Source organism: Schistocerca americana, chromosome 1, assembly GCF_021461395.2.
Source record: "Schistocerca americana isolate TAMUIC-IGC-003095 chromosome 1, iqSchAmer2.1, whole genome shotgun sequence".
NCBI classification, from domain to species: Eukaryota; Metazoa; Arthropoda; class Insecta; order Orthoptera; family Acrididae; genus Schistocerca; species Schistocerca americana.
The window spans coordinates 568,911,222-569,055,400 of NC_060119.1; the positions used below are offsets into that span (position 1 = coordinate 568,911,222).

Sequence of the window (144,179 nt, forward strand, 5' to 3'; positions counted from 1 at the left end):
GGTGGTAGACTGTAAATCTACTTATGAGATACTTTCTCTCTTACCATATTTTGGTCTTATATTCAATTATGATTCTAGACTGCAATTCTAGAGGTGTAAAATTTTACTAAGGCCTAAAAGATTATTCTTTTAATTATAACTTTGAAGGTTATTAGTTTAATTAACTTAAGTCCTTAGTATAATGAGATTAGAGTTGATGTTGAGATCAACCCTATTGTTGAAATTATTACTGTTATAGGAAGAATAATTCTTGATTTTTGAGACTTTATAGATCCTGAATTTTCTGAATTAAGGCTGAGAATCTAATACGTATGTAATAATAAAGTGTAATTGTAGTTAGTACGACCATAATAGTTATAATGTTGTTTTCTATTAATGATTGTATAACAATTCATTTTGGTAGGAATCCAAGAAATGGCGGTAAACCACCTAGAGATAGGAGAGATAAGAATATTATGAATTTAATTTCAATTTTTATATTTCGGGCTGAATAAATTTGGTTTATGAAAAATAGATTTATTTGCTTAAATAATAAAACCATAATTAATCTTAGTAGTGAGTAAATAATAAAATATAGTTCTCAGATGTTTTCTCTGACTGTTACGGATCTAATTATTCACCCTAAATGTCTAATTGAAGAATATGCTAGAAGTTGATGTAGAGATGTTTGATTTAAACCCCCTATTGTCCCCCCCTCACCCCCCCCCCCCCCCCCCCCCACACACACACACACGTGTGCACACCAAAATTGATATGTTAGGAGCAGGAAAAATTATATATACTTTAAAGAGGCAATTAGCAAAAGAACACAAATGCAATAAGACAAGTTCAAAAAACTGTAGAGTGTGGCAATAATCTCTGGAAAACTTCAAATAAGAGAAAGTCAAAGAACTGTATATTTACTAAATTACACATTTGAGCCTACCAATGATTCCTTCAGTCAATTACAATAGAGAAACTGCATTTGTGATGGCAGGGCATTTCCACAAACTACAATTAAACAGTGTAAACTAATTGAATCGTCAAAGATACTCACATAAATAATAAGAACTATGGAAACTATTACTCAAATGACAAATGGTAGTAGCTCAGTATATAGGTTCCGAGATTACAAGAGCAATGCAACACATAATAATAGAAAATGATTTTAATTTTGCCAAAGATCAAGATTCCACAACTGCAACATTGTTTATAGTTTCCATCACTGCATATACAATGAATCATTCACTATTAACTTAAAATAAATTATACACATTTATTAACAATTTCAAAGTTCACAAATAACAGTGTGTAAAGACATCATTTTTAAAATACTATAGACCTTACAACAATAAACTTAAGTAAAAGTAAAGCATTGAACTTTCAAATTTTATGATGTTCCAGAAATTTGCAATGAACTAACAAGGGATTCCAGGGATGCTACCTGTTTTTTATTTCTACTCTGCCTCTCATACCTGCAACATAAAAAAGTGCTAAAGATTAGAGAGGGATATATCCCAACATGTACAATACATTCTGACATAAAATCAGCTGTTTTTTCACTTAACAAAGTGTCTTGAAGAGTAATTAAAATGAATCTAGAATTGAAGTTTTAACTGGTAATATTGTTAATTTGTACAACGAAGATGATTTTTAGTGGCAATGCAGAATCACAGAAAAAAAAAAAAATCACAGCACAGTGCAAAGAATTTAAATGCTATGGAAGTGAAGTATCAGAGGCATGGTCATTGTCAGCTGGATTTATTAACACTGTGAGTCTAATGTTTAAAATAAAAATTATGAATTTAATTGCTAGTTATTACTTAAGGTTCTTGCCAAAGTACGGTCAAAGTCAGTACTTAATGTTCCATCAAAATCAGAGTCTTTAAACGCAGAGCACCAGCACAGACAAGAAACTAGAATGCAATCAGACATGGCCTTGTGTAACAAATGTAGTTGGCATTCACCTACTCTGATTTAGAAAAATTTAAATCAAGAATGATCACTGGGGTTTGTACCCTGTACTGGAACACAAGAATTTTTACTGAGAACGAATGTAACAATTGGATTATGTTTATTAACATTCAACAATGGTTGTAAGAAAGAAAAAAAAACCTATTCATAGAGAGTTTTCAGTACATGAACTGTTTGTTATAAACATGGTTCTACTAATGGAAATATGTATTCAAAGTGATTAATGGAAAATATCATATAAAGATGTGAAACAAATACTAACAAAGAGATAGAGGGGCTGGCCAGTACTTACCTCAGCTCAGTACAGCTGATAGATAACACAAAACAACAGAAAATTTACATTCCTAACTTTCGGAACTTTGTTCCTTCATCAGGGAGGAGACAGGGGAAAAAAGGGAACCCATGGGTTGTGAGTAACTAAATCCACTTTCCCTTCTTCCCTTTTTCCCCTCTCTCCTCCCTGATGAAGGAACAAAGTTCCGAAAGCTATGAATGTAAATTTTCTGTTCTGTTTTGTGTTATCTATCGGCTGTACTGAGCTGAGGTAAGTACTGGCCAGCCCCTCTATCTCTTTGTTAGTATTTGAAATATTTATTCACCCATTTTCAGCCTAAATATTAATTTCAATGGCTGTCTTCAATAAAATTTAAAATTAATCACAATATTTTTTTCCAAAGTTGAAGAATGTTACAGCTAGTACTTTAGAAAGTTTGAGCATATACGGGCTAAGGGGGCAGGGGTCCTTATAAGCTGATTAATCACTTCTAAGAACTGTTCAACAGCCAAATAGTTGTATAAATTTTGGACTTGTATAATTGTTAAATGGAATGCAATTCTCTTGCATCATATGATTTGATTGAATACTACAACATGTGGAGAGACTCAGCACATTGCTTTGCACATATAATCATTTCTTTGTAGCATTATAACTTATACACTGACTCAATTTCATTCCTTTGGTAATCGCCTCATGGTGTTGAAATTTGAGTAAACATTACAGTAACTCTAATAATATTTAAGGTCAATGTGACATATCATTTTTCATTCACCACTTATTAAAATGGCCATACCTGAGAGCAATTTCATGGAGAGCCCACTTTGCTAATTTCTGTGCTTCCTTCTTCTTTGTTGATGTGCATTTAGGTGACAAACCTATGTTGGTTGCTGCCTAAAAGAGAAAATTTCTTTTAATAGTACATGGAAACTCAGTTATTACTTAAAACCGATAGTATTTCATAAATCAAACAATGGAAAATCCAGGATGGAATGTAACAATACCAAAGAAGGAAAGTTGCTACTCACCATATAGCGGAGATGCTGAGTCGTGATAGGCACAACAAAAAGATTCACAGAATTATAGCTTTCGGCCATTAAGGCCTTTGTCAGCAGTACACACACACACACACACACACACACACACACACACACACACACAAACGCAACTTGCACACACATCTGCAGTCTCAGAGAGCTGCAACCACACTGCAGTAGTGTATGTGTGTCTATTGCTGATAAAGGCCTTAATGGCCGAAAGCTATAACTGTGTGAATTTTTTTGTTGTGCCTATTGTGACTCAGCATCTCCGCTATATGATGAGTAGCAACTTTCCTTCTCTGGTATTAGTATTTCATAAAGTCATTTCAAATGTAGGTTCCTCAGAAGGTGCTAGAATGACTTACTTTGGTTACTTAAAGTCTCTCATAGCTTATGGCCTAGTTTTCTGGGGCAAAACTAATAGAAAAGGGCTACTCGAATATTGTCATATAGCTCCACAGGGACTCACTGTAAATCCCCATTTAATAAGTTATGCACACTTACAGTGCCATTGTTGCATCTATTCAAATGCGTGTTGATGAAAAATTGTTGGAGACCTGCAAACTAATAGCAATTACCATTGTTATAACACACATAACTGTGGATCCTTCCATGTCAAGTGAGCGAGAACAACTCATACTCTGACACGTAAGCTATTTTGATATCATTCTTTATAGCGCACTGCCAACATACATAAAAAGGTTGAAGGAGGAAGCAGCTTTTAGAGCAGAGTTGGAGAAACATTTCTTGCTGATAAGTATTTCTACAGTGTAAGTAAATATGTTAGCTTACAGACATATTAGTCCCTCACTTGTTGAATACTTTTAACAGATGTGCTACCTATGATGTGTGTGTCTTTGCGTGAGAATGTTTGACATGCTAGTATTCTCTATTCTTTACTTCAGATTAAGTGCGGTTCACTTCTTCCGAGAATGAAATCAGTTGCATGAACAGCTGCGATACTTTAAGTGTTGGCAGGTGTTCATGTGTTTACATTTTCCTGAAGTGCAAATATATGAGTTTATAGCTTTCAGAAGTTTAACATAACATAGTTCCATGTATTAGTTGTACCACAGATTGTATTCCTTGTGCCTGATACGAGGGCTATTCACAAAGTACATTACATTTTGGAATTAAAAATAAATAATGTATTGGAATTTTTTTTTATTATATACAGATGAAAGCCACACTTAAATACTACTTTTCAACATAGTTGCCATTTAAATTAAGGCACTTATCATAGCGATGGATGAGCTTGGAAATTCCTTCATCGTAAAATTCGGCCGCCTGCGCCTTCAACCACGTGGTTACCTCTTCTTGAAGCTGTGTGTCATCATCAAAATGCTGCATAGCCAACCACTTCTTCATTGCTGGGAATAAGTGGAAGTCGCTCGGTGCCAGGTCGGGACTGTACGGCGGATGAGGAAACAACTCCCACTTAAAAGATTCGAGAACTTCACGAGTGGCATTTGCCGTGTGGGCCCGGGCGTTGTCGTGAATCAGCAAGATCTTTGGGCCCAACTTTCCCCTGCGCTTGTTTTGTATTGCTCTTCTGAGGTTGTGCAGAGTTTGGCAATACCTTTGAGAGTTTATTGTAGTGCCTCTTTCCAGAGAATCCACAAAAATCACACCTTTTCTGTCCCAAAAGACAGTCGCCACGTGGTTGAAGACGCAGGAGGCCAAATTTTATGATGAAGGAATTTCCAAGCTCGTCCATCGCTACGATAAGTGCCTTAATTTAAATGGCAACAATGTAGAAAAGTGGTATTTAAGTGTGGCTTTCATCTGTATATAATAAAAAAATTCCAATACTTTATTTATTTTTAATTCCAAAACGTAATGTACTTTGTGGATAGCCCTCGTATATTCTCCTTGTAGACCAGGTACACGCGGTTTTATTTCCAAATCATATACAGAACCAGGAACCTAAGGCCGTGTTAACGGAATGGACTCACATTCAAGGGGAGTGTTTCCCATCTGGCTGCCCTGACTTAGGTTTTCCATGGTTCCCCGAGCTGCTAAGGAGAATGCCAGGGTGGTTCCCCTGTAAGACACCAGGTGATTTCCTGCCCTATCCTTGCCTAATCCTATCCTACTCTGTGTGCATCTTTTTTCTGTAATGTATCTGATATGTCCTATACTGCTGTGTTAAATGGTCAAAAGGACAAATAAATAAATATACAATCCTGGAAATTGAAATAAGAACACCGTGAATTCATTGTCCCAGGAAGGGGAAACTTTATTGACACATTCCTGGGGTCAGATACATCACATGATCACACTGACAGAACCACAGGCACATAGACACAGGCAACAGAGCATGCACAATGTCGGCACTAGTACAGTGTATATCCACCTTTCGCAGCAATGCAGGCTGCTATTCTCCCATGGAGACGATCGTAGAGATGCTGGATGTAGTCCTGTGGAACGGCTTGCCATGCCATTTCCACCTGGCGCCTCAGTTGGACCAGCGTTCGTGCTGGACGTGCAGACCGCGTGAGACGACGCTTCATCCAGTCCCAAACATGCTCAATGGGGGACAGATCCGGAGATCTTGCTGGCCAGGGTAGTTGACTTACACCTTCTAGAGCACGTTGGGTGGCACGGGATACATGCGGACGTGCATTGTCCTGTTGGAACAGCAAGTTCCCTTGCCGGTCTAGGAATGGTAGAACGATGGGTTCGATGACGGTTTGGATGTACCGTGCACTATTCAGTGTCCCCTCGACGATCACCAGTGGTGTACGGCCAGTGTAGGAGATCGCTCCCCACACCATGATGCCGGGTGTTGGCCCTGTGTGCCTCGGTCGTATGCAGTCCTGATTGTGGCGCTCACCTGCACAGCGCCAAACACGCATACGACCATCATTGGCACCAAGGCAGAAGCGACTCTCATCGCTGAAGACGACACGTCTCCATTCGTCCCTCCATTCACGCCTGTCGCGACACCACTGGAGGCGGGCTGCACGATGTTGGGGCGTGAGCGGAAGACAGCCTAACGGTGTGCGGGACCGTAGCCCAGCTTCATGGAGACGGTTGCGAATGGTCCTCGCCGATACCCCAGGAACAACAGTGTCCCTAATTTGCTGGGAAGTGGCGGTGCGGTCCCCTACGGCACTGCGTAGGATCCTACGGTCTTGGCGTGCATCCGTGCGTCGCTGCGGTCCGGTCCCAGGTCGACGGGCACGTGCACCTTCCGCCGATCACTGGCGACAACATCGATGTACTGTGGAGGCCTCACGCCCCACGTGTTGAGCAATTCGGCGGTACGTCCACCCGGCCTCCCACATGCCCACTATACGCCCTCGCTCAAAGTCCGTCACTGCACATACGGTTCACGTCCACGCTGTCGCGGCATGCTACCAGTGTTAAAGACTGCGATGGAGCTCCGTATGCCACGGCAAACTAGCTGACACTGACGGCGGCGGTGCACAAATGCTGCGCACCTAGCGCCATTCGACGGCCAACACCGCGGTTCCTGGTGTGTCTGCTGTGCCGTGCGTGTGATCATTGCTTGTACAGCCCTCTCGCAGTGTCCGGAGCAAGTATGGTGGGTCTGACACACCGGTGTCAATGTGTTCTTTTTTCCATTTCCAGGAGTGTATTTAGCTTCATTAAGAAAATGTAACATTTGACAATGTGTAGTTGCCACAAATGGGTATTAAGTAGAAATGTGTGAAGTTTCATGATGTACAGGTGCCTCTACTGTGAGCAATACTAAATTTCCAGTAAGGAATGCACAGGTATTAAAAAAGCCATCAACTTTTTAATCATTCTGCTAAACAAAAAAGCTGTGCTGTTGTCTTAATGGTGGGAACATTATGGAGATATCTTTTGTTCCGAGGTAAAAAGAAACTATACAAGAATTATGTCTCACCACCGTTTTGGTCTAATGTCCCTTCTTTTTTGAACCTATTAGTAGTTTACCAGACCAAAAGTAGTCCAATTTATTAAAAATTAAATATGTACTTGATATTTCCTCAAGAAACACATGATTAAAAATTTGTGTTTTACCTTCTATAACATTTCAGTCAACTTTGTTGTTTTAATACAATACCAGACACGTCTGTACCCTCCTTGTCCCAACAATGTGTGGGCACGTAACTTATGAAGTAGTAAATGGAATAATTTATACTGACAATAGTGTGATATCACTGGCAGCTTGGCTGTCTGATGTGATTATTTTTTACTCCTGTCCACCCTCCTATCCACCAGTACACTCACTCACTCACTCACTCACTCACTCATTCATTCATTCACACACATCCTGTTCAGTACATCTCACTTTGAGACAGCTTTTACAATTTGGGAAGAAGCAAAGTTTTACATTATCATAGATACCTCATGGACTGGACTTCTTCATTTTTCTTCATATTTATAAGATCTGAAGGTTGTACCCAGGCATCATGTGGGCATTTGCTACATGTTACAGTTTTCACCAGTGGGACACAATGTAGTGCTTTTATTCAGAGATGCTTACAGCTGGTAAAAATGGAAAATAATGCAGACTGTTTTTTAATCTCCCATGGACAACAGATGATGATCATTTTTTGTTTAATGGAAATGGATCACAATTGTAAACTGTACCACATCACCTTGGAAACTACTGACTCATAGGGAAGCTAACAAGAAATAAATTATAGTATTCTGACAAATAACATTTTTTGTAATGAAGTACAATCCTGTATCTTTCCATGCAAGTTATATCATGCACTTGGCAATAGTTTTTGAGTTATTGATCTTTCAAGTGTTGTTTTACTTTTGGATCATCTGGCATTTTTTTGTTTATGAAAGGCAGGTAATGTGTGACAGATCCATTATATGAAGTGCATTATGAAAGCACTTGTAGTTATAAAAGAGAGCACTGAAATGAAACAACAGAGCTGTCACTGATGTAAACACTCTTCTAAGAAGATTTTTGTGAAGTGAACAGGCTTCCCACACGAAATACTACTACTACTATACTACTACTACTACTAACAACAATAATAATAATAATAATAACAATAATAATAATAACAATAATAATAATAGTAACTACTTTGTGCACCAGTTACAGGAACATAACAAAAGAATCATGGATAACTAAAGCCTAATTTAATTTATGAGCAACTACTGGCTAAATAAAAACAACAACAATAGTAATAATAATAATAATACCTGGTGAAGTAGTTACAGGAACATAACAAAAAAATCATGAATAATTAAAGCCTAATTTAATCTACAAATAGCTACTGATCCTGAAAAACAAACCACGTACACACTAAAATTAAATTGGGCTTTACACACACACACACACACACACACACACACACACACACACACACACCTGTGCTAGGCCAAGAAGAACACCCTGTAATATAAGATTGACTGGCACCCACCAGAACTATACCATGTTTCCCGCCTCTAGGCAGACTAAATATATTCAAGTGATCTCATCTGCTGGATACATACAGCAGTGTAGGGGGTGTATCACATACAGTAATTTCATGCTGCAATGAAAATGTAGTTACTTTATAACTGACAAGACTATAGTGACAAAGACTGTCTTCTCCATTAGACAAATTTGCAAATTATTAGTGGATGTGTCAGTCTTAATTGAAGCAAGCTTTGGGGTACAAGGTAGTCATGCTAATTAATAAGCAGAGATGGGTGCTAACCATATAATGTGCTGGGTTTCACAGCTGACACAGTCCATCAATTCTTTTTTTTAACTATTTAAAAACCGAAGGTTCCCAAATGAGCAATGGATGATGAACATAACCAGAAGAGATAGAAAAACAAACAGGTTGATAAGAGAAAAGGCAGGAGTAGGAGATGTGTTAGTGACTTATGAAACTGAAATGGAAATGGGCTGCTCATATAGTAAGATGAAGTGTTGGGAGATGGAGAATCTATGTTGGATTCCCCGTGATAAAGAAAATGTATCATGAACAACCTATTGGAAGATGGACTGAGGACAAACAAGAAGGGTGGATTTAGATGTCAAAAGATGATGGATGGAGAAACCTGTGAGAGGTCAGGTCTATACCCAGTAATCGATGATAAATGGTTGATCAACAAAAAGATGAAGAAGATGTGATGATAACTCTGAACTGATTTTTAAACCTTAGTTTACAGCTGTTATTCTAGTGCAAAACATGCTGTAAGGATGACACTATCCATACAACTGACAGATGCATGCAAGAAGTCTGACTGGGTTAATAAATAAGAGCAAAAAGCGAGTAAGATTCTTGACAAATTATTTACTGATGGATTTTCCAGACATTCTGAGTTTTGCAGTAACAAAAGGAAAATTTTAGACCACGAATGAACATGTGCAACAACAAATAAACATCTTTTTACCTACACTTCTTTTTACGCCTCATACCTGAGACATCAGATTGTCTCAACTTTTGATCATTCTGAAACTGGTTTTATCCCTTTCCTTTAATGTAACAAAAAAATGGCTCTGAGCACTATGGGACTTAACATCTGAGGTCATCAGTCCCCTAGAACTTAGAACTACTTAAACCTAACTAACCTAAGGACATCACACACATCCATGCCCGAGGCAGGATTCGAACCTGCGACCGTAGCGGCCCGCGGTTCCAGACTGTAGCGCCTAGAACCGCACGGCCACACGGGCCGGCCCTTTTAATGTAACCATTTTTAATCAAATGTTTCTGTTCCCAGAGAGATAAGATGTACTGCAGCATACAATAACTTATTTGCAGTTTGTAATCTATACAGATACTGACAGCATATGCAGAGGAGGCAGAACTCACTGTCCAAATCAGAAATTAGAGTAGCAATCAATACTTTGTTATAAATTATGTAAGCAAACTGTTAACTACAATTAATTCTAACTTTTACTGTTTCCAACTGCTCGAAGAGCACACAAAGAAGAGAAAGTAAGACATAAATATAGATAAAACAGTTTAACTTACCAAAAATAGTCCATACAAAGCTCTCATGTTATTTGGATTCAACTTGATGGCTTCACAGTAATGTGCACGAGCAAGTTCCATGTTTTCAAATCCTCCCTGAAAGAACAATAGAAATAACCTGTTTCTAGCAGTTCTCAAAACAGCACTTCATAACTGTTTGCAACAAATCTCAAAACAGGTGCTGGCTATGACAAAATAATTATAATACAATGGATTATTTGCAGCAGTCCTTGCATAATTTATGAAGTGGACAATATATACAGGGTGATTCACAAACTAGGCAAATATTTTAATATGTTATTCTACAAGTAAAACTAAAGAAAAAAAGTTCATATAAAGATAGGTCCTCAAATGTATAGATATGGAGTTACAGCTAATGAAAGATTTTGCCTGAAGTTTAGCAACTTAATTAACATGAAGCCATCACAAAACTGTAAGGGGTTAAAATAAAGCACGATTTCCATTTATTTTGTTGTTATTGGCCTGATGACTCTAATAAAACATGTCCCAGATGTGTATCTGCAGTAGCTTTCCAGAACTTCCAGAGAAGCAAAGATTATTATATAAGTAGATTTGTTTACTTTCCATTAAGAATGTAGGAACATTTATGTCATTGTTGGCAACAGTTAGTGAGTTGTTTCAGTCGTTTTCCAACCTTGAAAGGAGTCCGTTTACTGTATTGTTCAGTGAAAGAACATAATACCAACAGTGTATTTAAGTGAAACCACATAGTAACTATTGTAGTTTGTAGATTGTTATTGGATTCACCAGATATAACAACAAAATAAATGGAAATCGTGCTTTACTTTAACATTGTACAGTTTTGTGATGTTTGTATGAACTTTTTTCTTTAGTTTTACATATAGAATAACATGTTACAGTTTATGCATATCTTCGTGAATCACCCTGTATTTCTACGTGGTAACTGGCTTGGGTTTAATCAAACTTCTGCCTGGTGTCAAAACACTGTAGAAGTACTGGGAGGTTTACAAGCACCCCCCAAGGTAATAAGATTGGGAGTCATTCAAATAATGGTGGGAGGCTATTATCGAGCTTCTTGTATGAAACTTTAGTGCAGCCTATTACATTTAAATTTACAAATATTGTGAAAATATATCCTTATTGGGAGAACTTTAGTGATGTGTAGATCATGTATAAAGGAGACCGTGAATAGGATGCTAGTGCAATCCATTCTTGAGTACTGCTTGAGCATTTGGGATACCCACCAGGTCACATTAATGGAAGATACTGAAAATTCAGAAGTGTGCTGCTACATTTGTTGCAGGTAGGTGATTCTACTGCCACCAATGTACATTTCGTGTAAGGACCATGAACATAAGATGAGAGATATTGGGTTGCATAAGGAGGCTTATGAATGGCTGTTTTTCTATCACTATTTGTGAATGGAACAGGAAAGGAAATATCAGTAGCGGTATGTCGTACCCTCCGCCATGCACAGAACGGTGGCTTGCAGATTATGTACACAGATTTAGATATAATATACATTAACAATAAAATGCAAGACCTTGATTGTAAGTGACAAGTGAAAAACTTCATGTTGGGCTGGCATTTGTCTCTCTCCATATAATATATACAAATAATATATAAATTCAACAATAATCTATTAGAAGAATTACTACAGATTCGAAATAAATCAAAGTAAGTAAGTTTGTTTGTTTCAGAAATAAGTTATTACACGAACAATTAGTGCAGCTTCATTGCCAGTAAGCAAAAGGAAGGTTCTACATTCTGGACACAGACGAGTTAATCATGTTTGACCGACTGCCATGTCATCCTCTGCCAATGGTGCCATCGGATGTTGTACAGAGGGGTGTGTGGTCAGCACAACACACTCCTGGCCATTGCTGTTTTTTTTTTTTACTACAGAACTGCTACTATTCGGTTGAGTAGCTTCTCAGTTACCCTCACGAGGCCGAGGGTTTGCCATACCAATCCTCCCACTGATGAAAAATCCCTTGAGTTCTGGGAGTCAAAGCCAGGTCCTCTGCATGGCAGTCAGCAGTGCTTACCACTCAGCTATGCCAGTATTTGAAATTAAATGCTGGGTGCAGACACTGTCTGTTGTTGAGGTTAGTTTCTACTAGTTGCTACTAGACAATATCATGTAAAATTAAAGTAGTTTAGCTACAGACATTACTACATATATTACTGTATTACAGCAAGAACACAGCCAAGTTAAATTTCTTTTCCAAAGTCAACAAAAGAAAAGTACAAAATAAAAGTGGTATGGATTATATACGGGTGCTGACAGAGTTTTAGACAGCAACAATGGAAATTCCTGGATGGATAATAAATAAAACAAAAGAAAGGCAACTGTTTACCTACAGCTGACTGATGTGTGACACAAAGACAGCAGAAAGTGAGCTCTTGTTTTTTCTCTAGCAGAAGTACGCACACGCACATGCACGCACACACAGATGCACAAGCCTGTGACTACAGACAGGAAGACTCACCCTTGGCCATGGGCATGTGCGTTTCGGTATCTTTGTGGTTGTGTTTCTGAATGTGCATACTTTAACTATTTAACTAGAGAAAGATAGAGGGCTCACTAGCTAATAAAATGCTGTTTCTGTTGCATGTTTCTATGCACCACATATCAGTGAGATGTAGGTGAAGAGTTTTAGATAGTATATTATGAGGAAAAAGAGATTTGTTCTAACACAATTATCAAGTTTTTTCCTATAAGACCATGTCAAATCAACACACCTATTTTACTTCACAATTTTAGATTTTGCTAAAATTTAGTGTAATTATAGTGGGTGCTGAGACTAAGAAAAATTCCAAATTTAAATTTTTTATCTCAAACCATTCCTGAAATATTGCTATGTAAACTTTTCAAAAACCAGCCAAAGATGAGTGAACAGACTTTTTTTAAATTGCCCTAGGAGCTGCTCTAATTGAGATATAGAACTGGGAAAGGTGTCATTTTGCATGCTTTTTCCAGGGATGTACAACAAAACATAGCTTCTAATTAATAATCTTTTTCAAAATACTAATTAATATTTTGATTTATTTTTTTTTTTTTTTTTTTTTACAAAAAGTACATAATTGAAAATTTTCAAAATATTTCCACAGCGACTTCATACTGTTGTAAGTCACATGGCAAGATATAAGTGTGGGATGATGATGATGGGTTCATTGTTAAAAAAAATTATTCCGGACTCTTGTTTTTCACTAACAGCTGTAGTCTGACCAAACTGACCTTTAACAAACAGGAATTTCATTAAAATATACTGAAAGGTAAGTAAAAAAAAACTATTAGAAATATCAAAACATCACCTTATTAAAACAAAACTAATCAGCATATATTATAATTGATTGCATATTTTAATTACACACAACTTAACTAATAATATATTAACTGATGAAACAAAAAAGTTTGAGCATTTAACTACAAACTGAAATGAAAAAGTACAAGTATTTACATTATAGTTCTGGTCCATGCTGTTTGGAATGAAACTATTAAAAAAATTAAATACATAATGCTTGTTTTTGAGTAACAGCTAAATTTAACACAATAGTTACTAACAGTAATTTTGAAAAAACTTTCTATAAAACATAAATTACCGGTAACACTAACCTGAGACAAAAATTAAGTTCTGAGTTGAAAGCAGTTTCCCAATAAATTGTCTTGGAACTTCACAGATTACATTTTAATAAAGCCGAATGGGTTTGGTTTACACCACTTTCATTAAGAATGTATGTTCTCCCTGTCAGAGTAAATGGATTTACTTTTGTGAGAACATCTACAACTGACACCCATAGGACATCTGCATGTGCAGGATAGGAGAATAACTTAGTTGGTTGGTTGTTTGTTTTGGGGAAGGAGACCAGACAGCGAGGTCATCGGTCTCATCAGATTAGGGAAGGACGGGGAAGGAAGTCGGCCGTGCCCTTTGAAAGGAACCATCCCGGCATTTGCCTGCAGCGATTTAGGGAAATCACGGAAAACCTAAATCAGGATGGCCGGACGCGGGATTGAACCGTCGTCCTCCCGAATGCGAGTCCAGTGTCTAACCACTGCGCCACCTCGCTCGGTAAACTTAATTGGTCCACATGAATGAAGGAAAGTTGTTTTCACTTCATCAAGTTCTTTGTATTTTTCTAAAATGTACCCAAGACACCAGTTTCTGCCACATACAGTGGTGACATAGCCGGATACATCTTGTAACTTCAGTTTGTCTGGTGATGTAGTTACTTCCCTCTCCCAACTCTGCATATCACCTGAAAAGTATTTGAGTATTAACTTTGATGTAGTGTTGGGAATGAAAGCATGAAATTGCTGTGTTCCTTTGATTGTCAATGCCCCTTCAAGCCGACTTTTTAATAATATTTCTGAAGCAGCATAGTCTTCTTGAGTGGAATATGCAAAATCAACATTTGTGATATTATCTACTGCCAACTCAAATAGATCTTGTGGAGTTTGGATCTGATTTTGGTACGGCCTTTGCAGACTTGCACGAGCTGCCAGTCTCTTAACTGAATCCCCTACTCCATCACAAGGCCCTTTCCCATGTGCTGTGGCTGAAAAGTGCCACTCAGCTTTTATGTTGAAGCCTTCTTAATGAAGGCAAAGGTTCACGAAGTTGTTCTTATTTTTGTACTGAGCAGCAGAACTGTCAGAATAATAGTATACCCTTTTTGGAAGCTTTTGGAATTTATGTGATAGATAGGAAATAAGCTGCTTTTGAAAGGTGTAAACCGCAACTGTATTGTGCTCCAGGCAATCGAAAACAATTACAAAGCTCAATGCCCAATTTTGTCTTCCTGTTTGTAATATATAACAAAAGGATGAATGGTAATCTGTTGTCTTGTCCAGCGGTAACTCTGAGCTTCATCCTGCAGAACTATACAAATATTTTCTGAAAAATCACAAATGACAACAAATTCAGATTACGTAAGGTTTTCTCTTGTGGAGTTAAAGAATGTTCATTGTTGCTTGGCAATGAAGTCATGTCGAATCAAAGTAGACATCTTGCTACAAAATAAATCTATGTATTCTTCTGAAGTTTTCTGAACACTTTCAGATTACAGTGGTCAATCCACTGTCGGAAATGAACTCGTTCAATTAAGTTTGCATCAAAAGAGTCTTGTAAAATTTTATGTATGACAGTTTCTCCTGGGCAGTATTCACAGTTTCCCAAGTTGCAATCAACTGATGATGGGTTGTGTGTTTGCAATGCACTGCTTATAATTGTTTAAGCTGCTGCTGTTTGTTACTATATTTAGTTTGGAATTTTCTATCATTAATTTTATGTTTTGGCGAGTTGTGCACACAGAGACTGTGTGTGTGCGCGCCACTCCAGCCAGCAAATACACAATGTTTCGGCCTCAACTCAGCAAATTTAGAGAAACTTGTCTTTAAAATGTTTGTAAACTTCTCTAAGGTTACACAAAATAAGTATTTTTGATATTTTTAACTTCCACTTGTTTCTGTAACAAAGAACTTTATGAAGTTTCTTTAATACCTGGCATTGCTCGGCTAACTTCACCATTTTCATAAAATGAATGTACAGTTTTGACAGTTTCTGTTGGTAAATACTTTCCTGGTTTTGGGTTTGGACCTTCCATGAATCCTTTCTCTTTCAAAAAGTTTCTGGATTGCTGAACAATGTAATTAGGAGCATTAAATTCCCTCATTATTTTCCTGACACTCCACTTTTCAGGTAAAATTGTAAGAATCATTAGTTTTTTTGCTCTACTTATGGAATTATTAAAGTTTGTTTTGATATTTTCAAGAACAGATTAATCAGTATCAGTATCTGAGGATGACGTTTCAGCAGCAACAAAAAGTTTACATGTCACTGATGAGATTTTTTTCACTTTTGATTTGGCATAACACATAGATGTTACTTTTTTCTAATCAACTGGGGACTCACCTAGTTCTCGAAGTGATGTTTTAAGTGTTTGAACTACCACTGAAGTTGCAGTGAAGTCAGGGTCTTGGTCTGGGATGATTGTCTCTGATCCAGAAGAATCTTCTTCAACACTTCTATCACTGATGGGCTCTGGTGTATTTTTCAATGTGGTTACATCTTTCCTACATTTATCACAAATCCTGCCACCACTAGGTAATTGTGGAAATAATTTGAGCATCCATGCTGTGACATTTCTCAGTTTTTTCCTGTCTCTAATAAAATGATTTGACTTCTTCAGTGGATTACAACACTGCACTCTTACCACACCGCACTCTTACAACACACCGCACTCTTACAACACCGCACTTGCACTTTTTACTTGGTTCCATATAGATACAAAAACCACTTATAAACTCTCCTTCAATTTATAGATTTACTTGTAAATGAACTATTAAATATACTAGATACAAATTGGTCAACACAGAGGTAACAATTGATTTGCACTAAAACCACAGTGCACAATAATGCTGTAGGCGCATTAAGCCTTAGAAGGTAACAGTCTTATATCCTCTCAACAGTGGCTCCTGTCTCTGAATGATTGTACAGATATCAAGCACGGTGCTTGTTTCAACTTGTTCACAGCCTGCTGCATACATGGACAGAAACACAAGTATGCTCAGCCTTCGTACAGTGGCTAAAGTCTGTGCTAATGAAATGTGTATTTTTGGACCAGAAGTATTACATCAATAGTCTACTCTCAAGTTTTTCACACCTTATTTAAATCTTAGCTATAGGTCCCACACTCAACATTTCGTTTTCCCAGTTAATAGACTATTACATTAAACTGTAAGAAACTAAAAATATTAGCAACCAATGATAGAAAATGGTGTTTAGTTTTGTTTCAAGAAGGCGATATTCTGATATTTCTAGTACTTTTTTACTTACCTTTCAGTATATTTTAATGAAATTCCAGTTTGTTAAAGGTCAGTTTGGTCAAATTACGGCTGTTAGTGAAAAACAAGAGTCCGGAATAATTTTTTTAACAATGAACGCATCATTGTATTGTATTGTATTGTATGTTAAGCGGGGACCTATAAAAATCAGAGAGGCTCCATCCCCGCAGCAGCCGCAGTAGTCCACAACCCCACGACGACTACCGCAGTCCACTTCACCCCTCCGCCGCCCCACACTGAACCCAGGGTTATTGTGCGGTTCGGACCCCGGTGGACCCCCCAGGGAACGTCTCACACCAGACATATGTAACCCCTATGTTTGCATGGTAGAGTAAGGGTGGTGTATGTGTACGTGGAGAACTTGTTTGCGCAGCAATCGCCGGCATAGTGTAACTGAGGCAGAATAAGGGGAACCAGCCCGCATTCGCCGAGACAGATGGAAAACCACCTAAAAACCATCCACAGACTGGCTGGTTCACCGGCCCTTGAGACAAATTCGACAGGCGAATTCGTGCTGGGGACCAGGCGCTCCTTCCCGCCCGGAAGGCCGTACGTTAGACCGCACGGCCAACCAGGCGGGCATGAACCCATCATTATCCCACATTTATATTTCACCATGTAATTTTCAACAGTATGAAGTAGTCATGGAAATAATTTGAAAATTTTCAATTATGTACTTTTTGTAATAAAATTAAATCAAAATATTAATTAGTATTTTGAAAAATAAGAAGCTACGTTTTGTTGCATATCACTGGAAAGAGCATGAAAAATACTGCAAAATGACACCTTTCCCAGCCCTTTAGCTCAATTAGGGCAGCTCCTAGGGCAATTTTTAAAAAGTCCATTCACGCATTTTTGGCAAGTTTTTGAAAAGTTTACATGACCATACTTCAGGAATGGTTTGACGTAAAAAATTGAAATTTGGTATTTTTCTTAGTTTCAGCACCCACTATAATTATACCAACTTTCAGCAAAATCTAAGAGGGTGAGGTCAAATTTTTATTGAAGTGTTTTGATTTGACATGAAATGACCCACATGCTAAAGTAAGAAAAAATTCGCTCAGACAGAGAGGCTAATGTAGACAGGTGACCCGTCAGTGATGCCAGCAGCTTCCATTGTCAGACTGCCAGAAAGAGAACTGGTAATGTCTCTGACACTATATTTCATCCTTTACATTACAGACAAATGCAAGTCATTTACTGACTTTAAATTGTTCAGTTGTAGAACGTCCTCAATAAGATTTTGATTATTATGAATACTTACTGCAAAAAAAGCCCAAATTTTATACACTTACACTTTTTATATACTCATGCATTTTATATCACAATATTGTGAAAAGGAAATTTGCTACCCACCATATAGCGGAGATGCTGAGTGCGGTTTCAGTTGCCTGAAACTGCAGTCGTGTGTGCGAGTTGCATTTGAGAGAGAGAGAGAGAGAGAGAGAGAGTTCTGTTGACAAAGGCCAACGGCCGAAAGCTTTAATTGTGAGAGTCTATTTGTTGTGCCTATCTGCGACTCAGCATCTCTGCTATATGGTGAGTAGCAACTTTCCTTTTCATAATATTGTTACATTCCATCCTGGATTTTCCATTGTTTGGTACACATTTTACATACTTGTTCATCTCAAACACAGTATCACTGTGTAAGCAAATAAAATGAGGCAACAGAATATTAATGAATATATATTCCCTGCTTCAAAAGTATTGCTTGAGTCAATGTAATTATTTAATGGCGTAGGTGACAAAAATAGACAAAACACTAACCTGTGTATACTTTATTTCAGCATAACGCTGATGTATTAAATGAGAATGTGGATTGTGCAGTAACAATTCTTCCATACAGAAAGCCGCACGAGCTAAATCTTGTTCCATTAGGTAGAGCTCACAAAGTTCTTGCCAGCCTTCTTGGTCACTCATAAACCTATACAAATTTTTGAAATTGTGTCTTTCACCAGAACAGTAATGAAAATCATCATCATATGAAATTGCATCTCTTTTTTAAGCATATTTTAACACTGAAAAGTAGGTCCACAAGTATGAACACCAAGAACTCACTTTTTCAGGTAGTCTGTCAACTCTTTAATAGCTTCTGGAATCTTGCCCCTTGCTTTAAAAATTGCTACACGCCTTTTTCGAGGTGCTGCATTAGTTTCATCTCTTTTGATTATTGAATCCAACAACTCTAGTGCTTCATCATACCTGAAAAATAATACTATTTTATATCTACATACATGAAGTCTTAACTTATTAAATGGCTGGTAATAACAACACATTCTGAAACATATCACACATTGACTACCTTGGCCAAATGATTGAACTGCTTCCAGACAGCACGCTAAACGTTTGAAATATTATCTCATTTTTGGTCCACCTAAATAAAAAAAAAAATTGCAAGGAGTCTCGTGTGATTGCTTAACAACTCACAATATTTCTGGAAGTTTTGGTAAGAAACGCTTACACCATTTTGAAGAATCATCGCTGCTGGTGAATCTTGGGTCTATTGTTATGATACTAAAACGGAACGACAGAGTACAGCACGAGTCCAAAAGGGTCAGTTTTGCCCAAAATAAGCATGCGTCTAGAAATCAGTCACTAATGCTTTCAAGATCACACTGTTTGATTATCGTTGCGTGGTATATGCACAAGTTCCCTGTGGTTGGACAGTAACTGCACAGTACTAGAAGAATGTCATTCAACAACTGATGAAAGATCATATCCTAAAGAAATGGACAGAACTCCACAGAAAGTGGAATTAGCATCAAGACAACATATGGCCTCGTGCTGCAGCAGCTGTTATGACTATTAGGTAAAAAGGGCACTTGTACAGCCCCTCCCCCTCCCCCTCCCCCTCCCCCTGCCACCAGCCCACCCACCCTTATAACCCTGAAGTTGCTATATGTGATTTTTCTGTATCCTACTGCAAAAAATGACCTCATGGGATGTCAACTAGACTCCGAAAATCAGATAGTGAAGACTTTAGAGGCAATTTTGAAGTGATTATGAAGAAATTGATTTGAGGATGTCTTCCAAACATGGCTGAGAACACAGGACAAGTAATTTGCTCTTATTGGTGACTATATTTAAGGGGAAAATTTTGATTTTGATTGATTATTTGGTAAAAAAGTTTTTTTCAGTTTCAGTCTCAATCTTTGCTGAATGACCTTAGTAATACATTACCAAGCCAAACTATCAGGATCAACAGTACTGATCTGTCAGCAGAATAATGTATACGGGAATCAACTCTTGGCCTTTTGAGTCCTATTTCAAGCAGTATATTATTCAACTTCAGATTTGATTGTTGGCTAGCTTACTTCGAATCATACACAGTCTTATGTAAGAAACGTATCTGGACACTTCCTGAGTACATCTCTGGTGGTGACATACATTTCAGTGTTAACACACCCTAAAAAAGGATATGTACAGCATCCATCATATCCACATCTAGGTTGTACTTAGCATCCGAAGCCAAACAGGTAATGAACTGAAGAGTACCTTACAAGTGGTGAGTAGACTTCCTCAATCAGCGGCTTTTCTTTGAACATATCCTTCGACCACTAATCTTGCCTTATGTAAAATTATTTCTCCTTCCTCATTTGTCCTCGTTTCAAATGTCCACTTAAAAGGTAAAATACTTTTTCCTTCAGGAAGATATTTATCATGAAGGAGTCATATTCTTCATACATCACTATCTTCCTCAGACATGGAACTGAACAAAATAAACTGATGTCATCCTCCTGTTTCTCTCTGTATTGAATAATCTCTTTCCTTGGATGCACGCCGTAATCTTGTGTCAGTTATCCATCGATCTTCTCCCATGAAGTATGTAGGCATCAGCATCATTGTCATTGTCATAGTCATAGTCATCATCTGATCAACATTCAACGTCATTGCTCCTACTCGTGATGAATCACCTTTAGAATCACACACTGATTGCACTGCTTCTATATCCTCTTAGGATTTCTGCTGTTTAATTTGTTCAGATGGTACAATGCTTCCCTCAAATGCACAAAGTAAGTACATTTTATCGCAGTTTACGGCATTTTCTAAAAATTCCACGTTTCTACTTTTAATGAAAATGTAAGTATCAAGACAAACCAGCAGACAAAATACTTTGGTAGACTCACAATTGCCAACAAATACAAACTTTCTGGACCCTAAATCCCTTTTTTGACATATTTGCTTTGGAATTAATCTACTAACTTCTCAGCCAAAAATTCGTATATGTGACAAATCATATTTCCTGCCCGATCATACTGCCAAAGGTGTCTTTCCATTAATCACTCTGGCAGATGATCTTTAATAATATAAGAAGCTGTCACTGTTGCTGCCGCCCACAATTGTATAGATAAACATTCATCAATTAATATAAACTCTGATCTTTCCAGTAGTGTACTGTTCATGCACTCTGCAAGCCCATTCTATTGAGGAGTGTATGGAGTAGTCACATGATACTTAGTACAATTTTTGTTCATGAATTTTTTGAAATTATTGTTACAGTACTCCTTACCATTATCTGTGTGAATTTTTTTTATTTTCTTCTCAAGTTCATTCTCCACTAGGTGTTTGTAAGCCTTGAAAGCTTCTAGAAAATGCACATATATAATTCAGGAATAATCATCTGTGAGAGTAATGAAATATTTCATGCCTCCCAATGATGCAGTTTCCATGGAACCAAATTAGTGGGTGTGAATTAACTACAATGGCTGGGAAGCTCTTGAACCATCATTATTGAATGGCAGTCTGACTTCCTCCATTTCGAGATGTCATTCATGTGACAAGTTCTTTACTACTGGCTGGAGACATACTTACACCCTTGGTACAATCTGGCACTTTATTTACATCTGTAAATGTCCGATGTGCCGATGCCATAGGATAACAGCATTTACATTTTGAGAAGTTAGGTTAGCAATCACTTCTCTGAGTGTGTTTAGTAAATAAAAATTATCTGTCAGTGTCGTGGAGAACACAAATGTTCCCTCCCTGTTGCGTATATTACTTGGGATCTATTTTTTGACCACTGCACAAACTGATAGCGGATTAGCAGCAAGTTTTGCTAAATATGCTATAGGGCAGTGTAAATGGAAAACTATTTACCATATGGGTATCCAATTTTATAAGAATGATGTGTAGACTGTGCGCTGCAGTATTTGCTTTGCTAGTAATGTCATTACTTGCCATTAGGCACCAGTACTGGTATGGCAATGTAAGTTGAAACCCAAGCATCAGTGTGCATTAAAGTTGGCGACAGTCAACATGAGTCTGAACAATGTGAGCAGGGCTTTATCCGTAAAGCCGTATTATGAAAACAGCTGTAACAGCACTGCGGCTCTTCATGAGTATCAACGCTTTAAAGGAATATGGACAGGTTCTCTTTCTGCATTGGGGTTGAAAAACATGATTTGGAAGTTCGAATTAACTAGCTACTTGGGAATTGGTACTGGGAGAGGCTAACAGCCAATTGCACCACAAATTGTTGAAGAATTTACTATTGCCATGGCTGAGAATGCTGGATGCAATGCACGATCTTTGTGCAGTGTCATGACACCTGAACATTCCATGGTCCTCCATTTAATATGTGCAGCGAACAATTGTGAAATGGTTTCTGTACATACTTTCACACTATCATGGATACAAATGGTCATCACACTGACAAGGGAACCTCCCCATCGCACCCCCCTCAGATTTAGTTATAAGTTGGCACAGTGGATAGGCCTTGATAAACTGAACACAGATCAATGGAGAAAACAGGAAGAAGTTGTGTAGAACTGTGAAAAAATAAGCAAAACATACAAACTGAGTAGTTCAAGGGAAGATAAGCAACAATAAGGACGATAGGAACGCAGGAGCGCCGTGGTCTCGTGGTAACGTGAGCAGCTGCGGAACGAAAGGTCCTAGGTTCAAATCTTCCATCAAGTGTAAATTTTATTTTTTTATGTTCGGTTTATGTGACAAACTCTTATGTTTTCATCACTTTTTTGGGAGCGATTATCACATCCACAAGAAAACCTAAATCGGGCAAGGTAGAAGAATCTTTTTACCCATTCGCCAAGTGTACAAGTTCGGTGGGTCGACAACATATTCCTGTCATGTGACGCACATGCCGTCACCAGTGTCGTATGGAATATATCGGATGTGTTTTCCTGTGGAGGAATCGGTTGACCTATGACCTTACGATCAAATGTTTTCTGTTACCATTGGAGAGGCACGTCCTTTCGTCTACTAATCGCACGGTTTTGCAGTGTGGTCGCAAAACACAGACACTAAACTTACTACAGTGAACAGAGATGTCAATGAACGAACGGACAGATAATAACTATGCAAAAATAAAGAAAGTAAAATTTTCAGTCGAGGGAAGACTTGAACCAAGGTTCTCTCGTTCAGCAGCTGCTCACGCTACCATGGGACCACGGCGCTTCTAAACACACTTCGTCCATGATGTTGCTTATGTGGCCCATGGACCACTCAGTTTGTATATTTTGCTTATTTTTCACAGTTCCACACAACTTCTTCCTGTTTTCTCAATTGATCTGTGTTCAGTTTATCAAGGCCTATCCACTGTGCCAACTTATAACTAAATCTGAGGGGGGTGTGATGGGGAGGTTCCCTTGTGAGCAACATTTGTAAACTGGAACATAAAGACAGTACGCAATTAACAAATGTTACTGTCTCATGTGGAAATTACAATGTATTTCTTTTATGGTTGATTCATTATTTTTCTTCCACATGTCTTACAAATGTTCCACAAGTTCCATTGCCCTACAATCACTCATTTCACATCGGGGTTGTCTCAAGTAGCAGAAGTTAGCTGCAACCATCCGGTAAATCACTTACCCAAATTCTCCCACGATTTAGCATCAAACTGACAGTTCTCAAATTTTCTACATAAAGCAGTGTCTTGCTGGCAAAAGTTATGACAGGTATCAGTGGGCTTTGTACATTATAAACTCAGTCACATTGATCTGTCATATGCATTGAAGCACCTGAGTCCACATACCATATGTCTGGACCCATTGAATGTGAAGAAGCTGTAAAACCTGTGAAAAATTTTATCTTCTTGAGATTTACTTATTTTTTTCCCTTCTATGTTACACAACTCTGTCCATCAATGAGCCCATAACTGTTGCAATGAAAGCACAGTAACTTCCTGCTGCCTTTCACTGCGTTTTGCTTGTGTGCCTGTTTTGCTTATACATGCCTTTTCCTGTGCAGAAGGATAATCTCTCTGGATTTGTTATTTTTTTTATAAAAGCTTTGTTTTTATAAGGTAATTTTGTTCAAGCCTCTTTATCTCTGAACTATTGCAACTTACATCCTTCTGAATCTGCTTACTGAATTAATCTCTCAATGCCCTCTACAATTTTTGCCCCACCAACACTTCCCTCCACTACTAAATTGATGATCCCTTCATGTCTCAGAATGTGTCAGATTGAGCCACAAATTTCTTTTCACTCCAATTCCATTCAGTATCTTCTCATTAGGTACACACACCTAATCTTCAGCATTCTTCTGAAGCATCACAATTCCAAAGTTTCAATTCTCTTCTTGTCTAAACTATTTATCATCCTTGTTTCACTTCCATATATGACTTCACTCCATACAAATACATTCAGAAAAAGATTTCCTAACACTTAAACCTACATTTGACATTAACAAGTTTCTTTTCTTCAGAAAAGCTTTTCTTGCCATTGCCAGTCTACATTTTATATTCTCGCTGCTTCAGCCATCATTTTCAGTTATTTTGCTGCCGCAATAACAAAATTCATCTACTACTTTACATGCCTCATTTCCTAATCTAATTCCTTATGAATCACCTGATTTAATTAAACTACATTCCATAACCCTTGTTTACCTTTTCTTGGTGTTCACTTTATATCCTCCTCTCAAGACAACGTCCATTCTATTCAACTGCTCTTCCGAGTCACACGCATACACTATCGGTATATCAACAGTAAACCTCCCCAGGATACACAAAACTTCTCTCGTAGCATCTGAAACTGGAATTTGTGCAGTATTTTCAAAATTTTCTCACACGAACAAAACAGTCCTGTGATGAAATGCACCACCCTTTGCTGGATCTTCTTTCTTTCTCTCCCTTATTTATCTAGCTTGGTATGGTCCCGAACTGATGAGCGATACAAACTGGTCGAAAAAATATTTGATAAGCTACTTCCACCATGGGTATATTACATTCATTATGATTCTCCCAATGAATTTTAACTTGGTACATATTTTCCCACAGTTTGTTTTAAGTGGTCATTTCACTTTAGGTCAACCTGGACGGTTACTCCTACATATTTCACAGTAATTCCTGTTTCCAGTTATTTATTGCCATTAGTGTAACTAAACAGCAATTGACCTCTTTGCCCATTCTGCTACTTCGTTATGTTTATCAAATGACTTTTTTTATATAAACAATACTCCTGCCAATTTTTGGTGCTTTAGCAGAATTGGACAGACACTTTAAAACCCCTTTTCAATGAATCTCTGGAAACTGTATTATTTTTTCCTTAAATATCGAGTTATCTCCAATATGGTAATGAAGTGCCACATAATAGAAATTTCGAAGTTTTGAAGCAACATAGTTACGTCTATTTGACCATAAACATACACAACTTGACACTAGCAAATCCTAATCTACACTGAAGTACCAAAATAACTGTTATACACATGTGTATTCAAATACAGAGATATGTAAACAGGCAGGATATGGGACTGCAGTTAGCAACGCCTATGTAAGACAAGTGTCTGGTACAGTTGTTAGATCAGTTACTGCTGCTACAATTGCAGATTATCTAGATTTAAGTGAGTTTGAATGTGGTGTTATAGTTGGTGGACGAGCAATGGGACACAGCATTTCCGAGGCAGCGAGGAAGTGGAGATTTTCCCATATGACCATTTCACAAGTGTACTGTGAATATCAGAAATCTGGTAAAACATCAACTCTCCAACACTGCTGCGGTTGGAAAAAGATCCTCCAAGAACAGGACCAATGACTGGATAGAATCCTTCAACATGACAGAAGTGGAATCCTTCCACAAACTGCTGCAGATTTCAATGCTGGGCCATCAGCAAGTTTCAGCGTGCAGACCATTCAACAAAACATCATCAATATGGACTTTTGGAGATGTAGGCCCACCCGTGTACCCTGACTGCGCAACACAAAGCTTTATGCCTCACCTGGGCCGTCAATGCTGACATTGGACTGCTGATGACTGGAAACATGTTGCCTGGTTGGACGAGTCTCATTTCAAATTTTATCGAGCAGATGGACGTGTACGGGTTTGGAGACAACCTTATGAATCCATGGATCCTGCATGTCAGCAGGGGACTGATCAATCTGGTGGAGGCTCTGTAATGGTGTGGAGCATGTGCAGTAGGTTGATATGGGACCCCTCATACTTCTACATAAGACTCTGACATGTACATAAGCATCCTGTCTGATCACCTGCCTCCACTGTGCATTCTGACAGACTTGGGCAATTCCAGCAGGACAATGCAACATCCTGCACATCCAGAATTGCTACAGAGTGGCTCCAGGAACACTCTTCTAAGTCTGAACACTTCTGCTGGCCACCAAACTCCCCAACATCAATGTTATTGAGCATATCTGGGATGTCTTGCAATGTGCTGTTCAGAAGAGATCTCCATCTGGATTTATGGACAGCCCTGCAGGATACATGGTGTCAATTCCCTCCAGCACTGCTTCAGACATTAGTTAACTCCATGCACTTCTGTGTATTTGCGGGGACCCTACACGATATTAGGCAGGTGTACCAGTTTCTTTGGCTCTTCAGTGTGTATACACGGGCATGCTGAAAAGTAATGCCTCTGACTTTGTTTTACTAATATTCTACATCTTTATTCTTAATGTTTACATATTTATATCTCAGTATAAGGTAATTGGATGAAAAAAAAATCTACTCACCAAGCAGCAGCAAGAGAATGCACATATATATATATATATATATATATATATATATATATATATATATATATATATATATAAAAAAGATTTTACTTACGCAAGCTTTTGGAGCCAGTGGCTCCTCCTTCCAGCAGAAGGGTGAAGGGGAAGGAAGATGGGTGAAGGGAAAGGAACTGGTGAGCTTTAGGAAAAGTGGTAGTTTGGAAAAGTCACCCAGAACCCCACGTCAGTGGAGACTTACTGGATGGGATGAGAAGCTCTCCAGTTCTTCTCTCTTCACCCTGTTCCTACCCCTCCACCTTTCTGCCAGAAGTGAGCTACTGGCTCCAAAAGCTTGCATAAGTAAAAGCATTTTTAAATATGTGTTCTCCTGCTGCTGTGTGGTGAGTAGATTTTTTTATCAAATCAGTTACATTACATTTTTACTAGTTTCATTGTTATATTTATATCTCAACATAGTCACGATGGTGATGAAAACATTTATCTCGACAAGAGAGCAGTTTGTTGATACCGTCAATGAAGAATGTTTGACTTTGTTAACAGAGCCACAATCTCATCCCTGTTTGCAACACTTCATGATTATCAAAGTGAAGTCCTCAATGACATTCTTTAAGTTTTGGAAATCATATGGGGCAAAGTCGGGACTATGTAGGATGATTAATGATAGTGAACCCAATGCTTTGGACTGTTGCAGATGTTGCAGTGCTCTGTGTGGTCTGGCATTGTCACTGTACACACCTTTCATTCTTCATTCTCTGCAGTTAAAAACTCTAGTACAGCCTGCTGTTTCTCACCACCAGACAGAGGTACATTACACACAGGCACATTACATGCTACAATTCAGAGTGTTCTAGCAGCAGAAGGTCACAATTTGCATCAACAAAATGGGAAAACTCGACTGAGTAGTGTGCATGACATGTAATACTACAAACAATATTGAGAACAGAGTAAAAAATTTGGAGGCATTACTTTTCGGTATTCCTTCATATTAACTGATGAACCAACCTGATTTCGCACTGGTAGCTCTAAGTATTATGGCTATATGATCAGTCTGGAATAGTGATAATTAGACAATGGATTTTAGGTAAAAACCTATTTTGTTCCTCATTAAATAAAGGCAATAACAGTTGTACATACACCAATTATGCCAATTTACGATCAAAAACGCTGGTTTTATAGCACCTAAAAACACCTAATTTCAGGTTAGTACCTTATTGTACCTAGACTTTAAAAACCCAATTAAATGAAATCTTTTATGACTAACATTCTCTCGTCGTCTTCCCAGCTAAGAATGACAAATATTTTATCGAAAATTGTAATCTTACAGTACCTAAAATAGCTAATTTCATGTTAGACCCTGACTGTACCTAATTTTTAAAAATCCAGTCAAATAAAATTTGTAGGACTAAAGCTACTCTGCTGGTAAACCGGCTGCTTAGAAAACAGTAATTGAATGACAACTGGTTTGTTTGCATGCGTGAACGCCAATTGTGAGTCAGATGACTGCATACGCCAGGCTGTAACAGCCCACCCTGCTCCACAGAGCATTGTTGCTCACTGTAAACCTTCAAATGGGCCAGCAGGGCACTGAGGAGGTTTGTGATATGCCTCCAGTGCCTTCCTGCCCTGTCAGAACAGCCTATTGAAAACACCTGCACCATTCAGTCGGTCAGCGTGCTGCTAGGATGTGGTGTAATATTTCACAGCTACTGGATTTTTAAAAATTAGATAGTCAGGTTCTAACATGAAATTAGGTATTGTAGGATTTTTAAAAATAAGGTACAGTCAGGTTCTAACATGAAATTAGGTATTTTAGGTACTGTAAAATTACAATTTTCGATAAAATATTTGAGAGTCAAGCATGCCGAAAATAGCCAGCTCCAAATCATCTCTGATTCGTCATTGGTTACAAGAATTTCCTGGTTTCTCTACAGATGAAAGAGTTATTCGCTGCAATGTGTGCAACAAAGATGTAAGTAAAATGTTAATCTTTTATCTGCTACGTCCACTCAGAGAACAGTGATGCCACTGTTTTTCCTGAGTTAACTTTGACCAGACACATGCAAATGCAGAAATATTGTTTCTAAACCCTCAATGTACATTACTTCTGCTAAGTAGATCTTGTATGTAAATTCTCCCACAAAGTCTTTCTCATTTATTTTTGTTTTTATGCATGTTCTGAGCAGAGGTCGCATTTGAGTCAGCATGTTGCAGGGATTAAACACCGGGCAAATTCAAAAAAATAAATAAAACTTGCCACAAAGTTTGTAACTAAACTAAATGCAACAAAAACAAATTTCACATTGACCTTTGTTGAGCCATTGTTGGAGCAAACATATCATTCAATGCAGATGAAAAAAGCCCAATTCAAAAGCTTTCTAGAGAAATACTGTCACTGCAGCATTCCATCAGAATCCACACTGAGAAGTAACTATTTCGATACTTTATATGAAAATACATTGAGCAGGAAAAGGGAAGATATATGCAATTCATACATGTGGATCTCTTGTCAATGACACAATTGACAGACAATGTCAATAGGTGGTTAATTTGGTTGTTGGAAAGTCAGGTCCAGACACTCGCTCTGTATCTCATCTGATCTGCAGCAAGGGGCTATAAATGATTAACCAGAAAGCAATTGCTCACTTTGTTAATGAAGTTCTCAAATTACTTTTCCATGACAGTCTAGATGAAAATAAAGTACTTGATAAAGTACTTGCAAACTACACTGATGCACCCACATACATGACTGCTGCTGTTAAATTGTTGAAAGTATTTTCCCAGCCTTGCTCCATATTACATGTCTTGCCCATGCCATGAATTGTGTAGCTGAGATGATACATCTTGAATTTCCACATTTAAATAAGCTAGTTTCAACCATCAAAAAGCTTTTTATTAAACCACCTACAAGACTCCAGTTATTTTAAGAGGAACTTCCCAACGTACCACTTTCACCAGAACCCACACTTACTCGTTGGGGAATGTGGCTACAAGCCATGGAATATTACAGCGAGCATTTGGAAGACATTAAAAACATTGTTCTTAAATTGCGGGAGGAGGCAGTGAACATTACTTCAGCTAAAGATCTTCTAAAGGACCCAACTATTTCCAACACCACCGCATACACAAAATCTCATTATGCATTTTTGGTCCCTGTTATTAAAGCTCTAGAGTGTTCAGGAAAACCAGTCCACACACAACTGAGACTGATAGAAGAGGTGACAGAAAAAAATCAACTTGGTCCCAGGTTCTATTGGTATGATAGTTAGTAAAAAAACTACAGACAGTGCTACAAAAAAACCCCGGACTGACCACCCTCTGCACAATGGCTGACATCCTATCAGGTAAATCAACAGAACATGAGTGTGCAGTCCCATTTTGCCTAATACCCTCATTTAAATATGCCCCGGTAACATCTGTTGTCGTTGAATGCTGATTCTCAGCATATAAGATGCTATTAACAGACAAGAGATACAGCTTCTCTACAGAAAATCTGGAGAAAGTGTTAGTAATACACTGTGACTGTAATTATGGACATGGACAATAATATCATGTGGATTTTTGTCAATCTATTTATCTTTCTACACAATAAAATGTCAGATTTTGGTCATTTATTTTCTGATTTTTATAACCCATTTTTGTAAGTGATAGAACCTATTTTAGTACCTAATTTAACATTTTTAGAACCTAAAAGTCCAAGGTCTAGTGATAATGTTACATACAAAAACCTTCCCCCCCCACGAACCATAGACCTTGCCGTTGGTGGGGAGGCTTGCGTGCCTCAGCGATACAGATAGCCGTACCGTAGGTGCAACCACAACGGAGGGGTATCTGTTGAGAGGCCAGACAAACGTGTGGTTCCTGAAGAGGGACAGCAGCCTTTTCAGTAGTTGCAGGGGCAACAGTCTGGATGATTGACTGATCTGGCCTTGTAACACTAACCAAAACGGCCTTGCTGTGCTGGTACTGCGAAAGGCTGAAAGCATGGGGAAACTGCAGCCGTAATTTTTCCCAAGGGCATGCAGCTTTACTGTATGGCTAAATGATGATGGCGTCCTCTTGGGTAAAATATTCCGGAGGTAAAATAGTCCCCCAATCGGATCTCCAGGTGGGGACTACTCAGGAGGACATTGTTATCAGGAGAAAGAAAACTGGCATTCTACGGATCGGAGCGTGGAATGTCAGATCCCTTAATCAGACAGGTAGGTTAAAAAATTTAAAAAGGGAAATGGATAGGTTAAAGCTGGATATAGTGGGAATTAGTGAAGTTCGGTGGCAGGAGGAACAAGACTTTTGGTCACGTGAATACAGGGTTATAAATACAAAATCAAACAGGGGTAATGTAGGAGTAGGTTTAATAATGAATAGGAAAATAGGAATGCGGGTAAGCTACTACAAACAGCACAGCGAATGCATTGTTGTGGCCAAGACAGACACGAAGCCCACACCTATGACAGTAGTACAAGTCTATATGCCAACTAGCTCTGAAATTGAAGAAATGTATGATGAGATGAAAGAAATTATTCAGTTAGTGAAGGGAGACAAAAATTTTCTAGTCATGGGTGACTGGAATTCGATAGCAGGAAAAGGAAGAGAAGGAAACGTAGTAGGTGAATATGGTTTGGGGGTAAGACATGAAAGAGGAAGCCGCCTGCTGGAATTTTGCACACAGCACAACTTAATCATAGCTAACATTTGGTTCAAGAATCATAAAAGAAGGTTGTATACATGGAAGAAGCCTGGAGATACTGACAGGTTTCAGATACATTATATAATGGTAAGACAGAGAATTAGGAAGCAGGTTTTAAATCGTAAGACATTTCCAGGGGCAGATGTGGACTCTGACCACAATCTATTGGTTATGAACTGTAGATTAAAACTGAAGAAACTGCAAAAAGGTGGGAATTTAAGGAGATGGGACCTGGATAAACTGAAAGAACCAGAGGTTGTACAGAGTTTCAGGGAGAGCATAAGGGAACATTTGACAGGAATGAATGGGGGAAAGAAATACAGTAGAAGAAGAACGGGTAGCTTTGAGGTATGAAATAGTGAAGGGAGGAGAGGATCAAGTAGGTAAAAAGACGAGAGCGAGTGGAAATCCTTGGGTAACAGAAGAGATACTGAATTTAATTGATGAAAGGAGAAAATACAAAAATGCAACAAATGAAGCAGGCAAAAAGGAATACAAACGTCTCAAAAATGAGATCGACGGGAACTGCAAAATGGCTAAGCAGGGATGGCTAGAGGACAAATGTAAGGATATAGAGGCTTATCTCACTAGGGGTAAGATAGATACTGCCTACAGGAAAATTAAAAAGACCTTTGGAGAAAAGAGAACCACTTGCATGAATATCAAGAGCTCAGATGGAAACCCAGTTCTAAGCAAAGAAGGGAAAGCAGAAAGGTGGAAGGAGTATATAGAGGGTCTATACAAGGGCGATGTTCTTGTAGACAATATTATGGAAATGGAAGAGGATGTAGATGAAGATGAAATGGGAGATATGATACTGCGTGAAGGGTTTGACAGGGCACTGAAAGACCTAAGTCGAAACAAGGCCCCTGGAGTAGACAACACTCCATTAGAACTACTGACAGCCTTGGGAGAGCCAGTCCTGACAAAACTCTACCATCTGGTGATCAAAATGTATGAGACACGCGAAATACCCTCAGACTTCAAGAAGAATATAATAATTCCAATCCCAAAGAAAGCAGGTGTTGACAGATGTGAAAACTGCCGAGCTGTCAGTTTAATAAGTCACGGCTGCAAAATACTAACGCGAATTTTTTACAGACAAATGGAAAAGCTGGTAGAAGCCGACCTCGGTGAAGATCAGTTTGGATTCCGCAGAAATGTTGGAACACGTGAGGCAATACAGACCCTACAACTTATCTTAGAAGCTAGATTAAGAAAAGGCAAACCTATGTTTCTAGCATTTGTAGACTCAGAGAAAGTCTTTGACAATGTTGACTGGAATACTCTCTTTCAAACTCTGAAGGTGGCAGGGGTAAAATACAGGGAGCAAAAGGCTATTTACAATTTGTACAGAAACCAGATGGCAGGTGTAAGAGTTGAGGGGCATGAAAGGGAAGCAGTGGTTGGGAAGGGAGAGAGACAGGGTTGTAGCCTCTCCCCAATGTTATTCAATCTGTATATTGAGCAAGCAGTGAAGGTATTAAAATCCATGGAGAAGAAATAAAAACTTTACAGTTCGCCGATGACATTGTAATTCTGTCAGAGATAGCAAAGGACTTGGAAGAGCAGTTGAACGGAATGGACAGTGTCTTGAAAGGAGGGTATAAGATGAACATCAAAATGAGGATAATGGAATGTAGTCGAATTAAGTCGGGTGATGCTGAGGGAATTAGATTAGGAAATGAGACACTTAAAGTAGTAAAGGAGTTTTGCTTTTTGGGGAGCAAAATAACTGATGATGATGGTCGAAGTAGAGAGGATATAAAATGTAGACTGGCAATGGCAAGGAAAGCGTTTCTGAAGAAGAGAAATTTGTTAACATCGAGTATAGATTTAAGTGTCAGGAAATCATTTCTGAAAGTATTTGTATGGAGTACAGCCATGTATGGAAGCAAAACATGGACGATAAATAGTTTGGACAAAAAGAGAATAGAAGCTTTCAAAATGTGGTGCTACAGAAAAATGCTGAAGATTAGATGGGTAGAACATATAACTAATGAGGAGGTACAGAATAGGATTGGGGAGAAGAGTAGTTTGTGGCACAACTTGAGTAGAAGAAGGGATTGGTTGCTAGGACATGTTCTGAGGCATCAAGGGATCACCAATTTAGTACTGGAGGGCAGCGTGGAGGGTAAAAATCGTAGAGGGAGACCAAGAGATGAATACACTAAGCAGATTCAGAAGGATGTAAGCTGCAGTACGTACTGGGAGATGAAGAAGCTTGCACAGGATAGAGTAGCATGGAGAGCTGCATCAAACCAGTCTGAGGACTGAAGACCACCACCACCACCACCACCACCACCACCACCACAACAACAACAACAACAACAACAACAACAACAAAAACCTTCCTCATGCATTAGTTTATCTATTAGTGAAAATTGTATCACAATCTCCACAGTAGTTCCTGAGATTGGCCTACAGATACAAACAGAAAAATACAGCAGCAGTTCAATTTATAATTTGTATACATGCCACATACTTTCATTAATTTAATACGTATTTATTTCAAAGCCTCAGGCAAAAACACCAATTGGCATCTCAGTTGAAAGACAGCATCAAGAATCAAAAAGAAATTGCTGTATTCAAAAGCTGTTTTATTCAGCTACTGGTACAGAATAAAAGATGGGTAGAACATATAACTAATGAGGAGGTACTGAATAGGATTGGGGAGAAGAGTAGTTTGTGGCACAACTTGAGTAGAAGAACGGATTGGTTGCTAGGACATGTTCTGAGGCATCAAGGGATCACCAATTTAGTACTGGAGGGCGAATGCTGGTTTACAAATCACTTGTCAATGTGGACGGCACTCTTGGTGCTTCGACATCTTCTGCTAAGGGTAAAAAGAACGAAGTAAGGGGAGTAGGTAAAACTACTCAATTTGTTCTTATTCATGGACCTACTTTATTTTGTGGTGCGAAGTTAAATTTTTCTTTAATGAAAGTTTCATCTTCTTCCAGTTTGGGTAACGGATGGATAACAGTTGCTTTCGTTGCTTGTAACAATGCAGGGAGAGCCGGTTTGGAATCCTTTGAAACTCGTGAAATTTTGGCTTACCGTACTATACCTGTTTCTGAGATTATTATTGCTAGTGAGGGTTCCTACCTTTTACCGCACGGGAGTTTGTTTTTGTCTTGTCATAGACGTTGTAAGATAAATTCCGATTGTAGTATTCACTTATGAGTGAAGGCTAGTGGTCCTTCTTCTTTGGAAGATTGTCGCATTGTGGGTGAAGAAGTGTACTTTACTTTTTGCTGCCAGCATAACATATTGAGAAAAGTTATTGCATTAGCTGGCTGACACTGGGTAGAACCAGCTCGTCCACACTAAATGAGGAAACACCGTTTCTCAGCTGCAGCAAAACTTAATCCAGCTGAATCCTCATCCATCAACAGGGTCTTCCCTTCTCCCTCCCACAACTCTGCTTGGTTCTCTATTTAAGCACATTTTACTGATGTGGAAAAGACAGGCTATTATCATCACAACAAAGTCCTGATATGTCACACTTGCTGCAATATTTACGGCAGCATTCAGAGAAATCATCATTTCCTTCTACAGAAACTGATACTGACCCACAGTCTGCAGGGTTCAACACAGTCCATTTGGTTACAGCATTTTAGGCAGCAGCAAACATTTGCATAACCTATAAAACATTCTTTTCATGACATCCTTTCTTTTGAGGAATGAAGTTGACCGCTGCACAACAGCCATTCTTTATTTAGTTTCCACAGGATGAATTATGCCCAGGTCTAGAGGCTTCAGCTGTTTTGTACAGTTAGCAGGAAGATACACATCAACATTCCTGAGAAATGGCATTATGTTTGGTTGTGCAGGACATCTGTCAGTCAAGAATGACATTCCTTCCTGCTGCACCCATCTCGGCATCTAAATTCCTAAGAAACTTCATAAAAATTTCAGCAGTTCTCCAGAGACACACAGCAGTTTCCTCATATTTTTAATAAATTAGGGGAGACCCCACTTCTGCCAAGACTGAAATTATTTCTCATAACCTTATCAGTTGTAGCAAAATATTCATACTCCAATGTTCAATAACTTCTAAGTCCACTCTCTCTGTATAGTCTTTTTGTTGCCTGTCTTCTAAACCTCAACTTGGGCCATCATTAAAAGTTTTGACCTGCTTTTAGGAAAGAACTGAAGCAATTCATCTGCAATCACACAAGTTGCAACTCTCTCTTCTGTTACCCATTGTCTCTTCTTCACCACAAATATTGCATGGAATGACAGAATCGAGAGAACTGAGGCTCAAACTGTATGTAGCCTACCCACTTCCAGTTCAGATAATTGTACATATCTGACTGGAACAGGTAATTGTCCAATTAAACTGTACACACCTTTAAACAACAAAGCATGACAGTTCTCCCTTTTTAATGCAGAAGGGTGGTGACTTTCAAGATTCAAAAGTGCTTGGTTATTTTTCACTGTATACTGCACAAAGAAAACAATGCCAAATTGTATTTCTTTGTCGCATTGAAGAGTTTAATGTACCGATTGAGTTCAACATCACAAACAATTTTCAGTTGTACTGAGTCTTAAACTTTCTTCAGTGTAAAATTCAATATTCAGATAAGAAACACAATGTGATCAATTGGTGCACTAGTATCTAATTGTAACATTTTCTGTGACATATCACGTGACTCACACGAGGAAATTGGCAGTTGTTCAAAATTATCAATCAAATATTATGACCTACCTACTGGAATAAGAGTCAACTTTTTTTCCTTCAGGAATTTAATGCAACTGATTTGAAAAGATTGGGAATTTTGTGGTAACTGGGTTTCTGTTTCCAAACTATTTAGTATTTGTTCCTTAAAGCAACTTTTGCTAAACAATTTCAGTAACGATGTTCTTATGGCAATTTTGGCAGGACTGTACCATTATGCTGAGCCCTGCAAAGTGATGTGAGTCAAGTATTTGCATATAAAAAACTAATGATTACAGCATCAATTAATCTTTAGAATAATACAGAATGGTGCAGAGAAATGAGAAAATCTGAAATAATCAGAGAAAATGAAGGGAACTTCAAAACTTTACCTGATGCCGAAATGAGTGTGCTATACGAGTGAAATTTAATTATGCTCCGCTTTTTAAAAATTGCACTATTTAAGTGTCGTCCTTTCGCTGGATACATTCATTAAGTCAATTCTGAAGTTTTTGCACAGTGCAGCACAATGTGTTCTCCAGGATGCTGGCAACGTTCTTTTCAACTTGAATCTTGAGCTAGGCAAGTTTTCTTGGTCTAATCTGGTACACTACACTCTCCAACAGTCCCCATAATAAGTAGTCACAGACTGAAAAGTCTGGTGATCGACGTGGTCACCTGATGTTAGCATTCCTTGAAATCTTGTAATCCCCAAACAAACATTTCAATATACTTGGGGAGTGTGTGAGATAGTTCCATCCTGTGGAAACCAGATGTGCTGAATGTCACGATTTGGGAGAGAATGGAGCCTTGGTCCAAAAATGCCTCTCTCATGCTAGCATAACAAAGAGAGATGTCACACAGTGAAGCAGCCTCCATCTTCAGGGAAGTAAGGGCCTGTCATCCCACGACAACACAGCACATTGTACAGTAGCTAATGCGCTGTGTGATATCCATAAATTTTGAATAAAGTTAGCATTCTCACTTATTTTAGCCAAGAGGATTTCACAAAACTGTATGTGTAGGATCAGCTGTGGTCATCAGTCTCTAGGGGCTTACACACTACTCACTCTAACTTACGCTAAGGACAACACAGACCAATGCCCGAGGGAGGACTTGAACCTCCGGTGGGGGGAGCCGTGCAAACCGTGTCAAGGCACCTCAGGCTGCACGGCTACCCCACACAGTTGTATGGGTGAAATTGAACGTTACGGAGTATTCTTTGCACATTCCGATGTCCAAGTCACAAGGACGAAGCAATTTTTTACACCGAATGACGAGGATCCTTCCCACTGCAGCCTGCAAAGTATAAATGTTTCCTGGGGTATGTACCGACAATACACGCCCCCTGGGCCACTTTTTCAAAGCCCAATCAGTTTCTTCAAAGCTACAGACCCAGGTGTTGGTTGGTTGTGTGTGAAGAAGGAACTTGACCACGGGTTGAGGGGAGAGGGCGATGGGGTTTGAGATCTCATAATGATGCTGAAACACACTTCATATAGCTGTCACATTGTCACCAATTTTGGTGTGCACACTCACTGTGACTACACTCCTCTGCAACTAAATGTCCATTACTACTTGATAGTATGGCATCTCCCTCCTTCCCTCCCCCCTCCCTCCCTCCACAACCACTCATTCTTATTGAATATACAGGGCTTCCAACATCAGCTTCAAATGTTCTTGGTTCTCTGCAACACCCTGTACAAATACAGACTTTTTAAGAAATTACTACATGCATAATGTTTGCCAAATCCCATACCTATTTATGATGACTTGTCCATATCATTGCAAAAATGATCGAAACATAAATATGTAAGATAACTGTAGTAGCTCTTGTCTGCTTTAATACTGGCTACGTGTTTTCGACAGCCTCCATTTCCAATCCTAATATTGGCATCAGCACAGAGCAAGAGCTATGTGTGCTGTCTCCCTCCCTTCCTCCCCCCCCCCCCCCCCAACATTTTGTACAGAAACTGTATGATAATACATAACATGCACTAAAATTACTGTATGAAACACCCCCCCCCCCTCTCTCTCTCTCTCTCTCTCTCTCTCTCTCTCTCTCTCTCTCTCTCTCTCTCTCACACACACACACACACACACACACACACACACACACACACAGAGAGAGAGAGAGAGAGAGAGAGAGAGAGAGCCCGTATCCTCTTACTGACTGAGCAAACAGATCATAAATTGGAGTAAACACAGTATTATTTTGTATTTTATAATCAATTTAAAAATGGTCACAACATTTAAATGTACCGTTCCATTGCTTCCAACTGAAGAACTCTAAGACGTCGGACTCTTAAGCTAGTAGGAAATTCTGTAGAAAGTGTGTGCACACATCTGTCTGCGACATCCAGTCTGTTACAGTCCAAGGCTGCAACACAGACCTGCTCAAGGACCAGCAACCCTTTAAAAAAAAAAAGGTCAGGATAATGAAAATAATATTTTTGGAAAAAACAAAATGAAAATTGATTTTATTGCATGATAAAAATAAAGTATGTGTAGAAATAGTTTATTAAGATTATGTAACATTTCATACAATAAGAAACACTGTTCACTTGCACCCATAATTTAGGAAACACTGAAAAGTAAGGGAAGTTGTTTTTGTCACCACTAACATGCACCAACCAAGATGTTTCTGGCATCTAAGCTGAAATGTGCACCTCTTCCCTCATTTTAAATATTTGTCACTTCAAGATTACAGATTGTAGAGTTCCTGTTACGAAACTGCAAAAATTGCAGAGATGGCTTGTGTAAAGAAATTTGAATGAGATTCATTTCTACTTTTGTGATTTCAATTGCAGTTTTAAAACATAATGTTACCAGATATACAAGAATGCTGAGAGTTGAATAATTTGCCACTTATAGCTGACTCAAGTTCCTACAATGTCACTGGTTATACACTTACAGAATGTATGTATGGTAAGTCTCCCCTGACCCACAGTTCTGGGTGACTTTCCTGAAATCTACCCCTTTTTCTAGACCTCTCCAATCCTTTTCTTTCACCTCTCTTCCTTTCCCTTCAACCCTTCTGCCTGAAGAAGGAGCCACTTGCCCCAAAAGCTTGCCGGCTACAACCATCTTACGTGTGTGTTCTGCCGCCGCTTGGTGAGTAGATTTTTTATATATCCATTAAATAATTTACAGCTTATAGCTAGTGAAAAGATGGCATCCAAGCTTTCTTGAAAAAGCTAAGGTGGCCTGGGCTGTCATTAGTACTCTATTGAAAATTGTGTAGATATTAAAGATAATTTTAAAGAGGACATTGGAAACAAACTGCATGCTACAAAAAGTATAAGTGTTTATTCACAGTTGTAATACTTGTACATATGTATTATTAATCTTTGAAAGTTGTCCGTTGTTAGTGTAGAAACTTCTTGAGTTGACTTCAGAGGGTGTTGCTTGTGCTTAATGGTACTACCGATATTTGAAATGTTTTAAATAAATTTTCTGTTTTAAAATGCATTTCATATTTTATTAACGTGGTAGCAGGGATGCACAGTTGGTAATGTTTCCACAAATTGTGACAATTTTAGTTGATTTTAATGGTAATTTGACATTACAGAATTGAAAATAATCACACAATGGCTGACGAAAGACAGCAAATTGATAAACAGACTGGTGAAGCAAATTGGGGAACCTGGGGGATTATAATGAGAACTGTTTTAGAGTTTAACATCCTGTTGATAGCAGGTTATTAGGCATTGAGCACAAGCTCTGATTTGAAAGGATAGAGAAGGAAATCCGCTATGTCCCTTTCAGAGGGATCATCCTGGTATTTACCTGGAGTGATTTAGGGCAATTGCAGAAAACAGAAATCAGGATGGTCAGATGTCCTGAATACAAGTCCAGTGTGCTCATCTCTGCACCACCTCTTACAGTCTATCTTGAGACTGTGACAAAATCTCTGACATTGTATATGGTGATATGATTAAGCTGCAAGTAAGTGTGCAAAATTATGAAACTGATCTTGCTAAAAGGATTGACATCAATGTAAAATGAAGGAAACAGCTAATTCTATCCCTTGACACCAAGCCTTTATACTTTGTATTTAGGAATTCAAAGCTGCCAAAGATTCGGGATAAGCTACATAGGATTATGATGTTTGCACAGCATAAAACATTGATCTGCTTAGACACTAACTTTGTAACATTGTGTGGTTGTATACGAGGCCACCTAGCCAAATTTGATTAGGTAAAATCTGACTTTATTGGACAAAATGATCAATGGCAGAGACCTTTGTGCACAATTTTTGCTAAAAGAGTTCAATTATATTTAAGTTACATGGCATGATTTACTTACTGAAGAGAAAACGGAATATATTATTAAAAAAAGGAGTTTAAATTATAAACTGAACGTAACAGATCGTGATGATGAAAATGTTGCAATGAGGTTGAAAAAGAAAGTTAACAAATAATGGTGAAAGCGCATCAAACTTCATCTGAAGCAGATGTATCAAAAAGTCTCATTACAAAAAGAGTGAAGGTAGAAAATGCTTTTCATGTGACAAAGTGGGTCACTAATCAAAACAGTGTATAAATGTTCAGTTTGTCTTAAATGTAAGAAAAACAACCACTGATCAAATGAGTGTACTAGCACAGAGAGTAACATCAGTGGGAAGTTTAAGAAGTTCTTGCCACACAAATACTTCAAAATTTGGATGAGAGACAATTTTTCTGTAGATGCAAACAAACTAGATTGTGACAAGTGGAACAATGACAGCAGTGTGCCAACACATAACAATCAACGTGATTGGAACATTATATTTAAGCATCTGAAACTCCAAGGAAGATCGATAGTGCCAAAAATGGCGTACAAACTGAAGTATATGACACAGGTCCAATAGATTACAGGTATTCAACGAACAGGACAATATTCTGAAGAAGACTGGTTTGCTGAGGTGGATCCTTTATTTTCTGTTACGAAAGCTATACAAAAAGGAATAAATCAAATAACTGGTAATGAGTGCAATCATGGATATTTTTCAATGATTATATTGCAATTGTTGTTGCTATTCTAATGGCAAAAATGACTTATTGTTTGGCTGTTCATCAAGAAAGATCTTGTGTTTTGTTGAAACTGGTAATGTACTGAGATGGCGTGGAAAAATGCTACCTGCACCAGTTTTTGAAGGATTGTGGTATAGAGGCAATAACTGATACAGTTTTATGAGGGTGTGCACAATGATAAACATCATTAGATATTATTTTATGAAAGAGCGGAGAAACCCACTGAATGTGTAGGACTGGTTTACACAGATGTTAGCAGACAAAGGTGAAAGAAAATGATTTGCAGGGTCATCAATACTTTGCTGCTTTTAAGGATAATTTTTCCACTTTCCGGATGATGTACCCTTTGCGACACAAAGATAAAGGTAAAGAAAAATTAGCACTGTTTATTAAAATAATAAATGACTGAGGCTGAAATTACTCTTAAAGAATTACAGACAGACAGTGGCAACAAGTTCCATAATAAAGATGTACATAAGCTTGCTCATTCAACTGGACTGAAACATTCAATTACTGCATCATATACTCTTCAGCAGAACAGAGTTGCTGAGTGGGAAGATAAAATCCTTTGTGAGATGGCATGTTCTTGGCTCTGTTCTGCTGAATATCTACCAGAATCATTGTGGGGTGAGGCAATTTTGGCCCCAACATACACTTTGAATCGAATTGTTCAAATGAAAATTAAGGGTACAACTCCAACTGAAATATTTTTGATGAAAGAAGATCTTTTGATAATGTGGTATTTGGAATAGAATGCTATGCTTGGATTCCTACAAGAAACTGGAAATGCTTTGAAAGTATATGAGGTTGGTTATGATAATTGTGTGTGTATGCAGACATGTAAAACTCAACTGCAAACAAATTGCAAAAACCACTTACTGGAGAGATTAAAAAGGTTGTCGATCAGCCACCACAGTTGAGGCTCATTGCTGCTGACTACCAAGCAGAGGACATGTGTTCAATTCTCAGTACTGCCATGGATTTGGAGGTACACTCAGGCTTGTGAGGACAACTGAGGAGGTACTTAACAAATAGCAGTGGATCCCTGCCACAAAGACTGGCAATAGCCATGAGAGCAGTGTGTTGACCTAAATTTTTCCATACTGGAGGATGATTGGTTGGTACTGACAATGTAGATGAAAAGGAAGATGCTGCAGAAACTGACTGTAATAATACTGACTTTAAAAAGGGTGATCAATGGAATTGTATGAATGACACTGAGGGACAAGTTGACAAAAACTTGTAAGCAACAAATGAAGGCAAAGGAAGCCACAATTCTTCTTCTTCTTCTTCTTCTTCTTCTTCTTCTCCTTTTCTTCCTAGGCTAAAGCCTATTACCTTCAGTACCCCTCATTCTACCCTGAGGTGGTTGCTCCATCTTTTTCTTGGATGGCGAATATTTCTTTTACCAGCTGGTAATTTATCTCTTACGATTTTCACACTCTCCTGTTCATCGATCCTATCTATGTGCACGTTCCATTCATACTTTCTCTTATGTACCCACTCATTAATGGAGTCCGCTTTACATCCCTTTCTAATGCTTTTCTCCTCCCCCCCCCCCCCCTCCAGCACACAGTGTCATCCCTGTAATTCTTAGCAGATTTTCTATCCTGTGGGTCAAAAAGTTGTTTTGTTTCCCGTCTTGTCTCACTATTGTTTTGTATATTCTTGCCTTTGCATCTCTTTCTTTATGCTTGTTTTTCCAAACAGTATCATTTAAACACCCTGCCACTTTATTTGATTTTGCTACTTGTTCTCTAACTTACTTTTTGACAATTCCACTGCTGGACAGATCAATATCAAGATACTGAAATATTCATCACCTGTTGAAACTTTCAGATTGCATCTAATTTGTTCCACTGAAGTGGTCATACATCAGGTATTGTTCTCTAACTTACTTTTTGACAATTCCACTGCTGGACAGATCAATATCAAGATACTGAAATATTCATCACCTGTTGAAACTTTCAGATTGCATCTAATTTGTTCCACTGAAGTGGTCATACATCAGGTATTTTGAGTGGATATGACCATATTTAGGTTTCTGGCTGCCACAATAAATAAATGTATAAGTTTCTGCATGTTATATTCGCTGTTTGCCAGCAGAACTGCATCAGTATAACAAATGTTTTTTATTTCTTCATCCCCCATTCTATAACCACTACCAGCCAATACCTTCCTTTATCACCTTGTCCATGACTACATTAAAAAGTAGCGGGCTCAAAGAGTCATCTTGCCTAATCCCACTATTAACAGCTATGCAGCTAGTTACCCTGGAACCAATTTTCACTTGGCTGTATTTATTGGTATAAATGTCTTCAATTGTTTTTACTTATTTGGAAGAAAAACCCCATTTGTAGAGCAGGTTTACCGCATCTGTTAATTGAATCCTATCAAAAGCCTTTTTTTAAATCAATAAGACAAAGATAAGCTTGTCTATTGTATACAACGGACTTCTCTATAAACTGTCTAAGAATGAATGCTGTATCTATGCATGAACTATGGGATCTAAAACCACACTGCTCTTCTGCAAGGATTGTAATACTTTTCATTTATTTTCCTTTTGTTATGAGTTTAAGGACTGAACTCAGTAGATTTATCCTTCTGTAGCTGGATGGCTCTATCTTATAATTTTTTTGTACATCATCAGGATTGTAATACTAGTTTTCCATAGATCTCTGTTAACCAAATTGGTTAATTGTTCAGTTAGTGTACACCCTCCATACTTTAGTAATTCATTGGGGATCCTATCTTTCCCTGGAGACTTCCTACTTTTTAACAAAGTTAAAGCTTCTTGTGCCTCTGCATGTGAAACAGTTACATCATCATTTACTTGTATACAGATCTCTCTTCATTTTCCTGCGATTTTTTACCTTTACACAACTCCATTAAATATTTAACCCATTATTCCTCATTTACTTTCAAAATTTCATTTAATTCTTCCCTCTGCTGACACATCATTCTCCAAATTTGTTTCTGCAATCCATAGAGGTCACAATTTATGTGAATGACAGAATTTGGAGAGACCATCATGTTACTATGATGATTCAGCCCATCAACCAACCAAGATTAATGCTTCTTTGTGAGACATCAAGGAGTTACAAAAATCAGTGCAGTGAGAAAATTCTAAATAAATGGAAGAAAGCAGTGGAAGAAGAAATGAATATTCTGAAGAAAAATAAGACACTGGAACTAGTTTACAAGACTAAAACTAAAAGGTGATTGAAAATCAACACGATTCTGCTATAAAATTAAATGAAAATAATGAAGTGGTTCGATATAAGACTTGACTGGTGACAAACAGATATAGTCAATGTTTTGGAATTGATTACTTTGACACATTTAGCCCTGTAACAAGATCTGAGACAAGAGCCCCCTGAATGTTGCTATTTAACATGATTGGTGTGTAAGTCAATTTAATGTAAGAACACCATTTCTCAACAGTATTTTGAAGGAAGAAATTTGTATGTATGAACCAGAGGACTTGGATAGTGGGTCACCTCTTTTAGTGATAATGAACTCTATTGAGAAACATTTGGAAGTCTGATGTATTTAGCACAAGGTACAGGACCAGATTTATAATATGCTGTTAATACTGAACCAAGAGTTCAATACTCACCAACACAAGAACATTTTACATTGCTCAAAGGAATATTCAGGTCTTTTAAATCAACAGTTACAGATGGCACAAACTTTGAGAAGGATGAAGTCTGCAATATTAAAGCTTATGGTGATGCTGATCATGGTTGGGACAGAGGTACAAGCTGATCAACAAGTGGCATTCTACTCACGTTTCAGGGAGAGCCAATTACACAGTGAAGTAAATTACAGCAGTGTGTTGATCTTTGCACAATGAAGGAAGAACATGTGGCTGTATGTGATGCTTGCAAATCTTTTGTGTGTTTAGATCAACTTCTAAATGAAGTTACAACTGTTGTGAGTCCTCAGTTTCTATTTTGCAAATAGACAACCGAAGTGTATCAAATTTACTAAATGATCTGGGTTTTATGAATGATCATAACATGCAGAGACAACATCTCATTATATCTGCCAAGTAGTTAGTGAGAAGAAAGAGTGAATTACACGTGTTACAGACGATGAAGGAACTTGTTAGTATAGTGTCTAGAAGTTTATTAGTTATTTTTACAGAAACTTCTTGAGTGCACTTCAGAGTTGCATTGGTTGCACTTTGGTAGTTTTGAAAAGTTCCTGCAGTATTGTCATACTTTTGTGGCATTTTAAAAAATGTTCTGATTTAAAACTGCATTTGACATTCTATCAACGATAATCTAGTACCACTGATTAAGTAGTTTACACCTTCTTGTTTTTTGGGAATGGGGCAAACACTGCTACACTGCAAATTCCTATAGTAAGCAACTTACCAATATGAAACTTCCTGGCAGATTAAAACTGTGTGCCCGACCGAGACTCGAACTCGGGACCTTTGCCTTCGCGGGCAACTGCTCTACCACTGAGCTACCGAAGCACGACTCACGCCCGGTACTCACAGCTTTACTTCTGCCAGTACCTCGTCTCCTAGCTTCCAGGTAGGAGGTAGGAGACGAGGTACTGGCAGAAGTAAAGCTGTGAGTACCGGGCGTGAGTCGTGCTTCGGTAGCTCAGTGGTAGAGCACTTGCCTGCGAAGGCAAAGGTCCCGAGTTCGAGTCTCGGTCGGGCACACAGTTTTAATCTGCCAGGAAGTTTCATATCAGCGCACACTCCGCTGCAGAGTGAAAATCTCATTCTGGAAACTTACCAATAAATACACATGGTACACAAGCTCCTGGAAAAGAAAGTATGATTTTCAGTGTCTCTTAGAGGGAATGAAGGCTAGACCTTAATGTCTCACTGATACTGAGGTCATTAGAGACAGGGCACTTGCCTGGATGAGAGAAGGAATTGGGTGTTGATTTGTTAAAGCAAACCATTCCACAGATTGCTTGGCTATAGTCAAGATGATATAAGCAGATCCCTGACGGATGCAAAGGGCTAGGCACAGCAGCTTTGCATGCCTACCTCAACCAATCACGTAATGAGATTTTGTAAACCTCTCTATGGAAACACCTCACCTCAGTGTTGTTGCAACTCTATACAAGGCTCTTGTCTCACTTACAGCTGTTTGTGCTTAGCAGCTGAAAACTGGAAATACTGCTGCTAGCTGTCAGGGATCTTATGCTGCCTCTATAGAAATTTAGTGTAGTCAGAATCAATGCACTAATAACTGAATAGAATGCATGCAACATTAACAAAAGTCATGGGATGCAGGAAACATTACGCAACTGCAATACTAAAAGAGAGAATTGTGTATTTTAATGGAAGTGATCTTGAGTCATGGATAGGAGAGGTAAAGACATGTATCTGAAGATACCACTGATAAGAAAGTCAGCTGTTTTTTTTTGTCATCAGTCTTCTGACTGGTTTGATGTGGCCCGCCATGAATTCCTCTCCTGTGCTAACCTCTTCATCTCAGAGTAGCACTTGCAACCTACGTTCTCAATTATTTGCTGGATGTATTCCAATCTCTGTCTTCCTCTACAGTTTTTGCCCTCTACAGCTCCCTCTAGTACCATGGAAGTCATTCCCTCATGTCTTAACAGATGTCCTATCATCCTGTCCCTTCTCGGTATCAGTGTTTTCCACATGTTCCCTTCCTCTCCTATTCTGCACAGAACCTTCTCTTTCCTTACCTAATTTTCAACATTCATCTGTAGCACCACATTTCAAATGCTTCGATTCTCTTCAGTTCCAGTTTTCCCACAGTCCATGTTTCACTACCATACAATGCTGTACTCCAGATGTACAATCTCAGAAATTTCTTCTTCAAATTAAGGCCAATATTTGATATTAGTAGACTTCACTTGGCCAGAAATGCCCTTTCTGCCATTGCTAGTCTGCTTTTGATGTCCTCCTTGCTCCATCCATCATTGGTTGTTTTACTGCCTAGGTAGCAGAATTCCTTAACTTCATCTAATTCATGACCATCAATCCTGATGTTACGTTTCTTGCTCTTCTCATTTCTATTACTACTCACTAACTTCATCTTTCTTCAATTTACTCTCAATCCATACTCTGTACTCATTAGACTGTTCATTTCATTCAGCAGATCATGTAATTCTTCTTCACTTTCACTCAAGACAGCAAAGTCATCACCGAATTGTATCACTGATATCCTTTCATCTTTAATTTTAATTCCACTCCTGAACCTTTCTTTTACTTCCATCATTGCTTCCTCTATGTACAGATTGAACAGTATGGGCGAAAGGCTACATCCTTGTCTTACACCCTTTTTAATACAAGCACTTCGTTCTTGGTCGTCCACTCTTATTATTCCCTCTTGGCTGTTGTACGTATTGTATATGACCCCTCTCTCCCTATAGCTTACCCCTACTTTTTCCAGAATTTCAAACATCTTGCACCATTTTACATTGCTGATTGCTTTTTCCAGGTCGACAAATCCTATGAACGTGTCTTGATTTTTCTTTAGTCTTGCTTCCATTATTAACTGCAATGTCAGAATTGCCTCTCTCGTGTCTTTACCTTTTCTAAAGCCAAACTGATCATCATCTAGCACATTCTCAATTTTCTTTTCCATTCTTCTGTATATTATTCTTATAAGCAACTTGGATGCATAAGCTGTTAAGCTGATTGTATGATAATTCTCACACTTGTCAGCTCCTGCCATCTTCAGAATTTTACGGATGATGCTTTTCCGAAAGTCAGATGGCATGTCGCCAGACTCATACATTCTACACATTAATGTGAATAGTCGTTTTGGTGCACTTCCCCCAATGATTTTAGAAATTCTGCTGTAATGTTATCTATCTCTTCTGCCTTATTTCCTGTCAGAATTGCCTCTCTCGTGTCTTTACCTTTTCTAAAGCCAAACTGATCATCATCTAGCACATTCTCAATTTTCTTTTCCATTCTTCTGTATATTATTCTTATAAGCAACTTGGATGCATAAGCTGTTAAGCTGATTGTATGATAATTCTCACACTTGTCAGCTCCTGCCATCTTCAGAATTTTACGGATGATGCTTTTCCGAAAGTCAGATGGCATGTCGCCAGACTCATACATTCTACACATTAATGTGAATAGTCGTTTTGGTGCACTTCCCCCAATGATTTTAGAAATTCTGCTGTAATGTTATCTATCTCTTCTGCCTTATTTCCTCTTAAGTCCTCCAAAGGTCTTTTAAATTCTGTTTCTAATACTGGATCTCTTATCACTTCCAAATCGACTCCTGTTTCTTCTTCTATCAACATTGGACAAATCTTCCCCCACATAGAGGATTTCAATGTATTTTTTCCACCTACACACTCTCTCTTCTGCATTTAACAGAGGAATTCCTGTTGCACTCTTAATGTTATCACCCTCACTTTCAATGTCACTGAAGGTTGTTTTGACTTTCCTGTATGCTGAGTCTGTCCTTCTGACAATCATTTCTTTTTCAATGTGTTCACATTTTTTCCTACAGCCATTTCGTCTTAGCTTTCCTGCACTTCCTATTCACTTCATTTCTCAGTGACTTGTATTTCTGTATTCCTGAGTTTCCCGGAACATTTTTGTACTTCCTCCTTTCATCAATCTGCTGCGCTAGTATTAGTCTTCGTCATAAGAAGGTGGAATTTTGTTAAAATTCAGCAAAGGCGCAGTTGGGCGATGAAGTCTGGGGCCACTGGCAGTGTGTGGTAATAATCGGCAGCCAGTAGGCCTGGCAGAGTAAACATGGCACGGAGCTGCAGCAGCATATTGCACATACAATTTGTTTGGTGTGAAGCAACAGCAAGGCAGGGAACTGCAGCGTTGCTTGAAGTTATTGCGATGTATGAGGTGGGGCACTAGGCCAGAGCCAGGAGGGCGATGTATAAGTGGCTGACATGTGAAAATTTACCCCTGCCACAGTTTCTGTCTCTCTCTGACACTATGTCAGAAGTGAGGGGAAAAGCAGTATAAATAGTCAGGCACTTTTAGCTAAAGACGAGTGTGTGCCAGGTCAATTGAGAGTTGGGATGGACCTGTGCTGGCTTACGCTTATAGGGGCCAGTCTGGCAGTAATGTTGTAAATATTCTGTGTAACCTGTACTTTATTTCTATGTACTTGTTCAGGCTGTATTCCGCCTCCAGGGAAACAACACCGGGGTCGGACGGAACAGCAGCTGGGTACTTGGAGATTGCACGGTCTGCCTGAAGGACAGCAGTGATAGCAGTCTGCAACGGGTCCAGGATGGGCCACATTCGCTTCCCACCTAACATACTGGGGTCCGGGCGAGGCGTACGCTGCGGGAGGGGCTGCAGTGCTGAAACAGCGTCAGGGATGGCGGCGGGTGTTGCCATCCGGCAAGTATTAGTGGCAAGTTTTCGCACTGCATCCAGGAGGGCACGAGTTAGAGTCCGGTCCTGTCCTGGGGGAAATGGCGGCTGAGGGCCATGGGTGACCAGTACAACCACCTTCGTCCCATGGTCAGACAGCAAACAGGGCAGAGGGCGGCGGGGACCAGAGACTGTAACAGTCTCCGGAATTGCGAGCAATTATGCGGTGCAACACCCGACGCATTGGTGAGCGGGTACCAGGCGAGTGCGGCCATCTCCCAGCTGAGCGGCCTTGATGGCAGAGCAGTGGCATCAGCATACCAGGAGTTGCTGAGCTGGCTGGACTCACGGGACAATGCTGCGGTTGGCACGCCGACACTGCACTGCACCCATCGTAGTACTGTAAATTATGTGAATAAAGGATACTTCCGAATACCGCTGTATGACTCTGCACTGCCCCTTGACGCTATTGAACTTGCTCAGCCTCCTGACGAAATACGGCATGGTGGGTCCCAGCTTCAGCTCGGCCATCTGGAGTCCCGGGTTCGATCATCGACACCCCGCAACAGTGGTGTCAGAAGTGGTGCCGGTTACAATGTTGGTACCGGATTTCTACTCCCACATCTTATGTCGAGCAAGTAGCGTTGGGGTGTGCCTGTGTAGAGGGGTAGTTAAGGTGTTTGGTTGCATTTGTGATGGGTGGTCGTACACTTCTCGTTACGTCTTGTCATTTGGAAGGTGTTCGTCTGTACCATTATAGAAAGCAAAACAGGAATGTCACCTGCACATGAGCACGATGGGGATGGGTGAGTGATGTTTGATTTATTGTCATTCTTTTGTGTTTTAAGGGGTTAAGTGTCAATTAGGGTCGACTTTTTGAAGGTGTCTTTTGTAAGGCCGGAGGAGCGTGTAGATTTATCTGAATTCAGAAGAAATGGGGGACATGATGACATAGCACCTAAGTGATGTAATTTTTGTAACCTGTCAGGTCATGTATTACCGTATACAAAGTGGGTGCCAAAGAGTTGTTTTATTTGTAGCAGATTTGGACATTTGGTGCGTAATTGTTCAGAATGTAGATGGACAAAGATTCGCCGCAAGAACTAAGTTTTAGGAGTAGCAGAGTGGAATTAATACTAACAGTAGAGCTATAAACAAGAATAGTAGAAACAAGACAAGCAGCAGAGGCTGTGGCAGTGGAAGTTGTAGATGCTCTAACTGAGTAATTCAGGTATTGTTGGAGGCAATGATAAGGGACAAAGAAAAATATGAAGGATTAGTGGGTTGATTTGAGGCACTGCAAGTAGGGGAAGGGACATTGGGTGAGAGTAAATTACAAGTCGTGGAGTGGCATAGACCATTTGACCCGGCAATCACGGCATTGATTAACCCCTTTTCAGGTAAAACAACGGAGGATGTGTCGGTATTCCTTAATGACATTATCACAATGGCTGAGGCCAATAGGTGGTCGGATGTTGTAAAGTTGAGAGTGGCGAAGTTACACTTGATAGGGAATGCCAAGTCGTAGATACTGTACCGTGAAACTTTGAACAATGTGGGGACGTTTGCAGAGCTTGAGGCTGGGTTATCCCAGAGTTTTTGAAGGGACCAGACTACTAGGGTCATCGGTCCCTTTTTCCATGAACTTTAAACACCCACAAAGAATAAGAACAAACAACGGTGATGACAAAGGGACGACATAGGACAGGAAAGACACAGACAGAGACCAGAAAAAAGGAATTAAAATCACACTGAGTGTGACAGTGGTTGGCCGACCACAGAAGCAAAAAAGGAAAAGTTAACCACCAAGAAACGCACTAAAAACCCCAGTCTAAAATCGTAGGCCAAAGGCCACACAACACAAAAAAAGGACAAACACTTAGATCAAGCGATAAAAACCCCTTGCACGAATAAAACTCAAAACTAAATCTGCCATCGCAATGTCATCTGATAAAAGTGCAGGAAGCGTATCAGGCAGCGCAAACGTCTGCCTGCGTGGAATTAAAAGCAGGCAGTCCAACAAGATGTGGACCACCGTCAAAGCTGACCCACAGCGACATAAAGGTGGGTCCTCGCGGCGCAATAAATAGCTGTGTGTCAAGCAGGTGTGGCCAATGCGCAGCCAGCACAGAACAACAGAGTCCTTACGAAAGACCCGCAAGGAGGAGCGCCACGCACCGGTAGCCTCCTTGATGGCTCAAAGTTTGTTGGGTGAAGGAAGGGTGTGCCATTCTTCACCACAGGTGCGAAGTACCTTCTGCCGCAAAACTGACCTCAGGTCACTATCTGAAAGGCCAATCTCCAAGGTTGGTACACCGACAGCCTGTTTGGCCAGCGTGTCAACACGTTCATTTCCCGGGATGCCGACATGACCGGGGGTCCACACAAAGACCACAGAGCGGCCGCAACGGGCAAGAGTATGGAGGGTCTCCTGGATAGCCATCATCAGACGAGAGCAAGGGAAACACAGGTCGATAGCTCGTAAACCACTCAGGGAGTCACTACAGATAACGAAGAACTCACCTGAGCAGGAGTGGATATACTTTAGGGCGCGAGAGATGGCAACCAGCTCTGCAGTGAAAACACTGCAGCCAGCCGGCAATGAGTGTTGTTCATAATGATCCCCTAGGGTAAGAGCATAACCAACACAACCAGCAACCAATGAACCATCAGTATAGACAACATCAGAGCCTTGAAACGCGGCAACAAGTGAAAGAAAGCGGCGGCACAGGGCCTCAGGAGGGACTGAGTCCTTTGGGCCCTGTGCCAAATTGAGCTGAAGGCATGGGCGGGGCACACACCATGGGGGTATACGCAGAGAGGCCCAGAAGAGAGATGGAAGAGGGAAACCTCAAGCCCAGAGAGAAGAGCTCTGACGCGAACCACGATCGTACACCCTAGCCGGGGCCACCATTCCGGAAGATTGACGACCGACTGAGGGAACAGGAGATGATAATTGGGATGCCCAGGCAAGCTACAAACGAGTGTAGCATAAGCGGCCAGTAATCATTGGCAGAACCGCAATAGAGGGACACCTGCCTCCACAAGTATGCTGTTGACACGGCTTGTCCAGATCCCGCTGTGAAGGATGGGGTTCAGTAACTGCAAAGCAAAAGGTGATGCCAAACCGTAAGCCAGGCTCCCATAATCTAGACAGGACTGTACAGCCGTAGAAAGGTAGACCTATTGGCACACCAGCTGATGTGACTCAAGCAACGAAGAGCGTTAAGATGCCACCAACATGTCTGTTTAAGCTGCCGAATATGAGGGAGCCAAGTCAACCACGTATCAAAAACCAATCCCAAAACTGATGCGTCTCCACCACAACAAGAGGTTCGCTGACAAGATAAAGCCATGGCTCAAGGTGAACAGTGCGTTGCTGGCAGAAATGCATAACGCAGGTCTTGGCAGCCGAAAACTGGAAGCCATCCGCTACAGCCCAAGACTGCACCTTGCAGATAGCACTCTGCAGCTGCCGTTCAGCAGCTGCAATGCCAGTGGAGCTAAAGTATAGGCAGAAGCCATCAGCATACAAGGAAGCTGAGACAGACGTTCCCACCATTGCAGCGAGCCCATTAATTGCAATTAAAATGAGGCAGACACTTAAGAGAGATCCTTGCAGTACCCCATTCTCCTGAACTCAGGAAGTCGCAACTTGCACATGGAAGGAACGATGCGACAGAAAATTTTGTATGAAAATCAGGAGCAGATCCCGAAGACCCCAATCATTAAGTGTAGAGTGGATGTGATGTCGCCATATCATATCGTTTGCCTTCTGCATGTCAAAAAAGACGGTGACCAGAAGCTGACGGTGGGCAAAGGCCGTACGAATGGCAAACTCCAGGCACACCAGATTATCGGCGGCAGAGCGGCCCTTATGGAACTCGCCCTGAGACGGAGCCAGAAGGCCCCAAAACTCAAGCAGCCTACTCAACCTCCAGCTCACCATGCGTTCGAGCAACTTCCAAAGAACGTTGGTGAGGCTAATGGGGCGGTAGCTGTCCACATCCAGTGGGTTCTTGCCAGGTTTCAACACGGGGATTACGATGCTTTCCCGCCAATGTGATGGGAAGTCACCCTCAACCTAGATATAGTTGTAAAGGTTTAGGAGGCGTTGCTGGCAGTCCACCGAGAGGTGTTTGAGCATCTGACAGTGAATGCGATCTGGCCCAAGAGCTGTATCAGGGCAAGCGGCTAGGGCACTTTCGAATTCCCACTCACTGCACAGAGTATTGTACGATTCAGGGTGGCGTGTGTGAAATGAAAGGATCCAACATTCCCACCGCTCTTTCAGGGAGTGCAAGGCCAGTGGGTAATTTGCAGAAGCAAAACTCTGAGCAAAATGCTCTGCTAAGTGTTTGCAATTGTGTCGGAGTCATTATAGACTGCTCCATTCAGTGAAAGCACAGGTACGCTAACGGGGGGTCCGATAGCCATAGTGTCGAGTAATCTTGGCCCAAACCTGTGATGGAGAGGTACGGAGGCCAATGGTGGGAACATACCTTTCCCAGCACTCCTGCGTGTGTTGGCGAATGAGGCGGTGGGCTTGCGCACAGAGCCGTTTAAAGGCGATGAGGTGTTCCAAATGAGGGATGCTGCTTGTGACGCTGTAGTGCCCGCCTGCGATCTTTAATCGCCTCAGCGATCTCGGGTGACTACCAAGGCATAGTCCTCCGCAGAGGGGACCCAAAAGAACAGGGAATGGCAGATTCTGTGGCAGCAATGATGCAGGTGGTGACCGAGTAAACCGCGGAATCAATGGCGTCATTGGAAAGAGGCTCAATAGTAGCAATGGAGGTGAACAAGTCCCAGTCAGCCTTATTCATAGCCCATCTGCAGGGACGCCCAGAAGAGTGACACTGTGGAAGTGACAAAGATAGGAAAGTGGTCATTACCGCACAAGTCGTAGACTAGGGTTCCAGATCGAAAGGTCGATGGCTGAGTACGTGCCATGCGCCACACTGAAATGTGTGAGGGCACCATTATTTAAAAGAGTAAGGTCGAGCTGTGCCAATACTTCCTCAACGATGTTGCCTCGGCCTGTTGCCACTGATCCACCCCACAGAGAGTTATGGGCATTGAAGTCGCCCAGTAACAGAAAAGGTGGCGGCAATTGGGCTATCAGTGCAGCCATGACATGCTGCGGGACATCACCGTCTGGTGGAAGATAGAGACTGCATACAGTAACAGCCTGAGGCGTCCACACTCGAACAGCGACAGCCTCTAAAGGTGTTTGTAGAGGGACGGACGTGCTGTAAAGGGAGTGAAGAATGTAGATGCAGACCCCACCAGATACCCTCTCATAAGCTGCCTAGTTCCTATAATAACCCTGATAGCCAAGGAGGGCGGGAGTCAGCATCGCCGGAAACCATGTTTCTTGAAGAGCAATGCAAAGGAAAGGGTGAAGGCTGAGAAATTGTCAGAGGTCAGCAAGATGGTGGAAAAAACCGCTGCAGTTCCACTGGAGGATGACATTGTCCATGGCCGAGAAAGGCGTGAAGGGACTGGGGAGGGAGATTACGCCAATGGGTTACCTGCTGCCACTGATTGAGTACCTGTGCGAGTGACATCCATTGTGTCAGAGTCCGGCGAGATCTAGGTCCTCAGTGGATGCCAGAATCTCTACCTCGCTCTCAGACACAGAGCTTGTAGGTTGCGATAGGGTGGGTGTCACCTCAAGTTCCTTCGTCTTAGAGGTCTTCTTCTTGGACTTTTCTCACTGCTCCTTGGGTTTCACTGGCTGGGAGGGCTTCACCGATTCGGTCTCCGGGACGGAAGGAGGATCGCGAAGCCCTACGACCAGCTGCTTGTGGGCACTTATGCCACTGCCGGGCATCATCTTTCCCACTTGTGGAAATCTATGAAGGGAGGGACCCAAGGGACCCCTTGCTTGTGGGAGGAGCCGATGAATTTTGACTCTTCTCCAATGGGTGTGAGGGGGGGGGGGGGGGGTGTTGCTCCTGAAGTAGGTGGTGAGGGAGCAACAGGGTGGGTAGTGCCCCCCATGGGCAAGAGGGCATGTGGAGTTGTACGGCTTGGTGAGCCGACTGGAATTCGCTGAACTGATGGGGCTATCACGGTTGTCATAGCGGTGGCATATTAGGAAGTCATTCGCACAGGATGGAGTCGTTCGTATTTCCTTTTAGCCTCAGTATAGGTCAGTCTGTCCAGGGTCTTGTATTCCATGATTTTCCACTCTTTCTGTAAGGTCCTGCAGTCTGGCAAGCAAGGTGAATGATGCTCTCCGCAGTTGACACAGTTGGGAGGCAGGGCACATGGAGTATTGGGATGTGATGGGCGTCCGCAATTTCGACATGTGAGGCTGGAAGCACAGCAGGAAGACATATGGCGGAACTTCCAGCATTTAAAGCACTGCATCGGGGGAGGGATATGGGGCTTGACATAACAGCGGTAGACCATCACCTTGACCTTTTCCGGTAATGTATCACCCTCGAAGGCCAAGATGAAGGCACCGGTAGCAATCTGATCATCCTTCGGGCCCCGATGAACGCACTGGATGAAATGAACACATCAACGCTCTAAATTGGCGTGCAGCTCATCATCAGACTGCAAAAGAAGGTCCCTATGGAAAATAATAGCCTGGACCACATTTAAACTCTTACGGGGTGTGATGGTAACTGAAACATCCCCCAATTTGTCACAAGCAACTAAGCTTTGTGACTAGGCAGAGGATGCCGTTTTTATCAATACTGACCCAGAGCGCATTTTGGACAAGCCCTCCACCTCCCCAAACGTGTCCTCTAAATGCTCTCTGAAGAATTGAGGCTTTGTTGACATGAAAGACTCCCCATCAGCTCTCATACAAACTAGGAACCAAGGCGAATAAGTGTCACTGCCATCCTGAGCCTTATGTTCCTCCCACGGTGTGGCCAGGGAGGGGAACGATTTGGGGTCGTACTTATGAGCGTTGAATTGAGCCCGCGAATGCTTTGAGACCGCTGGCGACTGGCCACCAGCAAGAGATGATGTACCACGCTTCATTGCGGGTCATCTGCCCTGATGGCACCCACTCCGACCAAGGGCCCTCCCCACAGGCACTGCCCAGACTCAGCAAGGGCCACCTGGCAGGATGGCCATTGCTGGGAGTCACAATGCCCCAGCGAGATAGGCATCTACTCCTCGGCATACGTGGGGAGTTAACGGCGCAGGCATCAGCAGAGCGATCCCTGTGTTGTCAGGGCCAACAGGGTACATGGTGCCCCCACCACAACGGACTGGCTACCGTGCTGGATATTAGGTGCAACGAAGTCCATGGTTGTTGTCTCCGCAAAAAGCAACACTGCACAGTGCATGGTGGAAATCGCACCCAGGAATGTATCCCCGCCCAAGTGATGGAGAACAAGCAGGGCGGCAATGCAACGAGAAAGGTCTCAATGCACGATGGGTATAATGGACCATGTAAGGCGTCCTTCCTCAATTGAGGAGGTCAAACCCGTGAGGGGGACCATCACATATAGGCCGAAACATTTGAGACTTAGTTGCCTCTTATGACAGGCAGGAATACTGCGGGCCTATTCTAACCCCCCGAACCTGCAGGGGAGAACAGAATAGTACCAGGTTTTCCCAGGAAAAATTGAGTGCATTAGTTATGAGAAGAAATGAGACTGTGAAGGTTTTCTCAGGCAGGATTCGAAAGCTAAATGCACAAACATTCAAACTGTCACCGAATGGGGAGACGGATAAAATGCTGTTACAAGAGGACGAGAACAGGGCGTTAGACGTGTTTTTGCGGGGAGTACCGCCGGAGATGTCACATCGGGTGAGAATGGAGAATCCCAGTGGCCTTGCGGCAGCTCTAAGGATTGCCGCATACTTAGACGAGGTAGATTATGCGAGGAAGCAAAGGGTGGAGCAGCAGAAATTAAGTGTTTTTGTTGTGGCCAGGTAGGGCATATTAGGAGGCAGTGTCAGCGTCAGTTGTGGTGTTACTCATGTGGGAAAATGGGTCACCAGGCAGTGAACTGCAGGAGTAAAAGTAAGGGGGAACCTCAGTGACAGTAGCCGTTAAACGAGAATGGGACTGCTTCAACCGTCGGAGGGTGGTCCCAGGGAAATTAGGTAAAGTGCTTGCAGATGCACAGACGGAATGCTTGGTGAACGGAAGGGAACAGAGGTTTCTGGTTGACGCAGAGCACACGTGTTTGTTGTTAGTCTAGAACTGGTTAGCAGGAGAAGGCTTGAGCCACCATGTTGTAGGTTACGTGGGGTGGTGGATAATAAAGTGGAGTCATTGGGTACGATGGTGCTTCAATTTGTGATCACAGGAACTAAGTTTAGTGAGCAGGTAGAGGTGTTACCATGTGTGGGCGAGGGGTATTCGGTGATTCTCGGGCTAGACTTCCTTGACAAACATCGTGTGAAGATAGATCTTTGGCAACAAACAGTGGAACTCAGTGGAACAATGTTTTGCATGGGGGAAACGGTTGCAAATGGACGAATGTCACAAGGTGCACTTAACGCAAAGATGACGCCAGCTACACTGCGAATGGATTCATTAAAGGTCAATCAGCAGGATTACATACTGGCAGATACAGGGAAGGTAGTCTGGGTTTTGATAAATACGGACTTACCAAAGGAGACATCTTACATGGTGGAGCCATTCTCGAGTTATGAGGAGTTGGATAATGCGCACTGTTTTGTGCAAAGGAGTTTAGCTCACGCAAGTCATGTGGAAGGAGATTATAGGGTTCCTGTAAGTATGGATAACTTTGGCAGAGTGGATTTTAGCTTCTCGAAAGGGCTGTAACTGGCCACATTGGGGGTTTTTGATGAAGATGACCTCTATAGGGAGGATTTAGATATGAGCCATAAGCAAAACGTCGATGCAGCGCAATTGAGGGGAAAATTACAGCATTTGCAGAGAGACGACAGGGTCGCATTGGAGGCATTGTTATTGACATTTAGCGATTTATTCGGAGTGGTTTACCGGCAACACTGATTACGAAGCATCACATACCAACGGAGGATAATACACCAGTGTTTAGGAAACCATACAGGGTAGCATATCATATGCAATTGCTACTAGAGGAGTTTATAGAACGACAACTACGGGATGGAATCACAGAGCATAGCGATAGTCTATATTCAAGCAATGTAGTTCTCATACCTAAGAAGTCAGTGGATGGTACAAGGAAATATAGGTTTTGTTGTGATTATACGTTTCTGAATGCGAAAACCATTTTGGACGCATATCTGATTCTGAATATCACAGACACATTGGATAATATGGGACAATGTAAGTATTTTACGATGATAGATTTACGGAGTGGATACCACCAGTTGGAAGTAAAGCCAGACGATAGGGCAAAGACAGATTTTACTGTTCCTGTGGGACACTTATCAGTATATACGTATGTTGTTCGGGTTGAAGAATGCACCGGCCACTTTTCAGCAATTATTAGATGGTATTTTAAGGGGATTGAAACCAAAGACATGTATGGTTTACCTAGATAACATTATAGTATTTTCAAAGGCTATACCAGAATATGTATCGCGTCTAAGAGAAGTTGACATTAAGTTTAGAAAAATGTAATTTTGCACAGAAACAAGTCAAATATTTAGGTCATGTAATCAGTGAACAAGGGGTTCAAACTGATCCTCGGTTAACAGAAGCAGTTCAAAATTTTCTGACACCACATGCAACGAAGCAATTACAACCGTGTATTGGGTTACGTTCATATTATCATAAATTTGTAAATTATTTTGCGAAAATAGCTGAGCCGTTAACAAAGCTTTTAAAGAAAGATGTTAAATTTCAATGGACAGAGGAATGCTAGTAAGCTTTCGATGAATTAAAAATGAGATTAGTTTCTCCTCAGGTGTCGATGTTTCCGAATTTTGAAGAAGACTTCATCTTATCATGTGACGCTTCAAATGGCGCAGTAGGATGTGTTCTGAGGCAAATGGTAAAGGGACAGGAGCATCCAGTAGTGTATGCTTCCAGACAGTTAAATAGGGCAGAGCGGACGCATTCCACAATGGAAAAGGAGATGTTGGCTGTAATATATGGAGTAACCTATTTTTGTTGTTACCTTTATGGTAGAAAGTTTAAGGTCGTGACAGATCATGAGGCGTTGAGATGATTACTGGGACTCAAGGATCCTTCTTGTCGGTTAACACTCTGGGCTCTAAAATTGAGTGAGTTTGACTTTGAAGTAATTCATAAGCCAGGGAAGAAACAAGGGAATGCAGATGTATTAAGTCGCAAGTTAGACGCATTAGAGGTAATGGGTAAGAGTATCACGGAATGGCAAAGGGCACAAACAGAGGAAGAGAAGTACCAGGGTTTTAGAACTCAACCACATTTCATTGTGGAGAGAAATTTGTCATGTAGAGTTACCAGGCGTGGACCACGGGTAGTGGTACCAACAAATTTGAGAGAGGAAGTCTTAAAGCAGGCCCATGATCATGTGCTTTCAGGGCATGGGGGTCATTGAGCAACGGAAAGGCAAGTAGCAGAATGATTTTGGTGTCGCACTCGGAGAAGGGATATGGAACAATTTTTTTTTTTGTTTTTGTTTTGGTTTTAGGGCGCAAAACTGCTATGGTCATTAGCGCCCGGTCTGTGACTTAGGAAACAGTAAAAACCGAAAATGGAAACCAGCAGCAATGGGAACGAAACTCAAAAAATTGGAGAAACTAAAAGCAGGAGGAAGGCTTAAAAATTCACTACAGAAAGGGGTTGGTCGTCCCAAAAAAAAAAAAAGCTTCAAATGACTGACGTCATTTCACTGGCACTAATAAACTCGAGAATGCGATCGGCCGAGCGTGTGTCATCTGCGAAAATTGACGATATATCAGGCGACAGCTGTAGACAGGCGCGTAACGGAGTAAAATAGGGGCACTCAATTAAAAGGTGTCTTACCGTCCACAGCTGAGAGCAGTGGGGACAGAATGGGGGAGGATCGCCGCTTAAAAGATGTCAATGGCTAAAAAGACAGTGCCCTATCCGGAGTCTAGTTAAAATTACCTCCTCCCAACGACGCGTTCGGGAGGAAGAGGTCCAAGCACAGGGAAGAGCTTTCACTTCCCGCAATTTATTATGGGGAAGTGTCGACCAATGTGAGTGCCATAAAAAAGCAACACGACGACATAAAACGCTCCACAGATCGGCGAAGGGAATAGATTGAATAGCTGGCCGAAGAAGAGAGACTGCAGCGTTGGGCGCAATAGCGGCCGCCTCATTTCCACAGATACCAAAGTGTCCCGGGAGCCAGAGGAACGCCACCAAGACGCCCCCCAGGTGGAGCAAGCTCAGACAGTCCTGAATTTGGTGGACCAGAGGGTGCACAGGGTAAAGAGCTTGGAGACAGAGGAGAGAGCTGAGAGAATCTGAGCAGATAACATACTGTATCCGCTGATGGCGGCGGATGTAGTGGACAGCCTGGAGAACAGCGTAAAGCTCCGCAGTATAAACCGAACACTGGTTGGGAAGCCGAAGTTGATTTGGGGTGTCGCCAACAATATAGGCACTCCCTACAACTAACAATGTTTTCGAGCCATCAGTGTAAATAAATGTGGCTTCCTTCATTTGTGCACATAGAGCAGCAAATGCCCAACGATAAACAAGTGAAGGGGTACCACCCTTGGGAAATTGACAAAGGTCACGGAGCAGGCAGATCGGGGGACGGAGCCAAGGCGGTGCTGTACCCCTAGTTGTCATGAAGGTTTTAGGAAAGAGAATGGAGCAGTTGACAGAAGTGGACTCCCGGTGGAAGTAGGGAGGAGGGGCGGCCTGCATACCCTACATCAAAGGAGGCGTCGAAAAAAATGTCATGGGCGGGATTAGCGGGCATGGAAGACAGATGGCTAGCATAACGACTCAGAAGGACTGCTCGCCGATTGGACAGCGGAGGTTCAGCAGTCTCAGCATAAAGGCTTTCCACAGGGCTGGTGTAAAAAGCTCCAGACACTAAACATAATCCACGGTGGTGGATAGAGTCGAGACGACGAAGAATAGACGGCCGAGCAGAGGAGTAAACTATGCTTCCATAGTCCAATTTCGAGCGCACTAAGGCGCGATAGAGGCGGAGAAGGACCACTCGGTCCGCTCCCCAGGAGGTACCATTCAGGACACGGAGAGCGTTGAGCGATCGCAGACAGCGAGCCGAAAGATAGGAAACGTGGGAGGACCAGCACAGTTTTCTGTCAAACATAAGACCCAAGAATTTATCGACGTCCGAAAACGGAAGGTTGACAGGTCCTAGATGTAAGGAGGGTGGAAGAAACTCCTTACGTCGCCAAAAATTAACACAAACGGTCTTACTGGCAGAAAAACGGAAGCCGGTTTTGGTGCTCCAAGAGTAGAGGCGATCGAGACATACTTGAAGACGTCATTCAAGAAGGCTGGTCCGTTGAGACCTGTAGTAGTTCGCAAAATCGTCCACAAAGAGGGAGCCCGAGACATCAGGAAGGAGACAATCCATAATTGGATTTATGGCAATAGCAAACAGTACAACACTTAGCACGGAGCCCTGGGGTACCCCGTTTTCTTGGGAGAAAGTACGGGAGAGAGCAGTGTTCACCCGCACTCTAAATGTGCGCTCTGCCATAAATTCGCGAAGAAAAAGGGGCAGCCGACCTAGAAAGCCCCAAGAGAAAAGTGTGTGGAGGATGCCTGTCCTCCAACAGGTATCATATGCTCTCTCCAGATCAAAAAATACTGCTACTGTTTGGCGTTTCCGGAAAAAATGGTTCATGATATTAGTGGAGAGAGAAACAAGATGGTCAACTGCAGAACAATGCTTTCGGAAACCGCATTGGGCAGGTGTTAAAAGACTGCGGGACTCCAGCCACCAAGCTAAACGGCAATTCACCATACGCTCCAAAACCTTACATACACTACTCGTGAGAGAAATGGGGTGATAGCTAGAGGGGAGATGTTTGTCCTTTCCAGGTTTCGGAACAGGAACGACGATAGCTTCCCGCCATCGTCTGGGAAAAGTACTGTCGGTCCAAATTCTATTATAAATGCGAAGGAGGTAACGCAGACTATGGGTTGATAAATGCAGCAACATTTGGATGTGGATACCATCCGGTCCTGGGGCGGAGGAGCGAGAAGAATAGAGTGCATGTTGGAGTTCCCGCATGGAGAAAACAGTATTATAGCTTTCGCGATTTTGAGAGAAGAAAGCAAGAGGTTGCACTTCCGCTGCACGTTTCTTCGGGAGAAATGCTGGCGGGTAATTTGAAGAGCTCGAAATCTCTGCAAAGTGTTTACCCAAGGAGTTAGAAATTGCGACGGGGTTCACTAACGTATCACGCACGACAGTGAGCCCAGAGACCAGAGAGAAACTAGGCGCACCTGATGACCATCGAATCCGACTCCAAACTTCCGAGGAGGGAGTGAAGGTGTTAAATGAGCTAATAAAGAATTTCCAGTTTCCTTCTTGCTATCGCGGATGACGCGACGGCATCGCGCACGGAACTGCTTATAGATACAGTTGGCCAAAGTAGGATGGTGACGGAAAACGCGAAGAGCACGTCGCCGCTCACGTATTGCGTCACTGCATGCCTCGTTCCACCAAGGAACTGGGGGGCGCCGGGGCAATTCGGAGGTGCGTGGTATTGAATGTTCCGCAGCTGTAAGAACAACGTCGGTAATATGCGTGACCTCATCGTCGACGCTGGGAAAGTGACGGTCATCGAATGTCACTAGAGACGAAAAAAGTGTCCAATCGGCTTGGGCAAACTTCCAGCGTCACGGGCGCATATAGGGCAGTTGAGGCTGCAGTCTAAGGACACATGGAAAGTGATCACTCGAGTGTGTATCATCAACGGCGAACCATTCGAAGCGCTGAGCTAGCGGAACAGTACCGACCGAAAGGTCCAAATGAGAGAAATTTGTCGTGGAGGCAGACAAAATTGTAGGGACCCCAGTGGCACTAAAGGTGAGGTCGCAAGTCCGTGTGGCCGCCTCCTTTGTTGGCCGAGGAGAAGCAAGGACAGTGCTGTATTTTCCTGTCTGAGGCACGGTGGGCTGTCGACTGGCGAATAATTTTCGAGCAGTAAAGGTCGACACCTTTTCCTTCACTCTGATTTCCTGGATGAGCTTTTCGTCTTTAAAAATGGGGCAATCTCGAGAGGAAGCAGCATGGTCACCCATACAGTTGATGCAGCGAGGGGATGGAGGTGGACAAGCACCCTCATGGGCATCCTTGCCACACGTAACACATTTGGCCGGATTGGAACAGGACTGGCTGGTGTGATTGAACCGCTCACACCGATAGCAACGCGTAGGGTTTGGGACATAAGGGCGAACGGAAATTATCTAATAGTCCGCTTTGATTTTGGATGGGAGTTGAACTTTGTCAAATGTCAAGAAGACAGTGCGGGTTGGAATGATGTTCGTGACAACCCTTTTCATAACTCTATGAACAGCCGTTACGCCCTGGTCAGACAGGTAGTGCTGAATTTCGTCGTCAGACAATCCATCAAGGGAGCGTGTATAAACGACTCCACGCGAGGAATTTAAAGTACAGTGCGGTTCCACCCGGACAGGGAAGGTGTGGAGAAGTGAAGTACGCAGCAATTTTTGTGCCTGGAGGGCACTGACTGTTTCTAACAACAAGGTGCCATTCCGTAATCTGGAACAAGACTTTACAGAACCTGCAATTGCGTCGACACCTTTCTGAATAATGAAAGGGTTGACCATGGAGAAGTCGTGACCTTCATCAGACCGAGAAACAACAAGGAACTGTGGCAACGATGGAAGAACTGTCTGTGGCTGAGACTCAGTGAACTTACGCTTGTGAGCAGACATAGTGGAAGGTGAGGAAACCATTGCGGAAGGATCCCCCATGATTACCGGCGTCTCCGATGGCACGCTCCTCCCTTGTGGGGGCCCTCTCTAAGGGCACTCCCGCCTTAGGTGATTGTACACACCTCAGGTCACACCTCCCGACAAACGGACGGAGGGACCAATCGGCACTTTCGGAAGGTATCAGCTCGGGTAATCACCCCTCCCTGGGCCCAGCCGTTACCAGGGGGTACGTACGTGTCCTACCTGTCTACCCGGGACGGGGAATTACGCGTTACCCTGTCACCGGCTACGCACGAAAATGGAAAATGCATGGGTCGGCCTTCAGACACGCACAGGGAGGAAGAAAGAGAAAGGGAAAAACAAGGAAAGGGAAAGGAAAGAAGAGAGGTCTCAAATGCCGCAGTAGAGAAAAGGGTAAAGAGAAGAGGTAAGGAAAAGAGAAGGGCAAAGGAAGGATGAAGACATACAAGCAGAGAAGGCGAAGAATGTGTTAAATTTATGAGTGTCCGTCTCCCCCAGAGGGGGAGAAAGGGAAGGAAAGTGCCAGATGTGAGGGGAGGGGGGGCGAAGATGGGGGATAGGGAAGGATGCGGAAAAGGAAGGTATGCAGCCTGGAAAGGAAGGAGGGCCACATTAGCTCGGGGTCCCGTGCTCGCTACGCACGTATCCACAAAAGAGTTGTGGACCCACTGGGGGGGGGGGGGGGGGGGGGGGGGGGTGGAACAATTGTGTACCGTGTGCGCAGCGAGCGGATGTGATGTGCACAAGAATTCCATTGCAATGGTTACCTTTCGAAGTTATCAGGCTAGATTTCTACGGGCCATATAAAAAAACGCCAACAGGGAATCATTACGTTTTAACTATAATTGATCACTTTCTGTGGTTTCTAGCCATGGTCACAATACCAGACCAACAGGCAAATACGGTAGCACAAGCTTTAGTAAATAGCTGGTTATTGAAGTTCAGGGTGCCTGATATCATAATTACGGATCAGGAAAAGAAACTTCATGTCTGAATTAATGACACAGTTGTGACGGTTATTGAGAATTAAAAAATTATGGACCAGTCCACTTCATCCGGCGGCGAATGGGAGAATCTTCCATACATGGTATCAAGTCATAACACTAAAATGCATTTGGGGGTCGGAATGTCACTGTTCGAGGTGGTCTATGGAAGATAGATGCCATCACTGTTTGACGTTCTATGTCCAAAATCGATAGCTAAAGGGCACGCAGTGAGGAAATTTGCACGAACAATACAGGAAGTCTGAAAGAGGGTACAGAAGGCCAATATGAAGGCGTTGGAAAGGCAGGAAGAACAGAATAAGTGGTTGGGACCTTTACCACAGTACAGGGTAGGTCAATGGGTACTGATCACAAATCCATACACACCTAAGGAAAAGACGAAAAAATTCTTGAAGTACCAGGGACCATACCAGGTCATGGCGATGACTTCGCCTGTAAATGGTGAAGTGCAGCTGCCAACAAAAACCTCCGTTATCCACGAAAGTAAAGTAAAACATTTTAAAGGAATGGAGGACAGATTACCTCAATTACAAGGAAGTGACCCAATTGCAGAGGCTAGGCAAAGCAAACAGAAGAAGAAAGTCATGGCGGAGGGACAACAATGGATGCATTACGTTCCATATGCATTACGATCAGAGAGACAGTAAATTATTATGTATGTAATATTGTATGGCATGTTTACATTTTGTTTTTTTGTATCAAGGGATAATTTGAATCTTTTTGTGTTTTGGTGGGTCAGATAATAGTTGCATTTTTTTGTTTGTTGTTTTAGTTTTGTCATTGTATGGGGGAGACTATTTTCAGAGAATTCGATAGGAGTGGAGTGCACTATCAGGAATTTTTGAAGATGTCGTAATATGCTGTAGTGACTTGTAGTGGGAAGGGGTTCTGGAGATATTGCAAATACCGAATCTGACATTTAAACTCCACGTTAAATCCAGAGCTTTGGAAACATTGCATTCCTTTATTGATGCGCAGGAAGAATCTATCACGGTTAATAAAGTACTGGAACACATTTGAACGTTACAACAGCATCGCACCGACAGAATAAGGACAGTGAGCATTTCAGCCACAGGGTGTGCCATTTTTCTATTTTTATTGAGTATAGCTTTGTGGAGGGTGTGGAAACATGCACCAGTAGAGGAGGTACCAACACATCAGTTGCCTACGGCATTGGTAACCAGTGTAAAAAGTGTATAGGGGTAGGATTAATGTTTTTACGTTCTCATTAGTTTTAGTCTGTAGCATATAAGTTTTGTGAACAAGATAAGTTTATGCAGTCACAGGCCATGCCTGTTATATTTCAATTCGGGACGAATCTTACTGAAAGGAGGGAGGAGTGCTCTGCTAGTATTAGTCTTAGTCATAAGAAAGGGGAATTTTGTTAAAATTCAGCAAAGGCGCGGTTGGGCGATGAAGTCTGGGGCCGCTGGCAGTGTGTGGTAATAATCGGCAGCCAGTAGGCCTGGCAGAGTAAACATGGCACGGAGCTGCAGCAGCATATTGCACGTACAACTTGTTTGGTGTGAAGCAACAGCAAGGCAGGGAACTGCAGCATTGCTTGAAGTTATTGCGATGTATGAGGTGGGGCACTAGGACAGAGCCAGGAGGGCGATGTGTAAGTGGCTGACATATGGGAATTTACCCCTGCCATAGTTTCTGTCTCTCTCTATGACACTATGTCAGAAGTGAGGGGAAAAGCAGTATAAATAGTCAGGCACGTTTAGCTAGAGATGAGTGTGTGCCAGGTCAGCTGAGACTCGGGATGGACCTCTGTTGGTCTACGCTTATAGGGGACAGTCTGGCAGCAATGTTGTAAATTTTCTGTGTAACCTGTACTTTATTTCTATGTACTTGTTCAGGCTATATTCCGCCTCCGGGGAAACAACACAGGGGTGGGACAGAACAGCAGCTGGGTACTTGGAGACTGCATGGTCTGCCTGAAGGACGACAGTGATAGCAGTCTGCAATGGGTCCACGACGGGCCACGTTCGCTTCCCATCTAACATACTGGGGTCCGGGCGAGGCATATGCTGCGGGAGGAGCTGCAGCGCTGAAACAGTGTCAGGGGCGGCGGCGGGTGTTGCCATCTGGCAAACACCATTAGCGGCAAGTTGTAGCATGGCATCCAGGAGGGCGCGGGTTCGAGTCCAGTCCTGTCCTGGGAGCAATGGCAGCTGAGAGCCATGGGTGACCAGTACAACCACCTTCGTCCCATGGTCAGACAGAGCAAGCCAAACGGGGCGGAAGGCGGCGGGGACCAGAGACTGTAACAGTCTCCGGAATTGCAGGCAACTACACGGCGCAAGACACGATGCATCGGCGAGCGGCGACCGGGCAAGCACGGCCGACTCCCAGCTGAACGGCCTTGATGATGGAGCAGCGGCGTCGGCATAGCAGGAGTTGCTGAGCCGGCTGGACTCGCGGGACAACGCTGCGGGCAGCACGCTGATACTATGCTGCAGCCACCGTAGTACTGTAAATTATTTGAATCAAGGAATACTTCCAAATACCACTGTATCACTCTGCACTACCCCTTGGCGCTAATGAACTTGCTCGCCCTCCTGACGAAATACGGAGCGGTGGGTCCTGGCTTCAGCTCGGCCGTCTGGAGTCCTGGGTTCCACCATCAACACCCCGCAACAGATCAATTGAAGTATTTCTTCTGTTACCCATGGTTTCTTCATAGTTACCTCCTTTGTAGCTATGTTTTCCTTTCCAATGACTGTGATGGCCCTTTTCAGAGATGTCTATTCCTCTTCAATTGTACTGCATACTGAGCTATTCCTTACTGCCGTATCTATAGCCTTAAAGAACTTTAACCATACCTTTTCATTCCTTAGTGCTTCAACATCCCACTTCTTTCTGACTAATGTCTTAATTTCAGCCTACTCTTTATCACTACTATATTGTGATCTGAGACTATATCTGTTCCTGGGTACATCTTACAATTCAGTATCTGATTTCAGAATTTCTGTCTGACCACGATGTAATTTAACTGAAATACTCCCATATCACCCGGTCTTTCCCAAGTATACCTTCTCCTCTTGTGATTCTTGAACAGAGTATTCGCTATTACTATCTGAAACTTGTTACAGAACTCAATTAGTGATTCTCCTCTCCCATTCTTTGTCCCAAGCCCATTTTCTCCTGTAACCTTTTCTTCTACTTCTTTCCCCACAACTGCATTCCAGTCTCCCCATAACTATTAGATTTTCATATCCCTTTACGTACTGTATTACCCTTTCAATATCCTCATACACTTTTTCTATCTCTTCATCTTCAGCTTGCGATGTTGGCATGTAAACCTGAACTATTGTTGTCGGTGTTTGCTGTTGATTCTGATAAGAACAACCCTGTCACTGAACTGTTCACAATAACACACTCTCTGCCCTAACTTCCTATTCATAACGAATCCTACTCCCTTTATACCATTTTCTGCTGCTGTTGATATTACCCTATACTCATCTGACCAGAAATCATTGTCTTCTTTCCACTTCACTTCACTGACCCCTACTATATCTAGACTGAGCCTTAGCTTTTCCCTTTTCAGATTTTCTAGTTTCCCTACCATGTTCAAGCTTCTGACATTCCATGCCCCGAGTCGTAGAATGTTATCCTTTCGTTAATTATTCCATCTTTTTCTCATAGTAACCTCCCCTTTGGCAGTCCCCTCCCAGAGATCTGAATGGGGGACTATTCCAGAATCTTTTGCCAATGGAGAAATCATCATGACACTTCTCCAATTACAGGCCACATGTCCTGTGGATACATGTTACATGCCTTTAATGCAGTGGTTTCAATTGCCTTCTGCATCCTCACGCCGTTGATCATTGCTGATTCTTCCGCCTTTAGGGGCAGTTTCCCACCCCTAGGACAAGATAGTGCCCTGAAACTCTGTCCGCTCCTCCACCCTCTTTGACACGGCCGTTCGCAGAATGAGAGTGACTTCTTATGCTGGAAGTCTTTGGCTGCCAATGCTGATTATTAATCAAAATTTAAGCAGCAGCGGGATTCAAACCTGGGACCGAAAATGTTTTGATTATGAAACAAAGATGCTACCCCAAGACAATGGGTGCTGCTGTCAGCTGCAATGGATACAATTTTACTAACTGCAAGAGTATTAAATGAGTATAAAGCATGATAAAATTTAATGTTATGCAGCTAATTATGTGGAAGTTACAAATTATGTTATATTAATGAAACTTTATGTGGTTAGAATTACTTTAACTCTCAGCTAGAACTCACTTTCGTCACCTAGTTTATGAACTTTCTTCATCAGAACAGTTTCCCACAAATCAACTATCTCACGACTGTTCCTCTCATTCTCTTCCCTCCACTTCCGAAACAAGTCACGAACCTCTGAAACATAATACAAAGAAAGGTAAACAAAAGCAACCGCTTTTTTAAAATTTGTAAACAACCTAGGCACCAGAAAAACTCATTACGACAAGGTAAATAGTGTGCACAAAACAAGCAAATAATGTATTGGATTGAAAGACAGAGTCTGCACAGCTAAGCACTGAAAAATTAAATTGCTACGAGAAAGAAGAGGGAATGTGTCTCATTAACAGTTTAATTCATACACCACTGCAATTCAGGGTCATGTTTCAAAGATGAATAAAATCAAACACAATGTCTTTAGGGAAAAAATGTAGAGTGTGGCTGGAACCATTTCCCTACAAGTTCCACCAATTTCACTCATAGCAGAACTAACTTTCTTTCAACATTCTTTATGATCCTAAGAGATTAGTCTCATGGCCAAGGGCTCAGACTTAACCAAAAGTGAAAGGGCTTCATTGCAAGCTTATCCATATGTTCCCAATGTGTTCCACACCATGGGATTGGGTATTATAATAAATAAAATCTCTTGGAAGCACTTGCTTGAGTGATTTTTGTTTTTTAATGTGCTGTGGTTTGAAATATGGCATCCCGGCTATTACACAAGTTGAAAATATGGTCACTATTTTTTATAAACTTAAATTTGCCATATTTCGTGACAGTACCTTTTCCATTAGACGTTTGCAAGCAAATATAAGTCTTGGCTTCAGTTGTCTAAGTATGATTCCACAATGCATCGTTGTCGGCCGCAGAAAATGACGTGGTTCAGCGTGTTTCTCTCATTTTGATGTTTCAAATACAGTTTCTTCAAATGTAGTTTCTTCTTTTTTAGTTAATACAAAAATAATAGTAACATAATTCAAAATTATTTATGACTGCGACCTTCACATTGTTCTTCCGTCAACACACACCAAGAGTTAGCTTCCGACTCGGACTGACTATAGTCAAAGACTACTCCAACGTCAAAGATATTTTACACAATTAGTTTCTTTGCTATTCTTCGATACATTTTCTAATAGTAATCAATATGCTTTTACTCTCAAAAACAGAAGTAAATTAACATATAATAAGACAAATTATAACAAATTCTGACAAAAATATAAGAAAACATTTTCAATTCAGTATCGACAAATACGGTACTCCCAGATCCATTACAGGTTCATGCACAAGGATATTAAATGTAGTCTGGCAATGGCAAGAAAAGTGTTTCTGGATAAGAAACTTTTTAACATCAAATACAGAGTTAAGTGGTAGGAAGTCTTTCCTGAAGATATTTGTCTTGAGTGTAGCCTTGTATGGAAGGGAAAAACAGATGATAAACATTTCAGGGACGACTGGGCTAGAAGCTTTTTCAATGTGGTGCTGCAGAAGAATGCTGAAGACTGGACAGGCAGATCATGTAACCAACGAGGAGGTACTAAATAGAACTGGGGAGTAAAGAAATCTGTGGCATAACTTGATTAAAAGTAGTGATCGGTTGATAGGACACATTCTGACAAGGGACAGTGGCACAGTGGATAGGCCTTGATAAACCGAACACAGATCAATTGAGAAAACAGGAAGAAGTTGTGTGGAACTGTGAAAAAATAAGCAAAATATACAAACTGAGTAGTTCATGGGTCACATATGCAACATCAAGGAGTACGTGAGTTTAGGAGCGTCGTGGTCTCGTGGTAGCGTGAGCAGCTGCAGTTGAAGAGGTCAGAGGTCCTTGGTTCAAGTCTTCCCACAAGTGAAAATTTTACTTTCTTTATTTTTGCATAGTTATTATCTGTCCGTTCGTTCATTGACGTCCTTGGTTCAAGTCTTCTCACAAGTGAAAATTTTACTTACTTTATTTTTGCATAGTTCTTATCTGTCCGTTCGTTCATTGACGTCTCTGTTCACTGTAATAAGTTTAGTGTCTGTGTTTTGCGACCGCATCGCAAAACCGTGCGATTAGTAGACGAAAGGACGTGCCTCTCCAATGGGAACGGAAAACATTTGATCGCAAGGTCATAGGTCAACCGATTCCTCCACAGGAAAACACATCTGATATATTCTATACGACACTGGTGACGGCATGTGCGTCACATGACAGGAATATGTTGTCGACCGACCTAACTTGTACACTTGGCGAATGGGTAAAAAGACTCTTCTACATTGCCCGATTTATGTTTTCTTGTGGATGTGATAATTACTCCCAAAAAAGTGATGAAAACATAAGAGTTTGTCACATAAACTGAACATAAAAAATTAAAATTTTCACTCGATTGGAGATTTGAACCAAGGACCTTTCGTTCCGCAGCTGCTCACGTTACCACGAGACCACCGAGCTCCTGCGGTCCTTGATGTTACCTATCTTCCCATGAACTACTCAGTTTGTATATTTTTCTTATTTTTTCTCAGTTCCACACAACTTCTTCCTGTTTTCTCAATTGATCTGTGTTCAGTTTTTCAAGGCCTATCCACGGTGCCAACTTATAACTAAATCTGAGGGGGGTGCGATGGGGAGGTTCCCTTGTGAGACATCAAGGGATCACTGATTTAGTACTGGAGAGAAGAGGGAAGGGGGTTAAATTGTCCAGGCTTTCACAGGACAAACTAGTGTGGAGGGCTGTATCAAACCAGTGTTTGGACTGAAGACCACAACCACAACATAGACAGACAGCGCATGCAAATTTATGTGATATCATGGCACATTTTTTGCAGAGCATCAGAAGTGATCTCTTCACAACAACGAAAAAAGCTAAATGTAGCATTCATGCATTCTTGGCAGTCACCTTTATCTTATTGTGGCCTAACCATTCCATGTTCACCCACAAAGTGCCTGGATCAAACTAAATGATACATTGCATGAAAACACCAGCTGTAATGAACAGAAATTTTCACTATCTGTACGGTGACACAGCATAGGGCAATACCACATACATAGAACTTACCAGTTGGCATTTAGTGCTCAGTACACCAAGATGGTGCATTCCTTTCAACATTTTGAGTTGTAAAGAAATGAGCAAATTGTTAATGTGTGATCTATTGTGCAGTTTCTGCCATGATGATCTCAGCGAGTAAGTTGTTTATGGTTCACCTGTTATTCTCTGCCATACGGACAATGTATCAATTGAGAACAGAGGGCCACGAAAGGTAGCAGGTCATGTGTACAACTGTCCCTTGTAAATACCACTGGGTCAGACATTTTCTGCAAACTAGAATAATTTTATCACACACCAAACTGACTAATCCAGAATGGCTGCCGCTTGCTATGATGCATCTTCATGCTGCCAGCTGGAAATAGGTCCTGTCCCATTGGCAGATCTCTATCAGGGAAAAAGTAAAGATTGTTGTCATGGGCATCTGAACCCTAATTTTCACACATGCAAAATGCAGAATAGTACTGCATGAATCCTGCTGGAGCAAATACAGAGAAAATCTGAAGAAATGAACCTAAGTAGTGCCACTAAGAGCAATAAACATACTAACGGTCACATTTTTTGGTAAGGATTTTTGTGACCTACAAAATCAATTTCCCCTCCATTTCTTGACTAAATTCTGTGTCATATACACTCAGTACATCCTTTCAAAATATGTGCTGAGTCATGAAGTCACACAGGAGAAAAGTGTACCATGTGTACTCCAAGCAATACATTATCTGATATTTACATATTCAGACCTCCACATTTGTCTTAGGATGGTCAAAGGAAGCAGGATGGCCCACTCTTATACAAATTTATACACGACTCAGTAGAGCTTTCCTCGAATCCACCTAAATTAGATATTTATATAATTTAGGAGTAAAAAAAGCCCATCCACCAAATAGAAGAAGTCTGATGCATCAAAATGCACACACAAAAGAGAAAGAAAACTTCCTAGCTTCCAGAATCAATCATATCTCGTATTACAAGAGAAGTACACATATGAAATACACATGCATACACGTCTGTGCATCTACGTAGTTCCGGCTGGATGCAAAATGTCATGATTGCAGTTTGTCTGGTGGATGGGGTGGAAGTTTGTGTCGGAGCGAGGCAGGGAGGGAAGGATGAAGAGGTGTTGAGAGGGGTAGCTAGAGGCTTGGAGGGAAACATCAGTTTCCTGGCTAGGAATGCGGGAGGGAGGGGTGGCAAGTGTACAAGCTAGGCATGTGATGCACAGATGCTGGAGGTGGTGGGGAATGGCACACAATGTAGGTGACATGGAGACATTAAGTGGGAGGTAGCAAGAGGACACAGAAAATGGAAACTGTTGGGAGGACAGTGTGGGGATAGTTGGTTAATGGAGACTGAGGCCCGGAAGGTTATGGAAACATTGCAAGGATAACTCCCTTCTTCGTAGTTCACACAGATGGTTCCCCGGGTTGGGAAGCAGCCATTGAAATCAAGCCTGTTGCATTCAACTGCATGAGGAACTACTGGGTGGTCAACTCTGTTTTTGGCCACAGTCTGGTGGTGGTCACTCATTCCAGTGGACACCTGTTTGGTTGTCATGCCAACATAAAACACTGCACAGTGATTGCAGTAGATTTGCCATATGACACGTCCACAATGACATGGCTGCATTAACAAGTGGCTTTGCCTCTGACTAACCACTGTATTTCATCTCCAAATCAACCCACCTCTCCACACAGATTTCTCTTGGCAGAATTTTACACATTTCCTCTTTTTCATGTGCAATTAAATATCCTCACGTCTCAGAACCCTCCCAATGTCCTCAACAAAATTTCTTGCATCCATTTCATTCCCTAAAATCACACTCTGTTATCAAGTTCCTTTAAGACCATCTAATGCTTTCATTCATCCAAGTCCTGCATTATTTCCTGTTTTCCTAGCAACATCCTAGACAATTGGACCACTGCTCCATCTACCTGCGTCAGTTCAGAAAAGTATCGCTTTTCTCATCAAAACCCAGTCCCTCATCCTGTTCCTTAAATGCTGCCTAAGCCATGGAGCCCTCAAATCGCCTCTCCCAAAAATGCTAACCATAAGAAATCCATTTTCTGGATCCCATCCCTCTTTCTTAATAACTTCACCTTTTCAGATTCCCCCAGTCCCTATTCACAACAAATATGATACTGCAGAAGCATACCACCATGGCACAGATATCTCAGTACCACCACTGCTCCCTCTGGAATATACTTTATTACACAATCATAACTACCTACACCACATCTTCAAAATTGAAACCATTATCCTCCAAGAGTATTTCAGACAACACCTTCATAAACTGTCCAACCTGTTGACATTCCCGCCTTGGAGCACTGCTATCCATCAACACTTCTCCTACCCACAGTGAACCCCTTGTTAAACCCTCGCAGCATCCATAACCTGCTTAGCTGACCTTTTCAATTTGTCTCATCCTCCAGAACTCCCTCCTAACACTCCACAAAATCCACAACCCAAAAAATCCAAAACACACAGTTTTAATCTACCAGGAAGTTTCATATCAGCACACACCCCGCTGCAGAGTGAAAATCTCATTCTGGATCCAAAACACTGTTGATAATCTTGCCTCTCCCAATTCAACCATCCAACTACAACCTTCCCTCCCACCTAACTAATCCCTTGACACTTTCCAGGAATTTCTTACCTCCAACTCAGCCTCAACATCCTCCCCCAGGCCCATTCCTAAGAACACTAATCTTTTTGTAGAAGAGAGGACAGCTGTACACAACCCAAAAACATACCATTACCCCACAATCATCCTCCTTGCAGACAAAGGCTCCACCACTGTTACCATGAATCACAGTGACTACCCAACAGAATGCTTCCACCAACTGCTGCCTGTCTCTTCACCTAAGAGCTCTGCCATAGCGATCCCATCACAGAAGTCCAACACAGCCTTTCATCCATTCCAAAATCCTTACGCCCATCACAGAACCTCTCCGTCAAGTCCATCTCCCTCCTCAAGCCAATGACACACTTCACAACCACCTTCTAGGTGTTCCTCACAATCCGTAAAGCCAACAATCCTGGATGCCCCACTGTAGCTGGCTATTGTGCTCCCACTGAGAGAATTTCCACTTTTATAGACCAACAGCTTCAACCAACTGCCATAAACCTAGCCTCGCACATCAAGATACTAACTACTTCCTTTACCAATGCTCCACCATCCCCACCCCTTTACCTCCTGAATCCCTACTTGTTACTACTGCCCTTGCCACCATCAAATACTACATCTCTTAACATCCTTCATGCTCTAAAGCCAATACCTCATTTCTCATACTCATTATCAACCACATCCTAAACACAACTGCTTCTCCTATTGGGGGGGGGGGGGGGGGGGGGGCGAGGGAGATAAATAAAGGAAATCCATGGCAAAGCCATGTGTACCCACATGCCACCCCTCTATACCAACCTGTAGGGATAGCAGTAGACCGTAATCGGCTCACGCCTGACAGCTAGTGATCAGCTGACTGCGAAACATCAGCTGAATTCATCTGAGAGCCACAAGGAATGCTGGCAATTGACTGATCTTTGCTAAGGTGCAGATGTTCCATGCAGTGAACTTTAATTTGCTTATTTCTTTTTTACTTTTGCTTGGTTGCTGATGTGCTGGTGGAGACTGTATGGTTAATATTGATTGCAATTAAGTAATTTATTTTTCTTTTAATGTATTGGATGTAAGCCACACTACATGTCATTAGAAATAAAGTATTGAGTTTAATTTGCATACAGTTGTCCTCTGTACATGGACACCATATTGATTGCTGGTCTCACACTTCAAACTGATGCCAATGACAAACCTTTCTATGGGCCATATGCAAAAAGCCTTCTTAGCATCCCAAAACCCCAACCCTTGTCCGTTTCAGGTTTATTAATGATATCGTCATGATCTGGACTCAGGGCCAAGACACCCCTATCCTGATTCCTCCTCAACCTCAACTCCTCCTCCCCCGCCCACTTCACCTTGTCATCCTCAACTCATTGCACCACCTTGTTCGATATTGACATCCACATCTCTAATGGCTCCATTCACCTCCGTTCATATTAAACCTACTAACCATCAATAGTGCCAGAATTTTCAATCTGACGTCCATTCCACACCAAAATTCCCTATCCCATATAACATCGGCACCTGTGGCTGGCATATCTAGTGATGGGAACTCCCTTGCCTAGTATGCTGAACTTCACGAGAGCCTTCACAGACAGGTATTAACCTCCAAACCTAGTCCACAAGCAGATTTCCTGTGCCATATGCTAACACAGCTGCAATGCTCTCAATCAGGCCCAAGAATCAGCTACGAAGGCGCATTCCCTGTCATCACCCAGTACTATCCTGGACTGGAACAACTCAACCATAACCTTCATCAGGGTTGTGAGTCTCTATCATTGTACTCTGAAATGAGGGACATTCTACCTAAGATCTCACTTGTCCCTCCTAAAGCGGTATTCTGTCATGCACCCACCCTACACAACACCCTAGTTCATCCCTATGCCACTCCCAACCCCCTTCCCACAGGGATCATATCCCGGTGGAAGACCCAGGTGCAAATCCAGCCCAATCCACCCAACCAGCACTTCCTATTCCAATCCTGTCACAGGCTCCTCCCACCCCTTAACAGGCCGGCCACCTGTGAAAGCAGCCGTTTCATTTACCAACTCTGCAGCAAGCACTCCACAGCTTATGTCATTATGACAACCAAACAGCCACCCAGCAAAACAAATGATCATTGCCAAACTGCGGCAAAAAATGAAGTTGACCATCCAGTGGCACAAAATGCTTAATTCCAATCACTGCTTCACAACCTGGGCCACACGGGTTCTTCTTTCCATCACCAGCTTTTCTGAATTACACAGATAGTAATTGTCTTTGCAATATATCCTTTGCTCCCATAACCTCCCTCTCTGTCAATCCACTGTCCTCACACACTCCACCCAATAGTTCCCTATTCATCTGTCCTATCATACATCCTAATTCACATCTTCACATCACCTTCACCTTGTGCCTTTCACTACCAGCTCTGGCACCCATGCATTAAATGCCTATGCCATAAATATGCCACCACTCCCTGCCACATTTCTCGCCAGCAAACCAGCTGTATCTCTCTGAGCCACTAGCTATCCACCCCCAACCCTTCTTCCTGCCTTTCCCGCCCTCTGCCCACCCACCTGACAACATCCCCAGGACACCCTTCCACTTGCTGAACTACAATCACGGCACTGTGAGTCCAGCTGGGGATATGTAGGGGCACAGACAAGTGTTTTTTGTATGCCATATGTATTTGTGCTGTAGTTCCAGGTAGGACTGATCCTGAAAGCTGGCAATGTTTATTTCTTTTTCCGTGTGCCTGTTGACGACACAATCTTTCTACTATTCAGTGAGTAGTCTCCTTCACTCCTAAATTGTACGGTCCACTCACATTAATGTGACCACTGGCTACGTTAAATGACAACATGTAATAACCACTCACAAATGGCAAGTGGCAGCACTAGCAGTGGCAAGTAGACAAAGCGTGTTAGGGTGACCCGAAAACAGTGGAGTTGCCGTAACGCAGAAATGGAGTGATTTATTTGGCGTCTGAAAGGGCATGAACACTGGCTTTCACACCAAGAATGGAAGCATTTCCGAAATGGCAATTTGCAAAATTGTTCACCCGGTGCTGTGGTTAAAGTATGTCATGCATGGAAAAATGGCACTGTCCAAAATAGCTGTCAAGATGACTGTGGTGCATCATAGACCACAAAAGACAGGGGTGAATGTCAGTTGCAGAAATGTATATGAGCAGGCAGGCATGTAACTGTTGAGCAACTGACCGCCCAAATGAACCAAGCGGATCCCAACAGTGTCTCCTCAACAACCGTTCAGTGAATGTTGCTGCATATGGGCCTCTGCAGCAAGTGCCTGGTTCTTGCAGCCACACCAACTGCTGGTCATCAGTGACGAAGACTGAAATTTGTGTGCCAATAACACAACTGGACACCCATTGTGTGGCAATAGGTAACCTCTTCAGATGAATCACATTTTATGCTCCATCGGAAAGATAGCCATTCACCTCTAGGGCATGAAATGTCAAAGCATACACGGTGTAGCAACTGCCGGAAACGTCCAAGCTACAGGAAGGAGTGTTATAGTCTGGGGAATGTTTTCGTGGCATCCCCTGGGTGATCTTGTCATTCTGGAAGGTACAGTGGATCAACACCTGTGCATCTACCCTTGAGGACCATGTCCAACCCTACATGCAGTATCTTTGCCCGGCACAATGCCACCTACCATCAGAACAATGGAACATGTTATGCAGCTCACAGTGTGTGTGCACGTTTTGAAGAACACCACGAGAATTTACTGTACTCCCCTAGCCACCAAACTCCCCAGATTTAAACCCAATCAAGAATATGCACAATCGTCTCAATCAGGCTGTTAGTGCCATGGATCAACTGGCCATGGCACTGGAGACAGCATGCCTCCCCATCCCTGTTCGTAACTTCCATAACCTCACTGTCACACTTAGTGCCCATTAGTGCTGCCCAAGGTAGTATTTCAGGCTTCTGACAGGTGGTCACATTAATGAGACTGGACAGTGTACACTATGCGATCAAAAGTATTCGGGCACTCACAAAAACATACATTTTTCACATTAAGTATGGAGTACCTGGCAGCTACAGCCAAGTACTCCATATCAGCGACCTCAGTAGTCACTAAACATCGTGAGAGAGCAGAATGGGGTGCTCTGCAGAACTCTCGTACTTCAAACGTGGTCAGGTGATTGGGTGTCACTAGTGTCATATGTCTGTACACGAGATTTCCACACTCCTCAACATCCCTAGGTCCACTGCTTCCGATGTGATAGCGAAGTGGAAATGTGAAGGGACACGTACAGCACAAAAGCATACAGGTCAACCTACTCTGTTGACTGACAGAGACTGCCAACAGTTGAAGAGGGTCGTAATGTGTAATAGGCAGTCGTCTATCCACACAAACACACAGAAATTCCAAACTGCGCCAGGATCCACTGCAAGTACTATGACAGTTAGGCGGGAGGTGAGAAAACTTGGATTTCATGGTCGAGCAGCTGCTCATAAGCCACACATCACGCCGGTAAATGCCAAACAACGCCTCACCTGGTGTAAGGAGCGTAAACATTGGACCATGAACAGTGGGAAAACATTGTGTGGAGTGATGAATCACGGCGCACAATGTGGCAATCCGATGGCAGGGTGTGGGTATGGCAAACGCCCAGTGAACATCATCTGCCAACATGTGTAGCGCCAACAACAAAATTCGGAGGCAGTGATGTTATGGTGTGGTGTGGTCGGGTTTTTCACGGAGGGGGCTTGTACCCTTGTTATTTTGCATAACACTATCACAGCACAGGCCTACATTGATGTTTTAATCACCTTCTTGCTTCCCACTGTTGAAGGCAATGCGAGGATGACGACTGCATATTTCGACATGATTAAGCACCTGTTGATAATGCACGGCCTGTGGCAGAGTGGTTACACAACAATAACATCCCTGTAATGGACTGGCCTGGACTGAGTCCTGACCTGAATCCTATAGAACACCTTTGGGATGTTTTGGAATCTCAACTCCGCGCCAAGCCTCACCGACCGACATCAATACCTCTCCTCAGTGCAACACTCCGTGAAGAGTTGGCTGTCATTCCCCAAGAAACTTGCATCAGATTGAACGTATGCCTAAGAGAGTGGAAGCCGTCATCAAATATAAGGGTGGGCTAACACCATATTGAATTCCAGCATTACCTTTGGAGGGCACTATGAACTTTTATGTCATTTTCTGCCAGGTGTCTGGATTCTTTTGATCACATAGTGTACTTACATTCTGCCACAACTTTCCTACTACATTTAAATTAAATACTTCCACTATCTACCTTCTTGCATAAGTACACGAACATAACTATACCATCTGTGCTCTGCTTAGTGACCTCAAAGGGCCAAATGAAGATGTCTATGTACTGCCTGTCCTCTGTTTACTGACCTCAAGGGCCCCAATGAAAATGTCACTGTGTTGGCCCAGAACCTCAATTGACTTTAATTGCCAATACTACGAATTTATGTTGCCTAGGAACAAAACAATGCCATTCCCTTAACAAGTTGATCTCTAGATTCTGGGACCGATTATTCCAGTTAGATATTCTACAAGTACCAATGTGTAGCCTACTGTAAACAAAACTATAACCTTATGATTGAGCAAAGTCGCACAGTAGTTGAGGCAATGGACTAGCTAGCATTCAGGAGGAATGGGGTTCAAATCACCATCTGGTCATCTACATTTATGTATTCCCTAGTTTAGTCGTACGGATATTAGGTCGGCATTGGAATAAATGACAGTTATTCACAGTAACAGAAGTGACTCCCCTGTTAATTTTAGCTCTACGTAATAAGCATAAATAGTTAATTATCGACACAGTCTAACAACTCATTTCTTTATTAATGTATATCTTGACTTATTCCATGCATTCTACTTGTTGGGATTTTTGGAACATAGTGATTTCTTAAGTCTTACTCAGTCTGGAGGTGACTGGCGATAATACAATCAGACTAACTCCATGTAATATGTTCACTGGGCAAGAGCTTTTTCACCTTGACTCATCTTAGCAATTTACTACCATTGCAAAGGCCAGACCTTTAAATTAAATCTAGTAAAAGATTTTTCATAATTTGTATTAAAATCCCTAAATAGCACAGAAAGCGATACTCACACCTTTGGCATATGTGCATGACAAACTGAATAACACTTTTTGATAACACAAACAAGCTTGCTGAAGAAGTACTGAAGATTTAACAGTTCCAATGTTAATATTAATATTTCACAATACATTACTATAATCATCTGGAAGTAAATGCTAAGATGTACAGCTTGTGCAGTAATGAAGCACAAGGCAAAGTCCTATCAACTTGAGACTAAATCAAACTGTCATAAATGTTTGTGGTGGAGGTGTACTCAAATGACTTTACTGAAGGCGCATTTTGCTAATTTATCATTAGCGATATGTCATTTATTATTGTGTATACGTGTAACTAACACACCTGCATGCAGTTAAGATATACACACAGTAATAGGGCGAATATAATACGGTTTACTGGTGACAAGGGAAATTAATTCTTAATGAAGACTGGACTACTCCACTGTCTTCACAAAAATGCATTATAAAAACAAATAAACACGATGTTAAATAAGCCTAACGAGGTCTGACACTCTACCACATGATCTAGTGCCTGGCCAACTTAATACAATACCGACTAATACAATGGCAAGTAAAATTAATTCTTAGTGATAATCGATTCCTCCGCTCTCTTGTAAAACTTACGCCTAATGCTTGTGAAACGCGACAATAAACCTAACACCCAAGCATCTGTAATTTGCGATTTCTTACCAGACCAACTAAGTTTTCCGGAATTCCAAGACATGTTTATTAATTTGTTCCTGTCTGCTTATTTCAAAACAGCCCACATCATACATGGACAGAGAATTCAACACTAAAGATGTACCACTTTTAGTATTTGTATATACTGTATTTTTAAGCAAAGTCCTTCCAAAGTGTAGAGTAGAAACAATATATGAATTGTAAAAACACAAACTTCAAACGAAATTTACAAAAAATAGAAATACCCCCGGAGGAACGCCAAAACAACGCCAAATTATAAGAAGTCCAAGGCTCATTCATAGATCACAAAGATCTACTCTCTATGGGCTCATCCAACGCCACCTAGGTGGCGTTGGCTCATCTCGGGGAAATAGGGAACTTCAGTAGTGCTCGTAGTAGCCTGTCAGTGAACTTCGAAAACACGAAACTACAGCGCGAAAAGCCCTATCCTTACTTTGCGAAATGTAAATATTGAATGACAATATTTCTCAAAAGTGGGCCTGATAATCTGGTAGTAAAGTGTGTACCTAGAAACTTTTTTGTGACCTTGCGATGCAATATATTCGAGAAATCTCAATCAAAAACTATGTTTAGCTTCTCGTAGCTGGGGTTCACAGCCATGTCAAATTTTGTAAATGACAAAGTCGTCGTCTTTTGACTGTAAAATAATTTATTTGTAAAACTCAATGCTGCAGTTTTGACAGTATGGCGATTATCAAGTGTTAATAATTGCCCCTTATCACGTGGCAAAATCTGGTTTGGTATGACATACAAGCTGGTTTCATTGCAATGTGATCCTTATTATGACGTTGTATTACCCACTTTCAGTTACATTGTAAATGTGTTGCTCGTATACTGGTAAATTTTTGCTCGCATCCGTAATATTTGGTGGGGAAAATGATTTCGTATTTGTTTTTGCTTCCTATGAAACAGAAGCCGGTTTTGTAGCATGGTATTCTGTGGAGTCGTGTCTATTTGTCAATGATTACGGATCCGTACATGAAATCTCGTTTTAATTGCATTGCAAGTATATTACTCTTATTCTAAATAATTTTTGTTTGCATCCGTTTTCGTACTTTCTCGCATTTACCTCCGAAATTTTCACTGTAGAGGATGATTCTAATACATCGGTTTCTGTTAAAATATATCGCTTGGAATACCTGTTAATAACGTATTTGCGTTACTACTGTTGCGTTTGTAACTTTTGCAAAGAAGAATTCAAACCATTGTGAAATGCATGGCACTCAGTGACATCAGCAATACTAGTCAAAACAGAACGACATACTCATTTCGTTTACTCGCGACGCATCTTCCGAAAGACAAAAGAGGAATTGCAGAAACCTTTCTCGCTGTTGTGTTTACATATTAGACTGCGGTCATAGTGGCACCGACATCGATGAATTTCACCGACAGCCAGGTTCGGCGGAAGACAGCCGATGTTTCGGGGTGAATTCTAAACTCAAAAAATAATTTGTTGAAATGAGAAGGGTGGTGCTTAAAGTTACTGTAACAGATCTTTTTTGTGTTTTGGTAGGTGGCCATTAGTTGTCTAGAAATTATTATTACTGCTTACTGACGTTTTTAGCCAGTAAGGAGGGTGATTCTGTTACTTACGTGGTTTGCAAATGTGGTGTTATGTGCGTTCACATTTCAGTGCTTTACATTCGGAGTATCGTATTCTAAGCTTTGTTTATCTTTCACACGTATCCTTAATGATAGCCATTGAAAGTTAATTACTGTGTGCCTACACAATTGCAAATAAATTCAAGAATACATAGGGTTTATAACCTTGCTGTTCAAGGTCATCACTAATCATCTTGAGTACGTAAAGCTGAAGACTCGGGTCTAGTGAAGCAGGGGATACAACCCGTCGGCTTTGAACAATGACGTCATTCCTTAGTCATAGATAGTAATGTCTTCACTTCGAGGCATAGATAATAAAGCAGTTCTGTGTTCTAATAAGCGCTATCATTAAAATAATTGAATGTGAATCTAAAAGCGATCGTTTATCTATATTTCACTATTTTACCATATTTCACTTTCTTATTCCACCAATATGCTTCAGTAGCTGATAAGTGTTTTTTGGCTTATTAAAAAAAAATCTCACGAGATAGAATAAACTGATCCTAAGATACAGATGCTTCAGTAGCTGATAAGTGTTTTTTGGCTTTAAAAAAAATCTCAAGAGATAGAATAAACTGATCCTACTTCATTAAGCAATCAATAAAAAACTAAACTAAAACATAACAGCAAAAGCTGTTATGTTTTAGTTTAGTTTTTTATTGATTGCTGTTATGTTTTAGTTCAGTTTTTTATTGATTGCTTAATAAAGTAGGATCAGTTTATTCTATCTCGTGAGATTTTTTTTTAAAAAGCCAAAAAAGACTTATCAGCTACTGAAGGGAGCTACAACACTAAGAAGAATCACTTCTCGGCTTTTGACAAGATCAATGTTTATCTCTCTCGCATTCCTTTGTTTCTCAACATTCTCCTCAGCTCTTTCATCTTTGTAATACATGCTCTCTGGCGACTTGTGACGTCATTGTTCAAAGCCGACAGGTTGTATCCCCTGCTACACTAGACCCGAAATGTTTGATATGTACGATGCTATTTATAGTGTCCTAAATACTAACTTAAAAGCTAATATCTTCACTCTTGCGCCCCAAATACTACGAAATGTTAAATTTATTCTGTGCCGAATTTTGAAACTATGCCTTGTGCAAATGCACTAAAAAGACACTGTGATGTTATGATTTCCTTTATGAAAAGCTACATTCTACTTGGAAATAATACTGCCACCAGAAACCTTGTTGCTTCCTTTCTCAAATACACTGAACGTGTGTTTAAAGAGCAGTGAGCAAGTGTTTAAAGAGCACTGAAACTTCTCATTCTGGAATCTGATCAAATCTATCTTTACTCTCACCGTTTATCCTTGTATCATATAATGGAAACGACATCTACTTGCACCATGTAACGTAAGTAACCTATATTGCTCATAACCTCAGTGGCAAAATATTTATACACAGAAGTCACACATCCTACGACTGTTGCAAAATAAACCATACTCGGATAACATGTCTGGGAGAGAGCCTTAATGTGGTTTATCATTGAAACTACATATTTTATTAATATACAGGTATAAATATGAAATACTTCAAGAATGGCATTTTAGATTCAAAGGTAGCGGCCCCTTCTCAAGCTAATCGGTGGCAGGAGAAGGAAAATGTCATAAGTTAAAGCATTTTTAACATTTATAGCATGGCGTTTTTCTCTTCATCTCCTGTTCATAAAACTTGTTGCATATTTCCAATCACTGATGACAGAGTGTACTGTGCTCGTCATGTTCTTTTCGAGACAGGTGTAGTTTGTTTACATGTATTTGGTATCTTGTTTAATAGCAAACGCTGCATTACAGCAGTCATCTCCAAGCACAGAAGCATCGTGATAACCGTACCGTCCATGGAGGTTAAAATCTAATCTACTTCATACATAGAATAGATTCTAACCTAATCTAACCTCCTCGATCCCGTCAAAAACCGACGAATGAGATTGAACGCATAGTGACCAAGCTATTGGGAAACCTTTGGCGAGCACTATCAGTGCCACCACAGCCTAACCGAAAGTAATCAGAAACTGCCAGTTCATCTTCGCCATAGCAGTTATAATCCCATTAGTATGCAGTATCAGTTATCTTTATTACACCAGAACATTCCGGGACTCAGAAATAAAGTTGATGAACTACTCATTTGTATTGATGAAATCAATTCATCTAACCAAATTGACATTATCTGCCTCTCTGAACATAAAGTGACCACTGATATAGATGTGCCAGACATTTTAGGATTTAAGCTAGCATCCTACTTCTGCAGAGTAGATATGGATGGAGGAGGAGTTGCCACATTTATTAAAAACTGCAATAAATTTAAGAACATTGACATTAATAAATTCTGTTTAGAGCAGCATCTAGAAGCATGTGCAACAGAAGTAGAGTTCCATAACAGGTCCTATGTAATAGTAACTATTTCGCGAGCACCTGCACGAAATTATAATCTATTCATAAATCATCTAGAAGCTCTTTTGGGTTATTTAACAGGAAGAAACAGAGAAATTTTGATTGCTGGTGACTCAATACAAATTTTCTAATGCAATCTTCCAGTAAACATTTACTGCAGTTAGTAATGTAGTCTTTCAGTCTAACTCACACTGTAAACTTCCCAACTAGGATCACTAAATCCTCAAGGGTAGCCATTGATAATATTTTTATATACAAATCAAAGGAACAAAATCATATCATAAAACCCTTAACAAATGGATTATGAGATCTTGGCATGCAGCTCCTTGTTTTAGATGTAAATTCTAAACAGATTATCAAGACTGCTGAATATGAGTACAGGAGAGTATTCAATCAACCAAAAATTGAGTGTTTTAGAAAACTGCTCAAAGATATGATCTGGAAAGATGTTTATAGTGCTCATGACATGAATGAAAAATATAAAACAATCATGAACAATGTCAGTACCATGTTTGAAAACTGTTTTCCTCTAAAAATTACTCGTATTAAACAGAAGTCTATAATAAAATCATGGCTTACACAAGGAATAAAGATTTCATGTAAGACAAAAAGGAAAATGTGTCTGTTGACCAAGAATAGCTCCAATGCTGATGATTTAGCTAAATATAAGGAATACTGTAAAATACTAAAAAAAGTAATTCAGACATCTAAACAAATGCACTACGAGAAGAAGATAGCAATGTCAGGGAACAAAATAAAAACAATATGGGATATAGTGAAAGAGGAGACTGGTAGAACAGGAGCAAATAGCATTAAGGGTAGATGGCACATTAGTAACCGATGGGCATAGTGTGGCAAATCTATTTAACAAGTACTTTATATCCATTACTGATAGAATGGGATTGTCAGGATCAGTAAATAATGCCCTTGAATATCTGAAACTAGCTTTTACAAATAGCCTCAGGTAAGTGAATGTCACTCACTTCACCAAAAGAAATAACTTCCATAATAAAATCTTTAAAAACAAAGCATTCTAGTGGTTACGATGAAATATCAACAAAGTTAATTAAGGCATGTTCTTGTGGGTTTAGTACAGTTGTAAGTTACTTGCATAACCAGTCAATTATAACTGGGACATTTCCTGACTAGCTGAAATATGCAGATGTTAAGTCTCTATTCAAGAAAGAGGATAAAGAGATACCATCAAACTACAGACCGATTTCACTTTTGCCAGCATTCTCAAAAATTTTAGAAAAAGTAATGTACAGGCAGCTTCTCAACCATCTGACCACAAATAACATATTATCATGAACACAGTTTGGATTTCTGAAGGGCTCTGATATCGAGAAGGAAATTTACACTTACAGTGAAAATGTACTTAATTCATTAAATACCAGATTACAAGCAGCAGGTATTTTCTGTGACTTGTCAAAAGCATTTCATTGTGTGAATCGCAACATCCTTTTAAATAAATTAGAATTCTGTGGTGTCACGGGCAGTGCTGCAAAGTGGTTCAAGTTATACCTCCCTAACAGGAAGTATGAAGAAGAGCAGATAGAAGAGGTTGACAGTCTTAAATTCCTGGGACTACAACTTGATAATAAATTCAGTTTGGAGGAACACACCACAGAACTGCAGAAACGCCTTAACAAACCTGTATTTGCAATTCGAGTGTTAGCAGACATAGGCAACATAAAAATGAAAAAGCTTGCATACTTCCATAATGTCATATGGTATAATATCATGGGGTAACTCCAAGTCAAGCAAAAGTTTTCAGAGTCCAAAAGTATGTAATATGTATTATTTGTGGAGTAAATTCCCGGACGTACTGTAGAAACCTCTTCAAAGAACTGGGTATACTAACTACTGTCTCTTAGTATATTTACTCCTTAATGAAATTTGTTCTAAATAATGTATCTCTTTTTCCCAACAACAGCTCAGTTCATACATACAATACCAGGAACAAAAATAACCTGCACAAGGACTGAAAAGCACTTACTTTAGTTCAAAAAGGGGTCAATAATTTGCCAGCAAACATAAAAAATTTAGTTACAAATAAAGATCAGTTTAATAGGAGCCTGAAAGACTTACTAGTGGTCAAATCGTTCTACTCCATTGACGAATTTTTTAATAGAAACAAATGGTGTATTGTTTATACTCATACTATTAGTATTGTTATTTCAGCTTTAAAAAAACTGACATGTTCCACATCCACGAGGATCTCCTCAGCATGGATCTATGGAACGAAAAACTAATCTAATCAAATCTAATCTAACATAACAGTCGCGACACTTCGCCTCGATTTTGTTGCCTACCGCGCCAGCAGCGCTCCAAGCAGCCAGTAGCTTAAGCTGTGAGTTCGGCGCGATCGTGAAAGCGAATAGTGGTTGTTTATATTGATTTATACAGTGGTTTTTACAAGCGGGAACGTTTGTAGCGCAATAAATTGCAGCAACAACAGGAAAAAGACACCACAGCTATCTTTGTTTAGGTTTCCTAAGGATCCTGAGAGGTATATACCATCATGTTACTAAACTATATCGTCAGGATTCACTTGCAAATTACATTTGTATTAATGATTAATGTTTCGTTTTAGGAGCAGAAAATGTCTAGTTAATAGCAGACGAGAAGACCTTATGAAAAAAGACCCAGTTTAGCTGTGTAATAATATTAGGTTTTATTCGGTACATTTCGAACAAAACCAGTTCTTGAACGCAGACAATAATAAACTCGTGTGGAATATAGTACCCATACTGTTTGACATCCCAAATAAGCCACCTCAGCTGACGATGAAGAGGAAACTGCCACAAAGATTCGACAGTCCATCTAAAGCTGTAAAACAGTCCTATGACACAGAAGCAGCCAGTTCAGCTCTCTGAGTATCAGTGTCAGATTCGTGTGAATCGTCAACACAGACCTGCTTTGACGATGAAGTGGTTAGATTAAGTGCAGTTATTTACAAAAACGTAATGTTTGGCACATACTTCATTCACTTCTGTTGTTAGTCACATAATTTTCCTTGTTTCCTTCGTGTGATGACATTATTTTGTTAGCACTTTGTTCACTGACAGATTGCTTGAAAATTATTCAAATATTTGGTTTTGCGTGAAATGTAATGTATTCAGGTCATTATAATGTTTTCAACATATTTCACCCACTATTCGGCAGTTGCTTGTCCCACTTAGAATAATATAAAGATGAAGGTCGTACTTGTGGCAACAGGCGACAATGACAAACACAGTAGGCCTACAGAACGATAAATGAGCTATCGATCGCTTTTACATATAGAGGTACATGTCTGTGCTTCTTACGTGTGAATCTGTGTGTTTATATTCTTTTGATATCAACGAGGTACGCTGCTATTCCATCCAACGTCACAAGTGTTTCATCACGAATGTGTTGTAGCTTTCCACTCGATTCATGGTTTTTGTCCATACTTGCGCTTATTTTAGAATCATTTTTAGAAACAGATATGCCTTCTGATACTTCAAAACCCTTGGAGGCACGAAAATAACTCAAATATTTCATAAATTACGTAGGAAATGGATGCAAAACAAACAGGCAGCTCGGCAACTCCTCGGACTGTACAGAGCATGAAGTCACTTCAACTGCTACCTTGACAACTAGACAGACAGAGGCCAGGTTCGGTAGTAGATCGAGAAATGCAAGATCGTCAAAGAACAGGAACACTTTTAATGCCTGGTCCCAGAACTTATGTAAGTGAACCAACTCAGTGCATTTTAAAGGAAGATAATCAGAGTGACCAGTTAAAAATACCACTAAGGCTCATGCACCTAAACATACAGTACCTTGGAAATAAGCTTAATATATTACAGGTTTTTGTAAATAAACAGTCACCTCATATAGTAGTGCTAACTGATCATGGATTAAAATCTGATGAAATTATTTACTGTAAACTAGAGGGCTACTCCTTTGCAAATAGTTATTGTAGACAGCAACATAAGGGTGGTGGTGTGGCAGTTTACATTAGTGAGAATCTCAAGTACAAGAAAATAAACTATCTAGGCCAGTACAACAAAGAAGGCTTGACTGAAGTGACAGGCATTGAAGTCAACACCAAAGAGTGTAGAGAGGTTATGAGAAAACATAAAGTTATTGGGATTTATCATCCACCAAAGGCTGATGTAGTTAGCTTCATAGACATATTTAGTAGAGTAGTGGGACATTGTGGTCCCAGTGACCTAACTATACTTGGCGATCTGAATATTGAGGCAAAATCTTCCAGTTTGTGTAATATGAGGTTAATAGATACTCTTAACCCATATAATCTCATAAATGTAGTAAATAGTGATACCAGGGTAACAAAGTCCACATCCAGCAGAATTGATTACGTTATACTATGTAAACATATTAAAGACAGTGTTAGGTGCTGGAATATGGATTTTCCCTACTCTGACCACAAATGCCAGCTTGTAGAGTATGTAAACACAAGCATCCCAAAAATGACAAAAGTTATCGAAAATAAAAGAATCCTAAAAGAGGGTAACATCCTTGCCCTAAGAAATAAATTAGCTATAGAGGACTGGGATCTGTTTTACCAGACTGAAGGATCTGAAAACAAATGGGCCAAATTCTATGATACTATGCTAAGACGTTTTGACAGATGCTGCCCTGTTAAGAAAATATAAAGAGTGTTCACCCATAACCAAAGTGCAAAAACCAACAGACTGATACTTCCAGCAAATATGATAAAACTCAGGCAAAACATCCAGGACCTGGATGTGTTACACAAGTCAACAAACCCGCAGGTTTTTAAGGCCAAGTACAACGAAGCCAAGAAAATCTTTAAGAAAGAGCTTTCAAATCTAAGAAAACAGATATACAGCAGTGAAATAGCTCAATCAGACAATATAGCCAAGGCCTCATGGAGAATTGTAAATCAATTTCGCAAAGCCACACCGAAGCCAGAAACTGAAATTGTAAATATAAGACATGAAGGAAACACAATTAAAGATCCTAATAAAGTCTGCAATGTTTTCAATAAATACTTTATATCTGCAGCTGCTAGTCCAGTTAATAACACAATTGTGAGTAGTGAGGTAAAGCTCTCCCCTTTGAAGAGACACCTTTTGAATTCAAACAAGTAAGTGAAAAAGAAACAAGAAATAGGCAGGATAATAAATAACCTAAAGAATAAGTTCTCATCTGAATGGGGTGGTTTGAGTAGTATCATGATTAAAAAATGTAATAAGGAATTAGTTAAAATAATCACCCACATGGTAAACTGCAGTATTAGAGAAAATACATTTCCAAATGTATTGAAATGGAGCACAGTTAAACCAGTGCATAAAAAAGGATCCAAGGAAGAGATTTCAAATATCAGGCCCATATCATTAATACCTGTCTTTAGCAAAGTATTTGAAGTTGTGCTGCTGACGCAACTTAGTGACTATTTCTTGAAAAATAAGTTCCTAACAGAGACACAACATGGATTCTGAAAAGATCGTAGTACTATCACAGCAATTACGGAATATCTTCACAAAACGTATGGTGCCCTTGATCAAGGAATGCAAACAGCTGGCATATTTCTAGACCTTACTAAAGCCTTTGACTCGGTAAATCATGAGTTACTTTTAAGTAAGCTTGAGTCATACAATGTAAATGCTGCATCCATGCAATTGCTGGCTACATATTTATTTGACCGCAAGCAGTGTACAAAGCTGGCTTACAAAATCAGTACTCAGATCATTAATTTCCAGTCCAAATATGAGGCAGTCACTCAAGGTGTACCCCACGGCTCAATTTTGGGCCCTTTCCTTTTCCTAGTGTACATAAATGATATAGAGCATCCTCTCAACTCCCAATTTGTAACCTATGCAAACAATACCTCACTTTTATTTCTTGGTAAACAAAATGATAGTTAACGTTGGTAGCAACTGAGGGACTACGTCAAATAACTACTTATTTCCAAGATCAAGGTTTGAAAGTTAATATCAGTAAATCTCAGTTATTGCCATTTAAACTTACAAACTCACACCAAACCTCTATCAGTAACATAGGTGGAATTGAAGTAGTGGACACAGAAGGCTGCAGATTTCTAGGTATTCACCTAGATGTAAATCTAAGATGGGTAAACCATATCAAATTTTTATGCAATAAAATCAGCAGTTCATTACATCTAATCAGCCAGTTATCAAAAGTAGTCCCACGTTGTTGTTGTTGTTGTTGTGGTCTTCAGTCCTGAGACTGGTTTGATGCAGCTCTCCATGCTACTCTATCCTGTGCAAGCTTCTTCATCTCCCAGTACCTACTGCAACCTACATCCTTCTGAATCTGCTTAGTGTAGTTATCACTTGGTCTCCCTCTACGATTTTTACCCTCCACACTGCCCTCCAATACTAAACTGGTGATCCCTTGATGCCTCAGCCATGTCCTACCAACCGATACATTTATCATTCAAATACTTTACTAACAACATTTAACTGGATGGCCCAAATTTAACTGCGTAGCCCTAAATAATTTTCTGAACTGGGTGGCTCCAGCCATTTTTCACCACAGACAGCTGAACTGGAAAACAGCTGGTCAATTTTGTAATTCAGTCAGCGCAATCGTTATTTCTCTTCACTTAAGTATTACGGGTAGAGAGCTTCATGCACAGTCCAATATTTCTCCTTCACAGGACAGTAAATCCATTTAACTGAACATTCTGAAAACAAGACCTTACTTGACAAAAGATGCATGTTTCAAAACTGGTTCTGTTTATATGGGAGCGAAAATTGATTGCACAATTGGAAAACAGGCAACTATACTCTGTCCATCATAAGAATAAACCTGATGTAAACATTAGGCCACGATTTCTTTCACTTTCACTTGAATCTCATTGTGTTTCGTTTCATGTGGAACGAAAGTCAAGTTGTGACCAGTACAGTCAAGTACAATCATAAGGATACCTTTTATGCTGTGTTACATGCACACACATTGAGCGATAATGTGCGGGTAACGGCTTTACCGGCGCATTGGACAGCACTGGTCAACCAATGGTCCAACTAGTCGGCAATGATGTGAGCTGTTGCTGTTTAGACGTAAAAAGAGATGGGCAAAGAAACAATATAGCTTCAAATGTCATTTAATATTTGAAGAGAATGAAATAACAATTGGGAAAACTCCAGCACTATGAGTGCTTCTTAGGTGTCCAGACAGAAAGCATAACATGCTCCCATTCTTACTTGACATTATATTATAATCACAAACAAGATGATGAAAATTCCTAACTTAACACAGTGTAATTTTTCTGAGCGAGCCATGTGTGATGCGAAAGTGTACTGCTGGTATTTCACGTTACTGTTGAGCACTGAAGCCACTGAACGTATTAATTATAGTCAGTAGTCTGGTAATCTTTTAGCTCCTTCCTTGCATTTGCTACATTGATAACGAATCGATCAACAACAGAATCCACGAAGCCACCCAAGTGCCGAATTTTCTCCTCTTCTTTTATGATATGTCACTCTATATACCGCCAACGTTCGGCTGTTACATGAAAAGCTGCATGCATTAGATCTAGTACATCTGGCAGCTTAACAGTCTTGTTATTTCTCAGGGCCAAATCCCTTAACTTGGCACCAGATCGGTTCTGTTGTGTTCATAATGTAATGGTACAGTGGAAAATGTAAACATGCAGCATTTGTATGGTGTACTCGATGTTGTGAAAATGATTGTTTTTCATGTTTCTACAACATTTCAGTGGTATAAAACAATGGACATAGTCCAAATAATGAGTACTTAGTTTTTCACTTTTACCTAAAACAATTAGGTTTTCCTAATTTAAGCAACCTTTGTTAACAGTCTTTTATAAAATATCGATAATCGAGAATTTATATTTGAAATGATAACAGGAATTTTGCGTGCAATATGCAATTAAAAACAAGAAGATGCGTATTATTAATAAAAAACGATAATGAATGTTACAATTATGAAATGTAGGTAATTCAAATTGAACGAGAAAGAAATTGATTCAACTGAATCTAATATACTCCCTCATAAAGATACAAAGCTGACTACCTCTATAAATTTATGACAAACATTAAGAGCAACCTATTTTTCGGCACTTTTTAATCGTTTTCCACACGCGTGTTTCACTACGGAACAGGAAGCAGCCTCAGCCATTTTCATACTGTGTATTAACAGCACCAGAATCAGAGTGCAGCAGTGCAGAGGCTATGACTATACACGAGTTTTGAAATAAAAATTACATAACCAAAGTGTAATTAAGAAAAACTTTGATAGCTGTTAATACATTTGAATGCCTTAAAGTTTCATTTAAGGAACTTTATAAATAATATATCTAATACATAAGTAGGGCCTACTTCCAACAGTGTAACAACACCAGTATACGTGTGCTAGGGCTTCTGACCAATCATCGCGTTTGTGTTTGTTTACATGAGGTTTATTCTTATGATGAACGAATCAGAATCGATTTTGAAGTGTTTACATGACCACCCAGAGGCGGTACTGTGAAATCGGTTTGGAAAATCCGGTTTTGGGAGCCCATGTAAACGAGGTAACACATTTTGTGAAAATGTACAATAAAGTCTGTAGTTTTGCGGTGTATAGACAGTCACCCTTTTATATGGGACTCCCGATGCTGTACTTTGTAAACCGGTACTACTGCTTCTGGGTGGTCATGCAAACAGTTCAAAATGGGCTCTGGAAATCCGCTTATAGTTGCCGGTTTTCCAATTCCGCAATCGATTTTCGCTGCCACGTAAACGCACCTGGTTTTGAAATGTTCTTGGGTTGTCAAGCTACGTCTTATTTTTGGAATATTCGGGTAATGTGCAGAGAACGAGAAGCAGAAATATTAGACTGACCAATCATCGCGTTTGTGTTTGTTTACATGTGGTTTATTCTTATGATGAACGAATCAGAATCGATTTTGAAGTGTTTACATGGCCACCCAGAGGCGGTACTGTGAAATCGGTTTAGAAAATCCGGTTTTGGGAGCCTATGTAAACGGGGTAACACATTTTGTGAAAATATACAATAAAGTCTGTAGTTTTGCGCTGTATAAAATACAGTCACCCTTTTATATGGGACTCCCAAAGCTTTACTTTGTAAACCGATACTACTGCTTCTGGGTGGTCATGCAAACAGTTCAAAATGGGCTCTGTAAATCCGCTTCTAGTTGCCGGTTTTCCAATTCCGCAATCGATTTTCGCTGGCACGTAAACGCACCCGGTTTTGAAACGTTCTTGGGTTGTCGAGCTACGTCTTGTTTTCGGAATATTTGGGTAATGTGCAGAGAACGAGAAGCAAAAATATTAGTCTGAGCATGAAGCTGTCTATCTGTAATATCTGTGATGTCAGCAACTGGATCAGCGTTTTCCAGATGCCATATTTAACTGGAATAGGAAATTCGCTTCCGGCCTTTTCATGTAAACACGACGCCGAAAAACGGTTTCCGAAATTCGGTTTTCGTCTTGTGGAAGACGTATTGCACATACATGCAGTGAGTGATGATGGCGAACAATCAAAAAACATAGATTCAATATAACACACTTTTATTATCGAAAGCAGCATACACTTCAGAGGCATTTGAACTCATATTCACAACTGTACCAAAAAAATGGCTCTGAGTACTATAGGACTTAACTTCTCAGGTCATCAGTCCCCTAGAACTTAGAACTACTGAAACCTAAGTAACCTAAGGACATCACACACATCCATGCCCGAGGCAGGATTCGAACCTCCGACCGTAGCGGTCGCGCGGTTCCAGACTGTAGCGCCTAGAACCGCTCGGCCACCCCGGCCGGCACAACTGTACCTACACTCCGGAAACCAACTCCAGCAAACTTGGATGATAACTGTTTTCAACTCATATACTGCTGCATAACTGTTTTCAACTCATAGTTTGACTAAGTTTTCAACTGTTGCCAACAATTGTTTTTAATCGCTAGTGTGAAGAACTAGCTGAGGGAAATTTTGTCAAGTATTCTATAGTTCATGGTTAGTGAGCAAAGATATGGATAATCTGAGTAATTTGCGCATAGGCACTGCTGTATTGTCTGCTTTGTTTGTTTCTTGTGTTTATACAATGGAGAGACTGCCGAGTACTAGCTTTGCAAAGTCCTTGAGTATATTCACGATTACTTAGCATATTGTAGGCAACGTTTCACTAATTTTGGCCATTGATTTTCGACGAGAGTAAATTAAACTTGTATAGCTGTCACCTGTTGCCAAATAGCGAAGGTTTACAATAAGTTGTTCTGCTGATGATACTGCAACTCTAAGATATGTGTCTTTCTGTTGAATATGTGTTCTTGCCACACGTCATTCTCAAAATTTCTTGAAATGTCACCTGTCTTCAACATAGAGTTCCTCCAATACAGAATTGTGAGGTCCATGGGTTTATCTTTGTAAAAAAAAAAAACTTTCTGGACCATGTCTTTTTATGATTGATTTTCGTGATGCATCTTCACAGTCAGAATCCATTTTCTTTTCTGTAATAGTACTACTAGTACTAATAATAATAATAATAATAAACGTCGAATGTGTGTGTTTACAGGAGCTTGAAACGGTTGTCAACATTTAGCAACAGTTGACAATAATTGTAAGATTGCTGGACTCACAACAGTTACGAGATCGCCACCTGACAACAGTTGTGTAGTTTTGTTTGTTGGAGTCGGTTTTCATTGTGAAGCTCCCTCAACATCGACTAACATCAGAGAGTTTTGTGCAAGGTCCTGGTCAATGGGAGTGTCTCATGCCAGTAATATGCCTGGCTGCACTGATGTTTCAGACTAGACACTGACAGTTTGTGGCCATACCCACCTGGCTTCACAGAACACCTGGCTCCGTGTGTTCTACCAGTCAGAAACCAGCTGCTAAGACATATGTTACAATTGCCTACTTCCATATCACTTGCTTATTCTCACTTCACTTGCTTCCTTTGTTATTTTTGTTTCTGTTGTTTTGTATTTGTTGCTGGAATTTACTTATTTTTACATACATTATGCTGTTAAAGAGATGAAAACAGTAATCAGGTCCAAAAGATTGTAGGTTGCAGTAGTTATTCGGAGACGATGAGGCTTTCATGGGTTAGAGTAGTGCGGAGAGCTGCAGCAAACCAATCTCTGGACTTTAGATAGCAACAAAAACAACAACAACAACACTGTTATGATGATGACTGTCACTGTTTAATAGTCTGCTATTCATTGCCCATTAAGTTAGTTTTAAAATACGGGCATCTCTATAATGTAAATACATGGTAAAGGTAGAATACCCAAACACTTAAATGGGGACTTAGAGGAGTTTCTACATTTAGACCCTTTATGATCCTAATAGAATTTTTTTGCATTCCAATGACCCTTTTTGTCTTAGCTGCCACCAAATTACCCCATTATATGACCCCATTTTTAAGGTGGGAAAGAAAGTAGGCATAACAAGTACTCTTAATTCTTTTTTCTTTTTTTTTTCATGTCATGTGACATTTATATTTTACAGAACACTGAAGCTGATATATTTGCATTCTCCACCACAAACTCGGTGACAGAATTTAAGTACGCCCAGTCAGACAGCTAGTCATACATCTAGATCTCAAATTGATGTGGTAAATCGGTAAACATACACTCACTACATATAGGACAAGCTATTAAAAGATTTTTTATCATTCACAAATTAAAAAGCATTGTAAGTGAAAAACAGTTGCTTATATGCTACCCTATCTTCTGTCAACATTTTCTTTGTATTAGTCTCTGTGGAAACTATACTGTACACTAACAGTACTCCTGTGGAAAAAAGAGCAGTAAAAGGAGTATTTAATATTGTACTTCGCTGAATTATATAGGCACCTTTCTCAGTGATTTCTGCATTAATTGTATTATCAGTGTATACTAAAAAGACGCCTTATTCCAAAGGTGAACAAAGTTGGGTGAGTCATTATCACAAAGATGTAATGTATAAAGACATGACCATTGAATTGCCTTTACCTAGTGATACAGACACCCAGGAAATTATGAGAGTTTTATGTATTTTCATCTATTTTATGGGAATAGAGTAATAATTACACTTAAAATGTCTGTGCAAATGTATTTAAAGTAATCCCCAATTTTCCAGTGGCATATGGTATGGTCTCATTGCATTAATTTCGTGGGAAAAGCTTCAGTACCACAATACCTTTCTCAATAATTAATGCACTATTATAATTAACTGGACCATGTACGTACAACAAATGTTGACTGTTGTTTAATCTTGAGTACACTTCTAAAACTGGGTCAGGTACAAAAATAGCAGTCATATATTTTTTTCTGTCAATTGAAAGTTCTTTATGCGCAGCTAAAATGTAATTTGCTCCATATTTTTCCCATTAATAACAGTCAGCCATTTTAGTATACTCGCTAATTTCTTTAGGGCATATAGATAAGGGAGGGATCAAAATGAGGAAAAGTACATGGATTTTGTAGCTATGAAGATATAAGCATATTCCAGTCAAGCACAGAGTTCTGTGTCAGCTGTTTATGTGTAGCTGCAGCCATGCATGTACAGCAGCTGGTCATGTGATGCTTGTTTCTGGTTCAAAAGGTGAGTGTGGTCAGGTGTTTTACTGGCGAGAGACACTACTCTGCTCTACCACTATAGAGTATGCATATATATTGAGTAGCATAACCTACTGCACATATTCTCAACAGAAAACTGCGGTAGTCACATGATTTTGGGATGACACTGCTTTTCTGCAGTTTATGGTAATGGCGAAACTTGAATATTATACATATATTTACAAACGTTTCTGCATTTTTGAGTTTTAGTAACAGTTATGGTCCACTGTTGTCGTTGCTACGATACTAAAGAAAAGTATGTGAAAGGAGGACCAGTTACTTTTCGTAGGTATGTACAACCAAAATGTATACATGAAAGTTTGATTAATTTCCTCGAATTTATGCAGATTCTCAAACCCTTGTGTGTCTAAGCATTTCTGCATAAGACATTTCCTATACGGCGCCATTGTAATGTAATTAATTAAGACATACTGACAATATGAAACAGTGCAATAGAAAATCTGAAAAAATGTTGGTTGGTTCTTCTTTTATTACTCCAAAATCCTAGTATTGATCTAGTATTTTTATTTTTTGCTCATAGTTTGTTTTGTAGATATTTTATTGGTCTATAAAAAGCAAAAGGGCAAGTAAAGAAAAATTGAAAATAATAATGGACAAGCAGATGGTGCAAATCGCTTACCATATTTACTGTAGGTAACAATTTTACAGTTCCAAATATGCTATCATATTTTGGGGTAACTCCACAAACCGAGAAAAATTTTTTGGAGTACAGAAGCATATAATAAGAGTAATGTGTAGTGTAAATCCAAGAACATCATGTTGAAACCTATTCAAAGAATTGGGCATATTAACCACAGCTTCTCAGTATATTTATTCGTCAATGAAGTTGGTTGTAAATAATACATCTCTTTTTCCAAGTAACTGTTTAGTACACAGTATCAGTAATAGGAATAAGAACAATATATATCAAGATTAAAAATCACTTACTCTTGCCCAGAAAGGAGTCCAGTTTTCAGAAACACATATTTTCAATACGTTACCAGCAACCATTAAGAGTTTAGTTTCAGACAAGGCATAATTTAAACATAATTTAAAAGAATTTTTGGTGGCCAACTCCTTCAATTCCATCTATGAATTTCTCAACAAGTGAAGTTGACCACTTTAATGAAAATTTATCATACTTTAATTTTTGACAAAACTTGGTTGTAACAGCCAAGTAACTACCTACTGTGTGAGTGATGGATGTGTGGAAAACAGATGTAAGTCTTAAGTCTGTAAATAGTGGAAGTTTCATTTTAAATCTTGTACATAATTTAGCTGTTCTTACCTGAGATCATTGAAATGAGTAATTTACTTTAATTTTTGACAATACTTAGTTGTAATAGCCAAGTAACTAGCTACTGTGTGAATGATGTATTTAATGAAACCAAATGTATGTATTAAACCTGTAAATATTATAAGTTTAATTTTAATTCATGTACATAATTTTACTGTTTATTGACTGAGGATCATTAAAATTAATGAAACTCAAGTTTTTCTAATCACGTTTTTGTAATGTGTTTATCTGACATGTTCCACACCCAGGAGGATCCCTTCTTTTGTGGATCTATGGAATGAATAATTAATCTAACGTAATCTAATCTAATCTGTGTTGTTTTTTCGTAAATATTCAGCGCCATCTATAGTGGCTAACCCATGTCTCTACGACATCCTTTCTTCCAGGAGTGCTAGCTCTACAAGGTTCACAGAAGAGCTTCTGTGAAGTTTGGAAGGTAGAAGACGAGGTACTGGCAGAATTGAAGCCATGAGGACAGGTCGTGTATTGTGCTTGGGTAGCTCAGCCGCTAGAGCACTTGCCTGTGAAAGGCAAAGGCCACGAGTTCGAGTCTTGTTCTGGCAAACAATTTTAATCTGCCAGGAAGCTTACAAATCTGTTAAGTAATTCTGCACACAAATGGAGGTGAGAGAGTTTGCAATTTACACAGAGCACAAACTACTCGTCTATGCCTTCAGTCAAAACAATAAAAGCTCGCCACAACAGTGCAATCAGTTGGGATTTATTGCTCAATTTAACACTGACATATGCCACACATCAGAAATTAACAATACAGCTGACTGCCTATCCCATGCAAATATTATAACAGATGTAGTGGATTTTACTCAGCTCACCAAAGCTCAATACTCTTACCAGGAGCCTCAGGGTCTGCTGAAAGACACTTCCTCCATCCTTCAGCTGAAATTGATTGACATTCCTGCCACAAATGTTAAGCTATAAAGCGAGAACTCTAATGGGATATCACGTCCATTTCTATATTTCTCATTCCATTAACACGCTTTTGAGAGCCAGCACAACTTATGTCGCTTTGGGATCAGGCCAACAGTTAAACTGATCGCTAGCCATTTTGCATGGCTCAGTATATAGGAAGATTATAGAATGTGGACTCACGTATGTGCCCAGTGCCAGCATAGCAAAGTATCTCGCCATGTACACACGTCTCTCTGAGATTTCCCAGACACAACTGCAAGATTTGCACATGTACATATTGTTGTTGAAGGACCATTACCTCCATCCAAAGGCCAATGATACCTATTAACAGCAATCGATAGCTATACCTGCTGCCCAGAAGCCGTACCAGTAGACGATATTTCAGTGAAACACTAGCCACCATATTTGTTTTGTACTGGATGTCCCTGTTTAGTTGTCCACTACACGTCAAAACAGATCAGGGCCGATAATTCAAATCTTAACTATTCATCCAGCTGAGCAAATTCTGCAGTGCCATACATCACAAGACGAAAAGCTGTCATCCAGCAAGCAATCGAATGATTGAAGGCTGCCACCATTTGTTAAAAGCCACACTAAAGCGTCGTGAGTCAAACTGGACTACTACTATACCATTGGTCTTGCTTGGCCTGCGAAACACTTGCAAACCTAACATGGATTTTTCACTGGCTGAGCTAGTTTACGACGAAGTACTATAACTTCCTGATGAGGTCAGTGATCCACGTGCAATCTCAATGGAGGGCACAAATCAAACAAACTTCATTTCTCAATTGAGAGAATGGGTGACACAAATGCAACCACATCCAGTATTGAGGCATTAACATCACAAAACCGCAATGGCTCAAACACAAACAGTCAGGACTACAGCCCAGCAACCGAAACCAGGGCACAATTACCGGCCAATGCCCCAACAGTTCAGCAGCATCAGCAGTCACAGTTTCCACAACCAATGCTTCTGTGTCAGGGATGGCATACGGACTCCCATCACATGATTGACCAACCTACCTATGACACCAAACCAGGCCACCGAACCTGCTCCAGATTCTCGGTGCAATCTCGATACAGGGGGCCTTCAGCAGCTGCCAGCATGGGGAAACAGGATTTGAACCAACAGGACCATCCTGTCAGTAATTCGTCACAACTGGGCCATCAGGTGATACAAAGCCTCTGTCAGTTGTTGCTGCATCTATGACACTGACTCTGTCAGGCTGCAAACCAATGAATGCTGCCTGAGTGTCCAACCTGGACACAGGGACGCTGCCTTGCTGCTGCACCCAACTCACATCCATCAACCATCATCTGCCAGCATGGTGTGTTAGTCGGGTAACAACTACTGTCCACAGAAAACGCCTGTGTTAGCACGCCTATACTGGTGTGCTGGGGTCAAGGATCACCTCCTGTCATTCACAGTCTGTCCGTTTCCAATGTGCTGAACCATGTCTGTTCGTGTTCGTCAGCAATTCAGCATTTAATAAATGAGATAGCTAATGTCTGAGCTGACAGTGAAGTTTTGTATAGAGAAGTGAATCGTTTGGATGTTGAAGGAAGGGAAGGACCACCTTTGGGCACGGCTTCACCTAGCCCTTAATGCTGGTACAGCGTCATTGGCGGCACCGTTTTCTTGTATATCTTTGGATGGATTTTTTTAAATTCATGGATAGTTTGCATACAGCTGTAGAATTAGGGAACTGGAGTGATGAACTATTCGTAATTGTAGCTCATTTATGGGATTCCTGTACAAATGAAGAGTACAGGAAAGTAATGTGCTTTGTCCACTTTTTTTTATCAAAAATGAATTATGTACACCATGATATGTAGGATTCTGAATTGTTTAATAGTATGAATAGTCCGCATTCTATAGCCAGTTTTACATTAGGCATGCAGGGAAAGAACATACTAATGTCTCTCGCCACAGGGAATAAATGTGCTTTGTCGAACGTTCTGTATGAATTTTTAGATTCCTTGTGGGTTGGCAAACAATGTTTAAGCAAGAAACAAAGAATTTTTCTTTATTGTGCATTGTTGGTATTAGAGGGAACCATTACTTTATTTTGAGACATTGTGTTTAGTAATGCATTTGTTGTAAGTGATTCTTCTCAGGTTTAACAGTTTATTGTTTACTGTAAATGATGTGTACTTCAGCTGAATCTCAAGGACAGAGACCCTTAGATTGTAACAATGTTAGGAAAAGGAAAGTATGAGGATGAATGAGCACAGTCATGAAGAAATTAATGGTTCAGTCAAACAAAGTAAGAAGACTACAACTGCAAGTTAAAGTGCTTTGAGATAGTAAGTGCCAAAGTAAGATCAAATATTATACGAAAATTTAGTGATATGGTAGACTGGAATGAACAGCCACTGTATCTGACTGGCCTCATTACAACACTTCCATTTCTCAGAAGCTGATCAAGGAATAATGGTAAAGCATGGCTTCAAGAGTGTAAGTTCAACTACAGAATAAGATAAAAGGCGGCGAAATCGTACATGAAATCCTTATATGAAGAAAAGTCTTCACAGCAGTACATTGAGTAACAAGGAGATGACTATTGACAATTCAGAAATTTTTGAAGATGCACAAGTCTCTTCTTGCTGGAAGGGGTAAGCATGGAAAGACCACAGAAAATTAAGGAAACAGTGCAAATGGCAGTTCATGATCAAATTAATTCATTTAAGGGTAGATCAAGCCATTACATCAATAGCAGGATCTGTAAGTTGTATCACGCAGAAGAATGCTCAAATTCTGACATCTCACGTAAAATGCAGATAACAACATTCAACACAGTATTCAACATAACTTTGGGGTACTCAAGGAATGATACACACTTAACATGCAATAAATACACTGCTAAGATGAAAGTGCTGAATGAAACATTATCTGCAGACTTTGTCAGTGACATTAAGAAACAAGTCTTCAAACATTTCAACAACATCACCATTGACCAGGAAGCACACAAAGTGAAAGCTGAAAATTTTATACAAGAAAGAGTAATGCTCATTTAAGAAGCCAAAATTGACAAAAAAAAGAAATAATCTGCACAGACTAACAAAAAATGTGTGCTTATGAAACATAAGTAGTAATGATGTCTATTACAAAAGGCAGTTGACTGTTTACTCTTTCAATATTCATCAACTTTCAAATGCAACATCAGTATTTTACACTCACACTGAAGGTTCTGGAACAAGAGGGGACAATTCAGTTGGTTTCTTTTTAAATGGCTTTGTGATATAATTATTGCACAAGACAGTGAAACATCTAAGAAGTTCTTTGTGATTTGTGTTTACGCCACAAGAATTACACTGCAGCAAAGTATCTTAATTATTTTGAAGAAGAAATTAATTATCTTGAAGAAGAAATATTTGAGGAGGCGTCCTTTCCTAACAAGGACGATTCGACAGGTAGCCATCACAAAAAAAATCCACACCTCATTCACAAAGAAACTTATACTGAAGCTTGGATATTATTGGCGGTGAGAGTTTCACGATGACTTCAAGAGCAGCAGTCTGGATAATATCAATCCCCAGCTTAGAGAGGTAAAATATAGAAATATAATAAAACATCATTTTTGAATAACTGTGTATACTGCTGATAATGATACACTCTTGGAAATGGAAAAAAGAACACATTGACACCGGTGTGTCAGACCCACCATACTTGCTCCGGACACTGCGAGAGGGCTGTACAAGCAATGATCACACGCACGGCACAGCGGACACACCAGGAACCGCGGTGTTGGCCGTCGAATGGCGCTAGCTGCGCAGCATTTGTGCACCGCCGCCGTCAGTGCAGCCAGTTTGCCGTGGCATACGGAGCTCCATCGCAGTCTTTAAGACTGGTAGCATGCCGCGACAGTGTGGACGTGAACCGTATGTGCAGTTGACGGACTTTGAGCGAGGGCGTATAGTGGGCATGCGGGGGGCCGGGTGGACGTACCGCTGAATTGCTCAACACGTGGGGCGTGAGGTCTCCACAGTACAACGATGTTGTCGCCAGTGGTCGGCGGAAGGTGCACGTGCCCGTCGACCTGGGACCGGACCGCAGCGACGCACGGATGCACGCCAAGACCGTAGGATCCTACGCAGTGCCGTAGGGGACCGCACCGCCACTTCCCAGCAAATTAGGGACACTGTTGCTCCTGGGGTATCGGCGAGGACCATTCGCAACCGTCTCCATGAAGCTGGGCTACGGTCCCGCACACCATTAGGCCGTCTTCCGCTCACGCCCCAACATCGTGCAGCCCGCCTCCAGTGGTGTCGCGACAGGCGTGAATGGAGGGACGAATGGAGACGTGTCGTCTTCAGCGATGAGAGTCGCTTCTGCCTTGGTGCCAATGATGGTCGTATGCGTGTTTGGCGCCGTGCAGGTGAGCGCCACAATCAGGACTGCATACGATCGAGGCACACAGGGCCAACACCCAGCATCATGGTGTGGGGAGCGATCTCCTACACTGGCCGTACACCACTGGTGATCGTCGAGGGGACACTGAATAGTGCACGGTACATCCAACCCGTCATCGAACCCATCGTTCTACCATTCCTAGACCGGCAAGGGAACTTGCTGTTCCAACAGGACAATGCACGTCCGCATGTATCCCGTGCCACCCAACGTGCTCTAGAAGGTGTAAGTCAACTACCCTGGCCAGCAAGATCTCCGGATCTGTCCCCCATTGAGCATGTTTGGGACTGGATGAAGCGTCGTCTCACGCGGTCTGCACGTCCAGCACGAACGCTGGTCCAACTGAGGCGCCAGGTGGAAATGGCATGGCAAGCCGTTCCACAGGACTACATCCAGCATCTCTACGATCGTCTCCATGGGAGAATAGCAGCCTGCATTGCTGCGAAAGGTGGATGTACACTGTACTAGTGCCGACATTGTGCATGCTCTGTTGCCTGTGTCTATGTGCCTGTGGTTCTGTCAGTGTGATCATGTGATGTATCTGACCCCAGGAATGTGTCAATAAAGTTTCCCCTTCCTGGGACAATGAATTCACGGTGTTCTTATTTCAATTTCCAGGAGTGTATGCAGAAGAGTGTAAATCAAAAGTGTATATGAGCAGAAAGCAATAGGGAAAGTATAAGAGAAAACGTGTCTGTTTTAAGGGATGAGATGGTGGCTGATGTCACAAGTGGTTTAGTGGGGGAGAAGGGGCGCACAGCACGCCGTTGTGGAGGATTAGCAGTACGGATGGTCGGCAGTTGCGCCCCCGCAAGATTACAGACTAAGCTTTGTTTTTGCTAAGTCTGAATAAGAACATGATAAAGTAATGTTCACGTAGGTGGTGAAGTTATTTTGACCATGAATGAATGTCTATACGTTTGTTTATGTTATGCGTTTATACGTGACAATTATTGAGGCATAGACGCAAATAGTTAATTGAGCAAAGCTTACTGTGTGCAACAACACGACGGTCATTGAACACGGTAAGTCAGCTGCTGCACTCGCTCTTGCTGTTGCAATTCTGTTTTTGTTTTCTGCCAATGATCATTATGACCAAGTGGTTATGATTGTGCTTATTTTTATGTGGGGTATCAAGCGTAAGTAAAGACTGAGTTCCATGGCATCTGGTAAGACAAGATCCTGGCCTTGTGCATTAAAAGACGTATTTGCTAAGTCCAGACTCCACAGGGTGCCGAATAATGTATGAGTAGATGAACTGCAGGTAAGGGCAGGTAAGTTTACAGGTCGAGAAAGTGTGGTGGCTGATTACACTGCCACTGTGCAGGTAAGTCACAAAGAGGACCTGCCACATGTCCCTGTAAATCTACCGCTTACCGTACGAGGCAGCCCAAGGGGTCCAGTACACTATAAGTTAGGGTTTATCATTCCACAGAGGGGATCGTACAAGGTGGTACTTTGGCCTAGAGAATTTTACAAAATGTTGCAAAAAAATGGTTCAAATGGCTCTGAGCACTATGGGACTTAACTTCTAAGGTCATCAGTCCCCTAGAACTTAGAACTAATTAAACCTAACTAACCTAAGGACATCACACACATCCACGCCCGAGGCAGGATTCGAACCCGCGACCGTAGCGGTCGCGCGGTTCCAGACTGTAGCGCCTAGAACCGCTCGGCGACCCGACCGGCACAAAATGTTGCAATCAGCAAGGAAATGAGTAAACGGAGATGTACCACAGAGTAGTAAGAAGTGCTTCACAGGCATGCTGCAAGCTTGTGAAAGAAATGCTACAAGAGGTGGCCAGTAAAATGTGAGAGGAACATAAAAGATGACTAAATAGTCGTTATGGAAATGAATGGTAGATGGAGTCATAGGTCAGTGTAATTTATGCAAAAGGATTTTATAGTAGGATAATGTACTGTAAGTAATTGCAGCAGCGGGGCAGCTCAGTAGTTTGGCTTGCGTGCTTAGTACGTAGAGACAGTACCGGTCGAAAGGGGCTGCATAGTAGCCGTGAATCGTGCGAGTGTTGCGTTGCAAGAAAGCGGTCGCTGCAGTCTGAGAAGCTTTGCTGGGCGCGCCGAACGGTCACACAAAGACGAACGGCGACAACACGCGGTGGACGACAAAGACCAGCGAACAGCAGACCATGCGAGGGTGGAGCCGGTGCAGAAGACCACTCAAAGAGGAACGGCGACAGCGCCCAGTGGACGCCAAAGACTAGCAGACCATGCGAGAGTGGAGCCAGTGCAGAAGCACCGCACAAAGAAGACGTCGCTAGCAGACCAACGTGGGGAGCACAGCAACCAGGCAGTACCTCGGAGAAGTCGTTGAAATCTAAGAAACCTACCAACTATTGAACAGCGTTCCAACTTTAGAAAATAGAATGGCTGAGCAGGATAAAAGTATCGTAGCATGGAAAGCTGAGTGTGATTCTGAGGAGGTTGTTAAAATGGATAGTATAACGAGGGAATTAAACAGTACAGAGGTGTTGAGCCCAGGTCTCTATTCAACGAGAATTTTATTGGCGTTTGACAGCAAAGTAGGGACCAAAGAGACAAAAGAGGAGCCACTAAACTTGAATGATTCAATCTCTGAAGGGGTTGAGGCTAATCAAGGCAGGTCAGAATCAGAAGTACACCGGTGATTTCGGCAGTGCCAGGGGAAGAGAAAAATGTCTTCTGGCTGGCACTTCTTGCATATTTAACACAATTTTGGGAAGAAATCAGTAAAGATATTAGGCAAGGTAATGAACAAATAAGCTCCAGTATTGCGCTGGAAGTGTCGAATTTGCGTGAGGAGGTAAAGAGAGACATCGCTGAGCAGTTCATTCAGTATAAGTTGCAATTGGATCAGCAAGTAGACCTCAAACTACAACAAGTAGTAGATAAATTGAGTTCTGATCTGGACCAAGTGTAGAAGGAATGTGCTAAGGGGGACAAGGAGGGGTTAGACAAAGTAACCAAAGCCTTGGAGGAGCGTGCTACTGCATATCACAACTACTTCACAACTGAGTTAGAAGGTAAGCAAAGGGATTTTGAAACGGAAATAAATACTGAAGTGGGTAATATAAGTGGTAAGATAAGATCTGAACAACGTACTAGCTTTAAGTTGCATGTTAAGGATACGATTCAGATGTTGGCTGCTAGTTGAGCATCGTGTGACTCGTTTGAGAAACATCAAGAGGTCCATAACCGGCAGGTGGATGCTCGAATATTGCAAAATGAGCAAGCAATCGCTAAACTGGCCACAAGGGCAGGCCAGGTTTCGTCGAGCAATTCAGCAGAAGCAGCGTTTATTCAGTGTCATATGTTTAGTACCTTTGAGCCACAGGGAACCATTAATCCTAAAGTATGGGGTAATGCCAGAGTACCGGATGGAATGAGAGCGAATTTCGTATTTAGTGGGTCACTTAATGGGTGATGCATTAAAAGACCCCCCTGGCCGCTAAGTGAGTCATATTAATACGATCACAGTTGGGATTTGTCTGACTGAGACACTAACCAAATGCAATCAGTATCCGACAGTGGTCTTAAACCCACTTATAAGGGCATATCCGTCTGACCGCTTTCTGGCAGGATTCTGGCCCCCAAACTAAGATTTTGCAATTTTTTGCAATAAATTGTATCAATGGATTTTGAGGTCAATGTGTCTCTAGAATATAACTGCTTTTATCAGAGCTGCATTGCAATATTTAGTAGCACCGGAATTCCTCTCCAAAAAACTTAGTTCTACTTACTTGCTAAGTCCAGAATCCACAGGGTGCCAAGTAATGTATGAGCAGCTCAACTGCAGGTAAGGGCAGGTAAGATTACAGGTCGAGAAAGTGCGGAGGCTGATTACGCTGCCACTGTACTGGTAAGTCACAAAGAGGACCTGCCATGCATCCCTGTAAATCTACCACTTGCTGCAAAAGACAGTCCAAGGATCCAATACATTATAAATTAGGGCTTATCATTCCACAGAGGGGATGGTACAAAGTGGTACACCGGTCTACGGAATGTGTTATAGGTATGGGGCTCTGGACCACATTCAACTTTCTGTATGAAACCACAATGTCAGAGGTGCAAGCAAATGGGGCACTCTCCTCAAAAATGTCCAGAAGTGCATAGGTTGGATAATCCGCATAACACCCACGCCAATGCTTAAACAGTATAGGAAGTGGTGTGACCACAGTGTAATGCTCCCAGTAGGTTCAACTGTGAGACAACACACTGCAAAATCAGTGGCAGACATTGCCTATTCAGCTATATAAAGGGAAGGTTGTGTATGTTGTTGTTGATACAGGATTTCAGGTACCCATGGATAGCCAGAGTATACTGAGTGGTGTGAAATAACCCACAACACTGTAGGTTAAGTGGTGTGCTTGGTAAAAGTGTGAATTGTCTTTGTCCCACACTTGCTGGGTGAGTTGGAGAGACTTCCTGATACATGTGAAACATCTGCTTTCCATGGGCATTAGTATTGGGACATAGTGGTTTCTAGCGCAAAGTACCATTTTCCAAGATGGCGGCGATGACGTCATCAACTGACGTCAGTTGATGACATCATCCAAGATGGCGTCCGTGAGGTCTGTTTATGACATAATCCAAGATGGCGGCCATGACGTCAGCTGATGACGCAAGTACTGTTATTCAAGATGGCGGGAATGTACCACACCCCCTGCCACACCCCCTCCCCTGATGAGAAGTTCAAATTCCATCAGGACAATGCAACCTCTACTAATCTAAGATAATGGCGGGAAAGAAAGGTCACTAGTGTTACCTCCACTAACCTAAGTGATTCGACTGCCACCTTATCCTGGGAACTTGCGCCAAGTTTGAATTTTGGTAGGAAGATAGGTCAATTGGGCTACCTCTACTAACCTAAGAAAATGGCAAGGAAGAAAGGACACTTGGGCTACCTCCACTAACCTAAGTCATCCGACCGCCACCTCTTCCTAGGGAACGGTGAGAAAAGGACTCAGCCTGCACAGGGCTGGTGAAGAGAGGAAGGAGTGCATTTTATTTATTTTGGAACAATTTATTTAGGGATGGAGTATATTTATTACACTGATACAAAACACATGCTCTGACATGCTTGGGGTCACGTAACACAGCCACAGACATGCGAATCACTAAAAGACTCTGCAAACATGCTTGCTAATTGTCAATCGTTGTTATCATGCACCAGTCTTTACTTACGCAATTTGAGCCACTACTGCCATCCGGTGTGTTCACCATGATGTCCAGAGCTCAACTGATCTACACTCCTGGAAACTGAAATAAGAACACCGTGAATTCATTGTCCCAGGAAGGGGAAACTTTATTGACACATTCCTGGGGTCAGATACATCACATGATCACACTGACAGAACCACAGGCACATAGACACAGGCAACAGAGCATGCACAATGTCGGCACTAGTACAGTGTATATCCACCTTTCGCAGCAATGCAGGCTGCTATTCTCCCATGGAGACGATCGTAGAGATGCTGGATGTAGTCCTGTGGAACGGCTTGCCATGCCATTTCCACCTGGCGCCTCAGTTGGACCAGCGTTCGTGCTGGACGTGCAGACCGCGTGAGACGACGCTTCATCCAGTCCCAAACATGCTCAATGGGGGACAGATCCGGAGATCTTGCTGGCCAGGGTAGTTGACTTACACCTTCTAGAGCACGTTGGGTGGCACGGGATACATGCGGACGTGCATTGTCCTGTGTCAAGTTCCCTTGCCGGTCTAGGAATGGTAGAACGATGGGTTCGATGACGGTTTGGATGTACCGTGCACTATTCAGTGTCCCCTCGACGATCACCAGTGGTGTACGGCCAGTGTAGGAGATCGCTCCCCACACCATGATGCCGGGTGTTGGCCCTGTGTGCCTCGATCGTATGCAGTCCTGATTGTGGCGCTCACCTGCACGGCGCCAAACACGCATACGACCATCATTGGCACCAAGGCAGAAGCGACTCTCATCGCTGAAGACGACACGTCTCCATTCGTCCCTCCATTCACGCCTGTCGCGACACCACTGGAGGCGGGCTGCACGATGTTGGGGCGTGAGCGGAAGACGGCCTAACGGTGTGCGGGACCGTAGCCCAGTTTCATGGAGACGGTTGCGAATGGTCCTCGCCGATACCCCAGGAGCAACAGTGTCCCTAATTTGCTGGGAAGTGGCGGTGCGGTCCCCTACGGCACTGCGTAGGATACTACGGTCTTGGCGTGCATCCGTGCGTCGCTGCGGTCCGGTCCCAGGTCGACGGGCACGTGCACCTTCCGCCGACCACTGGCGACAACATCGTTGTACTGTGGAGACCTCACGCCCCACGTGTTGAGCAATTCGGCGGTACGTCCACCCAGCCTCCCGCATGCTCACTTTACGCCCTCGCTCAAAGTCCGTCAACTGCACATACGGTTCAGTTCACGTCCACGCTGTCACGGCATGCTACCAGTGTTAAAGACTGCGATGGAGCTCCGTATGCCACGGCAAACTGGCTGACACTGACGGCGGCGGTGCACAAATGCTGCGCAGCTAGCGCCATTCGACGGCCAACACCGCGGTTCCTGGTGTGTCCGCTGTGCCGTGCGTGTGATCATTGCTTGTACAGCCCTCTCGCAGTGTCCGGAGCAAGTATGGTGGGTCTGACACACCGGTGTCAATGTGTTCTTTTTTCCATTTCCAGGAGTGTAGTACAAAGTGCCACCGCCAGAGAGTGCTATCGTCCTTCTCATGTGTTTGAGTGCTTTCTGTCTCCTGCGATTCTAATGGGACATGTCTGACATGCCTAGCCTGTGTCAAGGTCTGGACTCCCACTGACTTAGCACACAGTACCACCACCAGAGGGTGCTCTCAACTGTGACATAATCCATGATAATGGGCTTGATGTCATCTGATGACACAAATACCATTATCCAAGATGGCGGCAAACAGTGTGTTCACCACTAGGTTTGGCCCTAATACATAGTACTATCACCAGAGAGTGCTATCGTCCGTTCCATGACGTAATCCAAGATGACGTTCTGGGGTGGGGGAAATGGTGGGAACCAATAGGAACCCTTAATCCAGTCATGTGCTCAGCCATTAGGGTGGTAGTATCTGGTGACATCATTGTAGGAGATATAGCTGAGGCTCAGCAGCTCTGGGAACTCAGTCTTGTCCAGTCAGTCAGCAGCAGCAGAAGAAGAAGAAGAACCACGAAGCGCCAACAGCAGTCGCACCCCAGCACAGTCATGCAGAACAGGATTAAATGGAAAAGTAAATATCCTTCATCACATCTTTTTTTCTGGTTAGCCTTAGTATTATTATTACTATTATTATTCAAAATTTTCTCATCTTGGTCCTTGTCTAATGCTTCCTTGTCTTTGTTCAATGGGGTCGAGAGCCAACATGTAAGCTCTGCTGCCACATCCAGACCTGTAGCACCCTGAGCTACCACCTTGTGGAGACCTGCAGCAACAGCCTCCAGAGCATCTGAACCAGTAGCAGCCATGTGGGATCCGGTAGCGCACATAGCCCACTTGATGGAGCAGGACAAGGAGTTGCTGTTATCTGTCCCACTCATCGATCTGTGTGATGAGGACACGCGATCTGCCCCCGACACATCAAATGCTGTCGTTGGCGGTGTTAAACAACAAAATGGAGGACAGTACTGGTCACCAACATCTGACCCATCCCAGCAGAACACCCCTGTGATGGTAAACCACAGAGTACGTATACTGTTGATAAGAAGGCGTCGGGTGCGCCTATGCTTTTCACCTCCACATAAAATTTAACTCCCAGTGGATCGAAGCGTGTGAACATAAGAAGCGCATCATGTCTAGGGATTCCATGCGAGAATGGAGATTGAAAATTTATCCAACTGTGTTAAAGTGCCAATTTCCGAGTTCGACTGGGATGAAATATGTTATGCAAGGCGCTACATCAATCAGCAGATGATACACAGTATTATCCAACTCGTTCTCCCCCAGGCATTCGTCTTACTGGTGTGACACTTTCTATTACAACAGTGTAAGATGACTGGGCATTATGTGTGAAATCGGGTGACAACTGTGTTTATCTAAGACATGCTTCAGTTATGAAGTTATACGATCTGGACCCTGACATATGTCTTGCATTGGACAGACTGAATCGTTGGTTGCCTAGCATAGATTCTGCATACAATGATGTTGTAAACTCCCTATGTGTGGTCCGCAGCTCTTGGTCGTGCAGTAGCGTTCTCACTTCCCGCGCCCAGGTTCCCGGGTTCGATTCCCGGTGGGGTCAGGGATTTTCTCTGCCTCATGATGAGTGGGTGTTGTGTGCTGTCCTTAGGTTAGTTAGGTTTAAGTAGTTCTAAGTTCTAGGGGAGTGATGACCATAGATGTTAAGTCCCCTATATGTGCATAGTGTACATGTTGATGATCTTAAGCAGCGCTTTTGTTCGTGCATGAATGCTGAACCTAAAGAGAAACAGATTAAATGTGTGTCTGAAAAACCTGAGTACTGTGAGGCACCTATTGGCTTGAGGGAGATACGCACTGAATTTATTGCATGTCAAAAAGTTTTACATGGTAAATACTTGGTAAATAAGAAGAAGATACATACAGATTGGAATGATATTCCTGAAATACTACACCCAATGTATGATATTGAAATAAATAATTTATGTATATATAATCTCAAACCGTGTTTGTGTTTTATTTCATACCTCTCTCATTATAATCAAAGTATTACAATTATTAATTTTTTCAATGCTATACGAGTTACTGAGATGATCATTGATCAAGTTACTCTTCATGAGTAAAATATATAGCTGTTTTCTCTGTGTAGTCAATATAGCTCATTCGGTTAAGTGATGGAATTGTAGTGGCTGCACATACTATTATTATCTTTTCAAGTGTATTTTCTATATAAGTCAACTACTTGTCTGTACCTGGCGTAGTTAGTATCATGGCAGGGCGGGTGAAACATCCTCATCACAAGGACTTTGTTGTCAGTGACTGGTCCTGTGAAGATGCAAAAGAAGACCTCAAGAAGAAGAAACAGAACGGAATTCTACTTCCTGATAATATATGAGCAATTATTGTAGGTCCATCCAATTGTGGGAAGACTAATGTCCTCATCACTCTGCTATCACATGTAGATGGGGTCCGATTTGAACATGACTGAGTATTCTCAGAATCACTGTTTCAACCCAAGTATCAGCTGTTGCAGGAGATATTGCGCAGTGTAGATGGTGTTACATTAACGACATTCAGTGAAAGCGGTGATATCCCTCCACCTGAAAAAGCAAAGCCCAACACTGTCTTCACACTTGTTACTGTGGAAAACCAAGATGAAATTCGAAAATATTTCCGTTTCGGTCGTCATATTGGTGCTGATGTTTTTTATCTAAGCCAAACATACTCCAGAATCCCCAAGCAGTTGGTTAGGGATAACGCAAACCTCATTATAGCCTTCAAACAAGACAACCTGAATTTAAAACACATTTACCGGGCACATGTCGGAACTGACATGTCGTTCAATGATTTTGTAAAGATATGTGCAGATTGCTGGAATCATTCACAGTATGGGTTTCTCGTTATTGATAACACAAGAAAACTGATTGATGGTAGGTACAAGCGAAACTTTCAAGAGTTCTTGCATATATAGCACCGTAAGAGAGGCTAGTACATCAGTATAGCCACACCATGGAAAAATTCGAGCTTATGTCTAGCTCTCAACCAGAGAGAATGGGTGTACACAGACAGAACATTCGCCTGTACATGGATACAAAAATTCAGGCTATTGTGCATAAAGTTGGAGGTATGCGCAGGGAACTAGAGACGTGTTACCAGATTCTTTTGAGAATGGTGAATGCGTTAAATGAGTTAGTTAAAGAAGTCGGTAAGAAAGTAGCCGACTTAACTGAAAAGGTTGATGCTACTGAGGGGAAAATAGATGTAAAGTTCCTTGTTGTTGAGAAGGGGGAGCAGGTACATAGTAAGAGGAAGAAGAAAATGAGCGGATATATAAAGCCTCACGGTGCGGAGATGTCTGATTAGTGCATACCGAGATGTCAACGAAGCAGAAAGTGATTCGGGCGCAGAAAGCAGTTCATGAGAAATTACGGTTGCTGAGGTTAAGGTATATGGACCGACAGCAAACACTAAGAGCGATCTTTAAGCCGGTTACTGAATCTCTCCAACAGCTCTCAGCAAAAACAAAACACACGATGACGAGGGTGTTGCCATTGACGAATTCATTATTCATCACACCCCTAGTCAGATAGATAAAACATTCGGCGTTAGCAGGGGAAGATTGTACATGTTGGGTACGCATCCTATAACTGTAACTGATGACAATAAAGATTGGTGATGGACGTTTTGAGATAACACTCGGCTTAATGAATCTTATTTTCCTAAGACCTACCAAAAAACCTATAAATTATTCAGTTAATGACAGGGAGATGTACTATGAAATACTGCACATGACTGGTGTGCACAAGATGACGAAAAGCCTGAGCAACAAGAAGTATAAAACAATTATAAAACCAATACTTGAAGGCGAAAACAACATCAGCAGCAGCAGCAGCGGTGATGGTATTGATATTGAGCATAAAGCAGTGAACAATCGATTGCCCTACGAGCTAATAGATCGACTATGGCTGCTCATGGCATAAGCTGCTGCAGGTAATACAGCTTATTCGAATGAGGTTGTTTCAGTAATCTCGGAGCTTAGAGAGAGAGGTATCATCGAATAAGTATGGAGACAGTAGTTTGAGAACTGCACAAACCAGAATGCAAAACATACCCTAGTAGGCATGTAAGGTTTGGATGACTTGTGGCAAGCTGATCTTGTAGATACGAGGGAATATTCACATGAGAATAATGGATTCAAATATATTTTAATGGTTATTGATACATACTCCAAATTTGCCTGGGCATTACCTGTCAAATCAAAAACGGGTAGAAATGTCACGGATGTTTTTGAGCGTTTGCTACAGATAGGGACGAATCGATGCCCAGACAACCTCTAAACCGATCACGGTGGGGAGTTCTACAATAGGTATTTCAAAACTGTGATGCAGCGGTACAGAATACATCACTACTCAACATTCACTCACCTGAAGGTAAGTATCGTCTGAATAGGACAATAAAAGTTCGAATGTGGATGTCTTTTAACCTTCGCGGCTCATACAAATGGACAGGTATCCTCCCATAAATAATTGCTCAGTATAATCGAACCAATCATAGCACAATAGAAATGAGACCAATCGATGTTCGTGATAATGGACTTTGGATACAGTGTACTATCGCATTAAGATGCTGGATCCACACAAAGAGAAATATAATGTAGGTGATTTAGTGCGTATCTCAAAATAGAAGACGGCATTTGAGAAATAATACCTACCGAACTCTCCAACGGAGATATTTACAGTTTCAAAGGTGCAACGAACGAATCCTAGAACTTATACACTGAGGAGTTGCAGAAAAGCTCAGAACCGGATGTTTTTCTCGTGGGGAGTATTATAAGACTTCAGGGAAATAGAGCACTAGGTAAAGGGCTTGGTTTTTCCTGCTACACAAGATGCCCGCGGTTTGCTATATAACGGGCGTGCATAGTCCACAACCACCACAGTAATAACATGCGTGCTAGGAGACGCATTAGAGGTGGTAAAATGTAAATGTGTGACTAGGGCCTCTCTTCGGGTAGACCGTTCGCCGGGTGCAACTCTTTCTATCTGACGCCACTTCGGTAACTTGCATGTCGCTGAGGTGAAATGATGATGATTAGGACAACACAACACCCAGTCCCTGAGCGGAGAGGATAAAATCTCCGACCCCCCCAGTTGGCTGGTTCAAATGGCTCTGAGCACTATGGGACTTAACTGCTGTGGTCATCAGTCCCCTAGAACTTAGAACTACTTAAACCTAACTAACCTAAGGACATCACACCCATCCATGCCCGAGGCAGGATTCGAACATGCGACCGTAGCGGTCACGCGGTTCCAGACTGAAGCGCCTTTAACCGCACGGCCACACCGGTCGGCTCCCCCCAGTTGGGAATCGAACCTGGGCCCTAAGGATCGACATTCTGTCGTGCTGACCACTCAGCTACTATGGTGGTGGTATTCTCGACAAACTGCGAGTGGAATTACACATCCCTGGGTATAACTACTGTGGACCTGGGACAAAGCTTCAGAAACGCTTGGAGCGTGGTGATAAGGGAGTTCATCTGCTCAACGAAGCACGTATGGAACACGACACTGCATACGCTGCAAATAAAGATCTATCAAGTCATCACATTGCAGATAGGATTTTAGCTGATAAGGCTAAGGCGATATGGAGAAGATAGGATATTGGTAAAGTCAATGCATCGCAGCATTTGCAGTTGATAAAACTATGCATTAAAAAATTAAGCTGGGTTTAGGAGTGATGAATTTCTAGCTAGTTATGAATGCTGCACTTTGTGCGCTAAACAAGAAGAAGAAGGACAAGTGCGGGAAATAGAGCTGTTTGAAGAACTGTATCCTGACAGCAATGTATGCAGCTAAAAACGCACTGAGCAGAAAGATGTGTGAAGAAGAAGAAGAGGATTGGTTAAAGCACCTCAAGTTCTACCAGTACCCAAGACATTTGGCGGTTTTATTCCATTTCTCATCCCGGCCCTCTCCGCACTCTCGGCGGGAGGTTCCCTTGCTGGTGGTGCTGCAACTATTGCTCGAACAGTCAAGAACGCGCAAAACTCCGAAGTTCAGTTAGAAGAAGCAAGAAGACATAACCGCATGATGGAACCTGCAGCCATTGGAAAAGGACTACGCTTGAAACCGTACAGGAAAGGGCTTGGTCTATTCATAAATTAAAAAAAGCCCATTAGCAGCACTACCAGATCACCCACTCACAAATACAAATCTTCTTAAGTTTGTTAGAGCCAAATTCAAGATACAAAGATTCCGTGGTATGTTTACTTGGGATACATTACCGAAAACTATGTGTAAAACTGGTGAATGCAGTATTGTGAATTTAGATTTTTCTGGAGGCCCCGGCACCCACGAGGTATCATATGTTATGAATAATGCGGATACCGACTACTATTTCAACTCATTGGTGACCTGCAACCACCAGAAGAAATTACAACGATACTTCACTCACAGAAGACGTGTGCTCTACAATTATCGACGCTATTAGGACTTTAATACACAACTCTGTGGACATCTATGCTTCATGTTTCTCTTGACGTTCACAAAGTAGAAGAAGGAGCATGCTACATAAGGAGGAGGTTTAAACATTCATTCATCAGTTGAGGTTCAGATGCAATGTCGTACACTTTGACACTAAAAGAACGATCATCTGTATTGTGTGCAAATTACTTCCCATCAAGTGATCTGAGTGTTGTTGAATGGAGTATTGCATTGATTGGACTGGAGACGTACAACAGCATCCCAAATATCACTAAGACTAACAATAAACTGCATCTGGATATTAATGGTGAAAAAGATATTGTGGAAATAGAACCGGGTGCATATGATATCGACGATATAAATGAAGTCTTAAAACAGTCTGGATAAGGTATTGAGCTACATGCAAACATAAATACACTTAAAGCTGAAATAAGGACTGTAAATGCAACGATTGACTTTAACCAGAAAGGTTTAATACGACGCCTGCTGGGTTTCACAAAAGGACAGGTTTTGAAAAGAATCCAAATAAATTTTACTAGTCAGATCAGACAGTGGACAAACTTCCCGTCAGCCTAATCCGTGTCTAGTGTAACATTGCAACGAACTCCTATTTCAACGCCAGTCTGATTCACACTATTTACGGATTCTTCCCCTCAGTTGCAACGGGGTATAAGATTGTTGAGACCCCTGCCAATGCAATACACCTTCCAGTGACAGCTCAGACATTGGACTATTTGAAGCTGCATATTGTGGACCAGAATAATCAACTTGCTGACTTTCGTGGTGAGGAAATCATTGTACGATTACATCTAAGGCAGGATGGGCGTATGGTATAAGTGCACACAATCCACAGCATGCCACTTTGCTACCGAACAGCAAAGTGATAACAAATGCGAAGTACGAGTTTCTTAAATCAGTTGGCCTGAATCCCCGCAATGACTTCCAGTAGGGTATGATGAGTGAATAATACATCAGGAATACTTCTCTCATAAACCTTACGCTTCAACCATCTTTAACAAGAACGATGAAATTAGGATTGTCATCCAGCACCAAGCCGCACTCACGCTTCCATGCAAGAGTTTCATATATCTAGAGGGGTCATTCATGGAAACCGGCGGCGGCGATACCGTGGGACCCAAGCTGACACATAACGCCTTAGCATTCCTGTTCGAGAAGAGACGCTATGAACTTAATGGGTCTGAGATCGACTGTACACGCAATGTTGGCATAACATCAACCCTTAAAACATACGCCTCGGCATCACCAGCAGGTCTGCATAGTTTAGAAAATGCAGGATGTTTCGTAGACGATCCAGAGGATAGAAGAGTTGCAGAGTACAAGCAATTTACTACCTGCATACCTCTAAAAATACTTATGGGGTACTTTGAGGACATGAGACAGATTATTATGAACGCTAAACAGGAACTCATTCTGGTATGGAGTGCGACAGCCAATAACTCATACACTCAAGGAGCTCAAGAGGAGAATATGATCACAATCAGCAAAATAATATGGAAAATGCCTCACATCAGTGTATCAGACGAGGAGCGTTTGAAGCTTTTAAAAAGTCTTGAATTCAGGTACATTTCTGTCACTGACATTTCGCTCATGGGAGATTTTCGAATACCCAGTGTTATGAACTGCAAGCAGACAAACATGGACTATTAAAACGTCCACCCATCTAGATACACCTAGATTCATCATACTTGCGTTTTAGACTGATAGAAAAGGTAATATAGCAAATGATTCCACCGTGTTCGACAACTGCAAGTTAACTAATGCCAAAGTCTACCTCAATTCAGAATTCTACCCATATGACATTCTACTTGTGCGTTGGAAACAAAATGTGCACAGTCTAGCATATGACATGTATGCATGTATGCAAGGTTTCATGCTTCTTAGTATGAAATTGCTGAAGGAGAGGGAGGAGGGTGTCTACTCCATCCACGTAAGTTCAATGAGCTTTCACCGATCATCATAATAGACTGCTCTAAACCGAATGAGATAATTAAGTCTGGACCTATAGATGTGTGAATTGAATTTGAATTATCGACAAATTTACCAGAAAACACTGCCTCATATGTTCTAGTTCTACATTACGGTGTGATCAACTACTGCCTGCTCACAGGTGTTGTGCAATGAGCTGTATAAATGAATAGGTGCTTCACTATACCTAGAGCATTTACAATGACATCTCGAGGTGTGAACATCATTGCAGATGCTCAGGATTTCTATGATGGTGAGTGTAGACAGTTTGTATTTAAAGATGTTGCGTTTGTAGTGCACACACAGGATGCTGGAATAATGGAGACTTTCTCAGGAAACATTGCATCATCAAGATCTTTCAAGTATGTGAGGTGTGCTAAGACACGGAAGAGTGCAAAGTGGTTAACACATTTCTACCATGGAATACACTGGGATGATCCTGGCATTCCCTATAAAGATATTGTGAATGCGCTTAAATTATTCGATCACATGGACACCATCATCTACATGAAGGGGAAGGAGAAGACCTCATGGATGCATCAAATCTTTAAATTTGCTTCTATTCAAGACCTGGAATTTTACGGCTGTCCTGCTGTCCATCGACTCAAGAACATGTATCAAAAGAGTGCTGTTGTATCTGCTTATGAAAATGTAGAATTACTTTTAAGTTGAATGATAAATAAGTAATTTTTCTTCCCTAACAATCCTGGTATACTTTTCCTTTTTGACACCTGCATCCTTAGCATGTAAGTTTATCCATATACTATACCTGCTTCCTTTTAAACCTGCATTCCACTGGAACTGTGTGAGTGACTTGCCAGAGCCTTTGCACACTGTCGACATGGGGTAGCGGTACTTGTGCTATTAATAGGTATGCTTTCATATCACCTGTAGCGAATTCTCTGAAATTGTGTGTTAAAGGCGCTACGTTTTGTAGACGCATGCGAGTGCAAAGCAGCTGTAACTGCAGAATGTTCAAAGGTATATATTAGCAAAAACATAATGATTAGGGGATTTTTAAATAAGAACAGTGATGTAGGGTAACGAATTTTTTGCTTTATTATTTTCAGTTCAATCCTCGAGATTACAATTTAGTTCATGATGTGCAATATATATATATATATATATATATATATATATATATATATATATATATATATATATATATATATATTGCACATCATGAACTAAATTGTAATCTCGAGGATATATATATATATATATTGCACATCATGAACTAAATTGTAATCTCGAGGATATATATATATATATATATATATATATATATATATATATATATATATATATATGTCTTGAGGTACATTTCAGTTCAATGCAGTTATACTCTTAACTTTATGTTATTACTAGAATTCAACACATGTTGGGGATTCCTCAAAGGGAATGTCAGTTATACAGCCATACTTGAAACTAAAGCAGAGGTATAGACTAACTTCCACGCTAAATACTACTACTAATGAAAATCCATCCAAACGGACTATATTGAACCTAGCTGCTCTGTGAATTAACGTTCTCCCACTTAACTAGATGACTAAATTTTTTTGTTTGAAGTAGATATTTTCTGTGAAATAATTAATTAATTGAGTGGCTCCAGCTTAACAAGTTCCATATATATGTTTGAAACATACATTTATCATTCAAATACTTTACTAACAACATTTAACTGGATGACCCCAATTTAACTGAGTAGCCCTAAATAATTTTCTGAACTGGGTGGCTCTAGCCATTTTTCACCACAGACAGCTGAAATACTTTAATAGTAACAATTAATTGGGTGGCTCTAAAGCGTCCAACCCAAACAGCACACTCACTCACACACACACACACACACACACACACACACACACACACACATGGATAACGGAAGAGAGACAATAATATTATTTTTCAGCACATTGCGCTTATATATAAATAAAGTTGCAATAGTATATTTTATTTAGCAGCACATGGTGCTTATATATACAGGGTAGTCCATTTATCGTGACTGGGCCAAATATCTCACGACATAAGCGTCAAACGAAAAAACTACAAAGATCGAAACTTGTCAAACTTGAAGGGGGAAACCACATGGCACTATGCTTGGCCCGCTAGATGGCACTGCCATAGGTCAAACTACGTACTACACGAATATGTAATAAAAAATGGGGGTTACTATTTTAAAAAACCGCAGTTTGTATCCGTTTGACCTATGGCAGCGCATCTAGGGGCCAACCATAGCGCCATCTGGTTTCCCCCTTCAACTACATGAGTTTCGTTCTTTGTAGTTTTTTCGTTTGATGCTTATTTCGTGAGATATTTGACCCAGTCACTATCAATGGACCACCCGGTATATAAGGAAGTAATTATTGTATTTTTTTTTTAGCACATGGTGCTTAAATATATAAAAGTAGATGTATTTACATATTCATACATATTTTACACTCACACACATATGCACACACATTCATACATACACTACTGGCCATTAAAATTGCTACACCAAGAAAAAATGCAGATGATAAATGGGTATTCATTGGACAAATATATTATACTAGAACTGACATATGATTACATTTTCACGCAATTTGTGTGCATAGATCCTGAGAAATCAGTACCCAGAACAACCACCTCTGGCCGTAATAATGGCCTAGATACGCCTGGCATTGAGTCAAACAGAGCTTGGATGGTGTGTACAGATAAAGCTGCCCATGCAGCTTCAACACGATACCACAGTTCATCAAGAGTAGTGACTGGCGTATTGTGACGAGCCAGTTGCTCGGCCACCATTGCCAAGACGTTTTCAATTGTTGAGAGATCTGGAGAATGTGCTGGCCAGGGCAGCAGTCGAACATTTTCTGTATCCGGAAAGGCCTGTACAGAACCTGCAACATGTGGTCGTGCATTATCCTGCTCAAATGTAGGGTTTTGCAGGGATCGAATGAAGGGTAGAGCCACGGGTCGTAACACATCTGAAATGTAACGTTCACTGTTCAAAATGCCGTCAATGCGAACAAGAGGTGACCGAGACCTGTAACCAATGCCACCCCATACCACCACGCCGGGTGATACGCCAGTATGGCGATGACAAATACACGTTTCCAACATGCGTTCACTGCGATGTCGCCAAACACGGATGCCACCATCATGATGCTGTAAACAGAACCTGGATTGATCTGAAAAAATGACGTTTTGCCATTCGTGCACCCAGGTTCGTCATTGAGTACACCATCGCCGGCGCTCCTGTATGTGATGCAGTGTCAAGGGTAACCGCATCCATGGTCTCCGAGCTGATAGCCCATGCTGCTGCAAACGTCGTCGAACTGTTCGTGCAGATGGTTGTTGTCTTGCAAACGTCCCCATCTGTTGACTCAGGGATCGAGACGTGGCTGCACGATCCGTTACAGCCATGCGGATAAGATGCACTCCTTTCTGCAGTATTCTGCAGCATCCATTTTCAATAAGCTACCACAAGAACTCAAAAATCTTAGCAGTAGCCCAAACACTTTTAAGTCTAAACTGAAGAGTTTCCTCATGGCTCACTCCTTCTATTCTGTCGAGGAGCTCCTGGAAGAGATAAAAAATTAAGCAAATTCCAGTGTTACATTCTTGATTTTCTTTATTTAAACTAACGACTTGTTTCATTTTATCTGTTTCTACAATCGTGTTATAATTTCATGTATTGACTCGTTCCATGACCATGGAGACTTCTCCTAAATGTGGTCCCACGGAACAATAAATAAATAAATAAATAAAATAAATAAAAAGATGCCTGTCATCTCGACTGCTAGTGTTACTAGGCCATTGGGATCCAGCAATCGCGATAGGCTACAATCCGACCTATATCAAAGTCGGCAACATGATGGTACGCACTTCTCCTCCTTACACGAGGCATCACAACGTTTCACCAGGCAACGTCGGTCAACTGCAGTTTGTGTATGAGAAATCGGTTGGAAAGGTTCCTCATGTCAGCACGTTGTAGGTGTCGCCACCGGCGCTAACCTTGTGTGAATGCTCTGAAAAGCTAATCATTTGCATATCACGGCATCTTCTTCCTGTCGGATAAAATTCACGTCTGTAGCACGTCATCTTCATGGTGTAGCAATTTTAATGGCCAGTAGTGTATTTTTACACTCCCACATTTGTACACACACTCACACCACGCATCACACACACAACCAATAATTACATTATGGTAAAAGAGCCATACTGTTTCGTACATAACCTCCCCCCCCCTCCCCCCACCACCACCACCACTCCATTCACACACTCATTCTCTCTCTATCTCTCAATTAGAGTCCCCCACACCTACTTTCACTTCAAGTGAATAGTATGAGTATGGGAGCGTTTCCACTCCATTCTCACAAATGACTCTTTTATCGTCATGAGGAGACAATCCGACTTTAGATTGCAGTCCAGTGTGCATTTCGTGACCTCGCGATCAAATACCAGTTCCCCAAACGATGTGTGGAGGAGTGCCTCGAACGCTGCGACCATACAGGCACTGTAAATATACTTCAGCCATGAGAGCTCGAGATGTCGCACGTCTAACACCGTTTGCCCGCCTCTGGATGCCCCGTCTATTGTATGATATGCGTACATTTTGGACCTCAATCTCACAAACACTACAATTGGTAAATCATTCGCCTCGCCTTTCATGAGACCAATAACCTTCTTTTGCTTAGGAACAATACCGTAAGGAATATCGACCTCAGAAGAAGACGTGCCGAATTCTTTACCATGGCACCTAATTACTTCATATGGATCACAGTTCTTGATCCAGTAGATAAAACTGTCTGTATCCATATAAAGCAACTTTGGTTCTACGAAATGAGGTCTCGCAAACTCATAGTGGAAGCAGTACATGTAGAATATGGAGATATCTAGTATACACTTCCCAAATTAATTGGCTTGATAAACTCTACTTAAACTTTCGACATCTCCACAGCAACAAAGTTTTCATGGAAGATGGTGGCATGCTTAAAATTTGGCCTAGCGATACACTTTCTCACACAATAAGGCCCTTCCCATGAGGTTCTGATCAAAATATTGCGTTCATTTCTTACATTCTGCATAGTTTTCCGAAAATGGAATTGTTCATTAATTTATAAAAATCTTTTTCCAAATCTTTGCTCACGATCGCCCTCTTTTCGGTACATAGTTCAATATACTCCTTCAACCAGGGGGATTGCTTGAAGGAGATAACCCGGGTGATTGTAATAAGCTTCAGCCCTAATCTGAGGCACTGCTGGAGATTACAATAATGAATAATATACCTCTGCTTATCTCCAACAGTAGCCAACAGTTTAGGGATGGTACTTCCTCGTGGAACTTGTTGCTCTGGACATAATGGCACGTCGCTGGTCTCTCCATGCAAATTATTAGTATATGTGAGGTCTGCCTCAAGCACATACTCTAAATCAGAATCGGCCACAAGCCCCATTATTTCTCCACCTAATCCCTTCAATTCGTCTTCAGGCACCCATTGAAACCCACCAACTGGCAGTAGCTGCATCATGGCTTGCCCGTAGAAGTTGTTCACATCTAGGTACATAATTTAACTCGAATCAAGGGATGCACTAAACCCGACACCCACCAACAGGTTATTTGCCTTGGCATGCCTGTGGATGTATTGACAAAGTCTCCCACGGATCCCGCGCTCATAAAATAGAAGCATTGCAGCATCAGTCAAAAGTTCGATGCTGTGCCCCATTTTTTTGAGAATAGCGTCCCAGGACAACCCAGGTGCCGTGTAATAAAAGGCGGGGTCCAGAGAGTAAGTGGCCATACATACACTCTGGAACTTTTCGAAAACATCTGCAAGAAATGCACGTCGGTGTCCATGTATAACCTTGCATATTCTCCCAAATTGGGGATGATGAATTCCACCAGACATTCACGGCATGCTCATAATCTGCTGTAGTTATGGCATCGACTGTGAGAGTACTGATAAATGCTGATATGTCGGGAAGCCTGGTTTCATTGAGTTTTTCCATACAATCAACATACTCGTATGGGAAAAGTCATTTCCTAGTCGCAAGTTGGAACTTTTCCTCACCAGGAAATGCATATTGAGTGATGTGCATATCATTCTGAGGTAAGTTTTAACGAGTTTCTGGAGTGAAGTCAGCATAAAGCGTAAAGTGTCAAGAAAGCTGAGTGTAATTTTTGGCATCATTGGTTTTGAGAAAGAAATGTACTTCTCAACACTTTCAGGCAGGACACTTGGATTGGATGTTTGGGGGAAGTGACCAAACAGCGAGGTCATCGGTCTCATCGGATTAGGGAAGGACGGGGAAGGAAGTCGGCCATGCCCTTTCAAAGGAACCATCCCGGCATTTGCCTGGAGCGTTTCTGGGAAATCACGGAAAACCTAAATCGGGATGGCCGGACGCGGGATTGAACCGTCGTCCTCCAGAATGCGAGTCCAGCGTGCTAACCACTGCGCCACCTCGCTCGGTGGGCAGGACACTGACCCGGTCATTCTTCATACCGAAATTAGCAAAGTGCTCAACGAGAAAATGAGCGTCATACCCACTCAAATTATGAAAAAGGTAGGTATGTGCCATGGTAATTAATACTTCAAATTGCATGCATTATGAGCTGCACAGCAGAACTTTCCCGTAAGATGGCAATGATCTAGTTGGGGAGTTTCGCTTTTCTATCTAATGGTATCTCACAAACATGACAATTAACCGCCTTTTCATTCAATTCATCATCATCCTTTGGTTTGGTCATGGGAATGTTGGTGCTTTAGAGCTTATCAACTTCCCATGAAAGTTTTTCAAGCTCAGTAAGAAGCCAAACTGCACGTTCGTCCCCGTTTTAAGACTTGTAGTGGTTAAGTTTAGAATTATATCCACATACAACTTGGAACGCTGCCGCACGAGGTACGTATTTTTGTGGAGTTGGGTAGTGTGGGGGAAGAGGCCAGACTGCAATGTCATCGGTCTTATCGGATTAGGGAAGGACAGGGAAGGAAGTCGGTCATGCCCTTTCAAAGGAACCATCCTGGTATTTGCCTGGAGCAATTTAGGGAAATCACAAAAAACCTAAATCAGGATGGCCGGACACGGGATTGAACCGTCGTTCTCCAGTGTTTTTGTGTGAAGGTTTTAAGTGAGGCTAAGGGGTTCTCTTCACAACGAGTAATAGGAGCCAGTAGCCATTCAAAGTCGATGTACGCTACAAAAGGACATTGATGCTGGTGGTGAGCATTTTGAAATTTAATGAAGTTATGTTCCTCTGTGGGCATAATAACACATACCGGGTCCTTGGAAGCACAATCTAATAGATGTATCACTAATAACTCTTCTGATGATTAGTTGATAGTTGGGAGGAAAGGAGTTGGGACATGTCTTTGGTCCAAACATAGTGATAATTATCACCTTCAGAGAAGAGCAGCAGGTTTACATGCACCTCTCGCTTAGCTGAAAATTTTGAGAAATAGAGGGGGCCGACGATGGTGTGCTTGTCTTGCTCAATTGACTTGCTTTTGTTCTACAAGCCATAAACATGAACCGATATGCTGGTGTTCTACGCCTCAAATTTAGGTATGTCCTCGATCTTTAGGGGGTACTTTATACCATCGGCGTTATAAGATGTCTTAATATCACAGACGTTGTAACTGTTCGGACGCTGCGGATCTTTCTTGTAATTTCTCTCACAAGCCAGGATTGACCATGCAAAACAAGCATTATCATACCGATTTTCAACATTAATGCATGCCTTCTTGTTTGCTATACCTTTAGGGAGCTTAATATAATTGCACCCTCCATTTACCGGATCATAGACATGTATATGGATGTCAAGGTGTGGTATATGGCTGAGATCTTTAGGGGACCCGTGTACTTCCATCTCGGAAAATCGGGCCATAATAGTGCTCAATTTGGATTCATGATACCATTCAGCAATGGATGTGCTACGAGAAATAACGCCATTATCACCCCATATATAGTGCAGAATTGTAGTCTCTGCATGATCTGGATATTTAGGTGGATGATTCAACTTGTGGAATAGTTCTGCGCTGCATTTGATGGCGTTAAATCTCAGATCATCTAGGATTTTGAGGAGCTCGGTCTCCAAGACAGGGAGGCATGCTTCTAAAAACCCGACAGTGTCGCGATGCTTCCCTCCTTGATTCTTAATCCTTGTGAATGAGATGCGCCCCTCAAAAGCCCTAGCAACTGCTGAGTATTCTAGATGGGTCATCATATCATTCTCCTGATGTCATTCACTATCAATAGGATGGGGGAGAGCACTACCGCTAGCCATAGAATAATCAAAAAATGGTTCAAACGGCTCTGAGCACTATGGGACTCTCAACTGCTGAGGTCATTAGTCCCCTAGAACCTAGAACTAGTTAAACCTAACTAACCTAAGGACATCACAAACATCCATGCCCGAGGCAGGATTCGAACCTGCGACCGTAGCGGTCTTGCAGTTCCAGACTGCAGCGCCTTTAACCGCACGGCCACTTCGGCCGGCCTAGAATAATCAATATTACTATTACTACTACTACAACTAGGAGAGAATCCCGTCGATGATGGGGCTGGTGAGGGTGCGTCTGCTGTAGGGAGAGGTATGCGCTTTGGTATACACACCTTTAGCTGACAGCAAGGACGTGACGGCTAAGGAGGAGGCGGTGTGGAATCAGATCGCTGCGAGCAGTGTGGCTGCTGTAGCCCTAAACCACTAGCCTGAGGGAGGGCGGCCCATGTACGCCAGAGCGATGCTGTGGCAGTCACGGCGGCTGGGATGGTATGCAGGGCAGTGGCAGCGTCATCAGCGGGAGCGGCTGCGGTAGCCTTTTTCCGGTGAGAGCAGCCTGGGCTTGGTGCAGGTACAGATGGAGCATAGCAGATGATGCTGGCTCTTTTCGGTGGACTTGCCCCACTGTCACCTAGCCCGCAGCCACTTGCAGAGGCGCTTGCAGCCTCCTGCAACCTCTGACGAGCAGCCATCAAATGGGTGCGAGCCGGCAATGCGTGACGGCGGGGACCTGTCACTTGCGCAACCCCTCGTACATCTGGGGAGGGTGCAGCAGCGCACACCATGTGCTGAGAAGGTGATTCTGTAAAGATAGGATGGAGGCAATAATAATAATAATAATGGTAATTACCTGATTCGCCCTGCCGCCAGGACTGCATCTTCTCCCAAATATCCGTGTCGAAGAGTTCATCCTGTGTGCAGTTGGGTGTTGTATATCCCCGCACCTCGGCCATTTCGTGCACCCACTGGAGCACTGGTGAGGAGGATGGACGCGTATCTACAGATTCTGTAACATGAAGCACATGAATTAAGCAAAGGAAGTTCATTAAACAAACATGCTCTAAAACAATAACTGAGCAAGGTTATGCCATCTCCATCAGTTGTCTGTACATATAATTTAAAGTAGGATGCATGGAGAGAATAACAATATAGGAAGATAAATAAATTCGAACTTACGGTTTGAAATGATGATGAAGACTGTTGTTGTTCCCTCATCTTCTACACAACCTTCGGCTTTATTACTCCTGAAATATCTAGCCTGAATGCTGAAACGAAAGGATTGAATATAGTGTAGGAGAGAGAGAGAGAAATAAAATTTGAACTAGACGAATGCACAAGAACTGAAACAATTTTCAGTTCGAAGTGAGGAAGATCGATCACACATAAAAAAAAGACAATGATAACTTACGCTGGGTCTCGGATGAGCGGCCGCGTTTGATCTCGTCGGAACCATGAGCAAGACTGTTTGCATTCTTTTTCATCTTTGCAGAGATAAAATAAACAGCAAACACACACACACACACACAAATGAATGAAGGATGCGATGAACAACGGATGAGTGAGAAAGACTAATGGAAAGCGGTTCCTTATGTATATGTAATGACGTAGTATCACGTGATCTCAGTGTGAACCAATGGGTGCTGAACATTTTCGGGGGGGGGGGGGGGGGTGAGCTCACTAACACTCCTATTGGCTGAAAGCTGAACTAGCCAGATGCTTCCAGTACTTTGAGGAGACCTGAGTCTATGATAATTTATCGATTTATAGTAAAAGAAATCATACTATGAGTGAAGATGCTGTTTGCAATACACACTGGATGATATTGAACTCAGTCTTTGAATCTGGAGTCATTATGTGTATATTACGAACTCATCTGAGGAGGATGCAGTTAGGTATATTATTGACCAAGGATTTATTGCATCTCGCTCAAAGTATGCGAGCTTGGTGATTTTTTCGAATGTGAATGCTATATACGTGTAAATCTAGGTTGTTGGTATTAAGACTAATGTTTTTTACATTTAGACTTGCTTCGTTGCTTCGTAAATGCTGAAGCAAATCATTTGGAAAGTCTCGATATGATAAAATGATGAATTTGTTTTAGTATTTAGGAATTGTGTACAGCAGAAAAGATGAAGTTGTGGGCTATTTTGTTAAACAGCTAATGGTAGGACGTGAATTTTTATGCAGACAAGGTGAGACATCAAGAAAGCGGACGTTAAGTATTTCTGATGCAGTGTACAATTTCGGAGAGTTCGATTTGGTTCTTATTTTAGATAGCAATGTGACTTGAGAACTTTGTTAGATGCGCAATGCATCAGCTACACGTTGCACGTGTTCCGTTTGAATCATGAGCAGATTTCTATTGCACAATCTGTGACCTCAGTATACTCATGTGGGCTATACACTGTGACATCACTATGTGCACATGAGCTACACACGCCGCACGAGTACCATTAGAATCACAAGCAGATTTCTATTGCATAATCTGTGATGTCAGTATGCTTATCACACACATATGTCGCGAGCGGTAGAACAGTTTTTCTATAGTGTCTGCGAGGGTGAGTCATTCTGCATATAGGTCGTCGCTGGAGTGCAGGTAGAGATGGGAATGATGTCAGCAGTGGTGAACACGCACATGCGCGGCCCAGAGAACGACTTGACGCTAATTTAGATAGAGATGTGACGTTCATATGCGTGTGCAGACTATACGCTGTGACGTCACTATGCACGCACGAAGGCTAGGCATGTCAGACATGTCCTGTTAGAATCGCAGGAGAGAGGAAGCGGTCAAACAGATGAGAGGGACAATAGTGCACTCTGGCGGTGGTACTGTCAGGTCAGTTGGGCTCTGGACCTCATGGCGAACACACCAGATGGCGGTAGTGGCTCAGATTGTTTAAATGAAGGCTGGTGCATGATTTCGACAGTTGATGATTAGCAAGCATGTTTTCAGAGTCTTTTAGTGGTTCGCATGTCTGTAGGCTGTGTGACGTGACCCCAAGCATGTCAGAGTATGTGTTTTGTATCAGTGTAATAAATATGCTCTATCCTTAAATAAATTGTTCCAAAATAAATAAAGTGCACGCCTTCCTCTCTCCACGTTAGACAATCTGGGACCATGCCATTACGCCACAGTCTCAGATTTACATAGCGGGTATCACCAATTTCATCAATTAGAAGTAGCACCAGAGGTCAGCCTAAGACAGCATTTTCGATCCCATTTGGGCACTTGCAGTGTCATAGGATGCCTTTCTGTCTGAAAAACACACTGAGGACTTCACAACACGGAGTTCTATGATGCCTAAAACCCAAAGCAGTGCCTACTACTCGTATATCTAGAAGAAATAATATTACGCTCCAAGGACATCCAGGACAACATTGTGTCTCTGCATGAAGTATCTGAATGGTTGTGTGCAGCACAGCTAACTCTCAGCTCAGAAAAGTGTCACTTTATATTGCACGATCTCCACTCTCTAGTCAAATTTTTAACCAGGACAGGGTATGTCCCAATCCCCCATTTGTGCAAGCAGTAAAAGATTTTCCTGTGTCTCACATGGTAAAGGAATTAAAATCATATCTTGGGGTTGTGAATTTCTGTAGAGAATACATTCCAAAATTGGCAGAGGTAGCAAGATTCCTTACACATTAATTAAAACAGGTGTAAAATTTAACTGGACTCCTGATTGTCAAGGAGAATTTCAACAGTTAAAGTAAGAGTTGACCATTAGTCCTATTCTCATTTTTCCACACTATCAATAACAGTTTATGTTGTCCTATGATTTGAGCAACCATGGCTTCAGCCGTGTCCTAAGCCGAGAGATGGATGGGAAGGAACACTCCACAGCCCATGCTTCCAGGCAACTGAATGAATCAGAAAAAAAGCTATTCAGCTACAGAAAATGAAATGCTGACGCTAATTTTGGTATCACATATTTTCTTTGTTATCTGTAGGGGAGGTAATTTAAGGTCATAATAGACGATGACGCATTACAATGGCTTCTAGGATTAAAGGATACAACCAGTAAGGTAACCCGCTGGGCGTTAAGGCTTAGCGAATTCGATTTTGAGGTAGTGCATTGTTCAGGGAAGTCTCATGCTAACACTAATGGATTAAGCCGCAAAGTCCGAGGCATATAATACATCGGAATAAGCACAGAACAGTAGCGCAGAGCTCAGGCCGCCGACCCTGATTGTCAGCAAAACACGTATAGTTAAAAAAAAATGGTTCTGAACACTATGGGACTCAACTGCTGTGGTCATCAGTCCCCTAGAACCGAGAACTACTTAAACCTAACTAACCTTAGGACATCGCACACACCCATGCCTGAGGCAGGATTCGAACCTGCGACCGTAGCAGCAGCGCGGCTCCGGACTGGAGCGCCTAGAACCGCACGGCCACCGCGGCCGGCACGCGTGTAGTTCAGCTCTGATGAAGGAGTGCCTTACAAGTATACACGATGCGGCCACCGTATCGTTGTGCCAGCCTGTTAACGGGACGGTGTGTTGAAGCAAGCTGATGATTCCATCTTAGCTGGTCACAGCGGATGACAAGACACGGACTGCTGAGTTGTGGAAAATTACTGGTGGCCACAGAGGAAACAATATATTCAGCACTGTGTTAAGAACTGCATCCCTTGGGCTCAAACAGCCGAGCTGAGTCGTAAGCGTATACCATTGTACAGACTGCCTTTGGCAGCGAAAACTTTCCAATCAATTGGCCTCAATGTCCTTGGCCGTTTTCTACGAACAGAAACCAATATGTACTAACCATAATTACTGGGTCATGATTGCCATACCAAATGAGCAAGCAGACACTGTGGTTCGTGCTTTTGTTAATCGTTGGCTATTGAAATTCAGTACACAAGAAGCAGTAATAAAGGTACGATCTTTGTGTCTGAATTGTTTAAGCAGTTATGTCGATTACTGCATGTTAAGAAGTTGCGAACTAGCGTCATTCATCCACAAGTGAATGGTAGAACGGAGGGAGTGTTTAAGATATTGAGGAAAACGCTAAGGTATTATGTGAACAGTAGCTATGGCCACTGGGAAAACCTATTAAAATATACAGTTCATTACAATATACACCGAAGTGCCAAAAAAAGTGGTATAGGCAGGCGTACTCAAACACAGAGATATGTAAACAGGCACAATACGGCGCTGCGGTCGGCTACGCCTATATAAGACAACAAGCATCTGGCGCAGTTTTTAGAGCGGTTACTGTTGCTAGAATAGCAGGTTTTCAGGATTTTAGTCAGTTTGAACGTGGTGTTATCGTCGACGCTCTAGAGATGGGACACAGCATCCCTGAGGCAGCGATGAAGCGGGGATTTTCCAGTACGAACATTTCACGTGTCTCATTTCAGTGCTGGACCACCAACAAGCGTCTGAATGCGAACCATTCAACGAAACATCAACGATATGGGCTTTCGGAGCCGAAGACCCACTCGTGTGCCCTTGATGACTGCACAACACAAAGCTTTGCGTCTCTCCTGGGCCCAACAGCACCGACATTTGACTGCTGATGGAAACATGTTGCTTGGTCAGACGAGTCTCATTTCAAATTGTATTGAGCGGATGGACGTGTATGGGTATGGAGACAACCTCATGAATCCATGAACCCTCCATGTCAGCAGGGGACTCTTCAAGGTGGTGGAGGCTATGTAATGGTGTGGGAATTGTGCAGTTGGAGTGATATGGGACTCCTGATACGTCTAGATACGACTCTGACAAGTGACACGTCCATTCATGTCCATTGTGCATTCCGACGGACTTTGGCGATTCCAGAAGGATAATGCGACAACCCACACGTCCAGCATTGCTACAGAGTGGCTCCAGGAACACTCATCTGAGTTTAAACACTTCTGCTGGCCACCAAACTCCTCAGACATGAACATAATTGAGCATATCTGGCATGTCTTGTCACGCGCTGTTAAGAAGAGATCTCCACCCCTTCGTGCTCTTACGGATTTATGGACAGCCCTACAGGATTCATGGTGTCAATTCCCTCCAGCTTGTAATAGTAGTAATTTTCGCCTCACAAACATTAATATACGCTCAACAGTAAATGCCTGATGGCCTCAAGTTATCGAACAATTCGAAAGTAAAAGAAATGAACCATCGCATAGCAGCGACAGAGTCTATTATTCTTTATCTTTGCCGTTCTTGCGCGCTGCCTGTAAATCTCTATGTACATGTATCGATTAATGGTATAAAAAAGAATTCTGTTGTTTCAAGACAAATGAAGCTGTGGTGCCTCACCTTTTACTGTTTGTATTCTATGAAAGGCGGACGCGGACTTGCTGCGTTCCGCGACTGTATTTTATATTCTATGTGAAAATATTGAGTGAATATGCTAAATGTTATTTTTTTTTCAATCAGAAAACATGTAGTTTCTTGTAACTGATTACGAACAGACACCATCAAGAGGACATTTTGACTGTTATGTATAAAGTATTTAACCACAATGGACATCTATTGTAATTTAATATTAAAAGGTACGTAGCATTAAAAAAAAGTGTGTTACAGATAAGTGTGCTTATTTTAGTAAATTAACCTTGATGATTTCCATCTCCTCATTTACTTGAATTATAATTATTTTGTGTTACTTCATCACCAGAAATTACGATCACGCTGATGGGCCGAACGCAGCATGAGGCAGAAGGAACATGATCGTTTTCCTATTATTTCTGAACCAACTTTTTTGTGTAGTGTTGCATTTCTTTTAAAGTCTATAAATCTTCTGGTCCCTTAGTGCTGATCCGGGTATGACTACATCGCGACTATAAAAATGCACAGAAATGATAATGTTTCTTCCGAACGATCTCAAATATATATTTCAATATGCTGCTCTTATTCGGGTATTTAATGCTCAACGTATGTTATTATAATAGTGTAATCCATCCCTGGGAAATACAGAAGCGTCCGATCTTACCCGTCGGCTTTGACCCATGACGTCACAAATACCGCGGAAACGACTATAAACAATTCCAATATGGCGGATATAAAAACATAGCATACGTATTGTAAACACTGAAATACACAAGTTTCACAAAAAGCCTAATGACTGTAACGGGACAAGCGTGGGAAATTAGGGGTTTTTGGGTGCGGAGAAACTAAATATACAGAAATGTAGCCACCGACCGCCATTCAAAACCACGCAAAACAACGAAATAAATCAACATCACAAAACTGACCAAATACCAAAAAACACATTCCTATCCATAATCGGACACTTCCCTTAACCTATATAGCTCAACAGAACCTACCGATCACATCCCCCAATAGAAAACTAAGAAACGAAAGCTTCCCTTACACCTACATACATCGGCACTTATGCAGTTTAGCAGGTACGGAAAAAATTTTACATTTTTTTTCAAACTTTGATCATCATGTGTCGTTATGCGGTGGGGGGAGTCTGCAGTGCCCCCCCCATCCCCCCACAGGCTTGATTAGTGTCAAATCAATATTTTCGAATCATAGGCGGCCGCTGCCGCGGCCGCATTCCAAAAAAAAACTCCCAACCTAACCTCAAGTGGGCTACGCTACAGATCAATATGTTCATCAAATTGCTTCATATTACGTATACATGTTCATTAGTGTCAAATCAATATTTTCGAATCATAGGCGGCCGCTGCCGCGGCCGCATTCCAAAAAAAAAACTCCCAACCTAACCTCAAGTGGGCTACGCTACAGATCAATATGTTCATCAAATTGCTTCATATTACGTATACATGTTCATTAGTGTCAAATCAATATTTTCGAATCATAGGCGGCCGCTGCCGCGGCCGCATTCCAAAAAAAAACTCCCAACCTAACCTCGTATTCAGGGCTACGCTACAGATCAATGTGTAGGTCCCTTACGTCACGGGTCAAAGCCGACGCGTGAGATCGGATGTTTCCAACCTATACCCAATACACAAAACGGAAATACAGAAGCGTCCGATCTTACCCGTCCACTAATAGAAATTCCGCTTCAAATCCAACACCTGAGCAACAGAAAACTGACCCCACCACACGAAACAAACGAAACAAACGAAAACCATGAACACACCACCAGAGAGCACGACAAACAAAAACAAGACATCTACAAACACGCCACAATCGCAAATCAAACTCCGCGCCGTAATGACGTCACACACCACAACACGCTTACGTCACGGGTCAAAGCCGACGGGTAAGATCGGACGCTTCTGTTGACCCCATCCCTGATTCTGTTGCCAAGTGGCCCACCAAAATATTCACTTTTTCGACATTTTTCAAAAAAAAAATAAAATAACAATTCTTTTTCTTTTCGTCCCCCAAGAGCAATGCTACACTTGGCGCCCGAACAGGGACTTGATCAAAAATCATTTCATGTTTGTGTTTAAAAATTTTTCAGTGCTTGTTCTAATAATTGTATCATTTTTTCATGTGGGTGCAATTCAACCGAGAAAAGAGAAATGGGAAAACCTTTTAATTAATTCAGAAGAACGATTGATGAAATTACCAAAAAACGCAAGTATCCAGCCGTATCACCATCAAGACAGCCATAGTAAGTCAAATTTTTATACGCAGTAGCCAAGCTTTCGTAGTGATGTTGCATCTTTCGAGTTGATCGGAACGTAAACCTGTCTTTCCTTGCCTTGAAGCAGCTTTATTTCAATTTGTCCATAGTCCATTCTTATGTAGTTAAATTCAGTGAAAGTGTACCATTGTTGTCAGTGCATAAAAAAAATTACGATATGGCGGATAATTACGCTCAAAACTGGTAAAACGTGGGATATTTCATTTGTTTGTAATTAGTAGGAACCATCTTGTCTTCTTGGCGTACATGAACGTCAGTTGTTACCCAGAGTTAAAATTTCATCTTAGGTCCCAGTAAGCCATAGCACTACGTCACAGCCAAACGACTGACGGCAGTGACAAACAATATCTGTAGCATTTTGACGTTTGACAAATAATTCATGAACAAGGCTGACGGTAAACAGCGGACACAAACAAAAGCAGACGACAGCGGTGATGCGAATGGACCTCATTATCCATTACGATCACGCGCGATAGGTACACGAGCGGAGGCAGAAGCAGCCTCGACCGAAGTTTTAGAAGCCGGTCCTAGTGTGCAAAGTATTCCCGCTTTTGAAAAAAATGACTTGGCCGCAATGATCGAAGCAATAATGGAACGGAAGTTCGAAAGTCAGACAGAGAGAAGCGCAAAGACAGGAACGTGAAAAGCAGGAAAAATTAGATGAAAAGGCCCGCGAAGAAAAAGAGAAGGCCGATAGACGGCATAATAAAAATCAGGTCCTTACAAATCTGTGCAATTCAGCAAAAGCAGACAAATTCCTTAAAAGCAGATCTGCAAACGGAGATAAATGACCTAAATACACGGTTAAATTCGGTAAAGGCCGAACTAAAGGCAGACATAACAGCTGATTTAAATACCCTGTTGGGTAATGTCCAAAGCCAAGTCAGATCACGACCATGAGGCTACAAATTGACACACAAGTAGAGTAAAAAATAGAGGATATTTCGAAACGGTTAGATGAAAAAATCGAAGCAGCCAAGGGAGAGATAAATTCAAAAGTGATGGAATACCAAATACAAGCTGCGACCTTAAAAGAAGATTATACCGCAATCTCTGATGAGGTCAAAGGAGTCAAAACCGCAGTAGACACGATCGAGAATGTTGTTGATGATCTTTCCAAACAGAGGAGGAGGAGGAGGAGGAGATTAGTGTTTAACGTCCCGTCGACAACGAGATCATTAGAGACGGAGGGCAAGCTCGGGCGAGGGAATAATGGGGAAGGAAATCGGCCGTGCCCTTTCAAAGGAACCATCCCGGCATTTGCCTGAAGCGATTTAGGGAAATCACGGAAAACCTAAATCAGGATGGCCGGAGACGGGATTGAACCGTCGTCCTCCCGAATGCGAGTCCAGTGTGCTAACCACTGCGCCACCTCGCTCGGTCTTTCCAAACAGATTGAGACTCTTAATGTAGAGGATCAAATAAAGAATACCGTTAAGGCACATGCTGAAGCATTGTCCGACCACTACCAAGAGTGGATTAAAAACAAAGACGGATTCATAGAAAACAAGGTCAAGAACGAACTCAGGGAAACTGTTAAAAACGTGACCTTTGAAAATAAGACGAACGTTAGCTCAAGATTTACCTGAATGGCGTCAGCAGATAGTTGATGAAGTTCGTACACTAAAATGTCAAGTTGAAAATTCCCCCACCTCCCGTGTCAGGAGAGTGGAATAATTCACCACGATGTAATGAACAACAGCAGGTACATTACCGTTCACCATTTGATAACGCTCGAACTCATAGTTCTATAGAAGCACAATTTAACCAGAGTACCAGCCCACCCACTTTTGTCAGTTTGATGCAGGAGGAAAGCGTGATAAACATCGTGTTTTTCCGACCTTTCACCCACAGAAAAGATAAATTCATCCTATAGTGTTCCTCCGAAATTATTCAGGAATTTTCCCGAATAGCTGGAGTGACCGCCAGCGAATTCAATTCGTTGCTGGATTTATCGTAGGCGATGCTGCCTTGTGGGGAACCGAAATGGTCGATTCTTGTAAAAGTTACAAAGAGTTTGAACAGATGTTTTTAGCTAAATTCTGGAGTTCTGGTGTGCAGCAGCGCCTGAGAAAAGAGGTTTACAACGCCGAAGTGTTTAACAGTAAGCACGGTAGTTTGAGAAGATATTTTGAAAAGTATTTAGCGAAAATCAAGTTCTGGGATTCGCCGATCACCGCCAAAGACGTTATTATGATTCTAAAAAACTAAGCTACCGATTGCGATCAGAGAAAAGTTAGTAAACGTGTCTGAGGACGATACGGACACTTTCCTATCTGTGTTAGACTCGTTAGGTCTGATTTACGAGGACGCTAGAGTTGATGTTGGCAACGCCCACTTCAGTGCAGGCGGCCAGCACAATACAGAATATGCAGGCAACAATTGTGGCCAAGCGAAAGCGCGTCACAGCGACGGCCAGTACCAACCCCGCAACTGTTTCAAAAATAAACACACTACGTACTCCAACAGTAAATACAAAAATAAGTACAATAACGGCCAGAGATACAATCCAATATATAATTCGTCACCACCTCAGTACGGAAATGCACTTTATAATACACAGCCCCAGCAATATGGAAACACGAAACCGCTCAACGGTAATTATCAAAAGATCAGTCTTACGATTCAAATCGTCAGTGGAAAGGAAATAAATGGCATAATCAAGGTGGAGACCAACGTACACCTTTCAGTAACGGTTACAATCAACCCAAGCCACAGCAAAATACCTTTCAGCCACAAAATATACACGCAACAAGCGAACGGACCTTTGGGAAGTCTGAAGCCTAAACGCCCGCATAATACGCAAATTATGTGCAAGCGAATACGCCAGGACAACAAGATCCATTTCCAACCGAGTTCGTACCACAAAACCAACACCAGTTCCAGACGGAAGAAACTTTAAGAAATATAAATCAGCAGGAAAGTAAGCGTCGATCGGAAAATTAAAAGCAGCACCTTTGAGCCTCCTAGAGGATGCTGCAAGTTTGAATGGGGGCACCCTGTCCCTTAGTCCACACGACATTAAAGCAATTAGGTATGACAAAGAGACAAACTTACGGGATGATCTAGTAGCAGACATTGAGACGAAAGACAATGATGACGTACGGGACGAACAAGTTCAAGCTTCCATAAGAGTATCAATTGCCAACATTCCAGTAACAGCCATTGTAGATACAGGAGCTAATATAAATGTCTTATCTTTATGTTTATTTAAGCAAATATTCTCTGTATGCAAAGCTTTATCACTTCCAATTCAAGGTTGCACCGTTTCGGGAGCAACTGGTCCATTAACACAACGTGTAAATCTTCAGACTCAGCTTCAAATCCAGATAGAGTCTATTTCAGTAACGTGCATTTTTCTTATTGTTAAAAACCTATCAGTGCCATGAATCCTGAGTATGGAATTCTTGAGGCAGACGAAAGCTAAAATTGACATCGAGTGTGGAATCTGTACTCTAGTAGCGAGCCAGCAACAAGTAACTGTAAATTTGTTAAGAAGTAAGGTGAAGACAAACTTTGGGGTGCTTCAAATAGCAGTACGGCCATGGACTAAAAGACAACAGTACAGTCAGACAGAAGACATGACAGATCTTGAAAGTGTTAATGACGATGAGTATAAAGACCTAATTCCCGGTCAGAATGAATTATACGGTAAAGCTAGTGAGTCCACTGAATGATCCAAACAACAGAAGAATGAGCTTTACAGTTGTTAACAGATTACGTTCAAGTATTTTCTAAGAAACCTGGACTAATAAAAGGCTTTGAATATTGAATGGATGTCCTGCCCCATTCAACCTACTGTAGAACAAGCTATTCCATTCCATATGCGAGACGCGAAGCTGTCAAGTGCGAGATCAGGAAAATGTTACGCTGGAATGTGATAGAAGTATCTCATTTACCTTATTCGAGTCCTTTATTGTCTGTACTAAAATCAGATGGTAGCGTAAGGCTAGTCCTAGATGCAAGATTAATCAATAAAATTATAGTACCCATAAGAACGAGACCAGAGGCTCTTGAAGAGCATCTGCAGAAGTTTCATGCAGAAGTTAAGTATTTGAGCACTCTTGATTTGAAAAGCAGTTACTGGCAAGTAAAACTTGCGCAGGAGTCTAGGAAGTACACTGCGTTTATATTTGCAGGTAGATCTTACCATTTCAAAGTTGTACCGTTTGGACTAAATGTGAGTTCCGGAATTTTTATTTTTGCCCTTGACTATGTACTAGGTCCTGAACTTTTAGATGAGGTAACAGTCTATGTGGGTGACGTTCTTGTAGCATCGAAAAATTGGGAAGATCATGTGACCCTTCTGCAAAAGGTATTTCAACGATTCAGAGAGTATGGTGTTACAGCAAATCTTAAGAAATCCAAGTTTGGAAAAAGTGAAATGAAATTTTTAGGACACATCATCACCCCTGAAGGAATTAAACCTGACCCGGAAAAATTGACTGCTATAAAAAACTTTCCAACCCCTGTTACAAAAAGGCAACTGAAAGAATTTATCGGTCTTACGTCATTTTTCAGACGTTTTGTTCCCAATCAGGTATTGAACAATCCCGCTCTTCACAACCTTTTAAAAAAGAATTCACATTGGAATTGGACGCCGGAATGCCAAGACGGATTTCAGAAAATTAAAGACAGTCTGGTTAACAGTAACATTCTCCATCATCCTCAGATGGATATGGAATTTTGCATTACTGCAGACGCTTCCTTTGTGGGTATCGGCGCTTGTCTTTTCCAGATTCAATTAGTAAATGGACACGAGCAAATCCAAGTGATCAGCTTTGCGAGTCGAGTGTTATCTGAGTGTGAAAAGTCTTATTCGGTTACGGAGTTGGAGGCACTCGCCGTAGTTTGGGCTTTTAGGCGATTTAACTATTATATCTATGGAAGAAAAATTAAAGTCTATTCAGACCATCAAGCCTTATCATTCCTCCTTTCATGCAAGTTGCAACATCCCCGTCTTACTCGATGGTGCTTATTCCTGCAGGAATATGACTTTGACATTACACATATAAAAGGTAAAGATAATGTTATAGCAGACGCACTTTCTCGCTCACCTGAGGGCTTACCAGAAACCAGCGAACTGGTGGAACAAATGTCTAATTATAAAGTTTTGTTAATGAAAGATCCAATTCACAGAAAGTATTTTCTTCAGTTATGTAGGCAGATTCAGATTCTTCAAAATACAGATCCAAAATGGAAACAAAATACAGAACCAAAATGGAAAAAGGTTAGACAAATTCTTCACGAAAATCCAGCCCACAAGTTGTCAAAGTTTTATAAAGTTCATAACCAAGTGCTATTTCATAAGACGTCTGAGTCATCTGAGAGGTGGTGTGTTTGCATCCCTCGAAATTTCATTGAACATCTTCTGCGGTACACTCACATTTCATGGGGTCACTACGGAGCAGAAAAATGTAAAAGGAAAATCTCGACTTACTGTTATGTTCCGAATCTACGTCAGAGAATCCATAAATTATTGAGAAACTGTGTCATCTGTCAAAAGGCAAAATCCTTAAACATTTCCTCTTTAATCCCACTAAATCCAATAATTGCTGAAAGTCCAAACCAGCTTCTTAGAATTGATTTGGCAGGTCCACTACCCACCGGTAGGGGAGGCGCTAAATACTTAGTAGCAATCCTGGACAATTTTTCTAAGCACATAAGACTGTACGCAGTGAAATCTTCTTGTGCAAATCCGATAATTCGTCGCATTGAAAAGATTATTTCCCACGATTCGGGGTTCCAGAATCAATCCTGTCCGATAATGCTTCAAATTTCACATCACGCCCGTGCCGTGCATTTCTTGCTCGCCATGGAATCAAACAAATTTTGATATCCCTGTTTCGACCGCAATCGAATCCGACAGAAAGAATCTTCAAAGAATTTAACAGATTTACAAGGACGTACATTCCGAATAAGCAATCTAAGTGGGTAGACTTCGTAACACCTTTCGAACAGATTGTAAACCACCTTCCTCATCTGTCGACCGGATTCACGCCACATGAGTTAATGTCAAGATCAAAAGAAAGGAATGAATGGATAGACCCCTTTCCAAAGTTACAAGACAACGAATTGGACCTAGACGCAAAAATCAGGCAAGCGCTCATATCATTGACAACGTATGCTAACCTCCGAAAAAAGGCATTTGATAAGAAGGTAAACAGAGTAATAGATTTCAAAGAAGGAGAAAAGGTATTAGTCAGGACTCACTTTAAACCATCCCTGTTGTTAAAGAAGAATCGTAAGTGGCAACACATTTATGAAGGTCCCTTTGTGATAATGAGGAAACCACACATTGGTAGCTATTTGTTATCTGACCCTGCCACGAATAAAATCAAAGGATTGTTCCACCATCATGATTTAAGAAAATTTTATAACGCCAGGAATTAAGTTAATTTAAGCTGTAAGAAAATTCTACGGTATTGGAGATCAGGATTAACCAATGAGTAACAAGAACTGAACTGAACTGACTACGGACGTTAACCGGTACTAAAAGGAAACCTTATGTATTAAAACAACGCGTCTGGAAAATAAAATACAGAGTAAGTTGTAGACAAGTATTTACACGAATAATCTTTATGTAAACAGGAGGACGTGTCCTAGAGGCGATTTTCAATTTTAGTTATAAGTTAGTATGTAAGAAAAATGATGTACTCTAGAGGTATTAATTAGCCCTGAGGTACTAAAATGAGGAAAGAGGAAAGAGCGAATAATGCACTTCTCTCGTTAAATAGTAATTTGAGAATGAGCAGGAAGGAGCGAATAATGCACTTCTCTCGCTAAATAGTAATATGAAAATGATGATTATATGTGCTTAGTATTAATAAGCGAAATTAAATCGAGGACAAATTAATGACCTGTTTTGAAAGAAAATACTTAACGTCCAGACAAAAGAGGAAAGTTGTGTCAAAAGATTCGATTCCGTGAGGTTATTCCCTATTTTAAAATGTGA

General features: G+C 41.4%; 1 protein-coding gene and 1 non-coding gene across 2 annotated transcripts; one reads left to right on the forward strand and one right to left on the reverse strand.

The window, feature by feature from the left end:
• Window positions 1-1,129: 1,129 nt before the first annotated feature.
• Window positions 1,130-82,252, reverse strand: LOC124606593 (ER membrane protein complex subunit 2-like). Its single transcript, XM_047138581.1, has 8 exons — window positions 82,097-82,252; window positions 69,694-69,807; window positions 38,572-38,722; window positions 19,087-19,230; window positions 18,796-18,952; window positions 10,197-10,292; window positions 3,024-3,121; window positions 1,130-1,454 (listed from the first exon to the last, which is right to left on the reverse strand). The coding sequence occupies exons 1-8, from the start codon at window positions 82,128-82,130 to the stop codon at window positions 1,370-1,372; spliced, it is 879 nt and encodes a 292-aa protein (XP_046994537.1). The 5' UTR covers window positions 82,131-82,252; the 3' UTR covers window positions 1,130-1,369.
• On the forward strand, window positions 45,932-46,004 carry Trnar-gcg. The gene has a single exon. It is a non-coding gene; the product is annotated as a tRNA-Arg (tRNA).
• Window positions 82,253-144,179: the final 61,927 nt, after the last annotated feature.

What these genes read in the sequence shown, in the direction of transcription:
- LOC124606593 (XM_047138581.1), bottom strand. Translation starts at nt 82,130, where the DNA reads ATGTCTTGGAATTCCGGAAAACTTAGTTGGTCTG. An exon ending in CGGAAAACTTAGTTGGTCTG is followed by an intron (nt 69,808 to 82,096) that starts GTAAGAAATCGC and finishes ATTATGTTTCAG; the next exon opens with AGGTTCGTGACTTGTTTCGG. An exon ending in TTGACAGACTACCTGAAAAA is followed by an intron (nt 18,953 to 19,086) that starts GTGAGTTCTTGG and finishes AAATTTGTATAG; the next exon opens with GTTTATGAGTGACCAAGAAG.